Here is a 103,302-nt window from a genome sequence, read left to right on the forward strand (position 1 = left end):
AATTTATACTACTTCTCGTGCTTGGGAGTGGACCGCTTGTATTAATAATTGAAAATTGCTATTTGTATCTTAATTTTTCTTATCTGTGACATGTATTCATCAATAATAACGCCTTCCATATGCCCTTGTGGCTTGTGAATGTCTATAAATAATGTTTATAAGTCATGATGGTATCATTATGTTGTTGATTATCTAGATTTTTGGTACTGTATTATACTTGTAGGCTTTGAATTTGACCTTAGGCGAATTGTGAATGTTGTGCGTTTTTCGTCATAGGCATAGTTTCGTTATCAAATCCCCAGGGTCAAAAGCTGCAGAATCGCGGCACACAATTACCTCGTTAGAGAGCAACTAACAGCCATCATCTTCTACCTGATTTGTGTATTTTATAATTTTGCATAATATGCAATTATTCCATTCTTTCAGGAATTTGGCACTTGCATAGAATGTATACAAAACATACTGAATGACTGTAGTATTGTGTATCGCGGGTTTGCATGAATTGATGTCCCTATCGATAAGCTTGTATTGATTACGTTTTGACAGTTGATATTTTAACTGACAGTGTAGTAGTGCCGATGTGTAGGTCTCTGCACGATTTTATACTTAAATGTAAGCTACGTCCTATCATATTGATTATGAGGTTGTGTACTATTTTGATAATCGCATTTAAACTGAGTTCTGAAACAAGCCATAATCAGATATAGCTTGGCTGGCCTCTGCTATTTTTAATGCTGTTTGTATATTGTTTCCCTTAAGTTTATGGTGAATTAATCTTTCGTCCGGCTCTTTTCTCAAATCACACATTAGAATTAAAATACTTGGTAACAACTAATAAATTATAGAGATCTGCTTATTTTATTCTGGCATGGTCCTCATGTGCTTGATTAGCCTATGTATTATTATTCGTAAAAAATTGTATCATATTTTGTCAATGTCTCATAGTTTTCAAAAAACTAGTTCAAAATTTTCCGCTGTACTTCTCTCATCTTGCTTTTTTTATCAGTTATATCATATATAGTCATGGTTTTTGCTTAGATGGTTTCAAAAATTCCATTGGAAATTTTTTCCAACTATTTGTTGTAGCATTGTTTTAAAAAATTCCTAAGAGTTTGGATCACTTCAAAAAAAATTTAATAATAACTCGAATGATAGTCAATATAATATTGAATATCCAAAAAACGTAACTATGTGTCATACGGCTTTATTGTGTATTCAGAATTTGAAATGTATGGCATGAATTGCAAGACAATCTAGAATATAACAGAAATGATTTCAGAACACTTTTTTTGTTAGATTAAAACTTAAAATCGGACTTAGAAAATATGCAGAACTCGTTATTTACCAGGTTACTTACATGGTGATGTCCAAACACTAGAAATACATGCCACAATTCAGTAAGGATTTTTCTGATTTTCCCATTCTGTTACAATATTTTTGCGCTCTCACCCTTTAACATATTTGGATTTGTAAAGTGGATTTTTTCAACTATTATGCGTCTCAGGCACGCAACAATCCGTGGTTCAGAGGTGTCTCCATAATTTTTTACTCTTTTCTATTTCGCTGACTTGAAGTTGGTTTCGTTACCGGTATATCATTAACACTTTGGTTCATTCTAATATTTTGTTCAGTACCATAAAAGTAATTGTTTGTCACTAGTTGTCAAATAAAAGATTATTTGGAAAATTCGATGAACGTTTGTGGGGTGAAATCTACTTTTTACCGAATTGCTAAGAGTCTGGCTTCTTGTTGCAAGTTTTTCTGGATAAATTGAGTAATAAAATCGATTTGATCGCAACAACCAAAAGTAACAGCATTGGTTACAAATCAATCTGTCATCCCCCACTGCCTGTTTGCGTATTATAAAGTTGGCCAATTCAATTTTCTGCTTCAAATCAAGCTTGATTGGTATTCATGTGTGCGAATTGCATACACTAGGTATGTATAGCTGACTATTTTTGTTATGTGTGACTATATCATCTGTTTCCTGTTTTTCATCTGGCTATTACTACTATTATGTTCTCTTTACTGTGTAAATGTTTTTTTACTTTTCATTTGAAACCTGTTTTTGGTAGGAAAATATATTTATTTGACAGGAAGTTGTACATGTTGTATTTAATGTCCTGCAGGACAATAATGATAATTTTCAACATGTTAACATGTTATAGAGGCCGCTAGGTTGTTAAAGATTGCGAAAATCATTCATTTTAGGCCAGAGCTGCCAATTCGCGACTGTTTACGTAAGCTTATTGGAGAAATTATGAGAAGGAAACAAACCCAAAACACGCCCTCTAGGAATGTTCGTTTCCGTCTATTTATAAACCAGACAAAATAATGTTTGCTGAATTATTATATTAAACGGAGCATGGTATATCATGGCACGCGGTTAACAAGCAGACTGTCCGACAATGCGATGTTTCGGAGTGGAAACAACCGTTGGTAAACACCATGTTTCACTTAATAAAACAGTATTCTTGCTGTGTGACACCGGCTTGTTGGCTTAGAAGTCTATTTCTCCCTTGGCGGCTAGTATTCAGCCGGCGTTACTCATTGCTGCGTCGTCGCGAACTGCATAGTCAATCATTTACTATGATTAATCATATCAGGAATGATAGTAATGCAAATAATGTTTGATGTGGCGTGGCATTTGCATTCAATTGCGGAACGTTACATAACTTTGTCACGTTTACAGACCTCGCTAAACTCGTATGTTGTTTGTCAGCGGTAGCCGGCATTGTCTTCTTCAACCTCCAGTCTAGGGGGAAAAAATTCACATTTAATTGTAACCCATACCTTGTTGATGCCTGTCCTTAGTTTTACTGCTATGAAACTGTCGGCACGAATTCTAGTCCCAAAGGGGATACGCTGCCCAAACGACGTACCTGTTTGGCTGTTTATGGAGTGGAAGTGGTGATCCCTCTACGGCCCATCAAATTGGGCCTAGGTCCATCAGACTATGGGTCGCGGCCCATCAAGTTGTGTAAAGGGACTGACTATTCACTTGGCTAACACGGACAGTCCCCGAACTCATATAATAGAACTATATTATGCAAATTCTGAACAAAATTTTGTCCTAACCCTAACATGGTACACATACTACAGGAGTATTCTTTTCTGTCGCCTGGTATTCTGCTTTATTTTATGAAGACTTGTCGTAAGAAAAAAGTTTGGTGACATCACGCGTTTTTTTTTTCTAGTTCGAATATTGACAATTTTGTAAAAATTGAAAATTTTGGTAAAATAATTGAATTATTTCTGTTGGGGCCGCGGCCCATAGCTTGATGGCCCACAGTGCGTGGGGCCCGATTAGATTTTGTGATCGTTGATGTGTACTTTATGCCTTTTGAAGTTTGTAAACATGTGGGCCTGAGGAATAAGAGCGAAAGCTCAACTCTCTTTGTTATCACTGTCTGATTCTCTTTTGAAATGCTAAAAAAGTACCCACGCACTTTAAACTCGGCTCAGAAGATAAAAAAAACTGCAGCTCACAAAATTACAGCAAGTAGTGTTTACCTCCATTATTACGTAACAGTTACGTAGAACATATGACGTAACATATAAAGGTAAAATAAATTTATTGTTCATATGCACAGCATTTAAAATAAGAAATAATAAAACATTAATAAAAAATACAATATGTAAAGTTTTCAATCCTATATTAGTTATGGGCAACACAATTCTGTTAATTTTCGGGGCGTACTTAGCAAATCGCCGCGGCGCACCTTTTGGGAACGGTAGCCGTAAATTATTGAGCGGCTGGGTCCAAGCGGGCCTGTCTATTATTGATACCAATGTGTAGTGTGCAACGATATTTCTCTCGTTAGACATCGTATTGCATTCATATTCAAAACAAACAAGCAGTTATCTATCCGCATGTGAAAATCATTTGAATTTTCAGACCGTCTTAAAATTCGAATCCTGAATGACTAAAATTACTGAACATTTCCCCCGGTCAAATTTCACAGCCACCGCTGCTGTAAAATTTACAATCGACTCCGAGTAGAAAGACATTATGACTCCGACTTTAGGTTGATGGAAATTTCCATTCTAGCTCCGGTGAAATCTTATTTCGATAATAAAAAAATGTTGGCCCACGCAAGCCCTATAACTGTTAGAAACGATTAGTCATCTTAATTTTCTCGGGTTCCCGTAGAAAATGTTTGCTTCGATTATTATCACGGTATCGAAAATACAGCTTCGACTCCAATTAAAACAAGCCGACTCCAAGGCGCTCTTTACAGATATTGTTCGAAATATGAGATCGATGCTACCACCTAATGGCTGAATTGATAAACAGTATTTCACTGAGTAGAGTTGTATCTTTTTGCAGACGGGAATACAAACATTTCAATGACTTCACTTCAGCATGTTCCGAAAAAACAAAGAAAAATGCTGTAGTTACGGGGAGATCAAATTGGAAATCAAGAGCACCAGATGGCTCGACTCTTCCTTTGGCTAATAGACACAACTTTATTTTAAGCACTTCTATGAAGACTACACCCGAGGGATCGGTAATGTTGATTTTCCCAATTAGTGGAATGTGCCCAATATAATAAGTTTAGCGATAAATATAACTATATTCTTGAACCCTTGGATAAATATATGTAATTGAACCCCGGGAAATTGTATAACCGGAGCCTGTTTATTTCAACTAGATTGCTTGATTGGACATACACACTGTCCTATTTAATATTCCACTATTCATGAAAGGAAATAAATACGATTTATACTTCCAAGCTTGTAGACTCTGTATCCGGCTATGATTGTCACTGATAAGCATGGATTTCAGAAGTTACATGCAATCGATTTTATACAACGAATTTTCAAATTATTACCTACCCCAATATGCAACCTATAAGATATTTTACTAAGCTTATAAAGTATTAAGTTGCCTAGTATTGTTGTGCATTTGAATATTCTGTAAGATGAAGATGCTTGGATAAATTCAGAATAGAAAGGAGCAAAAATTCACCAATGTCGAAGTATAATCTCTGCTGGTAATAAATAATCCCAAACCAGCATATAAATCTGACGACATGTCATCAAATTGTGACATCATAATTAGAACGGTTAACTTCAACATTACTACAGTGAGAAGACCGACATACTTTAAAATCGTTACACTATTTGCCCTTTTTTCTCCAGGATGGCGTTGCTGGTTCGTTGAAAGAGTTTATTGATCTAGTGGAAAGTGATGAATGGTCACAAAAAATTCACAGAGTATTCAACATTGGCGGATCACAAATTTATAAGGTGTAATGTTTAGTAGATTTGATCTTTATCATCTTCTGGTGACCTCACTTATTGAGCTTGACTAATGTATTTTAATGTACATTTTCAGTGCATTCAAGATTCCGATTATTGTGGGAGATGTTATGTTACTAAGATAAAAGCAAATTTTGACTGTGACTTGTTCATCTGCAACCTGGATGAAGATGAAAACTTTCGTCGCGTTGAGAGGTTAACACTTACGTAACAAACCTAAACTTTTTTGCTCGATCATCGTTAGTGTAACAATTTTTTATTAATTTTCAAGAGGTCATCGCACAAAATTAAAAAATACGAACAACAACATAATAACGAAACGATCCATAGGTTCTTTTCGTGTCCAATAATAGCCTTTTACATTTTATTTGCCCAAAATAATGATTCTCTCCAGTTCAGAAATACTTTTTCTTCACGCAGCGTTTTTCACTTTTCTCATTAAACGCCCTTACTTTTATAGCTACTACCAAATTATGGCAATCTTTTGATTCAAATTTTCCCTTGGATCTGTATCACATTAATTAATTTCAAATAAAATTCTGCTCAGATACTATATTTTCCACTTCGAATTTGATACTATTTTATAATACAGATTGTTTTTATAATTCAGATCGGAGGAATGGGAGAAAATTATCCCCGTTGGAATTCAATATGAAAATGGCTTCGAGTGGGAAGTGTTAATATACGAGAAAATCCAGAAATCACGTCAATAAAAACAGCCTAATTTTTAGGGGTTATTGTTTTTATTGGAGTACCTTTCTTGCCGACTTGACAATTAAATAGACTGACAGATAAATTGCATCGCAAATTTAATGTGGCACTAAATAAAAATATCTAATATTCAGATCATGTCTTTATTCTAGTATTGAATATTAAACTACTTATTTTACAAGTTGGTCATTGACTATCAAAGTGAGTAAAATATCTATTTTACATCTACCAAGAAAAGTAGATAATAAGGCACAGCTTTATCATAATATGGTACCATCTCATAGCCTGTTCCAACCATGGTAGCTTAATGGTCGATACGGTGTCTTACCGCTATGAGAATAGACATGTGTTGTCCCATCAGTATCTGCGACACGTTACAATGGCTCCAGATCAGAAACGAATTATACCTATACAGTAATTCCAAAGTTCAAGACGTAGGTTATGGCCTAATACCGTATCCACCGGACAGTATAAATTCAATTCTTCAACTCCTGCACATATAAGTTCCGTCTTATCAGTGAAATATTTAGGGAGAAACCAACAATAGCGTGAAAATACACTACATGCAGAACGAAGTATATTCATCAATTATCTTATATGCAATTATACTCATACGGACCTACTAGAGCAAAAGCTTTGAGGAAGGATTGGGAGTTAGTCTCGCGTAATCTCTACTGATAAGCAAACTATCTTATATATTGCAAAATTTATGGCGTGAATTGAGGGTTTATTTCATTTGTGAGACCCCTTTTCAAAAATACTATCACAAAACTCCATAGAAACAATTATATACGCCATAATATGTCGTTAAAAAAGTATGTTAAATGCGTTATGACGTCATAAACGATTTTTAAAAAAAAAAATTATTTTATTGTGATTCTTGAACCAATAATAATTGTCAATTTTCATTTCAAATTCGTATCTTGTACGCTATACGACCCTAATATACTGAAGACAGTACATTTTTGTAACATTTTCCTTACTTTTTGAAGACGCGCATGCATACGTAATGCCATAAACGGAGTTTTACGTGATCGTATTTGCGTCTGCTACCTGTTTCCTGTATTGATCCAAGCTTCAAATCCTATATATTATACAGAATAACTGTGCTGAAATTGCAGCAGAATTATACAGATTTCAGTAAATATGAATACAGACTGAAGTATCAGCGCGAAAATCTGACAAAGGCGCATGGCAAATAGAGGTAACCTTTCTCAAAATGACACACCAGGATAAGATTTGTAGTTTGAGATGGCTTGTGTTGGTGTATCTAATATATACCACATTCGCATGTGGAGCTACTTGGACGATATTTTTGTCATTCAAAATATTCTTAGCAAATTATTTTAACATGACAACGATGGAACTTGATGGCATGTTATTAGTGGGAATAGCAGGTATGATGACTGCCTCGTTTCCTCTTGGAATATATGCTGCTATGCACCCAAGGAATGTCAAAATATGGATTCATGGAACTTTGTTAACGTTAAGTTTTGTTTTTCTGGTACTGGGTGTTATATTTCAAAAGCGAAAATTCAGTTCAGTGCTTGCGCTAGGGCTTTTTATTGTTGGGGTTGCATCTGCAATGTTACTATTGCTTATCCTAGTTACTGTGACGATATGGTTTAAAGAGAGCGAATCGGCTACAGTGTTTGGTACAAGCGGATTCTCCTTCGCTGCTGGCGTGGTATTTTCATCATCAATATTTACTAATTTGAATTCGTCTAAAGACGTCGGAGAGTTGCTTCCTTATTTATTTGCATTTGGTTCAATAGCGTCCATGACGTTACTTGGAATTGCTTGGTATTTTTTGCCTGATTTTCCGATCATGGCGTCGCATGTTGAAGCAGATAGAATAGCCACAAGTCGGCACACGAGCAATTCAACTGTGATAAGTGTTATTAGGCAGCTTGTCGATGAATTTAAAACCGTCATACGGAGCAGAACAGGTATTACGCTTGTAACTGCAAGCGTCACGTCCCTTACATTGTTTTTACTACAAATATCGCAGATGCCGGTAATTCAAGTTGAAGATTCCACAAACCATTCGAACTCGGGTAACGCTACTGGAATGATTGATAACTTTCTATCTTATTCACATAGAAAAATATCACTGCTAATAAATCTATCAGTCGGAGCGTCACTAGGGAGCTTTGTTTCCGGAATACTACTGGATAAGTTAAAACGATATCACCCGATGGCTGGAATCATTACTGTAGGATCATTCATCTCCAGCGTCGCCATGCTCACAACTTACTTATTACAGAAACAATCATTGATGTGTATTGCTTGTTTCTTTTCTGGATGTTTCACGTTATCGGGAGCACCGTTTTACACTGAGGTTACTAAGCAGCATTTTCATCTTGGAATAAGCGAATGGATTCAGGCGGTAATTTTTGCTGTTACTCTTGGGATATTTTGTTTAGTTTTTGGACCAGTAACACAATTATTAATCACGCAACTTGATCCTATGTACTTTTTTGGACTGAATTGTGTTCTTTGCTTGATTATGTGTATTGTTGTAGTCAATATATCTCCAGTTTTTCAAAGGTACGAAGAGAGTAACAGGAATGGAGAAAACGACTGTCTTATTTTCAGAAATTAAATATTTCCAAAGTAATTTCGTTCTCGAACAATAGTTTAATAAAACTAGCATTGTTTCTAACGTGTTTTACCTAAAAACACTCACACCTATCAGTAAATACTGCCTTTTGGCGATCACGGACATTTTGAAATAAAATCGTGAACAATAGATTTTTAACGGAAACTGATTCATCATTGTCAAATTTTCATAATCAGCTATCTTAGCACTTCAAATAACTTTTACATTTATTGGGTCCCTAGCAATATAATTAGTGGTATTATTTTGAATTAAACGCCACATGAGATAAATTTTCGAAAAAGTAATCATTTTTGAAGAAATTGTACATTATAAAGATGATTTGTATCTGGAATGTCAGTTAACGGGTAAAATAAATCGTAACCGTTAAACAACACACGGTAGGAAAACTATGTATCATAATGCTCACAATGAGTGGTTGTTGGACACGTAGTGGACATAACGATCGTTTCAATATTATGTTGTTGTTGTTGTTCTTGTTCTTTGACACGTTTTTAAAAAGTCGCTTTTCTCTTTGATTACTGGACTAATTGCTTTGAAATTTTCAGTGGTTGAAGATGAAATTTTTCTCCAGAAGGCTATTACTTTTATTTATTTCAAATATTTCTGTTAGCTCTGTAAGATTTGTTTTTGTTTGCTATGACGTCACTAAACGTTCTATGGATATCGGACGCCATTTTGTGTCCAACGGACCATCTTGCAATTTCAATTCACGCTGTCACAAGACAGGACCTTCTAAAGATAGAGAAGTTCTGGTACCGTAACACAGCGCGGTGACACTGAACTAACTCGTAGCTGTCAAAAGCTTGAAAATCCATACAAATATGAGAAATAAAAAGATGAAACTTGGCAGGTGGGTAGAGTTGTGTTTCTTTTAACCATATTTGAAAGTTTCGCGTTTCTACATTTGAAGGAGGGGGAATAGGGGGTGTGCATTTCCGATACGTCGATAATATCTTTGTCAACCAATTTGCGGCCACCGTGTTTTCGTCTGTTTGATTGCTGTGATGTGGTGCTTTGTTTATAATTTAACGAGTTTTGTTCGAAATAACCGTGTTCTTGAAATATATGACGGTCAGAAATGCAATTAGAAGCCCAGTGTTTTCACGCTGTCACAAGACCAACAATTGTCAACCAATTTGCGACCACCGTGTTTTGTCTGTTTGATTGCTGTGTGGCTGCGTATGCGATAGTCTCGACGCAGCATAAACGATGATCAAGGCTTGAAATCCATGATCGCACACTGGTCGTTCGGTCGCAAATACGTCTTTCGAGTGCCGTACTTTGGGATTTGTATAGCTTCAACCCTTTGTCGTAGAAAGTTAATACGAGGTTTAGCGTGTAGAATAAATGCCGCCAATGCACCCACGGTGAAAAAATTAACGGGTTAGATATATTGGTTTTTGTTTTATAGCGGTTTGAATGAAATTGTCCGCAGACTGGCTACACCACCCTAGGCCTGGTGAGTTGTCCGTGTAGTCTAATTGTCCATCAGCCCTAAACGGCTATGACAGTCACTGTACCAAAAATTGTACCCCGATTCGGCTGGTGTTAAGTTGACGCATGTTATTTAGTAACGTTTTTATGTGAAATGTTTGACTGTGGTTCGGTACCTGATCCGATAATACGGTACATAATTGACTCATATCACGAGATATTTCAACTGATGTTTCAATTGTCACAGGACCTAAAATATCTATGACAGTCCCTGTACCGTCTCGGTACCCTGATACAGGTACTGGTAAGTCACCGCCGGTATGTTAGTCGTTGGTCACCGCATATGATTTTTGGGGAATTGTTCTGCGTGTCCATATATTTGAGCATTGCTCTCTTGTTTATAACATGAAGAATGTACTGTTGACAACAACGAAATTGGAGTCTCTCAGAGAATACAGGGGTGAGGGTATATATAGGGAAATTGTCATTCAGTAAAAATAATTGATTAGGGAGTCGTTGATACGTATTTGATATTTAATTTCAGCCATAAAATGCGTGGATTCAGCTTGAATCTCTATCTCGATTCTCTTTATAATTTAGTAATTACTAATATCGCAACTACTGTATGCTACGAAAGAGATTATGATCTTTCCCTGAAAAAAAAAATGAAATGCTTTTTCTTGTGAAAGCAAACATCAGCACAGCATATCTCCTTACCTTTCTATTTATACCATTGGATAATCGCAATATTAGGTTACTTTTTCTCTCCTCACTTTAGAATATTTACTGAGTTAATCATAAAACTTTTTATCCGAGTCGAATTGTCTGTTTCTCTCTTGCTGGCTATTTTTTAGTGTGGAATGGATCGAAATAAAAAAATATATATTATAAATTTCACCATTTCCTAAGACTGGAAAAAAAATCAAAGATTTATAGTCCAAATATAGGTGGAGATATAACTGCTTCAGTCATTCGATATTGCAGAAAAATTACTACACTAATTGCTATGATTGTTCACTACGGTCTTTACCTTGCACAACTATAAAATCAATTTTACTTCTGCAAAATAAATTATCAGCTTTTATGTGGAATTAGTCACCTCAAAACGCTATTCCATCGTATTATACAGCTATCCATCTATCGACATTATGTCGTGAATTTAATTTATGTCAAACATTCCAAGTGCTCCTTGTTTATGTCTGCACTATAGCATACGAAATAAAATAGTATTTAATTCATGTGATAAGTTTATTTACTATATGAACAATTTTTATATAATATTAATTAGTATATTCGTCATGACACCGAGTGGGATTGACGCGATAAATTTGCTTTAATATTCAAAATAAGAGTGCGCATGTTCAAGTATTTGTCGTGCATAAAAGTTATCCAGCTTGCAGCATACTGACTGTAGATTATTCCTCACTCCAGTATTGCGCAAGGCTAAAATTTGATAGTTACTTAAAATAGAAATAGCCAGCTATGGAAAGAAGACCGACAAAAAGAGTGAGGATTATTTTCATTTCTTTTTTCATTTGCAAAAATACCGGATTCTCTTTCAAATAATCATCCAATAAGCTGGCTCCCTTATTTCTGTGAGGAAACTCAACTTCAGGTATAGGCTTTCCGAGAAATTTGCAAAGAGGATCCCATCCTTCGCTTAGTGTGAACTCGATAACTTGATCTTTTGGTGCTCTCTATAGGAAAAAATGAAACACAGGTGTAAGGTTCGTATATTTCAAAAATGGTAGAATTAATTAGGATAAAAGTAATTTTTGTGAATGAATCCGCACAGGAATCCAATAAACGTTCAAGTAAAAGAATATAAGTGGTGGTAGATTTTCTGACTGCGTATGTCGTTTTAAAACATACTATTGACGCAAAAGTCATAAACATCGCGGGGTGTGGCGTTTGCAGAGCGGCTAGAAGCACGTCTGAGATCCTACAAATTCCAACATGATTATTCTTAAATTTCAGGACAAAGTTGGCATTCACATTTTTAAGCATGGCACATCGCTTCACTTGGTATATTTCGTGCAATGTATAATATCAAGTGTTTAAATTGAGCATATGGAGCGGTGATATAAACATATTTTTGCTTTATTATCCTCACAAAAAAGGTGTAATTTAAATTACACCAATAATAAACCAATATACAAATACCGTCAAAACTGAAGTATTATGATCACGATATCTCTTTTTCGCCACAGTTGGACTTATTCCTTGGTATGCTTCATACCATCTGTGAGGGCGAGCGCCGAATGCAATTCGACCTAAAATAGGACAATGCAGTCATGGCGTTACATCAATTTGCTTTCTTTCCAAAAAAATAAAAATATTTGATGCAACAAATGAAATCGTGAAACATGCTGTTCTAGTGTGGTTATTAGGGATGGGATGAGTCCGGTATTACAGGGATTCGACGAATCCGAGTAATAGGCCATGGACTCGAATCCGTGACGTCACAATGGAAACAACAAAAAACACGTTTTCGACTGTGTTAACTTCGTATTTTCTTGCCTAAGCGCCGTAAGTACCTAATGAACTATTTTAGAAGTATATTTTTCTTCTTCGGCCGCAATACCAAAGCCGAATTCAGGACAATGTTTGTCTTGGCTGTGAACTTGCTTCAAGGTCCACCGGCTTTCGTTATCCCTAGCGGCGATTCAGCACAGATGATGTTCTAATGCCGTCGTTACGTGACCGTCTGAACCCAGGATACGTCGGAATGCTTTTGTGTCAATAAAAAAAACACGAGATTTCGACTACGACTCGACCCCGTAATTGCAGTAAGTTTTAGCTGTAGTCTTACCATATCGGATCCGCAATTGGTAGCGAGATGTCACTCGTTACTTACTTACTTACTTACTAATGTTTCATTTTTACGTGGATCAAAAACTCAAACACACTGCACCAACTTATACGGTACTTCTCCATATATACGTACACCAATGAGGATAGGCTATATATATGATTTACTAGGGAATTTGGGGGTAGATATTTCAGTTTGGGTGGCGTCAACATTCCTAAAAATAGCTTTTACCTTGCGTCATTTTATTGGGATATCTGTCGTCGTTTTCTATTATATTTCATAGATTTATAAAGCTAAAAAAACATAACGAAGGCGTCAATTAATAAAAACAAAATGGACTGAGGACTCGGTAAAAATGACGTGGACTCGAAATCGAATCCGAGTCTGAAAAATGCGTGGATTCGAATCCGAGTCCGGATCCGAATCTCGGCCCATCCCTAGTGGTTATGTAGGGATGGGACGAGTCCGGTATTACAGGGATTCGACGAATCCGAGGAACAGGTCATGGACTCGAATCGAATCCTCCTAATCCGTGACGTCATAAACTGAAGAAAAAAAATCACAACAATGTGCGCTCACTAACATGAGTCGATCTCGTAATTTTTTTGCCAAATAGTGCCGTAGGTAGCTGCTGAACTATTTTAGAAAGATATTATTCTTCGAAATTTGGGGTGCAATACAAAAGCGAACCTATGACAATGGCTGTCTTGGTTTTAAACTGGCTTTCATCGCCTCCGTTAATTCTAAGCGGCTATTTAGCACAGATGCTGTTCTAATGTCGCTATACGTGACCGTCTGAACCGGAAAGAGGTCAAAAATTTCGAAATTTTTCTATGTCAATACGAAAAACACGATTTTGACTAGGATGCGTCTCCATAATTACAGATAGTTTTAGCCGTAGACTTACTATGTCGGTCCCGAAATTGGTAGAGAGATGTACAAACATACATGTACATGAGATGCCACTCGTCAATACAATGTGATACATTTAATAGGACTTCAGTAGCTGTGAAGATCACTCGTTTTATGATTTGACTGCTTGGAGTTGTTGATTAACTTCGCTCTGATCGGAATTTTGTAGCTTTTAGCAAAAATCTCAAATACATTGCTCCGACACATACTTGTTCATATATACGCCAGTATGGTTAGGTTATATGATTTTTCGTAAACGGCGGCAACATTGTTATATGTAACCAATAGTTTTCGACTTGCGTCATTTTATCTGGATATCTGTGGTAGTATGAAATTTTATAGTAGCCTATATAGTATATACTATGTACATACCTATGTATGTTTTTCAAGCATCGAATCTTGGGTTCAACTATATATAGTTTGTACTGAGATTTATTGAGGTATTTTACATAACGATGACGTTAATTAAAGAAACAAAAATGATTAAGGATTCAGTAAAAAAAATGACGTGGACTCGAAGTCGAATCCGAGTCCAAAAAATGCGTGGCTTCGATTCGAATCTAAATCTCGGGCCATCCCTCTTATTTTGCGCTGGTGGGGATGAATTTTGATTACATGTTAATCCTTTCTTACCAACGTGATGACTGTACTGCATGATAGAATAAGCAGTCGGAGAAAAGCAAGAAAGTAACTTCATCAAATAATTGTCTGCTACGCTTTTTGCCTGTTTTTCCCAACTCTTTATCCAATCTTCCTCATCTTTCCGTCGCATGAAAATTAGCTGAGAAAAGATATATGCTTCGTAACCTTGCCAAAACTAGGCCGATTTCATAATATAAATAGATTACGGAAATTGAGAAGTTCCCGAACTTTGACCGCGACGAATACGCTATGATACGTGACTTCGTTCACATGGGGGATTACATCAGCATTTAGAATTCCGGGAAATAGGCGTCACGTATCAAGTATTTCGACCCTGATAAAATATCGTCTGACATAAAATACTTTTTAGAATGAGCGTGTGTTTACCGCCACCGATATAATATCATGCGACTCCATGCAAGCTAATCATAAAGGATATTCGTCCTATTTACATGGAGATATTTAATTTTCGCCTTCTTATTATATAGCACCTGAAATCAGCTACTTCAACAAATTTGAATAGAATGAACATTTGCAATCGAAAAACAAACTCGATTCGGATAATAGCATGAAATGTTGTCGTTCCTTAATATTCTATATGTTATTAACTGACCCTCGATGTACGTCCGTTGGGATTCATAATGAATGTTGCATAAGGTAATATCGAATATGGTGATATAATAAGGCTATAGCTTGTGGAGTTAATTCCCATGTATTAGATGCCTCATCGTTTTCGATTTAGTCTACAGCGTAAATAATTTAAAACATAAATAAGTCAAATTGAGGAAGCGTTCTTAAGCAACTGGGGTGGCACAATTTAGATCAGGGGTCGGCAAACTACGGCCCGCGGGCCAGATCCGTCCCGCGGAACAATATAATCCGGCCCGCAACGCTTCACTAAATTATATTAACAAAACAACTGTATTGACGATCATATTCTTTACGTAACAGAATTTGTTTTAAGAAACTAAATTATATTATAACATAACAAGTATATAATTCACAATCACTCGTTTAATGAGCCTATAAATTGATTATAATTGGACAAATGGCAACAGAGCGTAAAAAGGTGATGCTGAGTGCAAACGGTTTAATGCCGCAGGAAATATACAAATGATCAGTCTTTGCGTGTTGCTTGAAATTTAACTGAAATCTGTTGGAAAAAATGTGATTCATTGGCCATTCCCTCGGTTTTTAACTTTCTAAAAATATGTGCGGCCCACCAATGGCTTGCAACCTTTTATTTTAGCCCGCGAAAGACAAAAGTTTGCCGATCTCTGATTTAGATCATTCATTTGTCTTCTAAACATGAATGTAATCAAAAGATTAAAAAATTCTCGCAGAATTAGTTTCTGCCAGGAACAGGATTGTGGATAAGCAAATGCAACGCTTGCATAAAAACTGCGGAAATAAGAGGTAATGTCGACAGTCGTTCTTTTGAACTATTTTTTTCTTTCAATTTTTAGCTTTAATTTGAAAACATTTGTCGCCAATATCAAAACAATAGCCGTATAGAGTAATATATATTTGTTTCATACTTTACAATCCGGAAAAGCCTCCAAAATTTCTTCCCAAAAAATGACGACCGGAATATCCATGGAGGCATCAACATTTTTATACATTCGATAAAAGTCTTCTTTTGTTCCTCCTTTTGTGAGAATCTTTATCCAATCGTTTCGCAGATAGTAAAAATTATCTTCATAATCATAAATGCTGTATCCAAGGATGCGAAGAGCAGAATTCATTGTTTTTGTTCCCGTTTTGGAAAACCCGACAACTAAGACCTTCATTTTTTATTCGGATTTTGCTTACTAGAATTTACTATATAATATATTTGAAAGACACCATATTTGTAAAAAAAAGTACAATCAATACTAAGATACCGAGAGCTTTGCTCCAACCCATTTGGGACCTCCAGAATGATGTGCACCGAGATGGCGCACAACCTGAACATAGTAGTTGTACCAGGTTAGGGTTCAGGTTGTGCGCCATCTTGGTGCCCATACTTCGGGAGCGCCCCTATTTGAAGCCGTAACTATGAACTATTAATGAAACAGCATGAAGTTGGATCTATTTTCCTCGTCCATATAATATATACATCTGAAAATTAGAACTCACTTTATGCTGTCTCGTTATACATATGTATTTAAACATATCAATTTAGGCAAATTAACGCTGCCGAGGAATCGTCAATCAATCCGACCAGTCTCTTTCTGATATTTAAATAAAAAGAAAACCACCTACATCCAACACTAATGGAGGGCAGACACATTGCGAAATATATTACTATTTAAAGCATTAAATTGCAACAGTCGTAAAGTGCCTACCCCCTCCATGTAAACATACATGCAGTGGTAATTGTTTGCCTACGCTCTTTGCACGTAACTGTCATTAATCTATATACGTATTTCAGCAAGCAAGCGCGTCTCTCTTTCATGTTTGCCAATCGACATTTTATCAGAATTGTAAGTTTCCAAATGACTGTTTACTTTGATCATACAAATTTTATCTGCAGAGACAAGTTACAGTAAGGATGGTACCGTTGTGAGGTTAAATATCTTAGGTTAACCCTGTTTAAGAACATCCGAATACTAATTTCAACAACTATGTAAAACATCAATATAACTAGACGATGTCCAAACAGGTAAGAACACAGCTTGGTCAGTCATACTTTGACTGAGTTTGTGGCTGTGCATATGACTATTAAAGTGTATGTTCGGGAATTATTTTACAATGTTGACTTTTCAAAGATATGACAGTTGTAAAACATTTTTGCGGTGTGCAATGATCCATGCAGCGGTGTATTTGCTTTTTACTTGGTTACCCTTATTTACTATTGGAATCTAGCCACAAGAGCACGGATGTGTTACCGCTGAATTATATTACAAACCATTTTATATATTAATTTAGGCCAACAGCTGTGTAATACTTCAGGTAGTAACACGTTAATTTAACTATACTTCAACAATGTCAGTACTACACCTAAAGTAAATAACACAAGTTATTTGAAAGGCACGCCCTAAAAACGTCAATCATATTGGAAAACTTTCTGGTGCCTCATAATACAGGAATGAATAAAGCACAATATCTAGTTGTTTTAATAGAAAAAATTATACACTGCGCCGCTAGCTGCGGCTACAAAACTGTTTACTTTTTGATATATTCGTAGAACCTGGCAAACCAACTTTCAAATAAAAAAATTTTTTATCAACTGTAAAAGTATTCTTTAGTTTAGAAAACATAAAACTTCATTTTTCCTTCATCCCTTCACTATTATTCTCTCCCGGACTTCTTTTTTTTATTATGCTTATTTCAACACATATTTATGATTGGCTACACAATATTATTAGTTTATCATCTTCAAATACCTCAAGGCGATGTGTAGAAATGAAGAGGACTTGCTGATGAACGATTACGCAAAAGCAAACTCACTTGACCTTGATAGAGTATTTATTATAATTCAGTATTTGAACGCTCGCGTGATCACAAACATGACGGTGAATTACAGTGTTGTGCAACGGAAGTTCAATGACTCGTCGAACATTGCATAAATATGTTCCCCGTAGCTTCTAATTTCTTCGAAACGCTAACTTATTATAGTTTTGATGGGTAAACAAGATTGGTGGAAATACATTTCCTGACGGCTGACATTTTAGTAAAGTAAATTCAAATGAGTATGTTTTTGAGTAAGTTCCACTTCCGAGTGACTGACTACTCGCTCGTCGCTTGATATAAACATATCGGTATGATTTGGAGCGAGCATTATAGGGCTTTCATCTGATTAAAACTTACGAACCAGACGTTCAGACGATGCTTTAAGCTTCTATTATTTTGTCCCACATTATAGAGTATATGGGCCATGAGTTTGTATTTTAGATTGACAAAATGAGAAAACAAGTTTTTAGTAATTCTACGCAATACTTGTGATGCAAACAACTTCTGAAGTTCCAAAAACATTCAAATAAAAATTTCTTGATTATTGATATTCTATTGAATATATATCAATCTTCAAACATTCCATCAGAAATGTTGGATACCACAGCCGTCTGTCTACAACAGGGGTCACCAAACTTTTTTGACCGAGGGTCAGGTATGAATGACTATTTTTGTCAATGCAATACAATAAATTCACAAAAGTTGGGAAATCCATTCAATTTATTGCACAACATAAATTCTAACATTTCTGAAATCTCTAATATTATATTCTATATCGCAGAATATAGATCAAGTACATCATAGCAAAACATATATATATATAAAAGATTTCGCCATTTTTTCGTGTTATTACGGGTCAGATGATAGGACGACAGAGCCGGATCTGGCCCGCGGACCGTAATTTGGTGATCCATAGTCTACAACAGTGATTTCCAATCGGCGTTCCGCGGAATACTGACATTTAGTGAACGACATTTTTTACTTGTTCCCGTCAAATTGTTTTTCTCATATTTGGTGATAACAATTGAACGAAGTAGAAACCAAAAGTCACCAAACCCGTATTTGGCTTATGATGAGTTTGTTATTTGATAATAAAATCCACAGCGCTAATTCAAAAAATCTACAAATCTTGTCCAGATGTTTTATAACATCATTCATAACATAAAAATATTTAGCCATTACTATTTGTCAGTAGTGATGGTTTGCCGAGGTTATTCATACCGCATAACGAGCGTTATAAAAATCACTCTTGCCACAATGAATAGATATTTGAAAATAAATAAACTAAAGAACGACAGATATTGAGAACTCATGTAGAAGAACTGTGTGTTTGTCCCTTTTCATTCCATGTTAAAATAAAAAGTTTGTACACACCGAGACATGCCCAGATATAACATTGAAATGTGATTGCTATTTCTATTTACTTGCAGCATGTTCTATTGATATTTTAGTATTCTGTACCCTAAGTTATCAAAGTTTAATTCATACTTGAGCTCTATGTAGTCACGAATTAGAATTAGTTAGGTCTTTATGCTATTCCATATCTATACAAAAATTGAACGAGACTGTAATCAAGATAATTGGATCTTTCTTTTGCAAATAATCTGAATTTTTATTCGATGTTCCACAAGGAATTTATGATAGTGTTCCGTGGACCATAAAAGGTTGAAAAGCACTTATCTACAACACTCCACAAGACTGAAGTGCGCGAGATATAAACCGTCAGCTGGCAGTGAAGCGCTGCTATATTGAACTGCAAATTTTGAGTTATGGCGGCGGTTACTCCGTGGTTCAATTGAGATATTCCGCGAGCAACATTACGCTGTGTTCTTGTAGGATTCTTCATTTATATTCTGGAAAATTGAAAAAAAATCCAATATGTATATATATATAGGGTGACAGAACCCACAAATTTACCAATTACGTGTACAAGAAAAACTATATATATATTTATTTTGTTTTCGCTTGAACTCCTGTTTGTGTATGATTAAACCAAAAAGTTTCAGTAATTTCGGCCTGACACAAAAGTTATGTTATCTCTATAATATTTTCGAAATTACTTTCTTGGCATTGGAGACAGATTTTCACCCGGTGCGCAAAATTGTCAATCACTCACTTGATTTTGTGCTGAAGTACATCTTTCACCAGGAACTGTCAATAGCAAGTATATTGTATACAGGGAAACAGTACCTCCGAAAGAATTCTTTCAGGGACTGTTAGACTCAATAAATTGCACGACGTTGGAAGACTTTTCCCAACATGGAATGGGCAATCGGTTCATATTGGTTTGAAGACGAAAATGGAAGAGCTCAAACGATGAATACAGAACGTTACCTGGCGCTGTTAAGGGAGTTCTGGACATCACGTGGACAATGTATAGAGATTGACTAAGATGACCAGTGTTTCCAGCAAGACGAGGCGACCCCCACGCATCAAATCACACCCTTGACTGGCTGAAAAGGCAATTTCAGGAAATGAGAATAAGCAGTCAGTCCGTCGGTCACGTGAAGTGGGCGGCACCTCAATCACAATGTGTATCGAAAATGATTGAAAACATTTGTCGCCAATATCAAAACAATAGCCGTACAAAATAATATATAGTTGTCTCATACTTTACAATACGAAAAAGCCTCCAATATTTCTTCCCAAAAAATGACGAATTAGAGGCTGCCATTGCAGCAGAAATCATGCGTGTATATGGGAAGGATGTCCCTATCAGCGTGTCCTGTATTATTATTATACATATATGTTAGCGGAGTAAGCCCCAATCTGAACTCCTCAAGAGAAGTCAATAAGCACAAAATATAATGTAATGCCAAATGTTCTTATATTGTAAAGTTGCACGATCGAATTGAATCCAAACAGATATATTGAAATATACATTTTTACCACAATACCAGCTATACGGGTGAATTCCAAGTCAATAAGAATGCACAAAACAGGAAAAACACTATATTCTCAACTGTCGAATGTAGGCCACTCATCAGAACTCAGTCGATACAAAGAAAGCTCGACATAAAGAGTAAAAGCCTTTGCTACGATAAATCACCATCAGGGAAATCGCTAAAATGACACATTCTCGTTAAATTCACATACTATTAATACAAAGAGGTTGAATAACATTAAAATCCATAGCGCATTATTGCCACCGGGTAATATTTATATCGATGATAAATAAAGCCCAACCGGTGTTAGCAAAACGATTTAATTTGCCGACGTTCCGAACGACGTTTTTTTTTATCCCTATCATGCCCTGTTGAAGTTTTTATGAATAGAAATTCTAAAAATCGGCAAACTAAATCGTTTTGCTAACACTGGTTGTACTTTGTTTATTATCGATATTAAAATCCATAGTTATGTTCCCCATTCCTTACACGCGCGAGTGATCAACAACTTTGCGCAACGGATGCAGATCTGTCTCCAATGTCGGGGAAGTCATTTGCAACATATTCCTGAGATAATATAACTCTTGTGAAAAGCATCCTAGATTTTTGAAACTTTTGGGTACAATCATACACAAAACAGAAGTTCAACTGTAAACAAAATTAAATAAGTTTACTCAATTTTATAGGAGTGAATAATAAATTCATGGGTTCTGTTTTATTATATCACCCTTACATTATTTATTCCTAAAGAAATTAAAAATTGCATTTTTATTGCTTTGCACATGTGTTATAATGATAATTTACATAACTGGACTAAATATCTGGCAATGATATAACGCCCCTCAAAAGCCGCAGCAAGTTGAATAATATACCACTCACTTTGTTGCTGAATCGGATTTGAGAAAATCCACGTTTATTTACTTTCAGCCCACGTGCGAGAGTGAGAGAACGATCAAATAATTCCCATATATGTTGTATTATTCCATGACATCAAGGGTAACCACCGCTATCGATAACCAAAACTTTCGAAATGACGTCAAACGTTAATTAAGAACATATGTATGTGTGTCATAGATAAAATAAATGTTGAGAAAAATGAAACCTATATCGTCTGCAATACTAAACTATTTTTACTCATATTATGACATCATGAAGATATTATCGAAGTTATGAGAATTGCATTTGTTGCACTTTGAGGCAGTGGCGGCGCGTGGTCATTTTGACAACCGGGGCAAGCTACTGCGGGACCAAGTCACCCCCATCTACGGGGACAGGATGAGCGCTGTAAGTTCTCCCATCATTTTATGAGTATAAAAACCATTCCATCGGTAACAACCAATCGGCAAGAGCGACAATTTTTAACGATAAGAAAGTGTCTTTAAAACCGGTCCAAGTCAAGGGATTAATAAATATAGACATAGTTTATTTTGAAACCTCTTTCAAAAGGAAAGGCAATATTTACCCAGATAAATACAATGACATATTAACAGAAACTTCGGGAAAGCAGACAAAACCTAAAATAAGGTTTAAAACGTTACTATGAAGAAAGGAAAGGTAATGCAAAGATAAGGACATGCGTCGCTCACTCATAGATATAATGCTGCTAGACTTCTACTGCTTGAATATATATGCAACACTCCGCGGTTTCTTGGAAGCAAAATGCTCAATAACGCGCTTATTAAAGTCATGCATCCCAGAAATAACGTCTCTGTGAATGGATAAAACAGCCAAGGAATTTAATCTATCTTGCTTCATTGTGTTTCTGAGATACGTTTTAATACGCTTCAGCGTGCTGAATGTTCGCTCTGCGTCGGCGGAAGAAATAGGCGTCGTCAAAATGATGTCCAGAAATTTTGCAGACGCCGCAAAGGTAGTTACTAGAGTGTTATCTATGAGGAACCCATAGAGCGCGCCAGTTGATGTGATGTTCAAAAAAGTTTGATTGGTGTATATACATCGCGATTCATTTTCCAATTTACCCACGTTTATCATGGGGTAAAATTTGGAGACAGTACCCAACAAATGGATGGCAAATTGACGTGCAAATTTTGAAAAATTTTTGGGGTTCATCAAAGAGAACGCGGCAAGGTGTTCAGTGCGCAGACGATCGCCTATTTGATTCACCAGAATGTCACAGCATTCCTTTGCAGACAAAATCAAACGCTGCGTTGTTTGCCCGCGGCGTAAAGAAGCACTCCATGTGTCGTCGTATTTTATTGTTTCCCGGATACGAGATACAGCATCGCAGAAGTCTGAAATACACGACTGCACAGACGCTCCATCCATTAGCCTTGACTGCAATGCGCCGTATAATACATCCACGTGATAGAATATTGTGGAGAAAAAAACGAGAAAAAATGAAAACTCACCATCTTCTAGCAGACGCTTTAGACCTGCCGCCTCCCTCACAGAGCGTTCGTCCCAAACCAGAGAGCTCTGAATGCCACTGAAACACTCAATGAGCTCAGACCTAATTTCGGACACGCCCTGCACCACGCGTAATTGGAAGTTCCAACGTGTTGGTGCACAAGCTGGGAGACGGCGGCTACATATCTGCGAAGGAGGTCAGAGCGCTTCGGCGAAACGGAAAAAAATGAAGAAAACCCCGAAACATTTGCAAAAAATATACGGACGAGAGGGGTATCAAGACACATATTTTCAATAACGAAGTTAAATTGGTGTGCATAACATTGTAAAAAATGCGCATGAGGAAAATCTTATATAAACTTGAACACCATGTTTCGACCCACTCATGACTGCCGCGCCGTCATAAGTTTGAGCTATCAATTTTGACTTCGCGTTGTAAGGCTGTAACACTTCTTTCAGTAAAGCCGATATCCCGCAAGCCGTGCGATCAACGATTGGTACAAAGCTGTGAAATCTCTCGGTAGGTTTACCATCTTTCACAAACCGAAAAATCACAGCCAGTTGGGAAACGCACGTGATGTCAGTTGTCTCGTCAGACTGAATCGAAAAGAACTGGCAATTCTCAAATTCCAGAGCCAAATGTTGTAAATAAATTTTATAAATTGAGTCGAGCAAATCATTTTGGATATCCTTAGATGTCCCTTTCGAAACAGTTGCGGCATCAAGATGATCTCTCAATACTGTATCTAGGGATGCGGTGTATTCCACCATATCCAAAAATACCCCTCTATTATAAGAGCCAGCCCGTTCATCGTGCCCACGGAGGGACAGCTCGTGACAACCAATGAACTCCAAAACATCTATCAATCGACCGAGAACATGGCGGTTTTTCTCGACGTTTTGGTTGTGCCGACGAATAGAAACCGCGCGTCCTTCATCCAACCGTGCTGCAATATTACCATTTCCGAATGTTCGGTATTTTACTGCATTGTCCAGATGCTCCATAGAAGATTGATGATCCCTGGCACGCTCGGAAAGATGTTTAAGATCTCTAAAACCAAATTTACACCAACGTGAGTCACGGGCAGTAGGAAAAAGTAGGCAATAAAAACAAAAAATGGGATTTTTGTCCTCGCTGTAACACAACCATTCGTGTTTTTTATACCAAGTTTCTGCGCAGAATGTACGCCGACGCTTTCCTCCGTCATGGGATTGTTCCAGTGAACAATTTTTTGGTTGATAAGGCCTAAGACGTTGTACCTCTAATTTTTGTTCCAGCGGCAGCTGCGAAAACGGAGTGCGAACCTTATTCATTATGAGGTCTAAGGCTAAGAAATGCAAAGCCGGAAAGAAGTGAGGAGCTCAAAAGGAATGTGGAAAATCGAAAGCAAATGGACTAAAGGTCTCTAACTGATTCAAATAGCAAAACAAGCGACAAAAACGAAGGCGAGGAAACTATCAACTCTTCAAGCAACCAACGAACGAGAAGGAATGCCTGAATATGTCAACACGTTGTTGTAAGAAACGTCGGCATTGTGTCGTCATAATTTCGGGGCTAGTTCCGATCGGCCCCGATAATTTAGTAAAAGAAACAGAACACAAACGAGACAAACGCGGCGAGTGGAAGATAAAAGAGAGAATACGATATACAATGAGCAACCGGGGCAAAATCGGCGTCGCCCCGTCGACGTTCGGCGCAGGCTTTGCGAGCGAAATATGAACCATGTCGGGAGAATATGGCTAGTGTAGACAGTCTGTGCAACCGATATTGAGTATTTTTCGAATATTGTTTATTATACCGAAAAAACAACCGGGGCATTGCCCCGGTTGGCCCTATTGACGCGCCGCCACTGCTTTGAGGTATTTTGAGGAAAGTATAGCGAGCATAGCAAAATAGTTTGCTTGTAGTTCAGTCACCCAGCTTAACAGTGATCAGTTATCGTTTTGACAAATCAAATACAATCTCAGACACTGAATAATTAAGCAAAGTGAGATCCATTGTTAATAGAACGCAATTTACCAAGCGTTTTGACTCATTTCATTTTTAAAAATCATCGCTCAAACAACAAGAGAGTGATGCCCGAATATATGGACACAAAACGAAGTTTTACGGGTATGCAATCTATCACAGTAGAGTCCAGGGCTTCCCAAACTTTTGAGCTCGCGGCCCCTTTTAATATATTAAAATTTTTCGTAGACCTTGTTCACGTTAATAAGGCTAAACAGTTCGAAATATGCCTTTTTAAAATATTATTGACACAGCTAATTCTCAACTTTTAGTAGGCCTACTCACCTACTCACTAACAAAAACAAGCACGTATTTACTCAAATTAACATTACTCAATTATCCAGTGTAATGGGTGTGAATGCTTTTTGCTGCATAGCAAGTCCAGCCGTGGCTCAATGTTTGTTCATGCAGGCCTAAATGATAAATTACGATGTCTGGCCACAGGCCACCGACGGCATGGTTCTTATCTGGAATTGTTACGTACTCTTATTCATCAAATTTAGCATAAGGCAGCGGTTTGTGCGACCCCAAATTATTAGGGACAAAACTCGCGGCGCACCTATACACGAAAAATACGCTGCCTCAAAATAAAACACAATTTTGTCATCGTTAATGTGTACTTTATGTTTTTCAGGTTTATAAACATGTAAACCTAATGAATAAAGGCAAAAGGTTAACTTTTATTTCTTATCCCTGCCTGGTTTTCTTTAAAATGCTAAAAAATCACTCATGTTCGATAATCTCGGTTCAGCAAATGAATAAACGGCAGCCTACGAAATTGCAGCTCTTCTGTTAGGCAACAATTAAAAAAAGACTTGGCGATAGTGCAATTTTTTTTGACCTAGTCCCGTGGTTCTCATAGCGTCGTTGTTTCAATTTTGCTAGGGCGTCGCAAAATTTTGTGATTCGTGAACGTTTTCAAACAACCCATATCTTCTACTTTTACTGAAAAAGTAAGATCAGATAATATAGTTTAAAGTTAATAAAGGTTTAATAAAGATTATAAAGCTTAATTCTGAAAATTCGGGTTTCTGTAGATGAAGATTATTTTTTCTTGGTTCAAAAAGCGATGCGCACTCCCATGCATCCCCTTCGCGATTTCGTATTTATATAAAGCAGGGTTTTCTACCAGGGCCCATTAAATGTGATTTCACTGACTGTCGGTGAGTTTTGTTTGTTCGTTTATATTAAACTCATTGCAAAAAAGGGCTTTTATTGAAAGGCCTGAATACGTATTTTCACGGGAGCCGCAACTGGAGCATATTTTTGGAGGGCTTCAAAATGCAATGAAGTTCGAGAACCACCGAGTCTTATATATATAGTCTTATAGTCCATAGCAATAAATCTTTTCTACTTTTTAAATGGTTAATAATCATTATGTAGCAGTTTTTTTTTTTTAAATTAAAACGTGCTATTTATAAGTAATGAAAATCGGTATTCATATTTGGCATAATAAAAAATCTCGTTATTCTCTACATCCTCCACAAATAAGCCCTAGTGTTATATTTGAAAGAAAATCGAAGACAGACACCGTCTTATTTTCGGGGAAAAACACGGTATGATGATGTATGTATTCACTCGTAATCGTGAAATTTTTGTTTCACACTATTTTTGATAATTGTATTTCAAATCAAGAGTCTGAATTGTGTAAATTTGGTGTTCTCTTTGCGGCCTCTAAAATTCGTTTCGCGGCCCCTTCGAGGGCTGCGGCTCCTAGTTTGGGAAGCCCTGCAGTAGACTACCGGTAACACAGACTTCACTACTTCACCTGATCACCAACGAGAACAAGGAACCACCACAATGTGCGCAATTTTTAATTTTAAAACGAATCCCACAGCGCCCACAGTATTTTTTGAAATAAATAATGGCATTCTAGCAAAATATACAAGCTCTACGACATAATAACGAGAATATCGGTCAGAGACCGAAGACTTATCGATCGAAAGTTAGGGTTACCCCAAAACAGCGTGACACCTTGTGACCCACCACTAATTAATTGATAACTCGCTAATTATACGACATATTTCGCCCAAAATCAATAGACTTCTGGTACGAGATATGATGAATGCACATGCAAAATCTGCAGCAGATCCAATCTCGCTTTTGTGCGATATCGCGTGCATCTAACAGACAGACAAACAGACAGACAGACAAATACTTATCAACATACTTACCGATTAAAATCGATAAGTAATAACACAAGAGAGTGATGCTCAAATATATGGACCACAAAATGATACTGGCATGCAATCTGCCACAGTAGACTACCGGTACCGTATCGCAGCTCAGCAGCACATTTGAACTTACGCGAAAGTGGAACAACCACACGGAGCACAATTTTTAATTTTAATAACGTCATCGCACACAAAAAAACCAATTCCATAGAGGCCACAGAAAATCTTTGAAATAAACAAAAGAAATGGCTTTCTAGAGAAAAATACAAATTTTCAAACAGTGAAAATTTCAAGGCAATTGGTCCAGTTGTTAATGAGGAAGAGAAAATACTGACCAGGACATCAACAACAACAAAATAACAAAACGATTCCTGGGTTCATTCAAGTCCAAAAACGATCCATATGTACACTAGGTGTCCAATAAGTTTTTGATATTCTTCATAGCCACATGCAAATGTCTTTGCTTTTTTGGACTCGAAGTGGCCATATTGATCGACTTACTTTAATTTATGGAAATACCATCTTCATTTTGTCAGTCATGACGGCTATGGCTGTCCTCCGTTGCGAAATGTTGAGTTGTCCTACTTTGCGAATACTAGGTTCTGCGGTTGATTATTAGTCATTTGTATCCATGTACCGATTATTGAACATCGCTTGTATAGTATATACTAAAACGGTATAGTATAGTATATATGTATTATTATTACAATCACTTCATGCTATGTAATTTAGTAATTTGTTATATCTTAATTGAAACACGCCATGAATACATTTTAGTAGGTATTTAAACATTAAAAAAAATTTCACTTTCAGATGTCATATTTGTTCCATTGATTTTTTTTTATTTATGATGACATAAAAATGTTTGCAAACAAATTATTCTACCAAAATTCATATCAAAGAAAACGTTTACAAATTAATATTTAACAAAGTATTTCGAGAAAACATTAATTAAATTAAATTCCACGACGTGTTAGCTATTTTTGGAAGCTTATCTGCGAGCGCTTCTATACATTTAATTATGAATTTTGGCAAATAACATTTGAGGTTATCATAAAAACGCTATCATAACTTTACTTGTTTTATTCCTATCTGCTGTAAGTTTAAATCAAGCAGCTACTGATGCAAAATTTCTGGCTTATTGAATTTGAAAGTTTTGAAAAATTTTCCCAGTGACTTTTATGCAGTTTCGACGTTACTTTAGTTTTAAAATAGAGAAACGATAGCCCGGGAATTTTGCACCAGTAGCTACTTAATTTGAACTGACAGAAAATAGGAATAAAACTAGTAAAGTTATGATAACGTCAATATAATTGTTTCCAAACTCGATCGATGATGTAGTATGCACATAAAACGTCACAAATAGTTTCGGGTGTTTTTTGAATACCACAACGCCAATGCAGAAGGTGCTAAAATTTCTTTTGTTTGAATAAGGATACTTCTTCATTGCAAGCAATTAAAGTGTTTGCTTAGTCCATTACAATACAGAGTTCTTAATTATCGTCGTTAGTTGCCAAAACAAACATTGCGCAGAAGCGCATAATCCATGCCGTAATTATCCAAACATTTGTGACGTAATATATATTCTGTTGTGTAATCAGTGACGACGTTATCTTCGTATTGCATTTCTAAAAATAAAGTTTACACTCCAAGCTTATTTACTTATCATTTGATATATTAGAGTAGGGAGTTTTACTTCAAAACCCTAAACAAACACGCGATAATAAGCTATCTGAATAAAATACAGCTATATTCCGAGTTTCGTGCAAACAACAAACTTTAGCATGATTATGAATAGAGATGACATCCGCAATTAACAGGGCACAAAAAAGATTCTGGATGGAAATACCCAGTGCCAAATTTTTCCGTCAAATGGGGTATATATATACAATCGAAGTGCAATGGATATCCACACACCTCACAGATCAAGAAATATATTTGACAACAAAAACAGTATCACTTGATATCAAGATCCTGAAACAAAGATGAATCCTAAGCAATGCCAAAAGGTAAGATTAGATAATTTTGATGTGTCGAATTATATTGATAATTTGTTTTTTTGCTTGATTTGATGCATTACTGTGTAGCAAATTTATTTTCCAAACATTCAACTACTGTTTTTGGTTAATCTTTCGCTGATTTAGCTAAATTACCTGCAAAATTATCGAATTCTGGGCCCCAAATTTATCCATTTTTACATCAAACGAATCTAGTTTCCAACAACTACTGAAGCGTGCCATTAGACTATATGGAAAAGCAAAAAAGACCTGCGAGTGAATGAAAATGGGAGTTTTTTTTTCACATGAAAAGGGAGACGATTGCAACTTTTATAGTACTTATATTTTTCATACTTGTGATTTGATAACGACGTCGCATTGCTGTACGAAATCATATTGAAGAAGGGGCCATGTCCAAATTTGGAAGAGCAACGTAAATTAAACTATAAACTCGAGAAACGTGTTTAAAATTCTCTTATCAATAAATAATTCAATTGAAGAATCATTAATTACTGTATAGTTATGCGGATGAATATCCATGAAAAGTATTTTTTTTAAACTTCGAATTTTGCAAAACATTTCAAATATCTGATAAAGTCGTATATTTTCAGATCATGTTTGCTCTCATAATTGCAATGTTATTCATTGACAATGCCAGAGGAAAACCCAAGATGTGAGTAAATTTATATGCTTTAGTTCAAACAACTTTTTGTACACATTGGGTGTCTATACAATAAAAGCGTAACGATACTGTGTTTTTCCGTAAAGCAACTAGCGACGTAGTTGATGCGCTGTTGTGGTGTGTAAATCCCGAGTTTTTACTTTCGATTTCGGCCCTTTACATTACAGTTGGTAATCTTTATAAGATTTGATACCATTTCACTAGTTTTTGAAATAAAAAATGTTTATATATGAATAAGCTCACGAGTCAGATTGCTGAATGATTCTCTTTTCAAAATAGTAACACTTAACTTTAAATGGAAGTTACAGATTGTTCGAAATATTTAATGACTTGACTTCTAGCCTACTGTTTTGTAACTTGTAATACTTTATTATAGTCACCTCCCTGTTTATGAGTGTCTAGTATTAATTTAATATACGATTTTGTAAAGTTTCAAAGGAAAAAATTGGGAGGCAAAATATAAATGTGAAAAAAATGTAAGAATACGAAGAGATGGATTTGCAGCATACAATGAAACTACGTAAGTGAATGTCTATCAGTTTGAAAGTATTTAGAAATGAATATACTATTAGTTTGGAATATAAACTCATTTTCATACCATGAATAATTTTTGAATTTATAAAATTGATATGCTTTACAATAGACTCAGATGTGCAGGAAGCAAGATATCGCCTAACATGATCACCTATGTTGACAAATGTAAATTTTGTTGGAATCCACTGAAAAATAGAGTGATGAATGATGATCGATACAAACCGGTTCCTATTACAACAGTGATTGAATTTATTCCAACTGATGCTGGAACTAGAAATAAGCAGTATACAGTTATCAAAGCTTGCACGTAAGTTGATTATTATGAAATTGATTGAGAGGATATAAAACATCTGAATTATTAATCAAGATTATAAGTCGTGGCAGCAGCATATCTTTTTTTTGTAGGTTATTACAGTCCTTATACTTACACGCTATAAGTAAATGTTGAAAATTTGCAAACTTTCAAGAAGCCTATGTATTTAAAATGTAATAGTTTAAAGATGGACTCCATGGAATATATTTTTAGAATCCGGATGTTATGAGTCTTGAAGTTTACTTCCTTTTAAAATCGTTAAGGTATCCTAATTTAACATTAGAGGTGTTCTACTTCATCGCCATTACAAAGCTTGGAGGTCATTAACACTTGCTCATATTTCTGTAAAACTTAATATACAGATGCTCAAGGAAGAAGAAAAGCATTGGAATAAGAAAGAAAAAAAGAGATGTCGGGATGAGGGATTAAGTATAACTTATGACGAAAAAATCAGTCTTGAACACGGTCGAAAAAGAATTCGTATTTACGAATCTACTGTATACTCTATGATATATATAAATCTAGTTTTATTTGTAACTAGAAATTTATCTAATTTTATCCTGACAAAATTAAAACTGAATGTGAAATATTATTATGTAACAAAATATTCATATCAGAGTTATCACATTTTTCGCCCGAGACTATTACACATTCTTTGAGATTTCTTTCATTACTTTTTTTATTGCTACATGTATATATTGAAATACAGCGTGTCAACTTTATCCGGAGTTAATATATAAACTTGTTGAGGATGGACCCTTTGCGAAAGTACTCGGTAATAAAACATAACAACTCGAAAGATAGGTTGGAGAAATAGTCAATGTTGAGAGTATATAAGTCGCCGCTGCAAACCGATATTGCCCAAAGCGAGACTTTTACGGTGTGGATCCAATGTTTCCCAATTGAGAAGCTAGAAACAGATGCACGGAAGAATTCTAGCGATATATAAAATCGGCTACTTGTGACGAAAACAGTATGCTCAAAGAAGTCTCGCATTCAATAAGAAAAGAGAAAATTGTTGATCGTTTTCATTCATCAGCGAAACACTATATATATAAGATGATACTATTCAATTTGTAAGATTTGTCTGTGATTGTCATTTCTTACTATTGCAGCTATAATACTAGGTCACTCTTAACAATATCTATGAAATATATGTTATGATTATATTTATTCTAAATTAAATTTCGAAAAATAAAACTGCTAAAACACTGAGTCATATAATATATATATTGGCTGATGCCATAAAGCAGGGGTGACCAACCTACTTTCGGCCACAATCGACTAAAATCTTTGAAACAGCTCGCGATCGACTGATCGGTAATAAGGTCCAAAAACGAATTAGTACTGAATATGCAGATAACTGCACACATGCATACAAAAGATTCCGCCGCTGTCAATCAAGAAGACTTCGTGAGCGCATTTTTAATAAAATTGACGCCAAATTTGTATTTTTATGCTTCATTTAAGCGTTTGATTTGATTATTTAATTGTACCCGGAGTAAATGTTTCATCATTTATTTAAGATTTATTCAAATCATACATTTCAGATATAAAGCGTCCCTAATTTTTATTCGTAAGTGTTGAAAATTCGTCAAAAAACTTTGCCATTCATCCATTATCTAAATAGCGAGAATAAATATTTTCAAACCACGAATGTTACATGACTGCTCAAACTTCAGTATCTAATATACAATTTCCTCCAAGCGCGATTCTTCGCTTGCTTGGAATTTGAAAAAAATTGGGCATTTTGATGCCACTGCTTAGATTGTGAATGCATTAATCTATTATTGGATTGAGACAATAACTTTTTAAGTTATTGTAGGATCGATCGTTCGTCAGTCCAGGCAGGCACTTCATTTTTAAACCTTGGCAGCGGCGAAACTTGCATTTGTTAAGTAACAATATGCTCTATCGCGCTTGCACAGACTCAAATACACTGTACTTGTATTTTGCCCATGTCCAGTAATGTATTCTCAATGTTCTAAAACACACAACTGGTTCAAGGCATTTTTGGGGGTATTTTATCAAATATCATCAGCATCAACTGCTCGTGAGTCGTGACGTTGCGATCGACGTGTTGGCCACCCCTGCCATGAGGCGTAAGCGTAACCACTAGTAGTTTCCTGAGGTCGGTTGAGCCATTCGCTCACTGAAATAAGTCCACTTATGGTAATTTATTCCTCTCCCCACCACTTGCCTCCACAAATTCAAGCTCGGCAATGGTCTTGCAACTCAACATATTATACTATATTATATACATATATATATCAGTTTTATACCGGTCGCCTACATTATCCCAAGTTTAATTTGCAGTATTTGGCACATGTCACCAAAAATATAATTGTAATAATAATCTTTGAGTTTTTTTTGCCATATTTCAACGTCATTCCGGTCGATAGTACAAGGCGAGCGGTACCTATAATTCAATTTTTATTTTCATGTCCAGAATCCATTGCCAAGTTAGCCAGCACTTCGCAGCAATTTTATTTTGGTTATTTTGGTTTATCTGTGTGCCTTTCGCCTAACAGGTTGGTCGTGACTTTATACACTTTAATTGAAATTGAACTAAAACTTGAATATTATTGTAGCGCTTGATCCTCAAAACAGCAGCTGTTATTTATTGGATACAAGAAAGCTGGTTAAAATAGCCATGTTTTTCCGCAATTATGCAGACGTACCTCTGTTTGTAACAAGTTGAGTTTTCTATTATTGTTGGTTTTACTCTGGAAACCTTGACAGGAAAAGCAACTTGCTCGTTGCAAAATCTAATAATTAACAAAAATAAAATATTCAAATGCCGTTTTTCTATGCCGTCATTTTCATGATTAGTGTACCGAATGCAGTAAGAAATTATGTCTCCTGGTGTCTATCTATACGAAAATATGCAACCTCGTCCAAGTCGATGACGAAATCCAACAACCATATTCCACTTTCATAGACCTGAACAAAAGATAAGGAAAGAATTGAGGATATAATATATACCTACATCAATTATCAACAAATCAAAAACCGTTTATATTTTTGTATTTTAGTATACCTTGTTTGTCTTCTGGTCAATCCATCTAATATTCGGACCTCCGGGCAAATAAATGTCTCTCTGCCTCGCATTATACTCTAGAATCGGAGCTACCAATACTTCTTCTCCTATCAAAAATTCATCGTCGATAGACAGTGCTGTTCCATCAAGAGGGTCAATCCACCATAAAGGACGAATAATTGGCATTCCATTTTCTTTTGTTGATACATCTGCATATCTGGATTAAAGATGAAAAGAAATGATTGAGCATACGTAAATTTGAACAGTAATTGACTAAAATATCTAATTTTCAATGAACAGTTAGCTTAATTAATACAACATGCAAGGCAGGCAAACAATAACTACTCTGATAGCAATTTAAAATTCGTTACTTCAGTACGATAGGTGTGACGTATTCCCTATGAAGGTCCACAAATTTCTTCGCGATTCTAATGACTTCCTCATCATACTGCCATGGTGCAACAGAAAACTGCATAGCCGGCATGAACGCTGTGATTTCTAACCACCGGATATATAATTGTCTGTCCGGTATTGGATGTCCATAATACACATTTCCTCCGATCATATCCGGAAGAATAAAAGGATATCCGTTGATACCCAAAGTGAGGCATGTTGGAATTAGAGTCTTTAATCCATTTTCATACCTTAAATTAATAAAGCATTATACTGCTTGATGAGCCCATTGCCCTACTTAAGCAGTGTCGAGCATAAGATGGGTTCTTAGTTATATGAGTGAATTTCCGCCCTACAATTCACTCCGCTTTGAATACGAAAATAGCCAGGTCATTTACGATTAACACTCAATTAGAAAAGGGGTAGTCTGCAGATATCCGTAATAATGAGTAATCTCAAACTAAACTAATATTTGCAAACATTGAGGTTTAGGATGAGTTTCTAGTAATTACATTGAATATTGAAATTAAAAATTTAATGTCACATAGTAAGTAGTTTGTGGGATCGTTTTTTTTTATTCATACATAAAATTTGAAATCACCATTTGAAAATTCACTTCACGTCAAGTCAAAAAATATCACACAAACCAACAATAGTTTTCAACATATGTCAGAAAACTCATCAGCTTACCCCCACTCTGAGTCCTTGTCCATCATTCGAACAAATATCGGAAGATGCTGCGTTTTGTAACCAGATCGAACTTCCACCATTCCACCTAACTGGGATATAGTTTGGACATAATGTGTGCTATAGAATACGGGACTGTCCATGTCAATCTAAAGACAAAAGAATATAAAAATTACACTACCTAATAAAATACCAGAATTTATAATATCAAGAATTGAATTTGCTAAGGATAGAAATAACGTTTAATATTAATAGTATCATATAGTTATAAGACTTCAATTATGTCTTTCAAATTATTCACTGTAAATATATTCAGTAACCATTAAACCAAGGCACACTATTTTACACAACTTGAAAATCCATTGTGGATAGTTGGCTGACTTTTTTGTCATCTATTATTCAAAATGTGAATAACAAAAATTTTAAGAATAGGGCAATTGGTCTCAATAAATTGAACGCCATGGTTAGGGCTGGGAATTAAAAAAAAAAACACTTAACCGGTTAACCGCAGCGTGCTGTTTGACGTAATAAGTTGGTGACCGTACATTTGAACCCATGCGTATATCCACGGGTTCAATCTATATGCGGGTGCTAAAACCCATGGGTTAGGGTTAGTATGGGTTTAACTATCCGTGAAACAAAAAAAATTCCATAGGTGCAATAGCATACGGGTGCAATTGTCATGGGTTCAAATGTACGTGGGTTCGAATGTAATGGAACCTAATAAGTTATAATATCTGCGTGTTACGTCACCATGGTTCCAAAGCAATTTCGCGTGATCTCATCCTGGTATCGCCCGAAAATATTCACGGATCGAGATATTTTCAAGATCGCTCTACTTTTAAGAGAAATGCAGCGTACTTTAGACCAGGGATGTCCAACCCGCGGCCCACAGGAAGAATTCGTGCGGCACAGTTGAAGTGTTTATATAAATACGAACATATAAACATATTTAACATAAAAATTTCCTGGTATGATACCAAATTCTAATAGAATTTAGGCTATAATTTCACGCGACTCCGTCATAAGAAAAGCGTTGTTGAGCGCCACAGAACATGATTTTACAGCGGGCTAAAGCGTGCAACATCTGTGTCGATAAAATGAGTTTTCTACCCATTGTGAAGTCACATATCGGTACTGTGTTCTATCGATGTTGTATCACAAAAACAAATCTACCATTATGTTTGGAACAAAATAGATGAAGCTTGAGGATGAAAATCGAAAATATCAAAAGGATTGGGAAGAGTTGTAAGCAACGATGTATGCCTAATATGCCATAAATCTGTTTCGAGCTTGAAGTCGTATAATTTGAAAATTATGAAGTCGAAGCATAGGAGTAACCTGAAGAACAAATATTTGACAAGCCAGTTAGTTACATTGTGCGGTATAAAAACTACCCGTTGATATTAAACAGTTGAGCAATGACAATCAAAAGCAAGTTTGGAGCTAGTTGAAGAGAAAAATTGCTGGCTTTATTTTTTTTTCTTTTCACACCAATGTATGTGCATTTTGCATAAAATTTGAGTTGAATTTCATGGTCTTTGTGTGCATCTTGTGTTTAAAAAACCGCAAATATGTTGTGCAATATTGGGCTTGATTTAGCGACGCTTAAATTCTAACGTAAATCGGGATTGGGTTGCTATTTCAGTTTGGTAAAAACGTTTGCGGCCCGCAATGAATTTTCCCATGTGAAAGTGGCCCGCGGCACTAAAAAGGTTGGACATGCCTGCTTTAGACATATATTTTAGTAAAACCCGATTCCGTTATTTATGCCATTGTTTGATGACATTTCAATGTTTGTTGTGCAACTTTGAGATATCATAAAGATAGGAGTGTACCACCAGAGGAGTGTTTCCAACACGACCGGAAATACTATTAATTCAAAGCGTATTATATGTACTATGATATTATCAATTTGTAAATGCAGATCACTTTACACCATATTCATTGGGAGTAGTCTATTTATTCAGATCTATGTTTGTGATTACGTGTCGTTTATGAAAACAGAATTTGACGTACTGGATGGTAAACTGATTGTACAAAGATATGCGATTTTGAAAAGTCGCCATTCGAAACATAAATCCAACCTTTGTTTTTGAAGGCATTGGGAAATATTCAACTTCACCGGCATCAAATTTGAATGAATCAACTAGATAGCAATCTTGCATCTGAAATATGAATCACCGAACATTAGGTAACTTTATGTATTTCAAGTATGAATTGAATCGATTATTTGCAGATACATTTTTCATTCAAGCACGCAATAACCCTATATAGAAGATAAAATTTTCCAACACTTTACCCAATTTCTTTATTTTTTGGTTCAAGCTCGTAATTTTAAAACTCAGTGAAATTGGAATATATTTTATATTGAACTTGCCGACTCTTAATGACTTGCCGGGTAAGACGTTAAAATTCTTATTAACTTGAACAAGCTATAGTTGCCATACTTTTCTATGCAGGTCAAGATACCATTCAGATGCAATCGAACTGGTAAAATCAACCAGAGCTCCGTAGCCGTCCCACCATTTTATTAATGCAGGTGTATCAGCATATTGGGTTTGAACAAACATTGATCTTAGTGTTGATGCCTTTAATATTTCTTCGTCACTTTCAAGCCAACAGAAGTTCATACTGCTTTGAAAAAGCTGAAATCAGATCAGACATAGACACAGTAAACCTAATTGAAGTTCTGTGTTTATGGTTATAAAATTCTGGCTGTATTTTATTATGCTGATTTTACAAATTAAAATTGGACTAATGCAACATTGCTATATGTATCTCGCTATGAGACAAGTGCGTACAAATAACTCTATAACCAGATATAGTTGCCTCTTTTACATTTAGTATACTTGATAGCAGGGGCGAATATTTCGTAAAAAACTGGAACTCAGCATTGCAAACTGTGTAATGTGCAATTCGTAAGATATTCATTCAATTTTTTTCCATTCCTCGATAAGCATACGCATTTGATGAAATTGCCAAACAGATTTGATAGCGCCTCACTGTATATTGCTAAACCATATTACAGCGATTCGAAGTACCAAAAATCGTCAATTCGTTTACCTTAGAATTTACATTGACAAATGGAGTTGTCCACAACGTTACACGGAAGCCTTTATCGTGTAAAGATTGAATCATTCCTTTTGGGTCAGAAAATGTGACAGGGTCAAAAGTCAAATCGCCATAAGCTGTTGACCATTTGTCGTCAATTTCCAGTTGGGAATTTAAAAATCCATTCTTCAAAATTTCGTCAGCAAATTGTAGTGTAGCGCTTTGGTTTATGTTTTGCTAGCAAAATAAAATATAGAATCGGTACATTTTTCGGTACTCCGGTAGTGTGTGTACCAGGTTAGAGTTAGGCCCTAATTTTATTCCGATTTTAGTTCTATTACAAGTTCTGGGACTGCCTGTGTTAGCCAAGTGAATATACCCCCTGCCCATAGGTTTCAGTTCCTTTACATAACTTGGTGTAAAGTGGGCGAACAAAATTAGTTACCTCCAATGGTACACACGCCCAATTTTCAACAAAGAAATACGATTTCTCCTAATTTATTCATTAGCGTTCTTCTGGACTTTTTGCCCCTTTTCAAAGAAGGTTTTTTTTATCTCTCTGATTAGTTCTCATTCATACATTGTAAAAATTCTCGTTTGTGAACTATGCTAAAAGGGAGCCGCGGTTCTGAAGTACTCCTTCCGTCTATCGTTTCCCTGTCAGTTCTTCTCAACTTGTGCTATAGCCTATATTTCAACACTCGTTTTACGCCCAAGACCTCGCTTTGAGCTGAAACATATTCGAGCATATTCGCCATAATTTCGGATGCAGGTATGCCACTAACGTCGAAGGGGTCATTTGGAACTCATTTTAAAAATAACATAACTTTGGTGCAAAGATCATAGATTACTTGAATTTTTGGGTACAATCTTACAAAAACGGAAGTTCAAGTGTGAACAAAATTAAATAAATGTTCTTTATTTTCATAGAAATATTCAAGAAATTTTCTTCCCTCGTTTCCACAATTAATTAATTAGTCAATTAGCAAGAAGTTTTGCCTCAGGTCGGTATCTCACCTTGTATTTCGCCCAGGTAGACCACACTGGATCACGAAACATTCTTTTGTCTGGAATTCCATCCGGCTTTGAAAAGAAGGTTTTCATCGCATGCAGATGAACTTCCTAAACGTTGTGTTATATGAAAACATAAATAAGTCTTCAACAAGGTAAATTTTTGTTTAAAATTGATGCTGTACATAGTAAACATCCCGTGAGAATCGTTCAACGCCTCGACAAAATGTTTGTTATTTACTACTTTAACCAACTACAATTGCTAATATATAAAATCAACTAACCTTTAGATTACTCGCTGTACAAATGTTGTATTTCAATATTGTCTTTTTATTATCCTTTCTCGGATATTCAGGATCAAAATACTTCGCCATCAAACAAAGTCTATCGTCAAAATTGTCGTTGATACCGATCCACAACGGTGTCAGATCATCAACTATGATGGCAATTCCTAAAGAACTGTGATCAAAATATAAAATAAAATTCTGTAATTTTCTGTAAGGTTCAATTTCAAAACTTTCTTTAGGTATTTCAAAAATAATGTCTGTGTGGTTCTAAAGTTATGTGTTGAATAGGGAGATTAATATTGTACTGTACTGTATTCATATTTTAAAGCGGAAGCCAGAATCATCCATCTACTTATTCAGCCATTTGCATACTTACTTTAAAAAGTATCTTTCCACAAATGATCCATAGACCTCTTCTTCTTTGTGCGCTATCACGTCTTTCGATGTATACATTTGCATAGGAATTGAAAGATTGTTGCTGAATGGCCAATGTGGTCGAAAAACCTCAGGTCCTCCGAACCACTGTCCTGTGGTCATCGGAAAACAATCTTTTGGAGACCCGGATTGCTTATCATTATAATTTGAAGTCCATGTCATTTCATAACAATTTGTTTCTTTATCTGTCCAAGTCGACTGGTTAATGCAAAGGGTTGATCCAACATCCCACGATATGCAATAGTGCGATTCAAAATCTTCATTTCGTATGATTTCTGTAGAAAGTTGTTTGTTTTATAATTCTAAAATATCTTTCAATTCAACTTATAATGCAATAACATAGGGGTCAAAACTCAAAAGAGACGCACATCAAAGACGCGCCAGTTAGGTAATTCAAGCAGATAATAAAATATACGTTATTTACTATTTTTCCATCGAGTACATGACAAATTTACATGAATGTAACCTGAATTTAAATCAATAAGATGCAATCCCAGATCAGCTCTCAAGCCGCCAACATCCGTTTGTATATAGAACGTTCTTTCGTTTGTGTCGAACTCCACATTCTTGAAACTTTTCACTTGTTTCTTGTCAATCTATATACATGTACAAATCTTAAAATCTCAATGATAGAGTCATTTAGCTTGTACTACTCTTACAACACGGTCAAGACAAGACAACATAGATAATAAAATGCATACGATAGTATAGTTTTTTACTGAAAGCAAATACACTAGTTTGATTTCAATATTGTTATGTACTTTTGTATGCCATTCCTTTTCAAAGTAGGCTATTACCAGTGGTGGGATTCAGGCGGTTCGCACCGGTTCTATAGAACCGTCTCACGGAATTTTGTGAGATCAGCGAACCGGTTAGCATTACTGGTTACTGTCAATGACTTTTGGGCAACAAAACCGGCTGAAACATATGACTTTTGTGATGGAACCGGCTAACAACTATTACCTACTAGCTCTCTTACGACTTATACGTCCACGCCCACAGACATTCGTTCTTTTAAACGCCCCTGCATTTTCAGCAACTGCTTGCAGATTGCACTCGTGGATATCTGTACCAATGAACTTTGCATTCATAAATATGTGCACGTGACTTTGCACCCAACAAATGTCTGTCGTCACAAATTTCCATGGCTGCGGGGAATAATATATGTACAAGGATATAGTTATCGTTTTCAAGGCCACGAGGTGAGTGGAATATACGCAAACACCATCAAAAATTATTCTGCGAGACGCGAGAATATGTTAAAACCTATACTCTATCTAATTTTCCTATACGCTCATGTGTCGCTGCATGCAGATCAGCTTTATATCATATATACTTTTAAATAGCAGGCTCCTCGCCAGCATAACAAATATATATACTACAAATACATATTACACAGCTTTATACGTACCTTTTGAATATGTAGTCATTAACATTCAAAACGTTACTCGACACGTTTCAGCACAAACTAAAGCCAGAAAAAATTTCAAAATCAAATTTGTCTTACCTGCACTTCGTAGTAATCGAGATACACTGCAATGAATATGGTCACAAATTCGTAGATCAAAACGTTTTTCAGAGACAGAACGCTGTTCATTTTCAAGATTCAATGTCTTTGTGTTTACCAAACTATTCACCCATATCGCTGCTACGTTACAATATATACAACTAATATTTGCTATTACCATTGTACGGGTTTTGCGAGAAGGTCACTCACTATTCGAGTTAACCAATTTGACTTGAACTCTGAAACGCAAATAAATAGACCGTGAGAACACATTGAGTTGTAATCAATGCAGAGGTTGCTTTCGTTCGCTGTATTTGTTGGTTTCCTCGCGAAGAAAAAGTGACAGCAACACCAATCAGTCACGCTGCTCATAACAACAAATTGCGGGTCTAGTGTACTTCTAGTGGGCGTAGCAAAACAATTTTTGCATATGTCAATCCTAACCCCACACCTGACTGCGTCATCCAAATATCACGTCACTACGACACCACAGTGACGTAATAAAGCCCTTTAAAGTATACAAACTGTCATCCACGACGCGTAGGCGATCCTCCGAAATCTAGCAAGCTATTTCTCTGATCCCGATATGAAAGAGATCGCTGCCATTAGTGGGCTCTTTATCGTCGGCGTGATTGCCATTTCGGGCGATAGGTTTCATTCGATTTCGTGGTTATCGTCTAACATGCTGTTGGCAAATTTCCTTCACCAATTGAACACAAGGTGATCAATGGCTCGTATGCAAAGTTGTTGTTGCAAATCATTTTTTTGTTTTTATCATTATTGTTGAGGTGGCTGATGAAAATTGTTGTAGGGACAAAAATGAAAATTTACTTTCTTCAACATATATAGGCTACATAAAATTAATCAATTAAGAAAATTAGAGGAAATTAAAATGCTACAAATTAGGATTCATGTTTGCCATAAATGCACCTGTAACCAACGACAAATCCCGGATGAGTGGAAAACAAGATTTCTCAAGTCAAATGTATGTTTTCAAGTTGTTAATAATTTAATACGTATACAAAGTGTGTTAGTACAACGTATTGTTATCTTTCGAGGTGCATCCCATATCATATCAAATGCCAGAAAAATGATTATGTCAGATTACAAGTAAATGTAGAAACAATCTTGGAATTTATTTATTAATTTATGAAGGCAATATACAAGTTTGGGACTTCATGAGCGATGTTTTTTGATTGGTTAATTTAAAGTTCAAAGTAAATTACCACGTTTCTGTATGCATGGTGTATCAATAATTTGCTCTATATTTCGTTTTTGACATAGTATGAAGCTACAAATCAGCAATATATATTTGTTCAGAATTCTGAATAATTTTTGAGCAAAGTAAAAGTAGAAATAATCGAGGTCAATGAAGCTTGTGCTTTCTGTTTCTCGTCCTTATTTTTCGACTTCGTAGAATCAACGTAATCTCTGACTTCCTGCATCTCTAATTTCATAAACTCGCATTGCTTTGTTGAAAAAGTTTTTCCTTTTTTTCTGTATGGTACAGCAGGTGCATTTTGAACTTCATCGTAGATACGAACACTTAAAAATGTTTGAATATAATGTAAACAACTCACATCGTAAAAAATATAAATTTCGTGCAATAACTGCCAAAACGCAGACCATGAATGGATATTGTCGAAGAATGGTGATTTATGGCCGCGAATCATTATTTTATCAAATCACCCATTTAAAACGTTTTTTGGGAATATTTAATACGTGGACGGACATACAAACAACTACCCAACTCTTCTTCATTTGTTTCGCTAGCTAACATCAAGCGATAGACAGAATCAACGTTTGGATACGGGTTTGACTTGGACAAGTGCGATGTATTCAGGAAGACGTTTAATCGTGATTTCATAAAATTGAATACGTGCATATATGACTTGCCAAACATTGTTGACAAGTAAGAAATAAGAAATAGTACGCAGGTGTGGGTTTTGGACTTTTCCGATTGAATTGTGACTCAAAGATGATATTAGAAATCTCAAATTTGAACTGTCAGAATAATATTGCATATTTCAACTGATAAAATTCACTAGTTCAAAAGAGGATCCCACTCATGGCTGGTTTACTCTCTATTCCCTATCGAGTTTAAAAGGCACATGTATGAACGTGGTATGAATAAACCCGGAAACTGTTCTTTTGTTGTAAACTAATTGAAAAAATTTTTTCACACAAACTTGAATGAAACTCCAAAGCCTTAATCAGATCGCTCATGCTTCGCTGCATAACTGAGTATTCCTATCAATATTCCTCCCATGCCTAGTCTTATTCTATTATATCAATCAAGAGAATTGTCTAATCGCAAGGTTCTAATAATACGTACAGTATGCAATCACAAAAATGAAATGTGTTCACACAAGTCAATATAGAGTGCGTTTTTGATTTCAAGAGCTAAATTTCGAAGTAAGCTATTTCCCTTCACTTTCATGTCTTTGAGAGGCTGGCCCAGGACTATCCGTTCATTTCATATATCTTTCATTACATGTTCAATTCATTTCTTGTTTAGTATAAAACGTGTTTATGTTCATGAACACCGTTATTGCCCTCTGTGAGAAAGGGCAAAGTTGCTTGCGAATGTGCCTATTTGTTGACAATAAAGTGCAAAAGCACCAATGCATTGCACAATAAAAATTCCAGATATCATTAATTGTACTTACTCATTATCATTGGTATCACTTTGATGAGGAAGTGATGATGTTGGTGACTGTGGTTTAGGAGGAAGAGATGGAGCATTGATTTGCACCACTGCTGACTCAACTTCTGTTATTCTAGTGTTGATAGCATTTATAGATGAGATCATCTGTGACGAATACAATAAAAAGTATTTATCAGTGATGAATTGCTTCATCATCATTACTATAAACACTGTTTTTTGTATTCTTCTGCATCAACGTTGTTAAATTTCTTAATATAAATGGTCTTTGGTTGATAGGGATTGAGAGACTATATACCTGACATGAAAAAAATATGGCCCGCGGGACAAATCCGGCCCGTTGGGTAATTCGATCTGACCCGCCTGATATGCCACGACCCAACTAAAAGTTTGATGTTTCAATTAAAAATAGATCAAGAGATTTGTTGAGATTGCGATTCAATTTAGTTTTGGCTCGAGGCAATGTTTTCCAAATGTCCCCTGGTCCAAAAACCTCGTTCACCCCTGCATACCTTTCAACTTCAATCTTTTAGAACTAATTGTGGAATAGTACTTAAAAATATTACCAATTGTGTTTTACCATAACGATGAATCTACTCACCCTGTCAAGTTTTTCGTTCATTTCAATAAGAGTCGTTTGCATCAGTCGCACTGATTCTTGTTGTTGTGACATTTTGATTGTTATTATACATTTACCTGTGATAAAACTGTGATAATGTTTTGCTATCCTAATGTGAAGTTGAATTCGGCTAACAAATAGTTTTTGCCGAAAACCGTACATACTTGATCAGTTCAGGCTATTCTATCTCATCAAATTTTATATCTGATATCCCTTCTCTGATTGAATTCAAACTTCCTTTATTAACGCGATTCAAGGATTATACAAACCAACAGATGACCAGTGAAATTACAATCTATTAAAGCAAAGGTCCCTTTGACACGCACAGAAGTTTTAATTTCGAATGTGAAACTACCTCAAATTCCACTGTGTGTATTCGAGGTGAAATCCAGTAAAGCTCTTCTCATATTTTATTGCTATGATATGTATATTTACACAAAATATGAACATCTCTCTCTTACCTAACTTTACAGTGTTTACATTGTCAAAGCGAAACGATAGACTTGCAATATAAGAATATATTACTAAGAATTTGTTATTTTTTCACATAAATTTTACAGCCCAACATTTAAACATTTTCTTTCATTTGCACCATTAATATTGAAAACTTCTGTTCATCAATTGATTTGTTTTTCAATAAAACTAACTTTAACTCATTCATTTCAGTTAGGTACATCACAATAACAACATACACTGTGAAGACCATCAATTGGTTTTACGCAAGACTAACTAACTACTGTATATCCTTACGCGACTCCATAGAACAAACGCCACAATCAGAAAACAATATGAACGTGATGTCATCTATGCGTACAGAACTAATAGCATCTAGGTAGACGGATCTCTATACTACGATTTGGAGGGAATGTTCTGTGTGATTCTGCTTATTACATACTATAGAAATTGTGCGACAGAAAAGGCCATTATACACTAAAAGGTCGGCATTATACACTAAAAAGGTCGGCTCTTTTAACGAGCGATTTAGATTTTTGGTAAAATTCTGTTGTGTTGGGTTTTATTGCTTCTTCACACAGAGTAGCCTACGGTTGCAAATATGCACCTTGAGTCCACAAAGATTTTCGCCGTCGAGAAAATAGTCCGCGACCAAAAAAGGTTGGGAAACGCTGCTATAGAAGAATGAAATAACGCACACTTTGTCACATATGTTTACCTAAATCCACGATGCAGCTTCCCAGGTCGACTTTAATCAGTTCTAATCTGAAAATTTGGATTCTCTGACGTTAGACGAATCCAATAAACTGATATTTATGACTATTTGGCAGGTCCGAATATAGTCCGCGCACATAAATTACGCATGTTCAAAAAAAGCAATCCAAATCATTAAAATTGACGTACTCATTAGTCTATTCTTTCGATATTCTGCATCATCAACATTCAATACGATGACTCATGAAGCATACACATGTATAGTAGACATAATAACATTGCGGACTTCTCGTTTTATATTTATGTTAACCGCCTTCACACTCGTTGAACATGGTTTGAAATGTTTGTGCTTGCATACACTGTGGTATCTATAGATTACAGGAATGGTTCTAATCTATGTATGTATATGTATACTCGTGCTGACCCGAAATTAAAAAGTAGCAAACCATTGACGCAATCTGCTCGCGCGCATACATATGTATGTATATCATTTAGAATTGGTTGGCCATCTCTTGTGTCATGAAATTCGAGCAGATTCTAATCTTATTCTACTTTTTTACTATACAAATATTAACCTATAGAATGTGCTACTTTCTTATGTATTGATTGATAGGAGGGTTGTTGGATCACGGACCATCGATATCAATGATCATCCGTCCTTTCTGTCTCATTTGCATATTCGACCCATTTCCTTACGATTCCCCCCCCCCCCGAAAATGAACCTGCCAAAACAGACCCGGTATCTACAGCATTCGACTGTGCATATAGGCCTGCCAGTCAATAACAAGGGTCTCTACGCTGGATCGATCATTTTCCCCCTTTTTTGGGTAGCGCCTAGAAGCCCTTCTGTTTAGTGTTGAAGTATCATGAGTCAAACTTGAGTAGCATTATTTAGACTGGACTTGACTCAGGTAATTTTCTCCATTTATCTCCTCGCTTCGTAATCGTGACACCTCTGCTCAAATTCGATATTAGGTACTCCCGTAGTGTGTGTACCAGGTTAGGGTTAGGCCATAATTTTATTCCTATTTTCTTTATTGTTGTTGTTGTTATATGTTTTATGGCGCTTATAACTTCAGTGGTCTTTTGCGCCATTGATCAATTCAAATTTAAAAATACTATACTAACATATAATACAATATTTACGAATATATAATTGTACAATTGAATCAATTACAATAAGTAATTATTCCTAAACATTTCTGCCCGTAGACAAAATAAATTCGATAACAGTTTCAATAATGTCCATGTTACTAAGCACTTCTTCCAAAGTCATTTCCAGTTTAAGTTTTCTGGCTTTGCTAATGACTGGGCTCCTTTGATGATTATATCGTTGACAATGCAATAGGTAGAGGGCTACGGTCTCGGGTACGAAACACTGTTCACAAAATCCGTCAGAATGACAGCCAATTTTATGAAAATGTGCATTCAGGGCGCAATGACCACTTTGCAGTCGGAATAAAAGAACTCGATATTTACGTGACAAAGTTTCGTTTTCTAGTCGTGACATCGTGGTAGGATGAAATCTTTTATAATGGCTTGCTGATTTACTATTAACATATTCCGTATTCCATTTTTCCCGAGCCAATGTATCAAAATATGATTTTGCTTCTGAGACGGAAAGTGGCAGAATTGCATCAAGGGAATTTCTTTATTTTAGTTCTATTACGAGTTCGGGGACTGTCTGACTTAGCCTAGTGAATATACCCCCTGCCCATAGGTTTCAGTCATTTTACACAACTTGATGTAAAGTAGGCGAACAATGTTTGTATGATATAATTAGGATATAGTATATATCTTTTAAATATTACCTACGTCAATATAAACGCAATCCAATAAAAACATGAGGCTAAAGGCTAAACGATCCTAATTCACATATTCCATTTAAATCTCTTGTTTCCGTCGAATCCTGACATATTCAGTTTCGATTTCTAAAAACATTCTGTCTCACACATAGCAATTTTTAGAACATCAGTTCCCTTAGAAACTCGCGTTTTGCGGCATCCGTCCAGACCACCTGTTACAGTCAAACTTGGCAATTACAAATTTCAGGGTACTCCCGGAGTATGTGTATCAAGATTAGAATTCAGGTTTGTGCGACATCTTGGTACACATACTCCGGAGCGCTGAATGCTAAGACACTTGGCACTTATGTGTTCATATACAGGGGACAGAGAATATGGAGGTAAACTATTCATTGTGAAATTTCAAAACTACTGTATATGTATATGCATCCAAACTTTACATTTTCAAGTCCTATTCCTGTAAATCAAAGTTACATTTTATGATAATAGGTACACATCTTCACATGAAATTAGGTACAAATCTTTAAACATTTTGCTGGAGTCTTGACAATGCGGTAGTTGATTGAAATTTGAGTCTATATATTTTCACTTTGCTCGCTTTTTTCATCCGAAGCTATTTATCTATCTCAATTTTTTTGTAAACATGAATAAATAGTTGAGCTGTTCAAATAGTCAATAGGATAAGCTCTATTGGGGTTGCTACTTATTTGTACTGTATTTTACGGAAAGTTCTCATAACAATCTTCGAAGTCAGTACATATAAATATTATTCCGAGATTCAGTTTATTATTGAATTTTCTTATGTCAATATAAACGCAATCCAATAACAACATGAAGCCAAAACGATTCTGATTCCCCCTTTATATTACCAGAAACCCTTGACGACATTGGTTCGCATCAACGAACATTAATGCTAACCACATAAGAATTTGAGTGGGTCGGATCACGAATACTCTTTACCACAATTGTATAATGATTTCATAAGTAAAGGAATTTATTTGTTTTTCGTATGATTTTGCAACTTATACAAAGAATGCTTGTCGCAGGATGTTAACTCAGTTGAATTTCTAAGCATGATGGGCAAATGTTTCAAAGTTGGCTAGAGCGAGGATTTTTTTACGTAAATATGCTTCTTGGTTAAATATGCTTAGTGCTATACAAATCTTTTGTTTTGATCGCTGGTCGTCTGGCAATTTGTACCGAAATTGAGATCCTACATGAGGTTGTAATCAATTCGATAGATGGCTAAGAAGGATTATATAAACGTTTATTTTTTATGTTTGCTATTTTATAACTACTAAAATTAGTATCAGTAAAAATAGTAAATCAGTCACTTCAATATAGTAACAGCTTATAGCGATATCTTATATCGATCTTTCCCATGTTGTCGAAATCTAAACGGGGACAGAAGATTAATAGTGTTCGTACTTCCGGATTCAGATATCATGCCGGAAGTCGTTACAAGTAATATGATACTGTAATTAGGGATTTGTTCATTTGCTTTCCGTTTTTATTGCCCTCTTGCTTTAATGCATATTTCAATTTACATTTTCTTTTTCTCTGCTGAATTAAGTATAGATGCGTGATTGCCTTTTCAGTTAAGACTTAATTTTGGATGGCCAATGCTGGCAGATTCTTGTTGTTGCAAACGCCAAATAAATCTGTTATTCCCTTCCTGTAACATAGCGGCGAGATTTTGTAACGGTTTGAGGAAGGATCTCGGAATTCCGTTAAAATATGCATCGCAAACGAAATCATACACATACTTTGTCAAAATAGCTACGGTTCGCGCAGGCTTTGATTGAAAGGGTAGTTTATTAAGACGTACTTCAAAAGAGATTTAAAAGGTTTGTGGTACCTGCTGTTATCAAGCTACCTAAAATACAAGCTACAGTAGATGCAACATATTAGAAGTTTCTTTGAACAGTTATTAAAATGAATGTTATTATTTATCGATCTTAAGATCGGTAAGTATGTCGATAGATATTTGTCTGTTTGTGTGTTTGTCTGTTAGACACTTTCGTATGTTACGCGCTATCTCAAGAAAGCGAAGTTGAATCTCCTCCAAATTTTGCATGTGCATTCATCATATTTTAGAAGTCTATTGATTTTGGATGAATTATGTCGTATAATTAGCGAGTTATTATTTAATTAGTGATGGGACACACGATGTGAATCAAAACCGCAGTTTCTGTTTTGGGGATTCCCCAACTTTCGATCGATAAGTCTTCGGTCTCAGACCGATATTTTCGTTTCTTTAGTTATTCTGTTTTGATCGATGGTTCATCCTTTATTGTCCTGTGGTAAAATTTCAGCGCCAAAAGAATAGCGGGCCCGCAAAACGTCTATATTTCGAATATCATGAAAAAATTTTTTCTCATTTTCCACCTAATGCCGGAATTGGTTTTGGTTTATTGGTCGTAGAATACGAAATTTGACCTTTTTTGCGATCAGAACCACTAAATAGGAGAAATACTTTTGTCACGAAATCGATACACTCGTCCGTGTTATGAATTTGTTTTTGTCAATACACACAATTATTGCGACAGAAACAAATGGAAAAGTTACAAATCAATTCAAAATAAACGAAACCGGACGAAAGAAAAAAGACACATACACACAGTATAAAGCATATTATCTCTTAACAAATGCAAGTTTATCCGCTGCCAAGGTTTAAAAATGAAGTGCCGAATATCGCGTGTCTAGACTGACAAACGATCCTACAATAACGTCCACAGTATGCGGAAGTTATTGTCTCAGTCCAAGAGTAGTGTGATACATTTTATTCGCAATGGTAGCAGTGGTATCAAAATGCCCAAATCGTTCTAATTCTAGCGAAGCGAAGCGAAGAATCGCGTTTGGAGGAAATTGTAAATAAGATACTGAAGTTTGAGCAGTCATGTAACATTCATGGTTCGAGAATATTTATTTTTCGCTGTTTGGATAATACTTGGCAACGTCGGTCGCAATCTATTTTGAGATTTTAGTCGATCGCGGTCGAAACCAGGTTTGCCCCCCTTGGTCCTGATATATATTGTACGCAAAAATCTATTGCCAAACGAACGTCCCTAATCTGACATACATCCAGGCTTGTATTTTCGAATTAGAATATTATAAACTTCTGCTGTGGAAACCATGCCAACAAAACGCAAGAACTCTTTCTCCAAAGAATCAACATCGTTTGTTTCCTCTTATTCGCTATTTTATTTCATGTTCAGTGTTTTAACATAACGCTTTACATTTTACAGTAAGACGATTAGACAAAATGAACGGCTCGATTAATAAAAGAAGCGAAAAGCTCACTGAAACAATTTTTGACGATCTGAAATCTGGCAACGAGTGTAACATAGACTGCTATTCCAAGCATGCAAAATACTATGAAGAAGCATTGACTGGTATCGGATATGTTGTTCCCCGTTGGTGTGCTGAACATTCGCTGAAGCATGTTGCAACTTCATCAGAAAATCTGAAGGCGTTGGACATTTGTGTTGGTGAGTTACTCGCATAATTTTCACGGATTTTTGCACTGGCATGATTCTTTTCGGCGATGCTCACATATTGTTGGTAAACGCGTCCGACAGACCCAAGTTAATTGTATCGTTCTATGAGGTCCCGAAAAATGAGTGAACCTTCTGTTGCAAGATGGGAGTATATATACTTAAAAAAGTGCGACTCTCGCTCAAACACATTACGCTTAAATAGCACCAAATCATATTTCAAAAATATTGTATTTCACAGGCACTGGACTTGGAGCAAAATCGCTGTCCGATTCGGGATTTATTGGCGTTATCGACGCAGTAGATGGAAATGCAGCCATGTTGGAAGAAGCTAAAAAAAAGGGAATCTTTCGGTACGTGATTGTTTTCGACTTGCTCAAAACCCTTTTATGATCTATTCTACTGTTTCGTTACATTGATATTTTGTACAATTGCAGAGATTTGAAGCAATGCATCATAAAACCCGATGTGCCACTGCCGTTTGAAGATGAAACCTATGATATTGCAATCTGTATTGGGTCATTTAGTGCTGGTCACATTCGAGCAGAATGTATTGTGGTAAAATTTCGTTTTTTTTTCAAATAAAAACAAATTCACCGTTTTTGTAATTAGTGTTTGAACTTTATTTATGTTTTGAGCAAGTATTATATTACCAGGCTTGTCCATGGGACGCAGAATGTATTGTGATTAAATTTCGTTTTTTTTTTCAAATAAAAACAAATTCACCGTTTTTGTAATTGGTGTTTAAACTTTATTTATGTTTTGAGCAAGTATTACCAGGCTTGTCCATGGGACGCAGAATGTATTGTGGTAAAATTTCGTTTTTTTTTCAAATAAAAACAAATTCACCGTTTTTGTAATTGGTGTTTAAACTTTATTTATGTTTTGAGCAAGTATTACCAGGCTTGTCCTGGTCTCATGGGATGGGATGGGGCGGCACACATTTGTATTTCCCATGAGACACGAAAACCGTATAATTTTTGGGGAAATGATGGTAAAACATTTCGTTATGGATTTCGTATTCATATATTTCAGTATAGCTCTCTTGTTAGTTATAAAGAGCAAAATATATTTACTATTAACAATATACTTCGTGAAGGGCTGATTATAAAGTTAACAAAGTCCGTAAATTTTGTTGTTTTGCATGTCTTTTCATGCATGTAGTCCTATTTAGTAGACGCTAAACCTAGATTTAACAATTTTTATTGAATTGTATTACAATGGGAATCCCGTGGGATGGGACAGAAAAATATGTCTGAGTATTAAGGGTTGATCGGGGTTTTGAAACTCAAATGAACTTTTTAACTCAGCTGTTACTAACCTTGCTTAATAAAGAAAGTAATGTTTCCCTTTTCGTTCAGGATTTCTTTCGAATTCTGAAAAAAGGAGGGACCTTTGCTTTCAACACTACGAACTTTCATTCCGATGATAATCAAGCGAATGATGATGACTTGAATAAAGCTGATCAAGTCATTGATGCCCTTATAAAAGACGGTGTTTGTGAACTGATGAGTCTGGTAAGTTTTGTGGTGTGACTGCAATGCCTCTTCGATACAATAGCCTTCCCATATTTATCATGGGAAGGGAAAACTTATATATATATACTACTAACCAGTTTATGTGGAGTATGTTGGAATAGCTTACCATTTAATCGGATCCGTAATTAGAGTTTTGTAATTTTTAGTAACTTTCGGTTTTAATTTGTCTCTTCATTTCAGAATATTTGCGAGAGCATGGACCGCGTATCAAAAGATTACAAATACATCAAAGGGAATATTGACAAACTTCGTTGTCTGAGAAAAAAGTAGAATGCGGACATATATGGTGTGAAAGTCCACAAAGTTTATATTGATATTACTTCTTAGAAGTGTAATGTTTTAGAATGCTGATATTTTCGCCAAGGTACAATTTTGAACAACAGAAGATGAACTATATGTAGTATATATATATATTTCTGTTTTGTGTTTTTCCGAACTCTCCTGAGTGTATGTTTCTCAACGTAAGAACTATAATACTACATTAGCCTACTTTGTTTTCTATCTTCAATATAGCTGTTATCCAGTATATGTCAATGTCATTAAATACAAGGTCATACAATCAGTTGATGCGCCATTTGTTCATCCAGCAAGTAGCCTAGTTGATCCGGTATCCGAGGGTTGGTAATTATCAACTGTGCAGTCAAGAACGCGCTGATAACGTTTAACTGCAAACTTCCTTCCGAGCCACTCCAAAATGACGGAGTGTAAACGGCGACTATATGGTCTCGAGGTTACAAGGATATCATCACTCGTTGCTCTCATCATGTCTAGCTAAATAAAATTCAATTCTACTTTGCAAAGGAACACTCCCATTCGCGCTTCTTCACAATCACAACACACATAAATACATATACAAGTCTTATTTGACACCCCTAATATGACTTTTTCTACCAACCGGATCTTGTCATTAGGGGCCCCTAAGCACTCGAAACTTTGGATATTTTGGTGTCCTTTTAAAATAGATTAGATAGTGAGTTGAATTTAGAAACACTTTAACAAACTCAAGCTGTGATAAATCTTCATGACACCAGAAATCCGATGTTATATTATATCCGTTTTACATGGCTCATAAATAAAACATAACTGGAAAATAAAATTATCTCAAGATTTTTTTAAATAAACGGATCTAAGACGAAAAAGATCAGAAATAGTAAGAAATATAATAAATAATAGATTTGCTGTTGCTAAGATAAATTTAAATAAATTGCTATATGTCGATGTTTTTTTGTCAAAATATAAAAACTCTATTATTTTAAACACTGTTCAATTTTATATAAATAAGTTCATAAGGTTAGAGGGGTAGAGACAAATTCATTATTTATATATTCGGTCGCATTTATTTTTTTACCCATTTAAATGATAAACATATGAGATAAAAATTATCAACACTGATTAAAAATTAATCAAATATTAGTTTATGAAATTCTTGAACAAGCCCTTACAGTAGGAATTTTTTTTGAAATAATCGAAATTTTAAAATTCAATGACGCTGCTACAAGGCCTAATGGTAAATCCGACACCGCCAATCAGACATCTCTTTCCAAGCAACGTTGGATTGCTTTCTTTTATTAGTATTTTTGTGTAGTGGTGGGATTCAGCCGGTTCGCACCGGTTCTATAGAACCGTCTCACGGAATTTTATAAGATCAGCGAACCGGTTAGCATTATTGGTTACTGGCAATGTTCTGTTTGTAACAGAACCGGCTGAAAAATATGACTTTTGTGAAAGAAGCGGCTGACAAAAAATTTGAATCCCACCACTGGTTTTGTGTATTTTTTGTCAGTTTTCAATTGTGTTTCCGAAAAGTAGGTCTAAATCCAATAACTCAATTATCACTGTGTCTTTCGAGGAGATTCAGTTGGAATAATCCAAAATTAGTCCCGCAAACGCTGCGATGGACTAGTAGGCCAAAATTAACCATCAGTGCCTGCAAGCTGCACGTGGTCAAATAGTTTTGAAAATCATGTTTTTAAACATTTAAACCAATTTAATTTGTCTTTTTTCCCAATATTTATTATGCAGTTGTAATCAATTTTCTGAGACAGTACAACATCTCTGAATCAAATTTATCTCAAGGAAAACATAGACTTTTGTATGATATATATAATTTTGAATAACGTAATGGGTGGGGAGAGAATTCTGTTTATCAGAGATGGTAATTTGGATGGAGCTCGCTCAACTATTCATTTTAAAATTTTGGCCAAAAATATCAGGACTTCTAATCTCAAATTGATGTGGAACATTCTTCCAGTTGAGGTAATACAAGAATAAGACGTATTTCTGGGGATGACATATGTATACGGTGTAAACAAAACCCTGAATTTGTATCTCACCAGTTTTGGAATTGTATTTTCACACAAAATGTATTTGATCATGTTTTTTTTCTGTTTCATTAAAAATGAATAACTGTGTGTTGAAAAATGGTTATAAAACTTGCATCTAAATGGACTTAAATGATCAATGCTACTCACATTTATTCAATGTGGAGCGTAATGCATTATATTGTGTACACTGTACAGCAAGGTATAAAATTTGGTTGGAACGAAATGCCACCATTTTTCAAAATCATAATCCAAGTGTAAATAATGTAAATATGAAATGTAGAAGCTCCATTATAGCAAGAAGTAGCCTAATATTGAAAAATATAGAAAAAGAAATCTTGTTATATATATAAGAAAACCCAACTTGATATGTGATAGCTCATGACTAATTAGGATCTTTGTTATTATAAATATATCACATAACTGGAATGTCCTGGGATTTACATATTTAGCCCGGGGGAGAGGGAAGCCGATAAGACGGCTTAACCATGTGGCGAACCACGGCCTCTCGCCCGGTTACCATTCCATGTCGGTTATGGGATAAGTTAGTTACCGTATTTGTTTTCGGAAGCGTGGACTTTAAGGTGGAGGAGCTGTAACCGACCAGCGGTTACGTGAATCACCTCACGGCGGCGAGTAGTCCAGCAATCCTCTCGCACATAACCATCCCGCATGGGATTTGAACCTGCGAACTCACGCAGAGTAATTAGAAGTACGGTGGCTAGCGTACTCTTAACGCTTAGCACGATGAGCCACACCACCGCGCTTTTTGAGGCATAAATACAAAAAAAAAATAAGGCAAGAAAAATATACGAATTGTGCGAAGCAGATTTAATTATTCAACAAAAAAAACACAAAAAGTCAGTCTTTCTGGTAATTAAATTTGTGTTTTTCTCGTGATTTTCCCGCTTTAAAAAAATCTTTGTTAGTTTCCACAAGTTTAATTTCCTGCCAAAAGTTTATGTAAATTTGTAATCCTCACGGAAATATAATAATCAATGAACTCTCGCTAAGACAAAGAACTGTCAGCAAGGCGCCGTAAAATAGAAGGCTATGCAAACCTGAAAACTATCTGATTAATAGAACCTGCTCATAAAAGAGCCTCCCACTAGCAGTGCGTTATAAACTAAAAATAAGAAACTTACCCAATTTTGTCATCATCAGGGCAGCCCTGTCATAAAGCCCGACCTGTCGTGGTTACGACAGCAAAATTTTACCCGCCATCGGAATATCTACTTAAAAACCTGAAACCTAATCCCAAATACATCTAGACCGTATCTATAAAAAAAATGTTCCAACTTACCCAATATTTGTCATCATCAGGGCAGCTATGTTTTAACGGCCGACCTGCCGTGGTCACGACAGCAAAATTTTACCCGCCATCGATTTTCAATTTGCTGCGCGGTGGCAGCTAAAAAGTCAGTCGCCGTGAGTTTGGCCATAGCGGCCGTGGTTTGAAAATATCGCCATGGTTTTGCGGCAGCTCCGGACGCCGCGAAATCTTAAAACCATGGTTAACTGAATATTCAGGTAACCATGTTAATTAAAACTGCACTTGGAGGCAGGAGCTGCCATGAAGTGGTAAAAACTGCGCCTCAAATTGTGGGCTAGAGCAGCGTTGCCATATTGGCTTTTTTAAAGCCAAATTTGCCATTCTGGCTTTTTTCAAACACGTTTGGTGTCAGCATTTCCGTTTGGCTTACTGGCGTTTTTTAAGTCCATTCTAGTTTCTAATATTAAAATCATATGGAATACAATATTTAGTGTGTAACAATAGCCTATTGCCGGTACTGTAGTACCGGTACTTAGTAACCGGTTCCGGTACTTAACATTAGGATTTCCCGAGCATCGATTTCCTTGTTTATTACCTTAACGCTTAATCATACCCAATAAGAAATAATTGCAGTTTCTGCAGCCACTCAAACAGATATTCAAGCAGGGTTGTAAACATTGCCTAGTTTTCATAGTTTTGCGTGTTATTTGTCAGTTTTTAGTTCTGTTTCCAAAAAATAGTTGTATAACTTACTTTAGTTTTATTGCAGTCTCACAGATATTTCTGCATTTTGTTTGTCTGTTTACTTTTTGGATTATTTATGTCAGAGAACCAAATAACATTTTTTTAAGAATACAAATGCCTAGTTTTATCTCTGATAGCAAATCATTTACCACCTCCTAAATTTTGAAACTCCCCCCCTAAAGAGAAAAGCTGGGGAACATACGGTACTGCTTTAAACCCTTCATCCCGCGTATATGGAAATTCGTTGAAAATACAACTTTCAATGGGAAAAGACATTTGTGTGGCTCACTGAGGGCTTAAAATCTGACAAATCACGGGGCTTTTGTACTTACCGGTAGTAAAATTGTTGGCTTTTCCTGACTTTTTTTTATGTCTTGATTTGGCTTTTTTGACTGCTGGGATCTGGCAACGCTGGGCTAGAGTGTAGGCCCTAAGAAAAGGCAGTCAGGGCCAAACAATGTTTATTAAGTTCGACAATTTATCTGATATGGAGTTTAGATTCATAGCCTATGTCAAAAAAATATAATGGATGAGTTATTCATGCAGTTTTAATTCATAAAACAACCTAGCTTCAGGAATTACATATCAGCATATGGTCAGTATGACTGAGGTTCATTCAATATATGAAATCATGTTTTGTATGGGCGGTAGACTACTATGAATACAGGAATAAGAGACCGAATTAATCATGGTTTTAAATAGTTAATATGTATCAATGTTAAAATTATTCGACTTTATTTTTCGTATGGTACCGTACGGTAGTAGTCTATTGTAATACAGTAATTATTGACTAAGTTTCGTCATTATGGCAATGCGGAAGAAAATAAAAGATAATCATCCACGTCAGGTGTTACTAGCTTTGAATGAATTTAGAGCATGGGATTCAATATGTGATTTTACAATTAAAGTTGAAAATGAAACATTCACTACTCATCGAGCTGTTTTGGCTTCATGTTCAAGCTATTTCAAAGATTTATTAACAAGTGGTGGCCCGGAAGTAAGAGAGGGAGGTGTGGAACTGACAGGAATTAGTGCTCGTGCTGCTCGAAGATGTATCGAGTTCATGTACTCTGGGGAAGCGATGATAACAATGGAAAGTGTCGACCATATTCTGATGGCGGCAGATTTTTTCAGATTGCAAAATCTCACCCAATTGTGTATGGAATTTTTAGAGGGAAAGTTAGATGCTAAAACTTACTCTTACATAAAAGAAGTATCAGAAAAATACAACATGACCCATTTGGGAGATAAAGTTGAAAAATTCATTAATGAAAATCTGGAGAGTGTTATTGAAACAGATAAATTCTTAACTCTCCCTAAAGATGGAGTAATAAAGTATCTTGCATCTCCAAATATTGGACATTCAGTTATATGGGCTGCTATTGCGGCATGGGTGAAATTTAGGCTAAACAAAAGGAAGACTCATTTGTTGGAACTTCTGTCCTTAAATTTGGTGAATTGGCCGATTGATTATTTGCTTAATACTGTATGGAAAGATGATTTAGTTCGTCCATCTAATCCTTGCCAAAATTTGATTATTGGTTTCATTTTCCGAGAAATGGATTTTTTCAAATCGTCAATCACAATCAATAATTGTTTTCTGCTGAGAGAATTATGTGATTCACATCGTCATAGCAATTCTACCAAAGCTCGAAATGAAGTTCGTCTTTTTATGATGCGTAATTTCGAAAAGATTGCTGATATGAATGAAATTTGTCAACTCTCGAAGGATGATATTTTTGAAATTTTAAAAAACGGGAGAACTAGAACTGCTACTGAAATTGCAAAATGGGAAGTTGCTGTTCGATGGACAAAATTTGATATGCGGAAACGAAAAAAGTATTTTCCAGAGTTATTAGCTCTAATAAAACTTGAAAATACCTCAGCAGATTTTATTCAGGATGTTGTCAGAGCTGAACCACTCGTGCAGGATTCCAAACAATGCTTGGATATTATAATAGATGCTTTATATGTTCTATCAGATAAACCACAAATACCGAGCAATGTTGAAAGTAGAAAAAATATAAAAACGAAACCAAAAAAGGTTGTAGCGTTTCCTGAATCAAGTTCTTCTGAAAGTTCACCCGAAAAATCTCAGCAAAATTCAAAGATAACAAAAAGAAAATTGTCAGATTCACAGGCCAACTTTTCTGGCAATACTGAACCTAAGAGAATAAATCTGAATCCCACTACCAAAAAACATCAAGAAATAGCCCAAACTAGATTTTCTGACTCATCGCAATCACCTATAGAAACTTCACTATTCGTCGCGGTTTACAACAAAAATTTAGGCAAAATAAATGGCTTCACTCCCAAACAAACTCAATGGAAGAACTTAGCCATCACAAAAGTTATGGTAAATGGTTATCAAGCCATTGTGAGTGTCAACTTCCAGCTTTACCTTTTGAAAAATAAAAATTTGTTTCTGTTAGACATGAAAAATGGTTGGAAAAAGTTGGCTGAAAAAGAAATATCACCCTCTTTGACGTCAAAAATAGTTTCTTACGAAAATTCCATATTTGTTATTGAAAAAAACAAAGTTTCAACATATGATACTGAATATGATTCTTGGGAAGAAATAAATCATATTAAAGTTGCTGATGAAAGTTTCTGCGTTTGTTCCACCACTCAATTTATTTATATCCTTGGAGGAGAGCAATTTCCATCTAAGGCTAGAGTGTTTGATCCGCTTCAGCGTAACTTGAAAGACATCAATCAGATGACATTTGGAAGGCAAAATGCTACAGCTACTACATTAAAGGGAGATATATATGTTTTAGGGGGTATTCAAAATGGTACCAAAACTAATTCAGTTGAGTGTTACAATAGTACAATGGATACATGGATGAATATTCCCAACATGCAAGTGCAAAGGTCTGGATTTGCATCCTGCACCTTGAATGATCAAATTTATGTCCTTGGTGGCGATGTAACTGGAGACAGCTTTTGGTCTGTTGAAGTGTATGAGAAACATAATAAGAAATGGAAAATCTTTCACAGAATGTTAAAAATAGATGGCTCTTTCTCTGCTTGCATTGTAGAAAATAATAAATAAGTTTATTTTATTGTTATATATTAGCTTCGTTCCATTTTCAAATAGATTTTTATAACATACCATAATTCAATTACTGATTTTTATATTGGAAATATTTACATTTATTTGTTTTATGCCTTTGTCCAGCTATTAGTTTCTCATTCATTAAATCACATATAAAATTCCCTTATGTATTCTTAGATTGGAACAATTGACATCATGTTTGATTTCCAATTTTTTTTTTCATCATGTGAATGTTATATTAATATAGTTTGAAAAAATTGAAAAGGTGATTATTTGTAAATTGATCATGTAAATTTTGTACTGTATTGCATCATATATAGGGATGTAAGTTTCAGAATTTCGAATCGAAGCAGTTTGGGAAAAAACGGCTTGATTCTATTTAAAAATATAATAATTTAGATAACACGAGGCGATTGCACGACGCAGCAGCGTTGTCTTATCATCGAACAAAAACGTTCATTTTCCCCAAGCTTGAAGCATTCCCAAGTCGTAACACTCCGGGGGTTGTTATATTTCATATGGGTCGCCGCCTCAGAGAAAGATTGGTTTCGTTAAATTGTTTTTAGATTATTCAAAATGTTATGAAGTTCTACCACTATGTTATTATATGAACATGTCTTTAAATTACTTAAGTTATATAATGTCATTATAACAACAATATTCCTCATTAAAACATAGGTTTGCGATGCTCCCCTTGTTATCATTTGCTTTCTTTAAAATCACGGCGCAAGCGGCACTATCGCATATTTAACTGACTTTTATCATTTGGATGAATTTTAGAAGAAACCATCACTATACGTCCGGTATTGTTTGCGAACATAAATTAATGTAATAAGTAAATATAACGGAGTGTAACTCTATATAGAAATAATACATATTCTCTAATATATTATGTAGTTGAAGCATCAATTTAATGTTTTCTTCTACTAACTTCACTCATTTTTCAAGTTCATTATTGTTATTTAATCACACTTTGTGCTATAGTTCTTTCAAATCTAAGGAGAATTAACGATATTATACTAAATAGAATCAGATTCGAAACTTACATCCCTAATCATATATTACCAGTTACCACTATAAAGAGATAAATCCAAGCCATTATGTAACGAGAATTCCTGTATCTACTTCTTCAAAAATGCAAAGAAAATTCTTTTTAAAATCTTATTTGATCCAGGAAAAATGAGAATGTTTAGCTATGCAACTAATTGATTTTGATTTAATTTCTGTAATATAATTCATATGCTATGTTTATAAAGTCGTTTACACTTTTTCTTGTGTGTCTAATCTCAAATCTAGCTGACAGTAGTGGGAGGTAGGCTTTCTTATTGATCCAGAAGTTGTTGAGATAGCTTAATTAAATTGTAATCGACCAGCCAGGCAACAATGATGAGTTCAGCTATCATAGTTCCCCACTCTGTCCAAACCTGCTAACAATATGATTACCAATCAGCCAATTGCAGAGCCTAAGTAAAACAGGGGATTGTGGGTATCGGATTTTTACAGTGACGATTCCAGAAAAAGGGTTTAAAAGTCATCACATCAATGTATAAGTCTTGTACTAATTTTCAGCAATGTGAGTGAAATAAAAGCGAGTAGATTGGTAATGGACATCAGGTAAATCCTTTCATTTATGCATGAAATCTACAATGCTAAATTAAGGTGTTGGAACAAGTATGTGTTTAAGCATTCAAGCTGAAGTGATTATCATTTCATAACCCCACCCTTTAATAATAATACTTCGCACAATATGCGTTATTTAAATACTTCTTGCAGTTAACCATTAACTTGGTTAGCTGACTGTACAGTATACTACGCATTATCGCCCATCTATGAGGAGTGTGTATGCCCCACAACGTTAATCATTGATTCAGTTAATCTAACACGAACCAACGTTCCCTGCCAGGAAACACATGAAAACCAACAACCAATTTCTATGTTACCCAAGTGTATTTTGAAAATAAGAAAAAAATAATGTTGCTCATATTTTAGTCTAAGCTTGTGTGATGGTGTCTTGTGTGCTTCAATAGGAAACCATGAATCCAACAGCCAGTCGGCAAATAGGTAAATATTTAAAAATTTGCAGACTAGCACAAATCACCATTACATTTTTACAGTTAGAAGTGTTATAGCTGATATCATATCCTTGCAAAAACATTCTGATCACAATTTCGTTTATAAAATACTATTTTAAAATCCCAACACACTCCAAAAAATATTCTTTGCTGAGGTGATAAAAAAAATTCACCGAGCTATAAAAGTAATCACCAGTGGAATAATTTCAATACTGAGCTATTTAGTACGTTGTTGATATTGGGATTAGCATATTGCCTAAGAAAAAGGTTGTCAGACATCAAAAATAATGAAGAAATAAATATTACATATTTCAGACATCAGTGACCAATAAAATAGCTTACAGTATATACAAACATGTTGCTAAAATTGTACGTAAAAACAGTAATTGAAGTACAGCAGGATGAAATAAATAAAATCAACACAAAGCTACATAAAAGACACTAAAACGATGCTGAAGACTTAGTAAAAGTAATTAAAACTAATGGTGTATAAGGCAGTATTTAAACTGTTGGATAGCTGGCAGAGGATGCTATACCACATTGGTTGTCTTTGTTGCGAGACATCAGGATGTAACCTTCCTTTCCCCAAGCAGTGTTCCAACTGAAAAAAATTGGATATTTTAGATAAAATTAGGATAGGATTTACCTACTACAACACGTGCAGTTTTTAGTATTTTGTGGCATCTGAAGCTACCGTAAAACCATAGCCAAACCACAGCGACTGACTTTTTAGCTGCCACATACCAATGGCGTGTAAAATTTTGCTGCCATAACCGTAAGGCATCTCGGCTGTAATGGCAAGGCTACCTACCCCTGATGGTGACAAATATTGGGTAAGTCGGAACATCTTTCATATGGATACAGTTTTGATGTAGTTGTAGGTTAGGTTACAGTAGATATGATTTTGCATGATTAACTAAAATCTGGTACATGACTTCATGAATATAACATTAATAATGATTACTGAATAGCGCCATAAAACCATGGCAAGAGACGCCCACAGTTCATTCGTGGCAGGAACTGCCATGAAGTGGTAAAAACTGAGACTGACTTCTACAACAAGCACTATACATGTAATATCACGGCAATATTTCATAATCATTCTGGGTCAGTTCGAAAAAAATGGGTACATGCTGAACTAAAAAGGTTTTGGTTTTGAAATCAACTTGAAATAAATGCTGGTACAACTACAAGAGCATTGTTATGTGAAAGACTTGACGAATGTCTATTCGCTCACCTGTTTTTAACAATCCAGTAATCTTTTCCGTCCAAGGTACCGTATCCAACAACAAGAACACCGTGATCAAGTTGATCTGTACAAGCTGGCTCATCATAAACACCTGAATAAAGGTGGCAAAATGATTATAATGAAATAACCACGTATGATATTTTAGAATTATTGCTATGGTAATTTTATACCAATTGTCCCAATTACTAGTGGAACCGAAAATAGAAATTATACTTATTATAATTATTACTTTCAAACATTTTGACTTCAATTTCCGCCAACATTAATAATACTAACTATCATTAGATGCAAAATTTATGTACTTTACCTGAGGAATATAACTGGAATGATTGATGGCTTGCATCAATAGCAACAGAAACAGGCCCAACATGAGCAACTGCTTGTTTTAAAGCTTGCTCATCGCCGGATGGAATATCAACATAACCCGTATCATTTGCAGCGTTGTACTTCTTGTTATATCTGCATGTATCATCTTGGCCTTCATATGGATAATGTATTTCAGCATCAATTCCTTTTTGCATCTTGATGTAACGAAAAGCTTGGTCCATCAATCCACCTTCACATCCATTGTTGCCTTCTTTGTGACTGCAATCAATGAGATTTTGTTCGCTGAGACTGACGAGTTTTCCTGTACAAGATAAAATGGAAGATAAATTCCTATTTCAATGTATTACATTCTCTCTGAATAAAGCTCCAGATAAGCAGAAATATCACTACAATCCCAGCTCATTGTTTCCAACTCAGGTGGAATTCCACCCATAGGGGAGTAATTTTGTTGGAAATATTACTTTATATTCGATGTAGTTTTACTGATCTAGTTTTTCAAATCGTAATACTTATTTATGCACACATTATTCGTTATCCAAACTGTATAAAAGACAGAGTGTGAGTTGCAAGTATTACTAGCTAATGATTCTTAAAGATTGAATAATAAACGAGAACTGAGTTTTTATGTTTTTTTAGTGAGGGAGGAATAAAGAGTTCGAAAATAGGAAGTATTATCGAAAAATGTTTGCAAACACTGGTCCAGCTGAAGGAAAAACCTATGACAAGAATAGAGTCAGATATGAATTGCATTAGGTATTATAGGTGACATATTACTCAATGTAATAATCAAAACAATGATGCTTGTATATTGTATTATATATACAGTACATCTAGATTTCAAAATGTCTTACCTGTTTTACGGAAATGTTGACCCTCTAATGAACCAGTTGTACTGAATGCCCAGCACGATCCACATCGTCCCTGTATGTATGAGAAATCATTCAAGTTTTGTTTTTTCTACTCGAAGAAAAAGTCAAAGTAATTTTCACTGTATATTGGTATGATACCACTCTTTACATGCATGTTTGAGAATAAGTTACACATGCAATAAATGTTTTGTTTCAAAATAATTTTTCAAGTAGTAGAAATGTTAAAATAGTTGGAATATGGTAACCATTATATTTAAAGTAAATTAATAAAATGTTATGCCCTTTTTCTGTTAACTGGTAAACATAGTATCATTTATTAGTACATCAAGGAAGAAAATAATAACATAAGCTAAGCTATGTGTATGACACTGCAAAAATGTACAGACTCATTTCCTCATACCCACATGATGACTATATTCAAATTTTAAATTTTGTAGTGTAAATTTGAATTTTCAATATCATGCGACACAAAATGAATGCAGTCAGCTTAAACTGAGCTAACTTGCACAAAATTGATAAGTTGTCTATCACAGTTATTTTGGAAAAGCACATGACAAGCTTGCGGAGAAAATGAAAATTTGCCTGTCTCACTTCCAGGGTGTATCATGTGATGATTATTTTCAAATTACTGTATTCCTTTAGAAATTCCCGATAAAAACTTTTGTGGAGTGCATACAAGCAGGAAATGATTGGTTTTGCATTGCTTCACAATAATAGTGTGACTCAATAGCATAATTCTAATGTGTAATGGTAATTCACTCAATAAAAGCGACAAAATGTTAGCTTAACCTTTTCTGCCATATAAATCAGGTTCACATTGAAAATATCAGAAATAAATCTTGAAAAACATTCTCAAAATTAAGCTGAATTCTTACCAATAAAGATTATAAAAATATTTTATAAGACACTGTTTTTAATCCACTTTCAAGTCAAGAACTTAATACAAAACAATTAGAATTATTTCAACTTCTATGACTGAAATTTTGCATTTTACGTTCAAAACAATTTTGGAATTAAGTGGAAATATGAGATAGATTGGTATTTCAGCATAAAGAGCTACTTTATTTTTTTCATTATGGCTGTTACAGGGTATTCTGCCGAAGTAAAGTCTACCTACAGTTTGGACTTAGATTCGATTTAGGAAATGATTTCCAAATTAAAATTTATAAGTGATTCAAGAGTCTTGCTGCACACTAACCAACATGACTGGTCCGATCGATGGTCAGATGAAGCGTTACAGAAATATATTTGTGTTAGTGTGAAGCAACACTCTTGAATCACCTAGAATAGATATATATCTTCATGAATTGCTACAGCATCCCCGAATTATATACTTATGGATCCACCGGCACAAAAACATAGCGGAGGAGTAGTTGGGCCCGTAAAAATCAAATCTATAGTACTTCCATTCAAGATACTTGTGCTTTCGTTATTATTAATTAAGTCAGGAGAAATCTAACACATTTGAAATCTTAAGTTTTGCTAAATGATTCATGCAAATTGTAAAAACATATATACCTGGTCTTTAACTGGAGTGACGAATCCTTGTTCTCTCCAATCGACAGATTCAGGAAGATCACTGGTATCAACATTCAATGGAGGAAGATACATTGTGTTGATGATTTCATTTGTTTTTCTTAATAATCTCTGTTTGTTGTCAAATCCATTCATCATGCTGGTAAATTCAGTTGTGTTCTGTAGTGCAGATGAGAAAAAAAAATATATTACTTGGATTAAAAATCTGGAATCTGTGATTGAAGTATGGCTTGTAATCGAGTATGTTGAAAAAGATAGTACATTCAAGTCACGCTAGTAAATTTACTTAACCAGGCTACTTACCGGTAGTTATATTGTTTTTAGAATTTTCAGGATACAAAACACTTTTCAACATATTATTATCTTCATTTAAAACAAACGCAAAAAATTAATAACCAAGGATATTTTTTCTCATATATTACTAGACGCCTATCTCCAGTCGGTTATTGCATTATTGTTAGTTACTAATCAAAATTTTTGAAGATCAAACTCACAAGATCAGCAAAATGATTCATTCCCAGCCTGTAAGAATGCAGTCCCATGTCATGTTCTAAATTATGTTTCAAAACTTTTTGAAGATTTGTTTGCCAAGTTGATTTCTTTGATAATTCTTCTGCCTTATAAGAAAAAATGAATAAATTAGTTATTTGAAAAATAGAACATAGATGAGAGAAATTCTAGGTAAGGTTTATTTTGGTATTATATTGGCTATATCTATAGAAAAATTTAAAAACTTGATAATTTAAGGTTTTTTATGGGGGGGGTTAAAGTTCTACTAATGAAGAGATGAAAAGGGAGATCCCCTTTTCACAATTTTTTTTACAGAAACACAGTACAGTAAACAATTCAAATATTGATTTGTGTGGGTCACTATGTAAGGCATTCATCAACGCTCCTGGCCATTTTATTAGCACGGTGATCAAACTATCAAAATGGGTTGTGATAATACAGAATTACAGAATTATAAAATGTCTGAATGTAGACAGTAATCATGAACCGTAGGCACACACTCGCATCCTGTATATCTGTATTAATGACTTACTGGCTCGTAATTTTTGTTAAAAAGCTTCTTCCATTTCAAAAATTCTTCTTCCCATGATTGTTCCCAGTCGATATGAGCCGCATTGATTGCATAAGCCAACAAAAGCACAATGAACAACTTCATCATAGTTTGATTTGGGTAGCTCAAAGCTGCAGCAAAATTATGTATAGTCTATTACACTATTGTTACAATTGGGCTTAGCCTACTTATTGACTAATTTATATTACTCTAAAAAAATATGAGCTTATGTTCAGTTTTGTCTTTCCATGTTACAACCGCCACAGTCGTCAGAACTGCAGAATAAATTTTAGACTATTATGGCATGAGAATATCAAATAATAAACAACAATATCGCACTGCTGCACTGGAACTGATACAGTCAACAGTGACGGTAGTCAGATCTGAAGGTAGTACCGGTATTGACCAATTGGTAGATGCAGAACTGAGGTATCGACAGCATAAAGACTAATATGAAATTTCCTTACGAGTGGTTGCATTTATAAGCTTTCCTTACATGCTGACGAATGCGAAACTACGAAAAAAACTGCGGGAATTAACAGCGATCGCGTGACCTGCAATACTTCACTGTAAGGGCCGAAGGGAGCGAAATTGAGCTGCTGCAGCGATAGACAAAGAGCAAATCAACAAAAACAAAGGCTCCGAGCAGCGTCCATCTGACGTCATGCAATCCCATGACTATGATTCACTCCAAACCAACGGCCTCAAACAGATCACGATAGACTACATCCGATATGGAACAAGGACCTATAAGAGGACTTATCGTTATGTTCGACATATTCAGAAGTACGGTATCGTACGGTATTATATCCCTGTCCCAATTATTACCGCTATCTCTAACGTTAACGCATACTATAAAAATAGTATAAACTTACTTATAACTACAGACCACTTGTAACTACGATGAAAAACATATAACCCTGATATGTATTGGTTCAAATGTGCTTAGTATACGTAAGTGAAGATGCCAACACTACATATCTATTGCGGTGCTTTTCTCTTTGTTCCACTTCTACAGAGAAACTATTGTTGAATAAATTTAGCATGATATTCCTTTCAACTGACAGATCGAACGGCTCCCGTAAAGTAACGTCTTGTGTATCCCCAACTCAAATAAAATTATTGGTTAAAAATTATTCTGAACTTGAACTAGTTACTTATAAATAGATACTTCTTAAAAAGTTGTGTCTTTCCTATAATTGCTGCTCAAATTCAGCAACAATGTGTTGATGACTGGATTATTCAATATGATTTCAAAAATAACTTAAATGTAGAACAAATGTTTGATTCAATTTGTTCGAATATTTCGCGAGGTTACCTATCACTAGAATTGGAAACGTACTAGGATTTACTATGCTTAGGTTACAGACAGGCAGGCATTTAGAAAAAGCAGTTACTGTATCCGTAATCTCCGTATCAACACAGAATCTGCAACCTTCATTCCGTTCCAACAGATTTTAGTTTAACACGAATAAGAATGATTCTACTCTGAATACCTACTGTACGTGAAGTACGGGAATTTATATATATTAGATCAAACGCATAACACTGCCGCTATAATTTTCAGTTGCATACGAGTTTCCAGCAGGTTTTATTGTCCCCTGGGGTGCCCACAAACAGCTTGAGCCTACGCACAGATGATGAACGATTGTCGCTCTTGTATCCCGTAATCCCCTTTCAAGTCACATCTGTTGTTTACGTAATTAGCGACCTATTGTGTTACTTTTTACTAGCGTACATGAAAGATAAAGATTTCACTTAAGGAGGGAGTGCAAGCGCTATTTCCTAAAATAATATTAATTGCAACAAAAGCTTAGTTCGCCGAAAATAAGGAATACGAACTTATCAAACATACCGCCCAGATGTATAATTAATAGTTATATTATTGTTACTGAATAAATTGTACAATAATACAGCGAAATGTTTACCAGCGGAAATAAGGACTTTCGAGTCCAGATTCTTTTTGAGATTTACGAGATGCAAAGGGGGCAAAAACAGTTTGAATTTCCATTATTTACCTCGAGTTATATATTATAGTATTGTATCGACCATTTTTTCAGTATCGGCTAAATCTAGACCGATATATTCAGCTTTTTGATCTTATCCAGTTTTAAAAAATAAGTTACGATACAGACGTTAACATTATTTTTTGCAGAATCTTGTTTGCGGTATTTGCCTCGTTAATCGGGAACAGGATGCTGACCTGTTTTTAGCTATTAACGGATTTATCTATTTCCGATGCGAAATTTTTATATTGACATTTTCAATATTTCATACATATAGAAATATATCAATTGAATATTAATGAATTTTCCAATGTGTGAAATACAAAATACGACGTTACATTGGCACAAAATCCTGCGTACGCAACTCAATGTATCAGCTTGATAGGATAAGTAAACATTTACTTATTTTACCATAGTATCATCCATAGCAACCAAACTCTATGATTTTTCTAATTGAACACCGAGATTACTAGCGTCGGCGCACAAGGCATCTGAATCAACCAAAGCATCTGGATCACAAACCTCAAATCCGCATTATCTGGAATATCTTTTTTTCAAGCTGGAAATATGTGCACGATGAATAATGCTCACAGACCGACTATTGTTTTAATCCGTCTGCCTTGCACACTTCAGTTTCAGTACTAAAAATAGCTTCCAGCTTTTAAAGCTAGAAGCTTTTAAATCTAGAACCATGTTTCTAACTTTCCTTATTAAACGTAACGTGGTAACACATTTCTTTGTGAATTCATATATCTGTTCGCCATAAATTTGCACTGTTCTGTAACAATGTTGACTATATCATTTTGTGTTAAAATTGCATATATCATCACAGTATGATAAATATAAGGCATTCAAGTCTCTTTTTCATATACGACCGACAGAGATTGCGTCTACCATTATACAATTACGTTTAAGGTTTCACAGGTTGCTCGTAAAATTATACAACCAAACAATTGATATATATTCTTCAGGGCAGGCTCAGGACGACGGTCCTATGGTCGACCACTGGGTTGGAGTCTTTTGGAACAAGCCGTATGTATACGTTTCGTAGTTTCCATTATTGACCGAGAAATTTATACATTTGAATCACTCAAAAACATTAACATAAATTATTATGTCTAATGTCTAATTATGATGATGTCTAATTAGAATTAGATGCAGCGATATTGATTCGCCTTCTGGCAATTGGCATGCCCATATCACACGGGAAAAAATAAAACTGTCTATGAAATTTTGTTATTGTATTAAATTTGAAATATTTGTCATTTGACAGCAGGCGCCACGAGTGTATGAGTGCATCCTTCGCAGAAAACGCTGCTTTCCGGTATAGAATTTTAGCCTACTTTATCACAGCTATTTCTAGACAATTTTTGATTACTGCGATTAAACTATAACTTCTAAGAAGGCAAAATGATGATTCACTTTTTTGCTTCATACTTAAATTTCTGAATTCCGACCAGAAACTAACGAATAGCATTCCAATTCGCGAAAACGAGATATTATTTGAAACCATTGCTGAAAATCTGTGCGAATGACAAAAGTGTCTGAGCGGATGCGAAAAGGCATATTGTTACGTGACATTTCGCATGTTGCTGATTGGCCAATGTTACAAAATAAACAAGGTAGTCGATGCTTGAAGAAACATACATTGGAAAAAAAGCGCTATTATTATTTTGTGTTATTGCGGGTCGGATGAAAGGACGCCACGGGCCAGATCCGGCCCGCAGGCCGTAGTTTGGTGACCCCTGGCTCAAGCGAATAAACATTACTATCGTGGCATAGGTATTTTGCAAAAAGTATTAATTAATTTTTTCATGTTAGCATGGGTTCGCTTTAGAAAATGTATATTGTCCAATGTCCATACCATTTGACTTCTCTTTTTCAGTTGGTAATAAACCGACGTTTCTGTGAGTTATGCTAACGTGGATGATATAAAGGTAAAAATGGTGGCTTGTTTTCTCAATTGTGGCACATTTATTCGATTTATTATTGAACTAAATACCGGTTAGAAATTTATGTATTGTGTGAATATGTTGTTTTGTCTGAATGGTTGTGCATAAGAACCGACCAATGGAGTAGTCCACATCTACCGAGCACCTCGCGAATCTTTATCAATATCGGCATACAATAATATATATATGGGATAGGAGAATATATTACAGGGTAAAAAATATAACTTTGATTGACGCTTTGCACAAATGTTATATTCTCTCAATAATATGCCTCAAAAGACCTGGGCTCTGTTTTGGCGTGGGTCGCTTTGTAAGAAAAACATTTTGATATCGATCGACCAGTACTAGAACGAACGTCACTCGCCTAATTGTGCCAATACCATATGTGGAAAGTGTAGAATTAAGCATCACACCTTCAAAAAATTATGCAGCACGTAGTAATTGACTAAACCATGTTTATATAAATTGTATGCGGTTTGTTTACGTGTTCATTGCAAATGATTGTGTCCCCGCCTCTATTGTATCATAGATCATATTGTGCAAAATTTGCTTTTATTGATATGCCGCTTCACAGCAGAAGACGAAGAGTCGCTCCTCTTTTTGTCGTCACAAGAGGAATTCACAGCGTAGCTGATTTGGATAGCAGCATTGAAGACAGATTTCAGAATGAAGATTACGTTCGCGCCGATCAAGGTACGTTTATTCCCATTGAATTTTCATTAAGATTGTGTTATGTAATATAACTCGAGGAGCAAATATAATCATTTATGCGATAAATATCTTTCGAAAACTTATGAATGTACATACCACGGAAAGTAATGAAAATATTTTACACTCTCATTCATGTATTTACATTGTGCCAGTTTGATCACAAATAATATTCGTTTCACGACGTAAGTTAGAATTGGTGTGCCTTAATGAACATAAGATGCTAAAACAGATTGAGTCAGCATCATAGTAACGTGAGTTTCGCATAGCTCAGATATTTCAATCTACGGTACAGTTTCAAGAATTTTTCTAGTGGTCTTTCGAAGCAAAATTAACCTTAATTATTATTACCATGTGATGGTGCTTGAAACTGGCGTAGTTTTGTGCACCAGGACTATGATATATTTCTCGTCATATGTTCAAAGGTTTCTTCCCGATATGATGAGGATCTTGGGACGTCATATATCATAAAATGTTTGACGGTTTCGATTTCCAAGCAAAGTCCAATGCCGTGGCAGAAAATTTTGTGTAGATGATAGTTTAAACGACATGGTCTGTTTGTAGTCCGAATAAGATTATTTCATATCTTCGAGATAATTTGCAGGAAAAGTGATCTTTAACAGATGAGGAGAATAATTTGTAATTATCTAGTGCGATATACTAATTATTTCCATTCATGTCGCACTTTGACTTGATAATCGACTTTCTCAAATTCTTAAGGTAATTAAAAATTAAAACTTGCTTCAATGTACGTCATCCGATTCGTCGATAATAAGTGTTGCCTTTCCTTGCATCAAAACACAGAATATCATGTCTATGGGAAATTTTATGCTTGAAACTATTTGTATAGTAAATAGCACATTATCGAAATTTAATTGACGTTTAGCAGAAAAACAAAAGAATGATTCCCCTATGTAGGTATGTGTTTCAATACAAGGTCGCGTGCCCTATAAGGTGTAAACCCACGTATGGGAGGATTACAAGAAATAATTGGCTGACTAATGAAAAGATGAATATTTATCGTTGTAATAGGATATTCGCCGATAAATATCGATTAATCCCAGACTTGATTCCCATGCATCTACATGGCACTGCAAATAGCTGGGCTAAAATAAATACATTGAGTTAAAACTAGTGTGAAAAACTCGAACAAACAAGCTATTTGTAAATATTTATGAAATAAACAATGTGATCTTATGATAGATTTTAAAAGCTTCGAACAATGTGAATAATAAAATTGACTTAAGCATCACTACGTAAAGGCGGGCGACTGTAAAGTCGAACACAAAAAAGAGATGGTCACTCTGAATATAATTTTTGTAGAATTTGTCAAGATATTATTTGTAAACACTTGTTCGTATAAATAGGACGTTCGGGTCATCAACCATTTTTACGACTAGGGGGCTTGAGGCAAATATTTAATCTTGATATTTTATGGAAAGTAAACACTTTTATTATTTGTCTTGATTTGAGAAAATGTATACTTAAATATAGTGTAGATACATGGTAAAAATCCTAATAAATGTCAGTAAAAACAGGCGAATGCAACAATGTATTTATAGAAAATGTAACAACGATTGAAACAATAAATCAACAGAAGCATATGGTATTCTACTACCATTTACTGTGGTAGCTTCTCGGAAAGCGGGTCTGTGTTTGCTATATACGTTTCAGATCGTTTTTAGTAGCTTATTTATGTTTTACTGTATGTTCTTTAAACAAGTCAAATCTGTCCTATTATATTTTCCTTGTACAAAATTGAGTGAATTCCGACGCACCCTTCCCGCAGATGGACTTGATGGAAACATATTACAACCATAAGTACAACACAACAGGCACATAGGGAAGAAAATGAAAAATTACCGCCGTTTTGAAGATCAAAACCTCAAGTATAGAATGAATAAAATAAAATTCAATATCAATAACGATATAAAATTTCTCATGATATTTTCTTTAAAAGTAAACTTCCATTTGTATGCTCTTCGATATGAAGTATAGCGGCAGTGAACAATCCTCTTTTTTGTTTTCCTAATTAAAATATTGTGCTTGACTTATTTACAAGTAATATTGGCGACCGCATTTTATCACTGTGGGTAGCAATAAAGCAAACAAATACCGTACCTAATTAAAAGCAATTAAAATACTTGTTTTCAATACAGCAACAACACTGATCCAGATGTTGTTCACAGAAGGCGAACCGATAAGACCATCATGAACTCTACACTCAATTTAGCATATATATCAATATATTAATTCAGTTTGAAGTTATTCAATTGTAGTTTCATTGGTATTTTGTGGGATTATTAATATATTTTCATTAACCTAATTGTAAATAATATAGAATTGATTTATTAAATCACCCAATGGCAATTCCCCAGCATCATTGATGGAGGAATAACATTCAGCTAGTGACTGGCAGGATTCGATTTGTTATGTTTAATTATGTAGTTTTTTTAGTCTCCAAAAACTCTGAGAACGCCAAATAAAATATCAATTGGAAATTAATTTCGTCTGTGCGCCTGATTTAGCCAAAGCTCCGCCATGTTTATTGATTCATATATTGTAGTATTGAATAATACGGTCAACATGTCTTCCTCGTTCTCATTGATGACGCTCTATCGTTCGTGGAAATGATAATATTTTGTTGAATGGAATACTCATAAAAATGAATGTCTTCATTTCTCAAGATAAAAACTATTTGATAAAATAACAAAAGTGTTTTTGAGAATGTTATTTCCAAAAAAATTCTTGGTCGCTTTTGTGGTTTTCTTTTAATTTCATAATGGCGTTTTGGACCTCTTTCCTAACTTCTATTTCATTTGGATCGCTGTCATACCCTTCATGTTTTCCGCGCCTCGATCGAATCGGCGCGTCATGGATTTTTGGAATTGAAATTGATATCAGTCAAATTTTTAAAACTTGTAATTGTATGTCTATAAAATTGTAGTCGACCAACGCTGGCGCAGATCTAAATTCTTCGAAGTACACGCAATTTATCCTCGAGCCTCGCGCATTTACGTATCATCAGTGTTTGTCGGGGTGTTTGACGTATTTTGAGATCCCTATCAATGTTGAAGTTTGTTTTTAAAGCGCTCAATTAGTTAGGTAAAGCGTATTTATCGAAATATCTCACCAATTGTGCTAAATTCTGATACAGTCGCGTCGAACGTTATTTATATCGGATATTTTACAGAATGATGTCGTTTTGGTCGTACAGATACGCCAGGTCAGCTGATGTATTCAATATTAGGACAGAAGTAATGAGAACCGACCGGTATTCTTATCTTACCAAAGAAAATTGTGGTTATATTTTTTTTTCTCAAGTCGTAGCTTCCATGGGTATAAATACGAGAGAGATTCTAAAAAAAAATCCACTACAGCTTATTAGATGTCGCGCAGAGCAGGGACATGTCAGTCAGGGCGGCGAGGCCGCCACCTTAGCTTAAACCAGTTTCATACTTTTCATTTTAAATAATAATTTCAATTTTACTGAACTTTGGCGTTGCGGTTTGATTTCATTTCACTATACATGCAGCACTCATTCTGCTAAGTTGGTCTTCCCGCTAAAAAGTAATGTGTTATCCTGTTAGCTAAGAAATAACTCAGTTGATACAGTATGCCACCGAAGAAGGGACATTTACAAGGAGTTTTCTGCAAAATTTTCGAATTGTTTTTCATGATATCAGTCAGGAAGTATTAAAGAACTGAACAAAGGAACATCTTAAGACCAATAAAACTATTTTTGATGCAATTTTAGTCCTAAGTTTTGATAATTTTACAATGGGTATATTTCTATATGAAGATTATACAGATGGAAGCAAGAAAGACGATGAACGGCTGCACTTTGTTAAGAAAATTCAAGAAGGATCATTTGGGTGTCGGGAGGTGAGACGTTTTACGTATAGGCCTATGTCTTTCAATATATTTGTTACTGTCGATAAATAGCCTTTCTAACTAGTACTTATTTGTAAGGTAGTAATTTCATTGTGAAATAATTATTAGTGACTTCTGTGCAGATAAATGGCAAATGTCTAAAAAAGATTATATAAATATGATTATATAAATTCACACATATTACACTCGTAACGTGCATCTATGTATACGTTTAACTTTTTACTAGATTCAAATTATATTGAGAAGAATTGATAAATGTAAATATATCAAAAAAACAATAATCAGGTCTTAAGACTACAGCTCAATAATGTGATCGTTACAAAGATAAAATAGATATATTGATGCGTTAATCTCCTGCTTATGTCATCGGACTGATTTTTTTTTTTGTCAAGTGTTATATCTATGTCGGTAGGTAGATAATAACATTTGGAATGCTAACAATCTTTCTGGTTCCTCATAACCTCCAACACATATAAATTGCTAGAGCTCAGATATCCAAATTTATTCTCGAATATACTCGAATGAAATTCCTAGCATTTGGCAACACGCGATTTTAAAAATTTTTACATAATTTTTTTTAAACATATTTATTATTATTATTTTTGAAATGTGGAGATTGATTTAAAAATAATAGAAGAAAGTCACTTGCTAAACAGAAAAAACTGTGTATAAAGTAATACAGAATGATAATGGGACTGTGATAAGGCAAGTTGAATGATTATAGGTGAAAGGAAACTTTTACAAAGTGCTCGTTACATTTCTGGCATTTTAAAATGAAAATATTCGTTGACATCGACTCTTTTTACGAGCGTAATAAGATCCCCTTAAAAGGTTTTGCTATTTACTTACGCTTGTAATGATTTCAATCGTGATTTAACTCAATTTATGAGTTTTATTACAAATTTTTAGATTTTTTCATATTTAATATATAAAGTGTATGAAAGGTTTCATTTCGCATATTTTCCTTATGAAAGGGGATGGTGAGGGGGGTGGGGAGGGTGTCGAAATAACGTTGAAAAAAGTTTTACGACCACTCATCCGCTATTCACCTATTGTATCACAAATCAAAAAAATGTTGACCGCAAAAGATTTCTCAAGTAAATTAAAAACGTTTTGGTCGTTCAGAAATATTTACTCGAAGTAATAATGTGGAAGCGTGCATGAAACATATACGGAGTGCTCGTTAAAAGTATATTATTCATCGGCCTACATGACAAAATATAAAATTTGTAATCTGTTTCATATAACGACATACAACTGTCATTGTAGGAATAACTGTTTATGTCGAAATCCAAACGTGGCACATGAAGTAAATCAGCGGGTTAAGATTTGTTTATGCTCGACAAAAAACAAATTTCAAGAAATCGTCTGTCACTTCGAATCAAAATCTTGTCAAAATCTTATTCCCCTCGGAATACTTTTTCTGACCATAACGTAAATTTCTGTTTCACGCTTCCATTTGAGAAAAAATCAATGATATTTATGTTTTGTAAAAGCTATTGAACGATAAAAGTTTTAAATAGGGAATGCTTGCATTATTCATTTGACAAAATGTTCAAATTTCCAAAAAAAAAGAAAAAATTATGTTAAAACTGCAATGAAAATACGGAAAATGGGCTTTGGATCTTGAGCTCAAAATCCTTTTAAGATTACGTAGATCTTAAATAACATTTTCTTGTTCCGGTTAACCGTTTCAGTCGGGAAGGCGCATAAAAAGTGAGCCTGATTATTCGAATTTTTTTTTTCATGTACTCTTTATATATGGCGGCATATTTTGGAGGAGTCATTGTTTTCTATAGGGTATCAGTAGTTTGACGAACTCACAAATAATTAAAATGCCTTTGGTGAAATATGCTTGGTTTCGAAAGAACATTACAGTTTCAATAAAAAGATTCCATACTGTCTACACAAAACGGACAAATTCATTAGAAAGAATCGCTTTTATATCATTTTCACACTTGATCAAACATTTCTACAATATTTCAATTTCAGGTTTAAACAATTCTTTCAATATAAATGTGGAAATTTTTATAAAAAACATGAATACCCTCTTTTTATTTTATTTTTCGTTTGATGACGATTAATATAGATTGGGTATATGGGTTTGTGTGAAATCAGATGTTCAGATGCCAAATATCGCGTATAAAATGCATTTTTGTAAAGTTTATATGAAAAAAGAACAATTTATTTTTCACGCTTACCTTCGTGAATAATTCATAATAATCAAATGTGAAATAAATTATGGGAAAATAATGAAATTTCCAAAATTTTAACATTCAAATAATAGCTGATGTTATTCATCAGCGACGACAAAATTTCACTTATTCGGAGTAATTAAATATAGTTGAAGTGTTTTAGTTATTGCATTTGCATCATTTATGTCAAATAATTAAATTTTGTTATTTTTCTAACGCTTGATTTTATGCATTAAAATGGTCTATTTCAATTATGTTAACTCCAAAAAACTCGAATTGTGTGCAATTGGTTATTGACACTAAATATTGAGTTTCAAAACGGTTGAACGCCTTGTATATTCAAAAATGGAATTGTAGCGAAAGGAATTTAACTGGACCGTATTCTGCAAGTCCAGTCATAATATATGCCAGGCGATTCTCACGATGTTGAAATCACGATTTTGATATTTCGGGTTCGAACCCAAAGGTGTGAACCATGCCATAAAAATTTGCGATTTTATTCACAGAAATGGGTAGCGTTTGATAAAAAACAACGACGTAAAGTCATCCTAGAAAAACTAGAAAAGACTGAGCTTACGACTGCAAGATCCTGCAGGATAAAATCAGAGGATTTTAGAGAAGCTATTCTTCATAGATGCGCGAGAAAACATCCAGGGATTATTTACTGCAATGGACTGGTGAAAGACAACCTTTCTCATATATACTTATCAGTAGGTCAGTATTCTTGAACAAAATTTAGAGCTATAGGTAAATTGCCCGGCGAATTAAATTCTTCTCTATTACGACGATAATGGGATTAGTTAAAAAAAATAAAATAAACTCGCGTTCAAGCTTCTTCAATGTTCTTCACTTCGTCATAAAGTAATAATTTGTGTAAGCTATAGCTCAACAGAAAGCAACCCAAGCATTTAGAATGAAAATCATATAACATCAGTTATTGCTTTAGTGGGGATCTATCATTTGTCCATGCAGGTATATCGCTAACTCTAACTCAAAATTAGTTACCTCCATCTTGGTACACATACTTGAAGAGCGCCCAGAAATGGGCTTATGACTTTTAGTCCTGAAAACCAAACATTCAAAAAACGTATGTAATTTACAGTATCTACAATGTCTATGTAAAACTTACTTAATATAAGTAGGGTATCTGTTTTAATAAGATTATTTTTTATTTTTTGAAATATATATTTCATCAATATGACGCGCTCTGCATCCTCACCAAAAAAAGACACATGTATGAATATTAAATATAAAGTATAATACCGCAATGCATCCTTAACATTTAACAGTGTCCTTAAAAGGCCCACCAATATTGATTGGGGCTCAGAAGGTGGATATCAGAAGTGTTCACTTTCGTACGCTATAAGTATAGTGTAAATTCAATTTTATAAGCGTTAAGCTAGAATCTATGATGCAAGAACTCGAAAGGTGCTTCTTCTTTGTGACGTCACAATAGCCTCGTGGTAAACAATGATAATTCGTTATGATGGAGCAATCGTAGATTAAGCATCTCGTTTCATGCGTTTCGAAATCTTTGGGATAAAATCTGAGTTAACAGATAGGTGCGCATCATTACGTAAATAACTTACGCAATTTGGTTATTAGCCTGACGCTTTATGCACATACATGTCGTCGTCACTCATATAAATTACCTGAAAACAACGCGAAGTGTTTGGGCGAACAGGTCATACTTTGACAAAAAATCTATTCCCGAATTACCATATAATTTTGTTTTTCATTTCAGTCTGTCAAGAAGAGTCGATAATTTTACCAAATCTAATTAGTAATGCCCAATAGTCTGGTACCTTTTGATTTGAAAATGAGTAGATTCATCCTCTACAATCAACAAATCATATATGGTGCAAGACTACAAAAAATCAATCCAGGTTAGGCCCGTATATCTCGCTACCAGCGTCGTCGGTGAATCTACGCCTCAGGTGTCTTGGAATACCCGCCTCAAAAACATATGGCGTGCGGTCTTACGTCATTATTCGCGCTTCATTAGTCAGTAGCGAGGCACATTTATTCGCTCAAAATTGTGCCTAAAATCGATATTTCGCAGTCCTTGCTTGAAATGCTCATCAGACAGAATATAATTTAGTTTTTATGCCTCAATAATAATGAAAATAATATTTAATGGCCAGCTTGGAGAGGCTCTCGGGGCACACTGAAAGTTCGAACTAAAATTTTACGAGTCATCACTTCGTAATTCGTCCGAATCTTTTAATTGTTCTTTTTTGTATAGATATATAAATATATATATATGAACCTTTAATTTTTTACCATTCTGTTATTACGGTACTTTTTAAAATACAAAAAAAAAATAGACAACTGTATCTTTTCTTTTTAGAGTACCTCCAAGTAAAATCTCTTGAAACGTTGATGAAATCGAATGTTGACGATGGTTTTCGAGTCAACTTTGTCCAAAAAGTGTTTGAGCAACTAGGTGGCGCCATAGAGCATCTGCACTGGCTTCAAATTGTTCACTGTGCTATCACCCCAAGCAATGTTTCAATCTATTGTAATTATACCATCAATGAAAAGGAATCTGATCGAGATAATAACATTTTAAGATCCGACTTATCAGGCCTAAGAGTTAAACTCGGTAACTTCAAACTCTCTCGAACAGTGGGCGACAAAATAAGTTTTTTTCGGGATAATTCTTCAAAATATGAACATTTTTGGTTGTTTTCTTCAATCGAAAATACTGCAAAAGAAATGGGGAAAATTTCAGTAGCATTGGTACCCCCTTCCGATACGACATGTACCCACAAAATACTTCTACTGGATGACACAGCGAAGCCAAGTTTCGACGTTTGGTGCTTCGGTGCTATGTTGTTTCTGTGTCTCACCGGCCAGTTTCACTGGAATTGTCAATGCAACAATGCTGTAATTCGGTCTGAAAACACCAAGAACAGAAAAAATATAGAACTACAAAATTCACAATATTCATGCACAAAGCATGAGTATCTCAAGTAAGTGTATTGAAATAAAAAATAAGAGAGAAATGCTCAAATATACGAAAATGAAAGTAAAATAAATTCCGCGTCAAAATTACAGCCCAAGTACTGAAAATTTGAAATTAATTGCCCCATTAGTCGTGGAGAAAAGCGATTTTCCGCACCATCACCAACAAGAAAAACAATTTGCAAGACAAGCCGCTTTGTGTCCAGTTATAAAATTAATTACCATATCAAATATGATTTTTCTTCTGTACAAACCCTACTGATCGCCTTCATCAATATACCTTATCTTTTCAGATCGTCGCGGCACGTGGGAAGGCAATTTGACAAAACCAGGAACGGACGCGGTGGTAAGCTATAATACCTAGATCCCGTTTTACTAAATATGTGAAATATTGTATATGCTCTGAATAACTGTTCATGTTTTAAACATATAAACTGTTTGTTGGACATAATATCGTGCGTGTAGACTATAGAATTATTTTTGCATTATATGTGTTCACAGCCGAAACTGTTATTGTATAAAAAAGGTATATTCACCCAGACAAAGTTGTTCTAGTGACGATTTTTCTGTATTTTTTTCACAGCAGTCTGGAAATCGTTAAAGTCACCTTTAACAAAGCTAATGGAAACAATTTTGTCACCTATGCCTGATGACCGGCCAACTATTCACAATGTATTGCGCCATCCTGCGTTTGCTTTAAAAAGAAAATGGATGAAAACCTGAATGAACAAAGAATAAAGAGAAGAAAAACAGCACCTACTCTAATTATTGTTATCGGTGAACTTCTCATATATAAAATATATTCTGATACAGCAGTATTCTGTAAAAGTATTGATTTCCTCGTTCTGAAGAACTTTGTCGACTTGTCAAGACGGTGTCACTCGGTGTTTCATTGATAATAAATTGTAGTTAGAATGTTCATGGTATTGTTGCAGACAATCGCACATTCGCAACACATTTGTTAACTCAAACTTGAACTTTGTTAACTTATTCAAATTTCAAAACGAAAACATTTACAAATAGGACTTCCCTAATTCAGACGGAATTTATAAGATGTTTATGAAAATATCAACGAAAGATGAAGGGAAGTATTCGATTCTTAAACTGTTCAAAATTGTCAGAGATAATGGTAAAAATGAAGTCAATGTTTTTTTGTGAAGTGTTGTTAAAGTATTTTATCGTTCATTCCAGATAGTTCGATTATGCCGGCACTTTGGATTCTGTGGATTATTGATATTTTATCCTTGTTTTTCTTTGTTTTACTGCATAACAAAACAGCAATTTATAAATGTTATCTTCGAAATATAATACACCCTCATAATATATATAATTATATGACTCTTAAACGCTACCTAACGTTTCAAATCCAACACTAGATTTCCATGAATCAGATCCTTGATTTTCAGGTCGACTCAATCATAAAAAAAAAATATTTTGAGCAATTGAAAAATATATTGAAAATTTTGCCTAATCTATACCAATCATTTATTGTAAGATGCACTCGTACAGCTCACGGACTAACGTCAATACCATTCTAAATAAAACGATAAATTGTCTACCAAGTATCGTTTCAACCTTGTTGTCTGGACCAAAGGGGATAAATCAAGCTATTGCTTTACCACAATGAAACTGAGTGAAGCTCTCCGCGAAAGATTAACACAATCTTGTGAATTATTACTGCCCAAAACAAAGCTCTCCAGTCTCATTGTATTTAAGGTATAAAAAAAAATTTCAAAAGAGAAGAGAATAGGTAAAAATACTTGCATTTACGCGTGCTATTTGGTTCCCTATAAAACACACGTTCGTTTTTAAAATTTAAAATGGTTATACCGGAAGAAAAAATCAAATTCAACTCTTAGAAAAATAAACAAATCTTTTTATTTCAATTTCCTCAAAAATCTTGCCAAAAAATGTCTTACATGTTTGCCTTTAATATCCTATTGTTAGTCATTCGCCAGGATAAAGGATAACAATTACTGGTGTAAGCCAGCTGAATTACATCTTTTTATAATGTACAAAAGTGGATATCAATGGCTTCTCATTGGCACTTCAACACAATGGTTAGCTGTGACTAATTTGGAGTAAAAATTCAGATGGCTGGACACTTAACGTTGACTTGAGTACTCGAACATTCACTGTAGTGATGTACACAAAATTTTCACTTGTTTACCACAGAACATTTTGAGGTCGAGCGAGCTGCTGAGCTGAATTCATATGTACATTTTGTTGTGAAATGTATTAAGCGTGTAGCTGAAGCTGGAAATTAAAATGTTGTCACTATACCATTAGAGTGGTAATAGCAAGATAAATAAATAAGATAATATTATGGCTTAGGCTTAGTTTCAAGTTCTTATTATGTTTCTCGACGAGGAAACTGATGTTGTTATTCCCGCAGAACTAAGTAACTTGGAAAACTCATATATATACAATTGTACGTAAAAGTATAATATTGAAATATAACTTAAAATTTCATCTATAACAGAAACGGTAGTATAGAGCGAATTTGACAATTTACCGTTTGGAGATGAGATTCTTTACTCTCTATATTAACGATGCACTGAAATACGACCACCCGCCCATATTTCTTATGTCATAAAATCTATTTGGAGTTCGTATTCTTGACGAAGAGAAAATTATGTATTCCACATTATGAATAACGTGATTGCAATGAAATAATACTTGACAACATTTTTCAAATACAAAGATAATTATTTATGTATATATTTGTATCGGATGGTTAGAAAATTTAAAAGTTGAAGATTCGTTTAAACTCGCTTCAGACATCATTTTGTAATGCAAAAATAATCCTATTGCAATAGGAATGTTTTTTTTAGCAAAGGCATGCCCCTGTTCTTGACCCATCCTCTTTAACTTTTTTTTGCAAATTAATTATCGAGACTATAAATAATGCAATGATAACCAAAGAGATTAGAAAATGAAGACTATAAATGCTATTTTCAACGAAGTCAAGTTGAATGTTAAACTTAGCTCGGTGTAGTCACTATGAAAATGACAGCAACTAACATAAGCATATTTGTACGACTTTTAACCTCCAAACTGCTCATGAGATGATGTATCATTCAATACCACATTAAAATAACGTTGTGTACACATATAGCGAAAGAAACGTGTCAAGGTTCTATGTTATGAAAATAATGGAGACTTATAAATGTATTGTATATTTCACAGACCGCTTCAATTTACTTAAGTTTTATGCGAAGAAAAATAAAACATTATCGTTTACACACGACTATTTCTAAATCTAATATAAACAAAGAAGGACGGAATATAATTTGACCACGGGATTCAAAAGCTTATATATGACGCAGAAGACCAGTGTACCTTTGAAATAGGACACCATGACAGACTCAATATCTATCAATTGATCTTGCGAACAATGAAACTTCTGCCGCTTACACACACGCGTTACTGAAAGGCCACCAAATAAACATGGATTCATCTATACACAAAAGATCGAAAAACGTTATCACATTGAAAAAGGGTGGGCACGAGGATACAGACATTCTTTCAGGCACACCTGCGAGGGTGGATGATTCCATTCCAACTGAAGTAAACACGTTTTTAGGCGAGGCTACTACAAGAGACAACAAACCAAAAATTCAGGAGGAAATCGTTACTATCACATCCACTGGATCTAGGGCAAACATCGAAGTAAGTGTAAACTGAGTCACAAATTGTACCACAAGTTCATTATAATCGAGTATATATTTAACGTCAGTTGTGGAATGTACAAAAGTTGTTAGTGTTGTTGTTATATTGGAGGATAGGTCGTAACGGTAGTCTGTATAGATTACAAGAGGTTCATATCATGTAACATGGTTAGGACTTGATGAAATGCAAACTTTGAGTGTACCTTCCGTAAGCGATTCGATCATATGATTATGTAAGCATTTTTTGTAGTATATTCAAAGTCTTCATACACCGCCGAAATGATTACCAAGTGCGCGTTGGAACATAATGCGTTGTTGGAGTGTTGCGTTTTCCATAATGTTGCGATATGTTTTGGCGATTTCCATCAGGTATAAAATAAATTCAAATTATAAAAGGAGGCCTGCGCATAACCAAGATATAATTGAATAACAGCTTAAAGCACATTATATTTTATTGATGCTTGTATTCTAAATTAATACTGAAACAACTTCCCAACAAGTGGTTGAACCCAGTTAAAACATATTTGCCTACGGTGTGATCTCAATTCAGGTATACGATAATACCATAGACAGGCGTGTGATTGTTTAGGATTAAGTTAGACATAAACATTATATATTTCGTTAATGTTTTACACTGTATCATCTTGTAAAACAAAATGTTAAATTGCGTATATTCGTGTCAGAGCCTTGTGCTGTAATTTCCTCATCACTAATTTTCTAATCTGAAGGTTTTCTGAGGTAAAATTAGGTTAGGTGTTTGGCCCGCCTTTAACTATCCTAGGTTAGACCATGGTAGAAAAACTTTTATGCGAAGAGCCGCATTGAGCAAAGTTCGTAATTTTTTTCAAAATATAATATTATAAAGTTAGAATTGAATATATAAAATATCCCAAATTAACGTATTTTAAAGAAACATATTAGAGGTGACAACGTAAAAACATCAACTGACGCTAATTTATTTGATAAATCTAAGTAACTCATTGTAAAACTTTGCATGAATATTTTCCCAACTTTCTGGGGTCACATAAATTGCTTGCGGGCCTTAGTTTGCTCCATTGCTCCAGTTTAATCTAAGATATACAGAACATAAACTAGCAACGGTACAATAACGTGATAGTACTTTCAGGTGAACTCTCGAGGCAATTTTCTCAATGTTAAAGTTAGGGTGAAATGAATCATTTTTCAATATTGAACGTTTGCTCATGATAACGTAACGTTTGCGTCCTTGTACTTGTATCTATCGGTATAATATTTTTTCAATAATCAGCACTGACAAGTGGCACTTAACGTTTATTAAACTATTATAGCATTATGTTTGCTCGGCATATGGTTTATCAGGTATGAATAACAGAGTAAACAAAATACATTGTGTGATTCAATTTAATAAATAATAGACTGGCACTGACAAACACCCAAGAAATGCGTGTATAAGATGAATAATTTTACACAAAGGCTGGCTTTCTTATAGAATCACAAAACTACTTATTCTGAAAATTTTGGTCGATCATTTTTGTCATATGTAATAATCCATATATGAGTTACAGTCGCGCAAGCAATTTTTAAAGGGCAATTCCATTTTCTTATTCTTTCAACTGTTTTATGATAATGAATTATTTATGAATACCTATATCATATAAAAATGGAGTGAAAAGTAAATATTTAGATTTATTCAAATCGTTTAATACTTTAATAGATATGATTTATGAAAATCATTTGAACCGACATAAAACGCCAATTTACACTTACTTACATAGAAGTGTTTTTATGAATCACAGCAGGCATAGTCAATTCGTTGTAAATTATAAGTCTATATTTTTCCTTAGTGAAATTTAATAAATTTCATACTGAGTAAATTGGAAAGGAACAGTGAAACATTCATACTAGACAAAAGATTTATGCAAATTCAGGCATTTACATTTGCAATATCTAAAACCATAAACAAAACTATTTGTCCATATTTTCGTGTCTTTTCTGCTGATTATTGAAACAAATTTATATCGAATAAGTGAGAAACAAAATTGAAATCTAGTTTGGCCGACATCTGTATTAGATAAGTTAAGGCGAAAGATCCAGACTATTATTGGTTGTAACTTTGAAATATATTACATATTCCATTTTACGTAGTTTATTAATAGTGTACAAACCACTTGTGCGGGTTGCCGCATTACAAATGTTGTCGTTACAAGTGCGACACGTACTGTCGCTAATACCCTCGCTGTGAATGTATAAAGGCTTATCGTATTCGCACTATCGTATATTATTCTTAAGTTGCTGAGATTAGACGGTCGCGTTATTCAGGTTATGGTTTGCCACAAAGCCGCCGATTCGTCCCCATAGAGAAGTGTGAGATTATAATTTTTGTTGGAGTAGAAAATTCGGCATCAAGAGCTTTGCAGTCTTCGGTCAGCAAATAGGGAAATCTATATAGAGTAATGAAAAATTAAGGTTTTAAAGTTTTACGTGGATTACTAATTCTCCCCAATTAACAGTTTTTAGGCACGACAAACGTACAGTACGAATCGATGTATATATTTTATTCAACGTTTTGATATTATTTTCTTTGCTATGGCAAATGACTCGGAGGACTGAATTAATTAATATTCCTATCCCCTTAACTTACCTAGGGATTTTCTGGTTTTCATCCTACAGAACCTCCAAAACTGTTATAATACCTGGGCGGTATCAAGCGGAAGATGTGGTTAAACAGGGGGGGTGGGATCTTAGGGTAGATAAATCTCGCGTTGTAGTCCATTCTATTGTATCGCCGATTCGCGACTTAACGTGACAATGGTAATAACGATAATCATGGTAATTATACAAGCGAGCATCGGTTTATTTCTATATTTCTTGAATTTACTTTATGTATGGTATCGAAAGAATTAAATTCTAATACAAATGCCTTCGCGTAATTTGTTTAAAACAAGACCTGACTTCCCTCTATTGGTTCAGTAGTCCACGACCCTGTTTTATTTCATTATTCTTTTTGAAATGCTATACTTCAACAGCACGATAGGTGCTAGCGTAAAAATCTGATCAGATCGAACAGATCGTAACCATATCACGTGAATACTGAGTACAGTGGGGTTTATCGCGTTAGCGAAGGCGTTTTACTGTTTTTCACTTTATATATTATGAAGCAAAAAATGTTGCATTATTGGATAAGATATAATTTTTTCAACCTCTATTTATTTAGAATACATACGAGGCAAGCGTAAAAGAACCGGAATTTGTATATTACAATAACACTGGAGGAAAAATTCATAGTATATTTGATATACCAGCAAGCAACTCGTCAAAAACGAAAGTAACACTTCCGCAGATTCTAACCGTTTTTGCGAGTGAAAGTGACAAAAAAGTCGTCGAAAAGGAAGCAAAAGATTGCATTCTACCTTCCATATCAGAAAATAATCACGCCGAAGTTGAAAAACTTGATCAACATCACGAAAAAAAATCTTCAAAACCTCAGAAGAAAAAAACAGCTGGATTATTTGACTTCCGCGCTCTCGAAACTCAGGAAATAGCCCGCAAAAAGCAAATCAGGCGATTGAGGCAACAAGGATACAGAGTCAGCCACGACTCACATCTTGATTCTCGATTTGTCGCACGACCGTACGAAGGATCCTGTGATAACATAAGTAAGATTAAAGACGCTTCACCAAAACGATCTCCGAAACACAGTCCGAACTCCAGTTCACCTCGCTTGGAGCAAAAGCAGGGCTATTATACGCAAAACGACATAATTGCTGATCCTGACGCATTGGCTAAAATCGAGGCAGCTTTCAGCGAGTGGAACGCGCGCAAATTGAAAGGAGAACGAAAACTGTTGAATAAAGAAAGAAAAAGAAGTTCTTCCCATTCGCCTATCCGGAACTCTTCACAAAGCACAGTACATGACAAACCTTCGTGTAATGGAGAAAAGTTTCTGAATGAGCAGGGTAATCTTAGACATCGAAATTTTATTAGAGCAGGTAAAGTACACTTAATTAAGTCACTGGAAAAAATCTTTGGAAGTATCAATGAACTCGTACATAAGGTATTCTTTTACATTCTGAGGTTTCGAATGTCGAACAAGATGCGTACAAAATAACAGCACACATAGCCCTATAGTCAGGTTTGTCCATGGGAAACGTTCCATCGAGACAGCACACATTTGTATTCCTCATGGGACACGAATACCGTATGATTGTCAGAGAAATGATGGTGAAACATTTCGTTATGAATTTCGTGTCCATATATTTGAGCATAGCTCTCTTGTTAGTTATAAAGAGCCAAATATATTCAGCCTTAACAATATACTTCGTGAAGGGGCTGATGGACACATGCATGATAGTTATGGATATAAAGTTAACAAAGTCCGTAAATTTTGATGTGTTGCATGTCTGCATGTTACATGTAGTCCTATTTAGTAGACGCTAAATAAATCTAAATTTAACAATTTTATTGAATTTTATTCCAATGGGAATCCCATGGAATGGGATTGGACAGGCATAATTGCTATAGGATGGGAATGGGACAGAAAAATATGTCCCATGGACAAGCATGCCTATAGTTATCGTTGAAAACAGCGAATTTTATACTTTTGCTTGTCTTCTCAATTTGTTCATATTTTCCCCATTTGCAAGTTGTTTGGCTATATATATATGTTTGTTTTAGGTATTGGAGAGTCATCAACAGGGGCAACTTATAGAGCAATTGCCTCTCCAGCGTGTTCTCGAAGGAGGGTCCCACCAAAAACATTTAAGACCCGACCTAATTTATCAATAACTACTATCATTACACCGTTACAATCAAGTCCTGTGTTGACAAGACAGACTCACACAGGTTCAAATTCGTTGACTGTTAAGAGTGAACCCGTAGTCTCAGATCAGAGCGGCAAATTTATCAGGAATAAAATACTGAATGAACTAGAAGGACGTTTCTCATCATCACTGCCGGCATTAGATTTACACACGCGAAACAAAGCACTTGTTGAAATGGAACGTAAAAGCCTTCGACCTCGAACCTCAAGTTTGACTAAGCCTCGTCCTCCATCAGCTGGAAAATCACCAAAACCGACCAGAAAAAGGACTCCAAAGACCAAAAATGAAACCAAGAATGGGATTGGTGACAAGGGAAAAAATGGCGAGAAAAAAGTGAGTCCCGAGCACTTAAGATTGTAGACAGAAAAACGGCCAAACCTCTTGAAATTTTCAAGTATGCAGATAACTCAAGGGGATACTACACAAGACGCAGCAACAAGTGGATTTACTTCGCGACTAAACAAAGATATATAGCCCATACGCGTGTAAGATCACCAAGTGATATTTTAAACGAAGCATTCTGCCAACAAAAGTTTATTTTATTCCTGCATAGGCCGAAGGGTGTCACGAATGCTGCAAAATGTCTTGTTCCTTCAATGGGGTGGTATGTTGTGTGTTTTCTCCAAGTGTATTTTTATAGGTTCTTTTTCCCAATTACCCCTACTCCCATATTTAACTCAGACACATAATCGAATGTCATTCACATACCATACTTTAAATCATTTTTTGCGAGAAGGTTGTTTACGACAAACGACTTCGCCTATGTATTGTGGATAGAGCCTTGACCTTAAATATGTCGACTAAAGCTTATTGTTTTGTGAATTTTAGCCTGCATCGCCAGCTGCAACAAGGAGAGTGATGCTGAACACATCACTTCCAACAGCTTCACCCACATTTCAGAGGGCGATGAAGGGGATGGATCTACCAGAAAAAGACTATTCAGAAATATTTGTTCGCAACAGACGAGATAGTATATTACAAAGTTATACAATTCCCGAAAATGCGCTGAACAGTTTCAGAGATGACCACGAATTGGATGCAGTAGAGTCAAGTAGTACAGCACTAGAAGAAATGACCAACAAATTTCGAGATGATTTGAAGGACTATAAAGGTGGCTGGGATCCAAAAACAGAGGAGAAAAAACGCAAATCCATTTTGAAAAAACGCAGACAATCCGTAGACGATATGGAAATTAGTACCAGGAAAAATTTAGCTAAATATCTTGAGTCTAAGCTCGATATTAGCGGAGTTGGAAAACTACCTTCAAAAAACTTGAGCTTTACATGACATAAGTTATTAAAACGACTTTTCTATAGAGGGAATTGTACCTAAAATGTTAACTTTTTCATTGTCGGTATTGGTAATATTACTGGCAACAGTAATGCAATGAACATCGCGACTGTTTATTCATACTGAGGATAGGGCTGGGCATTTCAAATCGAACAAACAGTAAATTATTCGAATCGGTTCAAACAATAATTTCGAATCGCCGCCATCTTGCATCTAGGTAAATCCCTCAATCTTTTTGTGAAGCCATATTTTAATAATGCAATTCTGACATATGACTCTTATTTTCCTAGTGAGTTATTGATGAAACATGGTTATTATTGTGCGTGACAACTCAGGGGATTGTCTGATAGATTCAATGTATTCAGTAATTTATATGGCTGAAGGACCCATCACAATAAAAAAGTCTCATACAATTAAACATCTTCCAAGTAGTCGAAATTCGATTCGAAAAAATATTCGATTCTGAAATCATCAGGTATTCGAAAATGCCCAGCCCTACCCGAGGATTGTGCCAACGACGATATTTTTTACTGCTACTCACTCACTCACCAGTTATTATATAAGCAATTTCTTCTCTGCGCGGGGTAATAGAATATTGCTGTGGTCAATATCAACTATACAACTCTATCATATTCAAACAATACTCGAAATAAAAATCTCGGTATTGAAATATCGGTATTCAAGAGAAAAAGTACAACTTGCAAAAAATAAATGTTTGAACGCTCTTTAAAAAAAAATTACGAGTCCAATGAAAGCGACATTACATGTTTTCTAACTGCATTGAACCTTTTGTAAACGAGCGGCATTATGGACATCTCTCAAAAAAAAATTTAAATTCTTTTTGTTCAAACATAGCAATAAAATCAACTTGAAGTTGATGATATCCAGATTCCAGACACTTCGTCTCATACAAACTGTTTGATTTTCAATAAATGATCTTGTGTATTCAAAATATATATACGAGTTAAAATCATTCACCGATGTTCTGTGTACTATGTTTTTACCTCTCCGTCAATATTTATAAAGCCAATGACATCCCCTAAATTTCGAATTAACAAGCAGTTTGGTCGATCTCCCCTTCAAATAGCAATATACAACTCAGGTAAAGTACATGACTTGTGCGATGCAACTTCAGACCAACGAAAACAGTTTGGGAGTCATGACTCATGAGCACGCCTACAAGGGAATTTGTAAAACTATTCGGTGAGATTATTGCATCACAAAGTCCTGTATTAGTATGTAGAAGTGAGCCCCTCGCCTTTTGGCTAATTAGCGTTCTGTAGGCTTGCTGCGGATGCACGGTATGGTCAGTATATAATAAGTATATTTTGATTTTCCCGCAAAAAAACATCATACAAAAACACAAACAATGAACACACACAAGATCTGGCAAAACCTTTGCGTCAGTTCACCCACATTCGGTGACCGTACATTTGAACCCATGTACATTTGAACCCATGCGTATATCCACGGGTTCAATCTATATGCGGGTGCTAAAACCCATGGGTTAGGGTTAGTATGGGTTTAACTATCCGTGAAACAAAAAAAATTCCATAGGTGCAATAGCATACAGGTGCAATTGTCATGGGTTCAAATGTACGTGGGTTCAAATGTAATGGAACCCCCACATTCAACACACAAACATATATTCAAAATAAAAATACACGAACGGGTATCGTTCGGGCGTCAAACTTGTGTAACATAAACACTCGGTGGGTCCCAATTATTAAATACACTTTGGTAGGATGGAATGCATGGCTATGGTATGTGTATCACAACAGTGCTTTTCCTACAAAAAATATGAAATAAAAAACACTCGTTGACGTAAAGCAATCTTTTTGGTTTTCATTGATTTTTTTTTGAGTATTATTGATTTATTGCAGATGTTTGAGAATGTTGAATATACTTCAACGACGACACATTTTTTGGTTATCGAATGGCTCTCTCGGGTCCAACAATGCTACGGGGAGTCAAAGCCACCAACCTCTGAGTAAAGGTCGAGTATAATATTCCCTCGGAGGAAGATTAAGTCAAGCTCCATTTCTATCTCGAAACGACTGCAAGTGAAATATTTCATTTCAAATCATTGCTCTAAACAAGTTTGCTCACAGATATATCCTTTATTTATAACATTACTGAGATGTGCGAACCTTGAATCAAATTTTTGGCCGAAAAAAACTTACGGTTGTTCAACAATATTTGATCCTTGTCTTAGTGACGAGAAAGGTGTAAATAATATGAATATATGATATTGCATCGCCTTCTGGCGGTAGTGCAACAACTATGGAGCGAAAGCAGAACTCGGTAAAATAAATTCAAAACGCAGGATTAATTTAAACTTTCTGCAAACGTACCGTGACTGAATAACAAAAGCTTCCATGCGAAATTATTCCTAGCAATCTACCTCTAATTATTAGACAAAAACTTGACCTCGAACGAGTAATCTTATACGAGTTTGGCACATTCCTTTTGAAAAATGAAGTCAGAAAACGTAAACTACGGAGCACGTTTTACATCTCATTACAGCATGAAAACCAACATGCCTTCGCAATTTTAGTGGTGCACAAAAACATGATTTATGGTTGGCCATCACATTCACGGGAAACCAATAAACTTGTCACAGGGCGACATAATACACATACGACTATTGTACGTTCCAAATAGAAACATTGAAGCTGTTCGACCTGCAAGTAATCCCCACCATCTACTGAAAAGCATCGAAACTCCGGATGTAAAATAAACAAGACGACATTGTTTTAAAATGTTTTATTTTGATAATAGTCATTCTGTACACACAAAGATTCATTGATGATACCAAATTTCATGTCTGATAAAATAAGACTATTGAGCAAAAAATAAGAACGACATGGATTTTGTACTGTATGCTGCTAAAATTGTTACATTAAAACACAGTGAAGAAACAGCCTAATTAAGAACTTGGAACAAAAATTTCCTTAGATGCAGAAGGAGTTGTAAGTTGAGGAAGCCGAGGTTTCATAGTACAATGTTGACGAGTTTAGAATTCTATTCAGACAGGTTATCAATACATTGCGACAAAATTCAAACAAATATTCAAAGAAACATACTATTAAGCAATCAACAATTCTTCTTCATGCAAAGAGGTCCAACGTTATCTCCAGTATCTATATTGTGTTGATTGTGAGAGCCATCGCAATAAGGGAACTGTAAAAATATTTTCCAATGTTGAAAATAGGACAGACAAACGTTTATAATTTAGCCCTGAGTGTAATTTAAAATTTATTGATATGAACAGCAAGAATTAAGAATGCAATGCAAATTTATGACAAACCAGCATTTTCAAAAACCAGCACAAAAATTAATTATTAAACGAGTAGTATGCTTTCAATTGGAGTTTCATACTCCACTCCATATTTGAAACTGCACAAATCACAATCAATGAAATCCGTTCATTTTCTTCCCCACTATTGCTCATATTATGTTTACAATTTAATGGTCATACACTAGATTATGTTAGACATACTCTAAAACAAAATAATCAACTCTGAGCAGTAACAATCTGGTTTGTGAAAACTTTTACATGATTTTAAATTGGTTTAAAAATTATTTCCATAATTCATCAGTCATTTTAAATCATGTGTGTATATTCTACTACTTCTACTTTACCTCAATGGTGGATGGGTGGGTAATTGGATATTTTAAACTTTATTTCAAGCCATGCTCACTCCCCATGTACTTTTACATTTTGTTTGTTAATAAGTTCCATTTTTGCGTTGTTTAGATTAAGGATCAAAATAAAAGGATTTTTGAATGATTTACTACATGTCAAAATGTATCATAGTTTTCGTTCCTTTCCAAGTTTCCACAATCAAAAATCAAATCTTGTCGGAATGAAATCCTATTACGTTTCAATGAAAAACTTTTTTTAATGACTCCTTTCACAGCATACAAGACATTAGACACTAAAATGCAAAAACCTTTTATATTTTGAAAGGTGAGAAATATTTTCAGTTTGACATTATGTAACAAATTTATTACTCTGGTTGACGTGATAGGCATGTGATTTAACCTGTGGTGTCGATATACTCAAACCAACACTCTAGTAGTCACGAGGCTGTCAAGACCAGGGTTTCCTGCGTTAGACTGTATTGAGGTAAAATTATACCAAAAATCATCAAAAACCTTCCAAATACATGCAAAAAGACTAGACCAATCTTGGACGCACAAACATCAAATGCAATGAGTTTGACAATAACACACACACGACAAGAAAGATTCCGGTTCTTTTGAAAATATTAGGTCCTCACATATTATTCAGAGTGAATTCCGTGAATAGGTATCATGTAAAAAAATATCTCTCACTTTTTTTGATCTCCAACACCTGCAGTAAGCTGCTTTTTCACCTAAACTTTCGATATCTACAACATCAACTACTTTCGGAGAACCTTTTTGAATCGAAAGATTCACAACAGAATCATCATTTGCACCAGATTTCCTCTTTTTGTATTCATCTATATATGGCTTTGTTGCATAATATCCGATAGCACCAACAGCTCCAGAGAAAAATACAAGGTGGAACCAGTCTTTTACTGCAAAAACAATTAGGACAATAATAATAACATTTCATTATTTAAACATCCGGAGCTGGTAATTTTTAAATAGCATTGGTACAGTTTGATTGCAATATGGTGTATAGTCAACTAAGCTGTACTTGTAGTACGTTACGATTCTGACCCCCGACCAAAACACGAAAAAGGGACACAAAATATCATTATTCGGGTTTTATTTTATGCAACTTACCTGTACCACTACAATTTAGGCTGTAACGTCAGTGATATGTAATAAACTCACCTGACAAATCAAGAAATCCACTCAAGGTTCGTGGAATTGGAACACCTTCCAGATATGCTGGTATTTTGTCTCTCACCAGAGTTGCAAACAAGTGAATCATGATTCAGTAATTCGCACTGTACCAAGGTCGCGTACAATTTTCATATGTATGAACGATTATCTGGAGTCGGCAGTCAGAGTCTGTATTTTTAATGGTCGGAGTATCCGACTCCGCCGCCCTGATGTGGCTAATTTCACGAAACCACCTACATAATTTAATGTGCACTATTTAAGCTAAAATTCATTCTTTGGGATGTTTTGTTCCGAAGACATGAATATTCATTCGATATGTTTATCTTTTCCTAATATAGGTGTTCGATACTCTATAATCATCCAATACCTGTGAATATTATGCACAACAGTGAACATGGAGGGATCTGTATGACTTGTATGGTCGTATCGAGAGAGGGATTTATTTATTTTTGGTTGACAAATCAATAAATCTATCTATCTCGGTTGCTTAACAATTTATTTGGACTGATACCGCTATGCCTTATTTGGGGAGGGGGAGGGGCTTACTTATGTGGTTTGGCCTATTTTGACAGAGCTCGCCCTGCCGGACATATACTGCCAGTGCCACGCCTGATCGAATAAACAGTATTTCGTAAACAAAATAGGATAATGGAAATGGTACTATTGTTCTTGATATGGCAAATGATTTTTCTGTGACCTTGTGGGTAGTACTGGGCGTTTCAGAATACTGATATTTCGTAACGTCGCTGTTTTCACCCTCAAAACGGGTATTACGACGCCATAGAAAAGGCAAACTGAAGTTTGTTGAGATATCACGTATAAAATAATAAAACCTGATAAAACATACATCAACGACATCACAGTTGTTGAAAATTATTGTGGATGTGTACGACTCCGCTGGTCCCAAACAATCTATGATATCGGATAAAGTAGCAAAAGAGACCAACCACAACATGAGATTTTTTCTTATTGGACACGTAGTGGACATAACGATCGTTTCAATATTATGTTGTTGTTGTTCTTGTTCTTGTTGTTCTTTGACACGTTTTTAAAAAGTCGCTTTTCTCTTCGAATACTGGACCAATTGCTTTGAAATTTTCAGTGGTTGAAGATTAATTTTTTCGCTAGAAGGCTATTACTTTTGTTTATTCTTAAATTTTATATGAATCCTATGAGATATGATAATTCATACAAAATTTCGCGGTATTTATTTTTACTCATGGGAACACTGTTTTACACTTATTTCAAGCGGTTTCGCGATCGATTGTCTTGCTCAGTACTACAGCTACTGTAGGTCGGTACTGGTAAGTTGCCATACCGGTGCCGTAACGCAGTGAAATTGACTTATTCCTTCCGCGGTATTACTAATGCTGCAATGCAAGTTTTATAGCCTATCGTATGCGGAACGGAATATCAGACCTACAGGTTCGGTACCGGTACTGGTAGCTCAGTACGTAAGTACGATACTGGTACTGGTGCCGGTACCGGTGTCTTACCACAATGAAATTACCGTAACTTATTCTTTCACGGTCCTACCAGTGCAGTAATGCAAGCGTTGTAGCACTTGTAGCCTACTATATTTGTTTATTTTGATGAGAGTCTACTGGAAACAACATAAAATTTGAAAGGGAAGAATTGTTCTGTGATCAATTATCTGTCCTAAAGTGTAAACAACATAAAATTTGCAAGGGAACAACTGTTCTGTGATCAATTACCGTATATGGCCTACAGTGTACAGGTAAGATGCTGGCTGACTGCTAACCGGTACTGGTAGCTCAGTACGTAAGTACGATACTGGTACTGGTGCCGGTACCGGTGTCTTACCACAATGAAATTACCGTAACTTATTCTTTCACGGTCCTACCAGTGCAGTAATGCAAGCGTTGTAGCACTTGTAGCCTACTATATTTGTTTATTTTGATGAGAGTCTACTGGAAACAACATAAAATTTGAAAGGGAAGAATTGTTCTGTGATCAATTATCTCTCCTAAAGTGTAAACAACATAAAATTTGCAAGGGAACAACTGTTCTGTGATCAATTACCGTATATGGCCTACAGTGTACAGGTAAGATGCTGCCTGACTGCTAACTCAGTACCGCTTGACACGTTTTTAAAAAGTCGCTTTTCTCTTCGAATACTGGACCAATTGCTTTGAAATTTTTAGTGGTTAAAGATAAAAATTTTCTCCAGAAGGCTATTACTTCTTTTTTCGCTATGACGTCATCAAAATTATGTGACTCTACGTGTCCATATATTTGAGCATAGCTCTCTTGTTGTTCTTGTTCTTTGACACGTTTTTAAAAAGTCGCTTTTCTCTTCGAATACTAGACCAATTGCTTTGAAATTTTCAGTGGTTAAAGATTAATTTTTTCGCTAGAAGGCTATTACTTTTGTTTATTCTTAAATTTTATATGAATCTTATGAGATATGATATTTCATACAAAATTTCGCGGTATTTATTTTTACTCATGGGAACACTGTTTTACACTTATTTCAAGCGGTTTCGCGATCGATTGTCTTGCTCAGTACTACAGCTACTGTAGGTCGGTACTGGTAAGTTGCCATACCGGTACCGTAACGCAGTGAAATTGACTTATTCCTTCCGCGGTATTACTAATGCTGCAATGCAAGTTTTATAGCCTATCGTATGCGGAACGGAATATCAGACCTACAGGTTCGGTACCGGTACTGGTAGCTCAGTACGTAAGTACGATACTGGTACTGGTACCGGTGTCTTACCACAATGAAATTACCGTAACTTATTCTTTCACGGTCCTACCAGTGCAGTAATGCAAGCGTTGTAGCACTTGTAGCCTACTATATTTGTTTATTTTGATGAGAGTCTACTGGAAACAACATAAAATTTGAAAGGGAAGAATTGTTCTGTGATCAATTATCTGTCCTAAAATGTAAACAACATAAAATTTGCAAGGGAACAACTGTTCTGTGATCAATTACCGTATATGGCCTACAGTGTACAGGTAAGATGCTGCCTGACTGCTAACTCAGTACCGCTTGACACGTTTTTAAAAAGTCGCTTTTCTCTTCGAATACTGGACCAATTGCTTTGAAATTTTTAGTGGTTAAAGATAAAAATTTTCTCGAGAAGGCTATTACTTTTTTTTTCGCTATGACGTCATCAAAATTATGTGACTCTACGTGTCCATATATTTGAGCATAGCTCTCTTGTCTTATTTGCTTTCGTTTCTTATCAACCAAAAAATTGTTCACTGGAACAATCCCATGACGGAGGAGAGCGTCGGCGTACATTCTGCGCAGAAACTTGGTATAAAAAACACAAATGGTTGTGTTACAGCGAGGACAAAAATGCACTTTTTTGTTTTTTCGGTATAATAAAAAATGTTCGAAAAATACCTCAATATCGGTTGCACAGACTGTCTACACTAGCCATATTCTCCCGACATGGTTCATTTTTCGTTCGCAAAGCCTTCGCCGAACGTCGACGGGGCGACGCCGATTTTGCCCCGGTTGCTCATTGTATATCGTATTCTCTCTTTTATCTTCCACTCGCCGCGTTTGTCTCGTTTGTTTTCTTTTACTAAATCATCGGGGCCGATCGGGGCTAGCCCAGAAATTATGACGACACAATGCCGACGTTTCTTACAACAACGTGTTGACATATTCACGCATTCCTTCTCGTTCGTTGGTTGCTTGAAGAGTTGATAGTTTCCTCGCCTTCGTTTTTGTCGCTTGTTTCGCTATTTGAATCAGTTAGAGACCTTTAGTCCATTTGCTTTCGATTTTCCACATCCCTTTTGAGCTCCTCACTTTTTTCCGGCTTCGCATTTCTTAGCCTTAGACCTCATAATGAATAAGGTTGATGCACTACTTCGCACTCCGTTTTCGCAGCTGCCGCTGGAACAAAAATTAGTGGTACAACGTCTTGGGCCTTATCAACCAAAAAATTGTTCACTGGAACAATCCCATGACGGAGGAAAGCGTCGGCGTACATTCTGCGCAGAAACTTGGTATAAAAAACACGAATGGTTGTGTTACAGCGAGGACAAAAATGCACTTTTTTGTTTTTATTGCCTACTTTTTGCTACCGCCCGTGACTCACGTTGGTGTAAATTTGGTTTTAGAGATCTTAAACATCTTTCCGAGCGTGCCAGGGATCATCAATCTTCTATGGAGCATCTGGACAATGCAGTAAAATACCGAACATTCGGAAATGTTAATATTGCAGAACAATTGGATGAAGGACGCGCGGTTTCTATTCGTCGGCACAACCAAAACGTCGAGAAAAACCGCCATGTTCTCGGTCGATTGATAGATGTTTTGAAGTTCATTGGTTGTCCCTCCGTGGGCACGATGAACGGGCTGGCTCTTCTAATAGAGGGGTATTTTTGGATATGGTGGAATACAGTCATGAGTGGGTCAAAACATGGTGTTCAAGTTGATATAAAAGAAGATTTTCCTCATGCGCATTTTTTACATTGTTATGCACACCAATTTAACCTCGTTATTAAAAATATGTGTCTTGATACCCCTCTCGTCCGTATATTTTTTGCAAACTTTTCGGGGTTTTCTTCATTTTTTTCCGTTTCGCCGAAGCGCTCTGACCTCCTTCGCCAGATATGTAGCCGCCGATTCCCAGCTTGTGCACCAACACGTTGGAACTTCCAATCACGCGTGGTGCAGGGCGTGTCCTAAATTAGGTCTGAGCTCATTGAGTGTTTCAATGGCATTCAGAGATCTCCGGTTTGGGACGAACGCTCTGTGAGGGAGGCGGAAGGTCTGAAGCGTCTGCTAGAAGATGGTGAGTTTTCATTTTTTCTAGCTTTTTTCTCCACAATATTCTATCACGTGGATGTATTATACGGCGCATTGCAGTCAAGGCTAATGGATGGAGCGTCTGTGCAGTCGTGTATTTCAGACTTCTGCGATTCTGTATCTCGTATCCGGGAAACAATAAAATACGACGACACATGGAGTGCTTCTTTAAGCCGCGGGCAAACAACGCAGCGTTTGATTTTGTCTGCAAAGGAATGCTGTGACATTCTGGTGAATCAAATAGGCGATCGTCTGCGCACTGAACACCTTGCCGCGTTCTCTTTGATGAACCCCAAAAATTTTTCAAAATTTGCACGTCAATTTCCCATCCATTTGTTGGCTACTGTCTCCAAATTTTACCCCATGATAAACGTGGGTAAATTGGAAAATGAATTGCGATGTATATACACCAATCAAACTTTTTTGAACATCACATCAACTTGCGCGCTCTATTGGTTCCTCATAGATAACACTCTAGTAACTACCTTTGCGGCGTCTGCAAAATTTCTGGACATCATTTTGACGACGCCTATTTCTTCCGCCGACGCAGAGCGAACATTCAGCACGCTGAAGCGTATTGAAACGTATCTCAGAAACACAATGAAGCAAAATAGATTAAATTCCTTGGCTCTTTTATCCATTCACAAGGACGTTATTTCTGGGATGCATGACTTTAATCAGCGCGTTATTGAGCATTTCGCTTCCAAGAAACCGCGCCTGTTGCATATATGTTCAAGCAGTAGAAGTCTAGCAGCATATATATCTATGAGTGAGCGACGCATGTCATCTTTGCATTAACTTTCCTTTCTTCATAGTAACGTTTTAAACCTTATTTTAGGTTTTGTCTGCTTTCCCGAAGTTTCTGTTAATATGTCATTGTATTTATCTGGGTAAATATTTCCTTTCCTTTTGAAAGAGGTTTCAAAATAAACTATGTCCATATTTATTAATCCCTTGACTTGGACCGGTTTTAAAGACACTTTCTTATCGTTAAAAATTGTTGCTTTTGCCCATTGGTTGTTACCGATGGAATGGTTTTTATACTCATAAAATGATGGGAGAACTTACAGCGCTCATCATGTCCCCGTAGATGGGGGTGACTTGGTCCCGCGGTAGCTTGCCCCGGTTGTCAAAATGACCACGCGCCGCCACTGCAGTAGCAGCATATATATCTATGAGTGAGCGACGCATGTCATCTTTGCATTAACTTTCCTTTCTTCATAGTAACGTTTTAAACCTTATTTTAGGTTTTGTCTGCTTTCCCGAAGTTTCTGTTAATATGTCATTGTATTTATCTGGGTAAATATTGCCTTTCCTTTTGAAAGAGGTTTCAAAATAAACTATGTCTAAATTTATTAATCCCTTGACTTGGACCGGTTTTAAAGACACTTTCTTATCGTTAAAAATTGTCGCCTTTGCCAATTGGTTGTTACCGATGGAATGGTTTTTATACTCATAAAATGATGGGAGAACTTACAGCGCTCATCCTGTCCCCGTAGATGGGGGTGACTTGGTCCCGCAGTAGCTTGCCCCGGTTGTCAAAATGACCACGCGCCGCCACTGCTTCCCAACCTTTTAGCTGGTATTGCTTATTTAAATTAGAGATGTATCGTATCGGCAATATCGGCCATTTTTACGGTATCGGCCATGTATCGGTATCGGTGAGACTGAGGCCGATATTTCCGATATATTTACCTTTTTGATATGGTCCAGAATGTTTTAAAGATAAGTTGGAATACTACTTTTTAATTTATTTTTTGTCTGGAGAGATCGTGAGCTATGAGCCATACATGTCCCCACCCCCGCGAGAGAATAGAATTCACGTGTTTTTAGCTATTTATCAGCCAAATTAGCTCAACTAATTTGGCTATTTTCGCTGTCAAATTTTTATATTGAAATTTTTAATATTACATAGTAATTATGAAGAAATATATCAACACGGCACATAACAAAAAGCAATTAGACGCCCAGTTTTAAATCATACAGTGGAATTGGGGTCCTTATTAACGGCACATGGACTTTTGGCACGGGTATAAATTTCGACTGTTTGTCGTCAAGTACGAGTGTCATTTAGTCCGTCGACATCAATAAACTAAATTCCGACACAATTATCCCTCTACGTAGGTATTAATTATATAGATATATTGACATGACCGCCTAGCCCTGGCCTAGACTATCACAAAATATATGATAGCAATTGTATAATATTATAAAATAGTAAAGAAAAAAAACGTCCTCGACGGTTATAGGTAGGCCTTCTTTTGGTCGGTGCTGATTGATATTCTTTCATGTTGGCTTTGACTTACTTATTGCGTCGACGATTACGATTAGCGACGAAATGAAATATTTGAAAAATGCTTTTAATTTGATCGTAGGACGGCGGCTCTAGAATGTGTGGGTGATATTCGATATTCTTTTAAACACGAATAACGATTTTTGAAGGTCGCGATATTAACATTAAATTCATATTGGACATCCCGGCTTATGAGTTTCAATTGAACACCGAGATTACTAGCGTTACTGTACAATGTATCTTAATCAGTTAAAGCATATGGATACCAATCATTAATTTCATATTATGCGACATATATATCTTTTTTTTCGATCTGAAATATTGTGTACTATGAACAACGCTCAAAGACCATTGTTTTAACCCGTCTGCCCTACACAACACACCTAATTAAGTAATATTTACATTGTATCGGTATCGGCGTTTTTAGCTGGTATCGGATCGGTATCGGCGACAAAAGTGGTATCGGTACATATCTAATTTAAATTAGTTGCGCAATGTTACAAGAGATGGGCTCGACAGTTGCACTGGTTTTTTTCCTGCTCTTTTATTCTTTAAGTAGGGAATTACTGGAGCATACTTTCGCTCAACTCTTTTACGACTAAGAACCTTTGCCCTATAACTTCCTTTAATCCTTACTCCTGGTTCTTCAATGAGCTGCCGATAGTTTCTTTCCACCCCCCTTCCGCCTCTCACCTTCTATAGGCACTGTCTTCCACTGCAATTCAGTCTAACTCTAAACAGTGGAATTCGAACACATCGTTTTACCTGGCATGATTTATTAATACAGAATGTCTCTGCACCATCGCTACCGACGAGGATCGTCTGGGATTAATACCTTACTAAATTTCCACAACATACTGACATAACACTTAGCCACCTCTA

The 103,302-nt window shown here is 35.4% G+C and overlaps 12 protein-coding genes across 20 annotated transcripts in view; 7 read left to right on the forward strand and 5 right to left on the reverse strand.

Moving 5' to 3' along the window:
• The window catches only part of LOC120348129 (lysine-specific demethylase 6A-like), a 7,404-nt gene extending 5,305 nt beyond the window's left edge, over nucleotides 1-2,099 (forward strand). Inside the window, exon 1 of the mRNA XM_039418252.2 lies at nucleotides 1-2,099. This exon is cut by the window's left edge and continues 5,305 nt beyond it. The gene's annotated coding sequence lies outside the window, so the exon portion shown is untranslated.
• LOC120348131 (dihydrofolate reductase-like) overlaps nucleotides 1-6,111 on the forward strand; it is an 11,928-nt gene extending 5,817 nt beyond the window's left edge. The window contains exons 2-5 of one of the 2 annotated variants that reach the window (XM_039418253.2): nucleotides 4,331-4,511; nucleotides 5,146-5,253; nucleotides 5,342-5,472; nucleotides 5,876-6,111. In XM_039418253.2, coding sequence (XP_039274187.1) covers nucleotides 4,331-4,511; nucleotides 5,146-5,253; nucleotides 5,342-5,472; nucleotides 5,876-5,978 — 523 coding nt within the window. In that variant the 3' untranslated portion in view covers nucleotides 5,979-6,111. The remainder of the gene's footprint in view (nucleotides 1-4,330; nucleotides 4,512-5,145; nucleotides 5,254-5,341; nucleotides 5,473-5,875) is intronic. The other variant, XM_039418254.2, reaches the window with a different exon arrangement.
• Nucleotides 6,112-11,268: 5,157 nt separating this feature from the next.
• LOC120347534 (uncharacterized) lies at nucleotides 11,269-16,238 on the reverse strand. The gene is made up of 4 exons (XM_039417552.2): nucleotides 15,938-16,238; nucleotides 14,391-14,538; nucleotides 12,197-12,306; nucleotides 11,269-11,730 (listed from the first exon to the last, which is right to left on the reverse strand). Exons 1-4 carry the CDS (start codon nucleotides 16,187-16,189, stop codon nucleotides 11,491-11,493), a joined length of 750 nt encoding a protein of 249 aa, XP_039273486.2. The 5' UTR covers nucleotides 16,190-16,238; the 3' UTR covers nucleotides 11,269-11,490.
• Nucleotides 16,239-28,385: 12,147 nt separating this feature from the next.
• LOC120348106 (uncharacterized) lies at nucleotides 28,386-31,516 on the forward strand. The gene is made up of 5 exons (XM_039418226.2): nucleotides 28,386-29,277; nucleotides 29,877-29,938; nucleotides 30,378-30,467; nucleotides 30,591-30,788; nucleotides 31,157-31,516. Exons 1-5 carry the CDS (start codon nucleotides 29,254-29,256, stop codon nucleotides 31,221-31,223), a joined length of 441 nt encoding a protein of 146 aa, XP_039274160.2. The 5' UTR covers nucleotides 28,386-29,253; the 3' UTR covers nucleotides 31,224-31,516.
• Nucleotides 31,517-31,651: 135 nt separating this feature from the next.
• On the reverse strand, nucleotides 31,652-41,384 carry LOC120347972 (myogenesis-regulating glycosidase-like). 4 transcript variants are annotated; one of them, XM_078117732.1, is made up of 12 exons: nucleotides 41,209-41,382; nucleotides 40,168-40,297; nucleotides 39,643-39,976; nucleotides 39,264-39,438; nucleotides 38,986-39,090; nucleotides 37,981-38,205; nucleotides 37,365-37,562; nucleotides 37,002-37,082; nucleotides 34,918-35,063; nucleotides 34,206-34,478; nucleotides 33,835-34,051; nucleotides 31,652-33,737 (listed from the first exon to the last, which is right to left on the reverse strand). In XM_078117732.1, the coding sequence occupies exons 1-12, from the start codon at nucleotides 41,296-41,298 to the stop codon at nucleotides 33,648-33,650; spliced, it is 2,064 nt and encodes a 687-aa protein (XP_077973858.1). In that variant the 5' UTR covers nucleotides 41,299-41,382; the 3' UTR covers nucleotides 31,652-33,647. The 4 variants fall into 4 exon arrangements, with proteins under 4 accessions (XP_077973858.1, XP_077973861.1, XP_077973859.1 ...); XM_078117735.1 differs by lacking the exon at nucleotides 41,209-41,382 and adding an exon at nucleotides 40,665-40,736; XM_078117733.1 differs by lacking the exon at nucleotides 37,002-37,082 and having other exon boundaries at nucleotides 41,209-41,384.
• Nucleotides 41,385-41,968: 584 nt separating this feature from the next.
• LOC120348100 (uncharacterized) lies at nucleotides 41,969-45,928 on the reverse strand. 3 transcript variants are annotated; one of them, XM_039418217.2, is made up of 4 exons: nucleotides 45,849-45,928; nucleotides 44,475-44,569; nucleotides 43,878-44,020; nucleotides 41,969-42,753 (listed from the first exon to the last, which is right to left on the reverse strand). In XM_039418217.2, the coding sequence occupies exons 1-4, from the start codon at nucleotides 45,850-45,852 to the stop codon at nucleotides 42,525-42,527; spliced, it is 471 nt and encodes a 156-aa protein (XP_039274151.1). In that variant the 5' UTR covers nucleotides 45,853-45,928; the 3' UTR covers nucleotides 41,969-42,524. The 3 variants fall into 3 exon arrangements, with proteins under 3 accessions (XP_039274151.1, XP_039274152.1, XP_077974156.1); XM_039418218.2 differs by lacking the exon at nucleotides 45,849-45,928 and adding an exon at nucleotides 45,664-45,794; XM_078118030.1 differs by lacking the exon at nucleotides 45,849-45,928 and adding an exon at nucleotides 44,954-45,454.
• A 3,267-nt stretch (nucleotides 45,929-49,195) lies between these two features.
• On the forward strand, nucleotides 49,196-53,061 carry LOC120347491 (uncharacterized). Of its 2 annotated transcripts, none has more exons than XM_078118211.1 (6): nucleotides 49,196-49,311; nucleotides 50,713-50,955; nucleotides 51,203-51,314; nucleotides 51,399-51,519; nucleotides 52,323-52,478; nucleotides 52,680-53,061. In XM_078118211.1, exons 2-6 carry the CDS (start codon nucleotides 50,730-50,732, stop codon nucleotides 52,767-52,769), a joined length of 705 nt encoding a protein of 234 aa, XP_077974337.1. In that variant the 5' UTR covers nucleotides 49,196-49,311; nucleotides 50,713-50,729; the 3' UTR covers nucleotides 52,770-53,061. The 2 variants fall into 2 exon arrangements, with proteins under 2 accessions (XP_077974337.1, XP_077974336.1); XM_078118210.1 differs by lacking the exon at nucleotides 49,196-49,311 and adding an exon at nucleotides 49,389-49,431.
• Nucleotides 53,062-57,368: 4,307 nt separating this feature from the next.
• Nucleotides 57,369-61,165, forward strand: LOC120348192 (uncharacterized). The gene has a single exon (XM_039418316.2). The coding sequence runs from the start codon at nucleotides 57,643-57,645 to the stop codon at nucleotides 59,890-59,892; it is 2,250 nt and encodes a 749-aa protein (XP_039274250.2). The 5' UTR covers nucleotides 57,369-57,642; the 3' UTR covers nucleotides 59,893-61,165.
• A 658-nt stretch (nucleotides 61,166-61,823) lies between these two features.
• LOC120348194 (procathepsin L-like) lies at nucleotides 61,824-67,224 on the reverse strand. The gene is made up of 7 exons (XM_039418320.2): nucleotides 66,991-67,224; nucleotides 66,443-66,565; nucleotides 65,931-66,107; nucleotides 64,395-64,464; nucleotides 63,524-63,844; nucleotides 63,205-63,307; nucleotides 61,824-62,568 (listed from the first exon to the last, which is right to left on the reverse strand). Exons 1-7 carry the CDS (start codon nucleotides 67,114-67,116, stop codon nucleotides 62,469-62,471), a joined length of 1,020 nt encoding a protein of 339 aa, XP_039274254.2. The 5' UTR covers nucleotides 67,117-67,224; the 3' UTR covers nucleotides 61,824-62,468.
• Nucleotides 67,225-71,217: 3,993 nt separating this feature from the next.
• LOC120348193 (uncharacterized) lies at nucleotides 71,218-82,891 on the forward strand. Of its 2 annotated transcripts, none has more exons than XM_039418319.2 (6): nucleotides 71,218-71,659; nucleotides 75,477-75,559; nucleotides 78,270-78,477; nucleotides 80,114-80,738; nucleotides 81,024-81,076; nucleotides 81,317-82,891. In XM_039418319.2, the coding sequence occupies exons 1-6, from the start codon at nucleotides 71,464-71,466 to the stop codon at nucleotides 81,451-81,453; spliced, it is 1,302 nt and encodes a 433-aa protein (XP_039274253.2). In that variant the 5' UTR covers nucleotides 71,218-71,463; the 3' UTR covers nucleotides 81,454-82,891. The 2 variants fall into 2 exon arrangements, with proteins under 2 accessions (XP_039274253.2, XP_039274251.2); XM_039418317.2 differs by having other exon boundaries at nucleotides 71,221-71,659; nucleotides 81,314-82,877.
• Nucleotides 82,892-83,923: 1,032 nt separating this feature from the next.
• On the forward strand, nucleotides 83,924-92,118 carry LOC120347971 (uncharacterized). Its single transcript, XM_039418082.2, has 4 exons — nucleotides 83,924-84,402; nucleotides 87,595-88,369; nucleotides 89,055-89,533; nucleotides 90,029-92,118. Exons 1-4 carry the CDS (start codon nucleotides 84,181-84,183, stop codon nucleotides 90,485-90,487), a joined length of 1,935 nt encoding a protein of 644 aa, XP_039274016.2. The 5' UTR covers nucleotides 83,924-84,180; the 3' UTR covers nucleotides 90,488-92,118.
• A 1,123-nt stretch (nucleotides 92,119-93,241) lies between these two features.
• On the reverse strand, nucleotides 93,242-95,641 carry LOC120347108 (CDGSH iron-sulfur domain-containing protein 2 homolog B-like). Its single transcript, XM_039416950.2, has 3 exons — nucleotides 95,321-95,641; nucleotides 94,832-95,058; nucleotides 93,242-93,673 (listed from the first exon to the last, which is right to left on the reverse strand). Exons 1-3 carry the CDS (start codon nucleotides 95,418-95,420, stop codon nucleotides 93,587-93,589), a joined length of 414 nt encoding a protein of 137 aa, XP_039272884.1. The 5' UTR covers nucleotides 95,421-95,641; the 3' UTR covers nucleotides 93,242-93,586.
• Between the last annotated feature and the right edge of the window lie 7,661 nt (nucleotides 95,642-103,302).

The sequence above is a fragment of the Styela clava genome, chromosome 11, assembly GCF_964204865.1.
Source record: "Styela clava chromosome 11, kaStyClav1.hap1.2, whole genome shotgun sequence".
NCBI classification, from domain to species: Eukaryota; Metazoa; Chordata; class Ascidiacea; order Stolidobranchia; family Styelidae; genus Styela; species Styela clava.

Excerpts from the sequence above, each read along its gene's own strand:
- LOC120347972 (XM_078117732.1), bottom strand. The coding sequence starts at position 41,298 with ATGAACAGCGTTCTGTCTCTGAAAAACGTTTTGATCTACGAATTTGTG. Across the intron at positions 40,298-41,208 it reads TCGATTACTACGAAGTGCAG|ATTGACAAGAAACAAGTGAA; the intron begins GTAAGACAAATT and ends ACATGTATATAG. Across the intron at positions 37,083-37,364 it reads ATCTTGACCTGCATAGAAAA|ATGCAAGATTGCTATCTAGT; the intron begins GTATGGCAACTA and ends TTCATATTTCAG.
- LOC120347491 (XM_078118210.1), top strand. The coding sequence starts at position 49,404 with ATGTTATTATTTATCGATCTTAAGATCG. Across the intron at positions 49,432-50,712 it reads ATTTATCGATCTTAAGATCG|TAAGACGATTAGACAAAATG; the intron begins GTAAGTATGTCG and ends TACATTTTACAG. Across the intron at positions 52,479-52,679 it reads TTTGTGAACTGATGAGTCTG|AATATTTGCGAGAGCATGGA; the intron begins GTAAGTTTTGTG and ends TCTTCATTTCAG.
- LOC120347971 (XM_039418082.2), top strand. The coding sequence starts at position 84,181 with ATGGATTCATCTATACACAAAAGATCGAAAAACGTTATCACATTGAAA. Across the intron at positions 84,403-87,594 it reads GATCTAGGGCAAACATCGAA|AATACATACGAGGCAAGCGT; the intron begins GTAAGTGTAAAC and ends CTATTTATTTAG. Across the intron at positions 89,534-90,028 it reads GAAAAAATGGCGAGAAAAAA|CCTGCATCGCCAGCTGCAAC; the intron begins GTGAGTCCCGAG and ends TGTGAATTTTAG.
- LOC120348100 (XM_039418217.2), bottom strand. Across the intron at positions 44,021-44,474 it reads TGAACGAAAAACTTGACAGG|ATGATCTCATCTATAAATGC; the intron begins GTGAGTAGATTC and ends TATTCGTCACAG. Across the intron at positions 42,754-43,877 it reads AGTGATACCAATGATAATGA|TGTTCGTATCTACGATGAAG; the intron begins GTAAGTACAATT and ends AACATTTTTAAG.
- LOC120348194 (XM_039418320.2), bottom strand. The coding sequence starts at position 67,116 with ATGATGAAGTTGTTCATTGTGCTTTTGTTGGCTTATGCAATCAATGCG. Across the intron at positions 66,108-66,442 it reads TGAATCATTTTGCTGATCTT|AACACAACTGAATTTACCAG; the intron begins GTGAGTTTGATC and ends TCTGCACTACAG. Across the intron at positions 64,465-65,930 it reads TCACTCCAGTTAAAGACCAG|GGACGATGTGGATCGTGCTG; the intron begins GTATATATGTTT and ends TCATACATACAG.
- LOC120347534 (XM_039417552.2), bottom strand. The coding sequence starts at position 16,189 with ATGAAGGTCTTAGTTGTCGGGTTTTCCAAAACGGGAACAAAAACAATG. Across the intron at positions 14,539-15,937 it reads AGGCTTTTCCGGATTGTAAA|CTAATTTTCATGCGACGGAA; the intron begins GTATGAAACAAA and ends ATCTTTTCTCAG. Across the intron at positions 12,307-14,390 it reads GCAGTACAGTCATCACGTTG|GTCGAATTGCATTCGGCGCT; the intron begins GTAAGAAAGGAT and ends GTCCTATTTTAG.
- LOC120347108 (XM_039416950.2), bottom strand. The coding sequence starts at position 95,420 with ATGATTCACTTGTTTGCAACTCTGGTGAGAGACAAAATACCAGCATAT. Across the intron at positions 95,059-95,320 it reads TGGATTTCTTGATTTGTCAG|TAAAAGACTGGTTCCACCTT; the intron begins GTGAGTTTATTA and ends TTGTTTTTGCAG. Across the intron at positions 93,674-94,831 it reads GGTGTTGGAGATCAAAAAAA|TTCCCTTATTGCGATGGCTC; the intron begins GTGAGAGATATT and ends ATATTTTTACAG.
- LOC120348192 (XM_039418316.2), top strand. The coding sequence starts at position 57,643 with ATGGCAATGCGGAAGAAAATAAAAGATAATCATCCACGTCAGGTGTTA.
- LOC120348106 (XM_039418226.2), top strand. The coding sequence starts at position 29,254 with ATGAATCCTAAGCAATGCCAAAAG. Across the intron at positions 29,939-30,377 it reads GCCAGAGGAAAACCCAAGAT|TTTCAAAGGAAAAAATTGGG; the intron begins GTGAGTAAATTT and ends GATTTTGTAAAG. Across the intron at positions 30,468-30,590 it reads GCAGCATACAATGAAACTAC|ACTCAGATGTGCAGGAAGCA; the intron begins GTAAGTGAATGT and ends GCTTTACAATAG.
- LOC120348193 (XM_039418317.2), top strand. The coding sequence starts at position 71,464 with ATGATTGTGTCCCCGCCTCTATTGTATCATAGATCATATTGTGCAAAA. Across the intron at positions 71,660-75,476 it reads TTACGTTCGCGCCGATCAAG|ATTATACAGATGGAAGCAAG; the intron begins GTACGTTTATTC and ends TTCTATATGAAG. Across the intron at positions 78,478-80,113 it reads TCATATATACTTATCAGTAG|AGTACCTCCAAGTAAAATCT; the intron begins GTCAGTATTCTT and ends TTTTCTTTTTAG.